The 142,531-nt window shown below is 39.7% G+C and overlaps 11 protein-coding genes across 14 annotated transcripts in view; 10 read left to right on the forward strand and 1 right to left on the reverse strand.

Moving 5' to 3' along the window:
• The first annotated feature begins 5,999 nt into the window (after positions 1-5,999).
• LOC138618091 (heterogeneous nuclear ribonucleoprotein C) lies at positions 6,000-45,315 on the forward strand. Of its 2 annotated transcripts, none has more exons than XM_069693597.1 (7): positions 6,000-6,191; positions 13,012-13,087; positions 36,785-36,835; positions 40,327-40,496; positions 41,949-42,062; positions 43,390-43,680; positions 44,028-45,315. In XM_069693597.1, the coding sequence occupies exons 1-6, from the start codon at positions 6,170-6,172 to the stop codon at positions 43,638-43,640; spliced, it is 684 nt and encodes a 227-aa protein (XP_069549698.1). In that variant the 5' UTR covers positions 6,000-6,169; the 3' UTR covers positions 43,641-43,680; positions 44,028-45,315. The 2 variants fall into 2 exon arrangements, with proteins under 2 accessions (XP_069549698.1, XP_069549699.1); XM_069693598.1 differs by having other exon boundaries at positions 43,390-43,547.
• A 1,406-nt stretch (positions 45,316-46,721) lies between these two features.
• On the forward strand, positions 46,722-49,047 carry uraha (urate (5-hydroxyiso-) hydrolase a). The gene is made up of 5 exons (XM_069693599.1): positions 46,722-47,134; positions 47,878-48,017; positions 48,088-48,223; positions 48,442-48,601; positions 48,822-49,047. Exons 1-4 carry the CDS (start codon positions 47,081-47,083, stop codon positions 48,529-48,531), a joined length of 420 nt encoding a protein of 139 aa, XP_069549700.1. The 5' UTR covers positions 46,722-47,080; the 3' UTR covers positions 48,532-48,601; positions 48,822-49,047.
• Positions 49,048-49,293: 246 nt separating this feature from the next.
• pdcd5 (programmed cell death 5) lies at positions 49,294-52,603 on the forward strand. Its single transcript, XM_069693600.1, has 6 exons — positions 49,294-49,503; positions 50,870-50,907; positions 51,234-51,295; positions 51,381-51,472; positions 51,564-51,635; positions 51,719-52,603. The coding sequence occupies exons 1-6, from the start codon at positions 49,438-49,440 to the stop codon at positions 51,764-51,766; spliced, it is 378 nt and encodes a 125-aa protein (XP_069549701.1). The 5' UTR covers positions 49,294-49,437; the 3' UTR covers positions 51,767-52,603.
• Positions 52,604-53,291: 688 nt separating this feature from the next.
• mvda (mevalonate (diphospho) decarboxylase a) lies at positions 53,292-59,231 on the forward strand. Its single transcript, XM_069693601.1, has 10 exons — positions 53,292-53,741; positions 53,954-54,024; positions 54,563-54,677; positions 54,789-54,935; positions 55,265-55,464; positions 55,638-55,712; positions 55,859-56,077; positions 56,743-56,858; positions 57,692-57,800; positions 58,546-59,231. Exons 1-10 carry the CDS (start codon positions 53,666-53,668, stop codon positions 58,624-58,626), a joined length of 1,209 nt encoding a protein of 402 aa, XP_069549702.1. The 5' UTR covers positions 53,292-53,665; the 3' UTR covers positions 58,627-59,231.
• A 395-nt stretch (positions 59,232-59,626) lies between these two features.
• On the forward strand, positions 59,627-62,311 carry cyba (cytochrome b-245, alpha polypeptide). The gene is made up of 6 exons (XM_069693602.1): positions 59,627-59,782; positions 60,017-60,086; positions 60,479-60,553; positions 60,673-60,756; positions 60,899-60,980; positions 61,376-62,311. The coding sequence occupies exons 1-6, from the start codon at positions 59,725-59,727 to the stop codon at positions 61,565-61,567; spliced, it is 561 nt and encodes a 186-aa protein (XP_069549703.1). The 5' UTR covers positions 59,627-59,724; the 3' UTR covers positions 61,568-62,311.
• A 1,430-nt stretch (positions 62,312-63,741) lies between these two features.
• Positions 63,742-82,121, forward strand: tcf25 (transcription factor 25 (basic helix-loop-helix)). Of its 2 annotated transcripts, none has more exons than XM_069693625.1 (18): positions 63,742-64,068; positions 65,151-65,297; positions 65,410-65,481; positions 65,725-65,849; positions 66,787-66,852; positions 66,963-67,045; positions 68,552-68,682; positions 69,340-69,439; positions 70,942-71,035; positions 71,186-71,278; positions 73,454-73,559; positions 73,659-73,818; positions 74,023-74,110; positions 74,359-74,517; positions 74,744-74,834; positions 76,540-76,619; positions 76,742-76,817; positions 81,744-82,121. In XM_069693625.1, the coding sequence occupies exons 1-18, from the start codon at positions 63,853-63,855 to the stop codon at positions 81,909-81,911; spliced, it is 2,055 nt and encodes a 684-aa protein (XP_069549726.1). In that variant the 5' UTR covers positions 63,742-63,852; the 3' UTR covers positions 81,912-82,121. The 2 variants fall into 2 exon arrangements, with proteins under 2 accessions (XP_069549726.1, XP_069549725.1); XM_069693624.1 differs by having other exon boundaries at positions 63,763-64,068; positions 74,747-74,834.
• A 6,670-nt stretch (positions 82,122-88,791) lies between these two features.
• Positions 88,792-91,099, forward strand: mc1r (melanocortin 1 receptor). Its single transcript, XM_069693604.1, has one exon. It carries the CDS (start codon positions 89,638-89,640, stop codon positions 90,613-90,615), a length of 978 nt encoding a protein of 325 aa, XP_069549705.1. The 5' UTR covers positions 88,792-89,637; the 3' UTR covers positions 90,616-91,099.
• A 9,623-nt stretch (positions 91,100-100,722) lies between these two features.
• On the forward strand, positions 100,723-112,435 carry def8 (differentially expressed in FDCP 8 homolog). Its single transcript, XM_069693605.1, has 12 exons — positions 100,723-100,860; positions 102,246-102,368; positions 105,106-105,200; positions 105,319-105,468; positions 106,450-106,591; positions 106,968-107,132; positions 107,559-107,686; positions 109,214-109,327; positions 110,261-110,341; positions 110,794-110,934; positions 111,175-111,284; positions 111,832-112,435. The coding sequence occupies exons 2-12, from the start codon at positions 102,260-102,262 to the stop codon at positions 111,923-111,925; spliced, it is 1,329 nt and encodes a 442-aa protein (XP_069549706.1). The 5' UTR covers positions 100,723-100,860; positions 102,246-102,259; the 3' UTR covers positions 111,926-112,435.
• A 1,977-nt stretch (positions 112,436-114,412) lies between these two features.
• On the forward strand, positions 114,413-123,014 carry LOC138618098 (mitochondrial inner membrane m-AAA protease component AFG3L1-like). The gene is made up of 17 exons (XM_069693606.1): positions 114,413-114,539; positions 115,728-115,818; positions 115,931-115,990; positions 116,096-116,205; positions 116,546-116,695; positions 116,808-116,882; positions 117,670-117,794; positions 117,880-118,153; positions 118,353-118,490; positions 118,770-118,923; positions 119,020-119,127; positions 120,726-120,851; positions 120,994-121,104; positions 121,471-121,586; positions 121,756-121,956; positions 122,091-122,285; positions 122,713-123,014. The coding sequence occupies exons 1-17, from the start codon at positions 114,420-114,422 to the stop codon at positions 122,929-122,931; spliced, it is 2,373 nt and encodes a 790-aa protein (XP_069549707.1). The 5' UTR covers positions 114,413-114,419; the 3' UTR covers positions 122,932-123,014.
• Positions 123,015-124,632: 1,618 nt separating this feature from the next.
• The window catches only part of dbndd1 (dysbindin domain containing 1), a 191,637-nt gene continuing 173,738 nt past the window's right edge, over positions 124,633-142,531 (reverse strand). The window contains exons 2-5 of the mRNA XM_069693630.1: positions 139,440-139,490; positions 136,387-136,530; positions 132,199-132,336; positions 124,633-126,017 (exon numbers count right to left, since the gene is read on the reverse strand). Coding sequence (XP_069549731.1) covers positions 125,863-126,017; positions 132,199-132,336; positions 136,387-136,530; positions 139,440-139,470 — 468 coding nt within the window. The 5' untranslated portion in view covers positions 139,471-139,490 and the 3' untranslated portion in view covers positions 124,633-125,862. The remainder of the gene's footprint in view (positions 126,018-132,198; positions 132,337-136,386; positions 136,531-139,439; positions 139,491-142,531) is intronic.
• Positions 141,571-142,531, forward strand: part of mthfsd (methenyltetrahydrofolate synthetase domain containing) — a 7,779-nt gene continuing 6,818 nt past the window's right edge. Inside the window, exons 1-2 of one of the 2 annotated variants that reach the window (XM_069693608.1) lie at positions 141,571-141,730; positions 141,853-141,956. In XM_069693608.1, the coding sequence (XP_069549709.1) occupies positions 141,703-141,730; positions 141,853-141,956 (132 nt within the window). In that variant the 5' untranslated portion in view covers positions 141,571-141,702. Of the gene's footprint in view, positions 141,731-141,852; positions 141,961-142,531 lie in introns of both variants that reach the window. The other variant, XM_069693607.1, reaches the window with a different exon arrangement.

Here is a 142,531-nt window from a genome sequence, read left to right on the forward strand (position 1 = left end):
AGATATTAAATATATCGAACTGCTGCCGTTGCAAAAAATATTGAAGTCGCTTCTTGACAAATGATGACCTGCTTGTAAAAATATCCTCAAATTTATACAAGGGTGAATATCTTGAACGCATATCATTTAATGTTTTTAGCCGGACTTGTTTTCATATTTACTCTGTAGTGTTTTGTTGTTGTGTGTTTTCATGTGTTCCTGTCTGCTCTGATTTTCTGTCAGGGTCTCAGGGTGACGTAGAAATGTCTGGTTAGTTAAGAGGTTTTTTTGGGGGGGTGGGGGGGGTGGTCACAGCTGGGCAGTCCAAGTGAACAAGGCTATCCCTGACACAAAAAGATAGGGCTGTGGAGGATGATGAATGGGGCTGTTTGAGCATGCTACTCAGTTCAGCCACGCTCTCCATTGTGCCTGTCTAACTGCAAGAGGCAAGGTAAGAGGCGCTAATGCAAAGTTAACCGAGTTTCAGATTCTCACTATCTCAGAGCATAATTGAATCCTCCAACTAATTACTCATCAGAGACGAGCCAGTATAAGTTGGATCATCCTCTGAGGAACCTGCTGTGCTTCTCGTGGAGCCAATTTTCTTTGTTCAATACATCACAAGTCTGGAAACGGCATATAGTCATGTGTGTGGTCTCTGTCCGAGAGATGTTCCAGGGAGATGGACCCTTATCCAAAAATGAGATCAAACTGGACAGAGGACACTGTTATCTCTCACTCAAAGTTCCAGGATTAAAATCAAATCCTGAAAACAAAGACATGGTTTAATTCAACACTTCACACAGTAAAGAGCATCAAAAAGATTACCCTCCAAGGTTGTACATTCTTCTCTGCCATATCCTGTTTTTGCAACTTTTATAGCTTTTAAGATAAAAAATGAGTAGTAATAGGAATATCTATGCACATATTGGAGGAAAAAAGACAAAATACTCCTGAAGAATGGTCTTTATTGAGCAAGAGAGTGTGTTAAGTGTAATAGGCGAGGGCCAAAAACATTAAGGCTGAGTGAATGAGGTGCCTGTTAAAGCCTTGTGAAACGCATAGCTGCCTGCAGGCCTCTTATCATCAGCCAAATCACTGCTGCCACAGTAATACAGTGCTCAAAACAATCTCTCCAGCCGGGCGCTGTCACACTGATGGGGCCCTTTTTGATTCATTCACCACTGATTACACAGAAACAGGTAGCTAACCACACACACACACAAACGAGATATGAATGCACTTGCACTCACACAACAGAATACAAGACACACGGGCTCAGACCCGGACTGTAACTCGCTGTCCAATTGAGTTTGCAGGTCCAGTAGCAGAACATAATGAGGTTTTCACATTGACACACTCAAGCTAGAGAGAGTGGTGGGAGGACGGTGTGAGGGGGGGGGGGGGGGCGTCAGTGGGTGTGACACAGAGAAAGAAGGGGAAGGAAAGAGAAAAGGCACTCAATGATAATGTATGAGCTGTCTGCAGTGCTCCATGGTGGGGGAAAGAGCGCAGTGGTGCATTTAAAAAGAAGATTATCATGTCAAGATACAGTAATACCTCGCTGAACATTGATTTTCATTGGGTATTGGTGCTGTGCTCTGTCTGTGTGGGTGTGAACACTCAGGGTGGCTAATCAGCAGAGGAGACGTGTTGGCTGCAAGTCATCTCAAACAGACCAAGATGAATCAAAATGAGAATCAAGCACTGGATGTTTCCTCTGTATTTCACAGAGCTACACCATCTCTTAGAATCTACTCTTATATACCGACAATGGCAATGTGGAAACAACTTTCAAGGAGCCTGCTAATGATGAACTTACAGAGAATTATCTCTGAAATTCCCTCAGTTTTATGGACTGTTAAAGCGAGTTTCAGCTCATTATTTAGCTGTCTGGCCTGAAACTCAACTGTTCTGGTTCACTCTCACTGCTCTCGTAGAATTTTAGGCCACAGCAGGCAGTTGCTTTAGTAAAAAAAAGAAAAGAAAAAAAGCTATAAAAACCCTCCTGCTCAGCAGCAAGAGGTAGGCGGACAAAGTTAGCAACTAGCTAGTGAAAATAATGCAACCGTTTCTTTAATATTACATAAATTTGGTCAACTTTGGAGATATTCTCGTGAAAATTGTGTCCTTATTGTGTTTATAAGAGGTGCATAACTATATCATATCACTGGCATGACTGTCCTGGTTTCAACTCCTGGCAAGATTTTAATTGTGGTTGTAAATTGGTGGTAAGTGCAGTCAAGAAGCATTTTTAGCAGATGCATACAGATGTTTACTGAAATACACATCTATCATACATCACATATTTGGTAAAACTAATATTTTAACATTTAATGTATTTAAAATAAAATGAAGAAAAGAAATGCAGCTTTAGACCAAATTCTGAAAAAAAAATACAAATGGAAACAGAAAAAGTCATGCAGGTGAATATGCCAAGCTAAAAAAATGTGTTTGACTTTTAATCAATTAATCTTGAATTACATTTTAGAGTTTATAGCCTGTTCTGTGATTTGCAGGTTTCAGAAATTCACTTGTGACTTGACTGTTTTAGTGCAAACGTTAGTGGTTTATGTATGAATGTGAATCAGGATGTAAAGATCTTGACTTTAGTGTTGAGTTCTCTTGGATCCATCAACAAACAAAAATGCAACCCGTCTTTCCAGTGAAGTTTTCTGGCTGGTAAAGTTTTTTTTGAGTTTGTTGTTTTGTCTTTAGTCCTTAGCTAAACCTCAGCATGGCTGCCTGCCTCCTCATGAGAGTTAATTAACGGTATATAGCCCACAGCATATGGTTTGCTCTGTGGTCAATTTGTCAGTTAGCTAAGCACAGGTTGTGTAAGTCAGCTAAAACAAATCTTTTTTGTTGGCCTACAACTGAGTTTCTACATAAATGCATGTTACGATTCCTTGTTTTTTATGGACTACGTTTTGTGAAATAACACAGCACAAATAATCCTCTACTTTCATATGTATCATCTGTATTTTGTTCATTTTCCAAACCTGTACATCCTATTCCGCAACAAAGTACCTGTATATCAACTAAATATTTTATGCTTCAGCAACGGTGATAGCCATAACCAGATGTTCTCCAGTGGTCTGTCCAAACGTCCCATTCTAGTTAATACACTATCTCAAGAACACCTATGTAGAATTCCTTCAAATTTGGCACAAACATTCACTTGGTCCCAAGGATGACTTGATTTGATGTTTTGGGTCAAAGGTCAAGGTCACACTGATCTCATATTCACCAATTCTTGTGGACACAATATCTCAGGAATGCCTTTAGGTAATTCCTTCACATTTGGCACAGATGTTTACTTGAAGTCAACAATGAACTGATTAGGTTTTGGTTGTCAAAGGTCGAGGTCACTGTGGCTTCACATCTGTCCCATTCTTGTGAGCACATTATTTAGGTTTTCTTGTGTACATAATATGAGTCGGTAAAAAGCATGGCTGTCAACTGCATTTTGTTTATTTTAGTATTAATTTTCCTTATTATTTCCCCCATTTTATTCTGTCCATATTTGTTGTGTTCGTGACACTTCTGAACTCATTCCAAACATTTCATGAGCCGGCAGGCTAATTTTCTCTTTGCCTTCATTTCTCTTTGCGTACCCCCATCCCACTCAGCCCGTTCTGTTTGGGTGAGTCAGACTGCTGGACTGCGTCAAGCCAAGTTCTGCTCTACTACCTTTTACCCTCCCTACCATCCCTCTCACCCCCTCACCTCTCTGTTGTTTTTCCTTTTAATTCCTCTGATAGCTCACAGAGCACCCAAATGCACCTATCTGGAAGGACTGGATGAAGTGAAAGCCATGAAAAAATAAATGTGGGCGATATTCCACAGTCTGGAGGACTGCAAATAGCGAGTACATTTATAGTATTTTTGGTGTGTGCTCTTGTGTTCATGACAAGCCTTCAGAAATAGCACAGGTCTGTGCTACAACGGTGCAGCACAGTCTGAACTGTACTTCATGTGAAGCTGGTTAAGCCCAGAAAACATGTTTGCCAAACACAATGATTACAAAAGAAGGAGCCATAAAACTCTGACTAAAGCTGTCATTTAAAAATATGGAATTATCACAATCAAATCCATGATGCGAATTGTACGCCCTGAGTCTTATCAAGATTGTGTGATTGTGTGGCTCAGCTGGGCTAGCACAGTGACCCACAGGCTGCGGCAAAATAATAACTTTTATTTTAAGTATATCTTTCAACTAGTACATAGGCTTACATAATTTTTTTCTCCTGCTGTTATTGTTCCACATCGAACAGTTGTCCTCTGGATGTGTGTATTCTTTGTTTACACAAAGATGACACCACACACACAAAATAGATTTTCTAGGCTCTAATTTAAGATTCACAAATATTAACCTTGGTTTACAGGTCAGAATACAAACATGACAGAATTAGTCTGCTATTCAAAATATCCTGCTTTATGGTAGAAAAGTCATTTGGATCACAGTAGATTTTATATAATAGTCCACCATAAGTAAACACAGGTGTATACACTCGATGATCATCTTTGATTGGAATAAATGGGGCATCATCTGTGAGCCTCAATCAAGCTCAGACTGTATCAATATATACATTGTTATTCATGTAACACTGCAATTTTTTACCTTGTCAAAATGACTTTATGATGATCTGGTTTTAAATATTTTTAAACAACATTGACTCATATGGTAGCTGGTTTAGAATTAGATTTATATTATATATATTTATATTGTTTTTTTTAAATGTCTTTATAAATGGAAACATGAAAAGCAATAGCTGAATGTACTATAAGCAGAAAGCTATTTAAATTGCATAATGAAACAGAGACACTACTCCTCACGTTGTATATTTCTAAATCGGTGCTATTGTACCTTATAGACTGATGGCTCAGGGCTAATTAATCTGCATGTTACAGCTCTGAGAACACAGTTATCAAAGGGTTAACAATTGAATAATGCAATTGTGCCTGGGTTAAGTGTAGTGTGAAAAGAGGTAATAATCATTTTAGAGTTGACTAAGATTAAAGTTTGGCTCGCGGCCATTCTTACTCTGTGTTGGTTGTTAAAGGAGCTAATTAAACCCACATGAAAGCCCCTTCTCGGGAGCGAGAGAGATTAAATGCCCTCAGGTGTATTCTCTCATCAACTACTGTGCGCAACAAAAATGGAACAACGATTAGACAGCATGCACAGTTTGCAAAATGTAAGAAGTGATTCTGAGTTGGTGTGTTTTCAGATATGGTATTAATTATGATCAAGATCCCAGTGATGGAAATAATGCTGTGATATAAGATAATAATGATATTACTGGAGTTGTAATAAAAGCTTCAGGATCTTTTCTGTTTGTTTACATGTAGCTGGTCTATCCAGTATGGTTTAGCTTCGGCATAGCGATTAAGTCACTGTTTGTCTGAGCATTTTCAACTCATGTTTGTAAATTTGTTCATCAAATACACTTGCTTGTACTTGTCATGAATCGCTTTGTCTCATGTCTTACATAATTACATCGGGGAAAATGCACTTGTCTTCAAGACGTGTGTGCGCAAGTCCTCAGTGTGTACATTATTTCACAAATGCCTCACTTTTTGATAGTCATTAATATATACATTAATCATCCTCTCACAACATGTTTGGTCAATTTGTTTTCTGGCAGCCCCCTCGTGTGATTGTCATTTTGTTTGTTCAGAGTATATACTGTTTAGGTCTATTCAGTGTCAGTGAAATGTAAAAAGAAACATGAGCTCAGCTGTATTTTCAGGCTTCTGCTGTTTGAAATTTGCATTAAGCTACACACATACACATACGCTGAAGCAGCTTCCTCTTTGCCTGGCTGGAATTTGTAAGCCCTAAGCTCCAGCCAAGCTCCTGTTGCTGAGGGGGAACCAGCTGCACACTCATCCAATCCTCCTGCCAGTTCTCCTGCTAATGGTACAGCTCAGAGCACCCCTGTCCACCCCTTCCACAAGAAAACATTTGGTACATCCCATTGGTGCTTCTCTGGCTGGTTTGACACTGACTCAGTAGTATCACAGCAGTCAGCCTAACGGTAGCCTGAACACACACGCAATCAACACAACGCACACACACGCACCAAGAGTGAGGACATAAGAAGAAAGAGTTACAAGAGAGAAGCAAAGAAATCCTCGACTAGTCCTTCCACTGTCAGTCTTCTGGTTGTTTTGCATCCCTGATATGACCCTGTTCAGCCCAAGATGTGAGTATAACTGAGTATATTCCTGTGTGTGTGTGTGTGTGTGTGTGTGTGTGTGTGTGTGTGTGTGTGTGTGTGTGTGTGTGTGTGTGTGTGTGTGTGTGTGTGTGTGTGTATTTATGTATTAGTGGATGTTTGTATGTAGCACAGTGTTTCTGAAAGCCAGTATTTTCCACTGTGCCTCTCTGTGCTCTCCCCCTGCCATTTTTAGCCTTTCCCTCTACAAGCCTTTCAGCCTGTATTTGCTCATCTCTGCACTTCATTCTGTAGCACAGGTTTCTTTTCACTTGTGCCTCAAAGCCGTTTTTCTCCATACCTACACATTGTTTTTGGTTTTTTTTTTAGAAAGGGTCCTATGGAAACATCAGTAGAGCTGGGTGTGAACACTGTGATGCATTAAAGAGGTACTTCAAACAAATATATCTTTCCAACAAAACTGTGAGGTACCTGATCAAAGGTAAAGTTGTTTCTTGCACTGGCAAGGTCAGCACCTGGTCTTTGGACACGAAGGCTGGTGAGACAGAAATGGTTGAAGGCTTCATTTTTTTTTGTATAAATTATTTCTGGTGATGTATTGAGCATACATTTTGTTTTCCTTTTTCTACAGCTGTAGATTAATAGTGTTTTTATGAACCACTCTTAATTGGAGTACTTTAAGAAGCACCCAGGCAGAGCAGCTACATATACAAAAAAATTCCACAGTAGTTCAGAAACCGCAGGCAACTCAGAAAGCTACATGTTTGTTTGGAAAGCAAAAGCTTCAGAGATGTTCGATATAGGCTGAAAGACTTGACGGTAAAAGTCAAGTCTTTGGCTATCGCTATTTGATTTGGTGTGAAGTGGGATGTTTTCAGGGTCTGTAACTTAAGTCACTGCTTTATCTCCCTCACTGTAATGCAAGCGGTTTCCTTTGCCTCCTGTTTCACGGCTGTGGTGTATAGATGCAAGCTTTCTTTTTGGCACAGTACACATAAGCATCTCTTGCAACATAACACCTATTCATATCAACCTTCTCTATCTTTCCTATCTCTCTCCTTTTCTTTTATCTGTTCAGGTGGTAATGTTAGATGTTTGCAGTGATGCCCGTGATTACAGTGTTTAATCATGGGAGTGTAAACTAAGGCTTCATGGTGTCCACTTGGCTCTAAATTTGACTTAAGGTCAGTTGCAGTGCAGGAAGATGTAGAGAGTGGGGCTTATTAGCAAGAACCATGCACACCACACTTTTACATCCACACAGACAAGACACCTTTATATGTAGGGTACCACAATTTGGATTCATTGATACATTTTGTGGCAAATGACAGCAAATCCAATTAAAACCTGACACAAAACATCAGAATGGCTTCTTTCTGATCTATGAAACGTTTTAACCATCAAAATGCATTGCAGGGTGCAAAGAGAAATGCGACAACAAAGCATACAGATGGCTGCGCTGGTACTCAAACTACACCGAAACAGGTCAAGAAATGTGTTGCATTTTTTACCTATCTGTTTTTTAAGCTTGATCGTCAAGAGTATTTTATCTTGATGGATTTGTTCTGAGCAAGGACAATTGAACGATTGTTATCTTTAGCTATTCCAGTACCAATTACAGGAGAAAGAGTTGCAGTATTAGGCAGTAAAGGGAAAATGTCCAATATAGAAAAATAAAACAATGCAGGAAGGACATACAAAGCTGATTTAATTTTTGTTTGTCTCTTTGGGTGGAACGTTTGAGAAAAGAAAAAAAATTGTCAGCGGGATTACAAAACAACGTTTTTTGATTGAAATGCCTCTCAAAATATCTGTATAAGTCATCAGCTTAAGCATTTGTGATCTCGGTTACGTGATTTAGATGCTGAATTGAATTAAATTAAAAAAAAACATCAAACATTTCAGGATGCGGCTCAACCCGCCGCGTGAAAAATTGAATAATCGGAAAGAAATTAAATGATGATAGAAGACTTCAACTTAAGCTATGTTTTTATCTGATCATATTACTGTCACATCAGCGTGCGTGTGCGTGTGTTTGTTTGTGTGTGTGTGTGCATGCGTGCGTAGTTCTGCAGAAGATTAGGCTGTTTGCTAAAAAGGTCTGTTAATATAAAATGAGGGCTGTGCAGAAAATCCCGAAATGAAAGTGTTGCAGAATCCACGACTGTCCTGATGTTATATTCTTGAGATTTGCAGTTGCACCTAAAGTAACTACAAGTAGAGCCTTGTTAACAGTGTGTGCAGGGAAGTGAAAACAGGTTCAGGTTTCCTGGGGATGGTAGAGAACTCAAGGACACTTCAGCAGGGTGGGAGCTCACTGACTGACCAGGATCTTTCAGGGGAATCTACTCCAGTCACTAGTCTTCTCCTGCTTCCTCTGGAAATTCTGAATAAAAGAAGCTTTAGCACATTTTTGCTGTGTAATTCTGTTTCCAGGTAGTGTGATAAAGCCAGATCTCCCTTTGGCTATGTATGAAGCGACAGTCTGGCACTCAGTCTGACATCCACTAATACAAAGCACAGTGACAGAGAACTGTGGCAGAGGCTGAGGCTTTATAACTCATTATTGCTGATCGCATGTGACCTTGATGTGTCCTCTGGTGCCCTTTGTTCCTATTTCACAAAATACTCTCTGTTAGATCATACTATTGTGTGATAGTATATTGGCAGGATAGTAGTGTAACCTGACAGTTTTTAGCTGGAGTCTTTTGCGGTTGTTCCCGATTCTGCTGGTCTTTAACAGGAATCATGACTCAGGGTACAATGTTACTATGACAAGCCAACCATAGTAATGACACTGTCACCATAAAGGCACATCAACATAATTAAGAGGAAACATGCCATTGGAATGGTAAAATAACCTGTCGTTCTCCATGAATCACAGAGGTGCTGTCATGTTTTAACGTGGTATTACCAGACTCAAATTCACTGCGTGAATACACTCCTCTGGCAACGCTCCATTGGAGATTGTTTTCATTCATTGCATCCAAATGGGAATAGACCTCTATTGGAGCAGCCTTTAACCAATCTGCATTGTCCACCATACAATGCATGTTGTGCGCTGAAACTAACCAAGCTATAAGCAACAGGCAGCCTTCGTCAGTGTGAGCAGAGTGCAAAACCATGTCGGTAAATGACCACTGCAGACTTTAAAAGGACATTTTTAGGCGTTGTTCGTGCTCCAGTGTCAATTTCTTAACATGCTGACATTGCAACAACTGACAACCAAATCACTTCATCTGGCTCTACAACCAACCACCAGCCACATTTAGAAACGAACACCTGACCTCAACATAATTTAGAAACCCCTCGTGATTGCTGACTGGTCTGCCCAAAGGAGTGTCTGAGCAGACCTTAATGCGAACAGGGTTTTCAGACTATAATCACAGTGAAGACTAAAGCTGTGAGCAATATGTGAGCAGAGCCAGGTTAGTCAAAACCTACAAATAATTCTTATATTTGCATGCACCTACATTACAAATCATTTGGCAGATGCTTCTGTCCAAAGTGTCTTACAACTGCAGAGTGTTGTTACCTATTCATTAAAGTAAAGTGATATTGCTAATGGTAAGGGAAAAAGATGTATATTGTGCACAATGACAAGCAACCTTCAATTACCATTATTGTTGCATTCATCATCGCGCCAGTCAACACACTATGAGAATAGTGTTGGTTATTATGGAGAACATGTGCAGTAAGTGGTATTTAGAGAGGGAGGAAGCAGGTGGGGGAAATTTATGTGAGGCTCACCACTAAAGGGAGAGAACCGACATCACTAACCATTGTCAGCAATACAGTCCTCATTGATGAGCCACTGCTTTAAGGTAACTTTACAAAACTGCACAGACATTTTTGAGTATTAAGTGAAAGAAGGAAACACAGTTTGGCTTCTTAAAAAAACCCATATTTGCCTCAAAACAGAAAACCACTGCAAAAAACAATGAAAATATATTTACGTGTATGTGTGGGCATGTACAGTGCATCCGAAAGTATTCACAGCGCTTCACTTTTTCCATATTTTGTTATGTTGCAGCCTTATTCCAAAATGGAATACATTCATTTGTTTCCTCAAAATTCTACACAATATTCCATAATGATAATGTGAAAAAAGTTTTTTTGAAATTTGTGCAAATCTATTAAAAATAATAAATGAAAAAAAAAAATCACATGTACGTAAGTATTCACAGCCTTTGCCATGACACTCAAAATTGAGCTCAGGTGCATCCTGTTTCCACTGTTCATCCTTGAGATGTTTCTACAACTTGATTGGAGTCCACCAGTGGTAAATTCAGTTGATTGGACATGATTTGTTAAGGCACACACCGTCTATATAAGGTCCCACAGTTGACAGTGTATGTCAGAGCACAAACTAAGCCATGAAGTCCAAGGAATTGTCTGTAGACCTCCGAGACAGGATTGTATCGAGGCACAGATCTGGGGAAGGGTACAGAAAAATGTCTGCAGCATTGAAGGTCCCAATGAGCACAGTGGCCTCCATCATCTGTAAATGGAAGAAGTTTGGAACCACCAGGACTCTTCCTAGAGTCGGCCGCCTGGCCAAACTGAGCAATCGGGGGAGAAGGGCGGGAGGGAGGTGACAAAGATTGAACTCTTTGGCCTGAATGCCAAGCGTCATGTCTGGAGGAAACCAGGCACCGCTCAGCACCTGGCCAACATCATCCCCACAGTGAAGCATGGTGGTGACAGCATCATGCTGTGGGGATGTTTTTCAGCGGCAGGAACTGGGAGACTAGTCAGGATCGAGGGAAAGATGAATGCAGCAATGTACAGAGACATCCTTGATGAAAACCTGCTCCAGAGCACTCTGGACCTCAGACTGGGGCGAAGGTTCATCTTCCAACAGGACAACGACCCGAAGCACACAGCCAAGATAACAGAGGAGTGGCTTTGAACAACTCTGTGAATGTCCTTGAGTGGCCCAGGCAGAGCCCAGACTTGAACCTGATTGAACATCTCTGGAGAGATCTGAAAATGGCTGTGCACCGACGCTTCCCATCCAACCTGATGGAGCTTGAGAGGTCCTGCAAAGAAGAATGGGAGAAACTGCCCAAAAATAGGTGCCAAGCTTGTAGCATCATACTCAAAAAGACTTGAGGCTGTAATTGCTGTCAAAGGTGCTTCAATAAAGTATTGAGCAAAGGCTGTGAATACTTATGTATGTTATATTTTCGTTCTTTATTTTTAATAGATTTGCAAAACTGTTAAACTAACTTTTTTCACATCGTCATTATGGGGTATTGTGTGTAGAATTTTGAGGGAAAAATTAATTTAATCCATTTTGGAATAAGGCTGTAACATAACAAAATGTGGAAAAAGTGAAGCACTGTGAATACTTTCCGGATGCACTCTATGTGAAGTCTGCACTGGAGAAGCTAACTGTGGCGTATAGCCTTTTGTTTACCAAATAGCACTCTGATTACCTCCTGACGTTTCGCTCCTGTTGAGAGCGACAACTGTGCTCAGCGGCATCCTCCCCTCTCTTTCTGTGTAATGGCTTCATCATGCAGTCAATCATACAGTCATCATGTTGTTCAGCAAACACATCGTAAAAGTCAGTTGTGTTTTCCTGCTACACAAAGCCAGGCGTGTGTAAAGAGTAGTCCATTAGTTTAAGAAGACGTAGTATCTGGTAATCACGTGACTGACAAAAAAAAGATGGCCTGTCCAGTGTGAGTTTATTATTTATAACATGATCAATAAAGTGAGCTTTTGGCTAAATGAAATCAATTAACGACACTACTTGTTTGACCGTTATATTCCAAAACTATATTCACCATCTTTTACAAAAATGTGTCACATACGCCATCATTTTAATTGCCGGTTTGTTTCCTCAAATATGGGCACTTAAATGCATTCTGATGTACTTAAAACATGTCCTTATGTTTTGTGTGTTCTTCCGTACACATTGGTAGTTTTCTATGTGTAAATGTATGCATTGGCTCAGACAGATCATCAAGGTATCAGCAGCAGGGGTGCAGTTCCTCACCAGCAGTAACACTGTTAGCTGCAGAGAAGCCATCCAGCAGGTCACTGTTTGACTATAAACTGTCAGGAAATTATCTCATCTGTGGGAGGTAGAGGCACATACACATGTCTAAATTTCTTTTCACACATTCAGACCCATACTTAATTAATTGTAGCTTCCAGCCATTTGACAGTCACGCTGTGTGAGTGTATGTGCAGCTGGCCCAGTCACACTCCATTCACCACCCATCTGTCCATGTCAGAACGGACCCCTCTCCTCTCCTGTTCTCTTCCCTTATGGTTTCCTCTCTCTCTCTCTCTTTGTGCCTTTATCTCTATTTTACTCACCTTTGGTAAATCAGGTGACCACAGTGTGAGCAGTATGCCGTTGGCATATTCTGTAATCAAGGTTGCTCGTGGTTAATTAGCAAACGAGAACGTGTGTATAGAGTTTTCTTTTTGCAGGAGACGTACAAAGGCGAAAGGTCGGCTTTTGAGACAAGTCAAAGATTATACCAAGTTTCTGCTATATTGTTACAAATGTGAGACAAAAAAAAGAAGTGAACAGCGAGCTCGAAGTGGCAAAAGCAGTTTGGAAGATGGATGTGAAAAAAGCTACTGACCGTCTTAGCTGTCCCTCTAGTCGTTATCATGTCAAATGATGACAGCAGCTACTACACACTGTTAATTTTGCTCAAATAAAGAGTGAACGCGAGACTAAGATAAACACGACCGGACAATGTGCAGGTTGGGTAATTATCTAAAAATTTCTTCTCAGTGTGTGCTTTGTGCTCTTCCTTTGTTGTGTTATGTTGCTCTTTACTGCATTTGTACAAAGCTAATTGGTTGCTCTTTCATGCAGACATGAGCATGAGTGGAGAGTTGAAGTCAAGCCGCTCTAGGGCAGCCAGTAAGAGGGCCAGCAACACCACTTATGGGTGAGTACACATACAGACACACACACATGCACACAAAGGCATCGTTCACACCTGGCATTAACATGCATCTTGGGTGATTCAATCATGAGTGGAGGACACACTGAGGACGCATTGAGTTCTACATTCGGAGTTGGACTGGGACGCATATGGTCCCATTCTTTTAGCAGTGTACACAAATGTGTCCTGTGCAACACTGACGGACCGCCAATGGCATCATATAAAAGTGCAAAACAACAAGAAGAAGCCAACTGTTGATTTCTTTTTTTCTTTTAACTTCCGGCAGATCAGGCACCAGAAGCGCATTGCTGCTTTCCGCCAGTTAAAAACAACAACGGATTTGATCTTTGCAAATGGAAATAATGCTTTTATTTGCGTATAGAACAATAGAACAGGGAAGTGAGATCCAAAGCTAGCGGTCGCTAGAGACGCACGTGGAGATGCATTCTAACAGTAGGTGTGAAAAGACGTACTTAGAGTCGTCCACTTGTGCTCAATTTGCCCAAGATGCATGTTTATTCCAGGGGTGATCAGGGCCAGACGCTGTCCAACCTCCACACACTCAGAGATAATCATGCGCTCTATTATGTGCTGCAGCCCTTTATCTGTAACTCAATGGTTGCACCTCAGCTCTCCAATCAATGCAGCATTATTCGTTATTAGCTTCATACTAGCTGTGTATGTAAGCTGCTATTGATTTTAGCCTGAGGTGCTGTCTCCATCAGTCAATGTTTTAATCTATCTGTTGATGTAGTGCACACATATGATTGGAACTGATTACTCTTTATTGTCGGCAGTTCAATAGAGTGCTGTTGAGCTACACTAATGTAAAATGGTGTGCGCAGATGGCTGGAGAAGGGAACGGAGGGCAGTGGGAGAGACAACAATGTGTGGGCTTGTTTGAATTTGTTCACGCCTTCATTACTCTAAGCCCTCTCCTTGAAATGCATATCTTACTGTGGCTGCATCTCTGTAGGCCTGAGCTCCTCTAATGAGCACAAACCACAGAAAGTACGCTGCCTGTGACAAGTTTGAGTAGATTCTCATTTTGTAGCCCGAGTCCCACTGACTCTAACAGCGCACTTTCTCTTGCGCATCCTCAGGAAGTCTGTATGTTGTCCTTCATACAGCATGATGTGGAAACAAAATACAAGGCATTTAAGAAACATCACTAAATGGGGAAAAAAAGGGGGAAAAAAATGCTATTAATTGGCTTCCTGAAAGCTTATGTTGAGCTCCAGTTACATAGATAATGAATGATAATAATGAACATGCTGTGGATGGCTGAATCCACACAGCCACACAAGGCTTTTTGCTAACAGTGGAGATGCTCTTGTCCGAGGAGAGAGACTCACATTAAAGCAACTGGGATGAACAAAACATAAAAACTCAATTTTAAAATACTATGCAGGACATTCCCTCTATAACACAAACACTAAGTAGGTTAAGAACACAAACAAGAAGAGAAAATGAATATTAACAGATGTAATATTGAGACCACTTTGTTTGTCCTGAGCTTAATCAGCAAATCTCATTATTATTCTGTCTTCTGTACAACCGGGACTCCACAGATGCTTCCTGCTCCACAATGAATACTGATAGTTTTCCATTCAAGCTGCGGCTCCAATCCTGTCCCTCTGTTGGTTTCACCATATCATACCGTAGCATGTCGAGGTATAGATACTGCAGTATGGGTTTTTATGTATTATGCCCCCAGCATGTCCTTCAAAACAGCTAAACCCGCTCTCTGCCTGTGCTCCCTCCTCCACTCCCTCTGACCATCTCTGCCTCCTGTAAACCTTAAACCCCCAAACATTATTTGCCCACTCCACCGTGTAGTTATTCAACCGCGTGCGGCCATGCATTAATGAGGTTAGTCATACAACACCTGAGGTATCAGCCCCGATATAGCACACTTGAAATTTCACAGAGAGGACATTGAATTAATGCAGACCAAGTTGGTTTCTGTGGCCATTTCAGGTTTGTGGACACATCCAGACGCTTTACACGCAGACGACAAGACAAACCCTCTGTCTTAATTTGAGTACTTCCCTTAGTACACAATAATGTAGTACACTACATGTTACTGTGAATTTTCGACAGGCTAGCGTTGTCTCAAACTGAACACGGCCATTGCTCACTTACAAAATATCTGCTGAACATATTTTTGTGTCTCCTGTTTCATGCACACAGTAAACGTACTGAGGACTTCTATCCGACAACAGTGTAGTGATTCTTACTGGCAAATAAACAGTTTGTGTGGACCTACATTTTTATATTACAGTGTTTGCCATCCGGGTACTAATTGTACACGTGTTTCTCTGGACCCCATTACTTTCTGTACAAAATCCCACTGCAATCTTGTTGAGACACACTAACATTGTCACACATAAAGCTAGGATGCATGGCTAAACATACTCACATGTGCATAATGTGAAACTGCACACATAAAAATAGTTTTTTTTTTGTGCTCATGTTTATTGAAAGGGAGCATCTACATTTTGCCTGCATACCAAATAGATTTTAGTGTTGGGAAAATTAATTACCAGATAATCCAATCTGCACAATCCTTTCCCAAATACAGAAACTACAGTACAGCAACAGTCACAAATGTAAATCATGGCAGCTACCGGAAATGTCTCTGTCCAGACTCTAATAATCCTGCACTGTGCTGTTGGCAGCAGTGTGCCCCGTCTACACCCTCCTCCCACTGTTCTTACAGAGCCGGCCAACAAACACGTCTGCCTGTGGCCTAGATTACTTTGCGAACAAACTTTCTAACTCGTGTCGAAGATGCTAAAGCAGTGTAATCTGCTCATCCAACGCCATGCGGGCTACCAGCCTTTCTGAACTGCCAGGAAGTTGGATTATCGTGCCCAAAATTAAATTTAAATCTCTATCTATAGTTAAACCCAGTTAAACTCCAAATCATTTCTTGTTTCATGATAGCAGGCCTGTTCCCCACCCTCCCTGTTCTGTTCCTCTCTTCCTGCTGCCACTTTCTCATATGTCTTCCCCCAGGCTATTTGCGCCAGAGCGACCCCGACGACATATGTGTGTTGTCATCGTTTATCGTTCATACATCCTGACTGTCACAGGTCCCCTCTAGCTTGGTGAGCCCCAGCTGTGGAAGCAGGGATGTTGCAGAGTGAGCGGCAAGCGTTTCACAACCCAGATGCTGTTGCTGCTGCAGCCGTGGCCTCTGTGCGCTCCAGTGCACTACTACAAAAGCTCACTGTACTGTACTGTGTGGTGCTAATAGGAAGTCTCATAGGAAGGGTTTCAGAGGGGCATGTTGTGAGTATTTGTTTGTGCGTGTGACTTCAGTTGGGAGACATGGTCAACCAGTAAAAAAAAGGTTTCCACAGTACAAAAGCATAGCATTGCTTCCTTTTTTCTTCTTTCGTATCCTTTGTCTCTCCAACCACTTAGTGTTATAGAGGAGACAGAACAACACCACTAAAGCAACATTTACTTCAGTTAGGGACTCATAAGTTTAACAAAATCGATTGCTCACCTCGAGTCTCTCCTCCACTCAAACTTTTAAAGCATTCTCTGCAACCCTCATGTTTGCTCCTGACTTTGTGCGGTTGTAGCCTTCCTGGAGATAAGTGCCCAGTCTATGTTGAGGTTATTACCGTGCTCATCTACTATCTGCTCCATTTTGCATCTCAGAGAAGAGGGAAAGGAGAGAGGAGAGGCGGGAGGAGAGGCGACTGGACTCAACACTGAGTGGCAGAGTGTACCGAACATCTGGTCTCTGGTATTTTCGGCTGCTTTCTCCATGCGCTTCATTCTTTTAATATTCTCTCATCTGTTTTAATTATCAGAGGGGCCAGTCATAGAGGAGTTTGGGTTAGAATGGAAATGATGCAGCAGGCCCATCTGTTACACAAGCTCAAAAGGCTGGCGGGGGCAGGAGAGGTGGATATGAACTCTGCACTTGCCAGGAACAGTGGGTGACGATGTCCTATTTGTCCTATATGTGATTCTACTAAAACAGTCTGGCAGTGCTGGGAATAATCAGGAAACCTACAGTTCAAGTATCTTTTTGTTAATCTTCCTCCATCTCATTTGTTCCCATGCAACACCCTGACACTTGTTTTAACCGGTTGTGTGCATTTGGCCTGAGGCTCAGTTGGCTGACATCTGTAAATCCACCACAAGCAGTAAAAAGGCAAAGGGCAAATGGAGGCAATCTGCAGTAAAGAACGCAACACTGAAGTTCACCCGTTTTTATGAACGATCTCTTTCTGCCAGATATATCTCTACGACATCAGTCCTGAGTGTCACAACACAGCTGGCTGTCAGCTGTTATGATGGCCACCCAGAGCTAAATGTGTACACACAACATCGTGATAATTTTTTAAACGACACTTATAAACATTATTTATAGAGACATATTGCACAGGGTCACAGAATGGCAAATAATAACTCGTGTTTATTTATTGGTAATGTGACAAAATAGCAAGCCACTGCTCGTTAACTCGTGAATACGTAAAAACCAGTTTTTCCTGATCTTTGCAGAAGTCTGGAGTGAGCTCATGATTGGGGCTGTTTGATCCTGTGGGTTTGGGGTACAATGAAAGCCCTGCAGACCACCAGATGTATTGTCTTGCAGGATGTAAAATTAGTTGTCTGATGTAGGATGAATATGATATTTGATCGTTTTTATATACGCGGATGGATCAACAAGTTCAGAGGCTGCTCCTGATGGACACAAAGTTTCAGCTGCTTGGAGAAACCACAGACGCACTCGGACCACCGTTCATAAAAAAGGTGTGTAACTCGGGCGCTGATGTTGATCACATGATGTAACTTGCAATACTTATTCAGGGTCTACAGTGCGAGTATTTCACTTGCGTACACATCTAAAAATAGATATGTGAGAGTTGGAAAAATAACGCAGTGGCACAAAGCGCGAATAGAGATGACAACATAGAAAATGTGTTTGTTACAAATGTTACATATCTTCTGACAACGGTGATTACTGAATGTGAGCAGAAGGTGAAGGTAACGTCAAGTCTTCCCGGTGGCTGCAGATATACCGACCGGTGGCCCACTTACAGAATAACCCAAGATATCTGCTTGTTTAGTGTTTTGACGATATCTCTATATTTTTTTCCCGGAGATATGGAAAGAGACAACATCGTTTATATTGAGTATTGCTCTTGACATTATGTGCTGCCCATATTGCCGTCTGGTACAACAGAGCACTGGCTCTGTTATTTTCTGCGGGTAAGTTATCAGTGTGATAGCTTTCAATATCTGTTCTTATCTTTTACACTTATGGGTTTGAGTCCTAGCCCATTTTATGTATCAATATTTGTCTTCATTGAAATGTTCCAAAACTGCATGTCTTATCAAAAGTAAATATAATTTCTACCTGTCATTTCGACTAATTTATTTAGTTGCTTTACACTCAAAAGTTACAAAGGAAGAACTGAGACATGATGGGAAATTTTAATACATTTTGGCAGAGAAGAGGGGCCCAAACCGGCTCCTCAGAGCTGTAGAAGTTAATGATCAGGTTTTTTGGGGTTTTTTTTAATGCCAGGTCGCGCTACCAATTCACTGAGACTCGCCTTCCTCATAGCAAACAAACTCCATTAGTTACATGTTGGATTGTTACTCCAGGAGGAAGAGGAATAACTGAACATAAGACACACTGAGCAGCAGAGAGCCGGACTGTGAGAGGGAGAGAAGCCGCAGCTGACAGATCTGAACAGCTTGTAAAGAGCTGTGAGATCCGCGAGAAAGTCGCTAAACGAAGCGAGCTGTGAGTGTGTGAGCAGAATTAGCATACGTTTACATTTACAGCAGCTAATAAACCGCAGTGGTGAAGAATAGAGCAAATTAACTGGATTGGGAGAGCAACAACACAGCTGAGCCTTAAACAGGGAATGAGACGATACACTTCCTGCACCACGTCAGTCTGTTTGATGTTGAAACCAATTCGCGCAGCATCTCGGAGAAAGACTTGTTTCTTTTAATATAGGCTATTCATTTCATGCAGTATATTTTCAATCAAGAGGGAAACTCTGCCTTTGTATTTAATTTTGATCGCACTGTGTTAATAAAAGTGCTCGTGACATTTCACATGTAGCTTTGACTTACAAATGAATATTCAACCCACTTTATAGAAAAAAGAAATCTAGATATATCGTATATCGCCCCTTAGCCAAAACATATCGGGATATGACTTTTGGTCCATATCATCCAGCTCTATTGTTTACAACTACTAGTTTTTACTCATTTTTGCTGAGATATAAAGGTTAACAATTAGTCAGCCAAACAGCAATTCTTCCTGTATTGTTTTGAATTAAAAGCCCTCATATAAAATTAAAAGTCCTGTCTGGTTTCATATGGGGTCTGGCTGCAAACTTGGTTTTGAGCTGGTCTTGTAATATATAACAGCAGCATTTGCATGGTCCAATGTGTGATTTTGATGGTATGTGCTATTGTGCAGATGTGTTTCTTAGTACACATTAGTGTGCCTATTAATTTATTGTTTTACGTGGACATTTTTCACCGTACCCTAAATTTGTTTGTGCACCCCTAAACTCTTTAATTTGGGACCATGTGCACTCCTTGGTTAGCGTAGAGCCGTTACTCATGAGGTTTATACCTTCACCCTGCTCAGTGCACATCACGCTGCTGCGCACTGTTTGTGCACAACTGAAGAAGTCTCTGAACATTTTGATCCACTCTCGTACATCCAGAAAATTAACTAAGGAAAACAAGGCAAAATAGGGAGAGAAAAAAAAAAATCGCCTAATGCAACATGACTTTGGTTTGGGTTGTTCATTTGTTGAAAAGCATTTCGTAATATGCTTCAATTTACAGTGATGAATTTCTCGCCATTTAGTTTCTCCTCACAAATAACACGACCGTTCTGCTTATGTCTGCACCTCGGTGAAATGAAGTTAAATCAAGTGTGGAGAGAGTTCTTCGCCTGTGTGACTAATATATCGGTGTTTTTATTGCAAGTAGCAATGTTGTTCTTGCAGACAATCAGGCCACTCAGCTCTTCTGACTAACTGCACAGCAAACATGAAACAAATCTTAGCACACAGTGTGTGTTTGTTCACCTTTGGCATCATGGCTCATTTCCAACTCAACAAGACTTGAGTACTGTAGCACATAAATCTGTATATTATTATGAATGAAAGAAGGGGAAGCTGAACAAAGTGATATCCAACACTGGTCCAAAAAAATCAGGTCAGTAGTCTACTTTTTTTAGTGTAATTTTTGTTTAACAAGTAACGATGTAAATTGGTGACATTTGGAGGAATGGTTGCTCGTAGTGACAGCAGCTGTTAAAAACAGTGGGACTCCTACTGTAGGCGTGAGATTTCATAATCAGACTCCAACACAACATAGTATTCAAATCCTTTAGTATACTCAAGTGGTACATGATATCTCTGGGCTCCCATTGTTCTGCTGTTTTGCAATGACTCTGTTTGGGGAAGTTTAATACTCTTTCAATGCCTTGGTATGAAATTTAAATCCTTATTGACACTTTTATTTGTTAATTGTGACAAACAGTGTGTGATTTTTCCATTTAAGTGCACAACACTCTAAACTGACACATGCAACGCACTTTCGCCAGTCTTTGCTACCTTTCTCTTAAAGAAAAATCCAGGCAAACCCTGCTGAGTGAGTGAGTACCAATAATGGCGAGCATATCCCCGTGGCGGCAGTTTTTGCTTGGACAAAAACACCCCACTAACTGTTCGTCAGAGCCTGCAGCACGCTCCCCGTTACAATCCAACATCAAGTTTACAGCGTAACTGCTATTTTCATTTTTCTGTCCAGCTTTTTGCTCTGTTCTTTGTCAGCTTTCTCTCTGCATGGATGCACAGACAATGTGCCATTTGCAGTTCATTCCTGAGAGATGACTACGGCTGTACTGTAGGTAAAGGTCAGTGCAGTCAGAGGTGGACGTACTGCTGGGGAAAAGGTCGGTCTCTGTCGAGAAAGAAGGAAAGTGCATCTGTTGGTTTCAGGGCCACTGACAAAGCCTTTGAGACAGTAGAGAATAACAGAGAAGATAAGAGATGGGTAGATAGAGCGAGCGGTATGAAGGTGGGGGCGACGGAGTGACATGCTGGCTGCAGACATGATGTTATGTGGAGATAAGGTCATGAGCCAGCAGTGGTGACACCGGTGGCTCAGGGCACAATGGCAAGAATGACCATTATCGCATGAAATACAAATATTTTCTAGCTGTTTCAGTGTGTACAAGCATATTGGTTTATATCCATATATTCTGCAGCTCTGTGCATTACCAAGCTAGATGAGTTATCTCTCCTGTGCTGCAGGGCTTATCACTGTACAGTGGTTGGTCCCTGTGCTAATGAAGTCATATTTATCCCTACTGCCCGCTCCACACTGGGAGGAGAGAAAGCAGGTGGAGGAGGGAGGAAAGGAGGCATGAATAAGGACTGATGCCAAAAGGTGAAAGACAGGCCAGGTGTAATACAGAGTAACAGCAGTAGAGAGGACAAGTGTGAAACAATTGAAAGAGAGAGGAATACATAGGAGAGGAAAATGTGAAGAGAGAGAGAAATAACAGGAGTCAGTGAAAGTGAGGGGTGAAGAAACCAAAAGGAGAGAACGCAAGTGAGCACTGCACTGCGTGTCATTGGCCCCCTGGCGTGAACAATCCATCTCAAATTGATCTTCCAGCTCGGCCCAGCAGGGCATTCTGAATCAATCTCAAATTGATCTCTGTGCCAGAGGTCGGGAAAACTAGCAGTGGAGCTTATCAGAAATATAGTGGTGCTGGGAGGATCTGACAGGGAAACTTATCACACTGCACAACAGGAAATGGGCTCTGAGCCCCCGGGGCAGCAAGAGGACGAGTCTACTCCCTATACACACACACATAAACCACCCACACAATCACACACAGATTCAATGTCTTTGCATGTACCCAACACAGTCATGCACTGACACATGCTCCCCAGTGTCCAGCACAGCACACAAAGGGTACACTGTGCATAGACATGGGCGCGCACGCACGCACGCACACACACACACACACACGCACGCACGCACGCACGCACGCACGCACGCACGCACGCACGCACACACACACACACACACACACACACACACACACACACACACACACACACACACACACACACACTGCCCAGGTGTCAGTACACACCTGCAGGCTACTTCAAAAAATACAAAGTTTGTCAGAGCACAATATGTCAATAAATTTTAAGTTAGACAGGTGAAATTTGAGGCCTGTAGCTATTAATGACTTATAACACATTTAATGTGTCCTCGGCAAAGCTGTGTGAAAGGCCCGAGGAAGGACGATCAATACCGGCTTGCATTTAGACAGTCAGTCAGCTTAGGGGAGCAACCTGCCTCTGCAGGCCCAGTAAAATATAAAATGATACAAGCTATTGTTCAAAAGAGACTTTCGCCGATATCTCTGGGAACACTTAGAAAATCCAGTCGAGGAGTGTCGGAACTCCGCACCTAATGTCACAGCTTCTTAGGCACAGAGAGGTGGTAAAGTTTGTAGACTTCACTGGCCTGTTATTACTGTCTCGAGGCCAGTGTTCATTTTTAAGGGGCCGTGGGCTTTGCTGTGCCGTTTCTCACTTCGCATTGATGCTTGGGTCACCAGATTGAAGCTGACAGTGACGTTACAGAGCATGACCAGAACATACAAAAAACAAACTCAAAGTTCGATATGATGGAGAGTTGGGGAGTGACACAGAGATAGGATGAGGGGAGCAAAACAAGCAATGAGCGACTGAGGGAGCGCATGTGGAAGGAGTGGTGAGGGGTGTGTTTGAGCATGTCAGCATTTGAGAGGCAGCAGGAGAGCCTTTTCTGTGGCCTGGACTGGAAAAGCTCTCTGTCAGCATAGAGGGGTAATGGGGGTTAGCAAGGGGGAAGACGGGGAGCAAAGATGAGCATGTGAGTATATAAAAAAGTGTGAGTGTGTATGGTTAGTACTACGATATATCAGTGACTCCAGAGGCCCACAAAATTAAAGCGAAACAACCGTGGACACATACTGTACATGTACATACCATACATGAAGCTGCATGTAAATAGAAAAATCTTTTCAGTCTACAAAGGGCCACTAGAGGTGCAAACCAGAAAATCCCCAAAAGATGATGTTTCAAAAACACGCCAAAATAAGTCTGGCCTTCCTTTGACTACAATTCCCAAAGCATAAGCTCTCTGATGACCAACTCATGCTAATTAATGCTTCAGCAAAAACAGGCCAACCCTCTCTTAGACCTCTGGCCTCCTGAGGGACACACACATTGTACACACACACTTCAAAGTCACCTCCTTGCAGCTTTTCACTCCATTTATTCTTGCAGCCTCACCTGTGATGATGCCCTTCAAATGTCACAGACAGGCCTGCCCCCATGCTGGTGTTTTCATCAGTAAGAGGATCATTGTTTGACTCAATTTATTCCTTTACCCATAACAATAACCTTAACTATCACAGCTACCAAATGTCAACGTTTACTGTTCACTTAAATACCATTTTAATGTGAACCCTACACCAAAACCTTAAGTCTAAAACTGTGATTTTGAATGTTCAGTTCAGGCGTAAAAAGAAAATGTTCACGTCATCCACACAAATTTGACGGCAGCACCTCTTGTGCTGTAAACCAGCTTGCAGCTGAGCGTATGGGAGTGTTTCTGTGTGTTGGTTTTTAGCTCCGGCTCACCGTGAGCTCCAGATGTATTAAAAACTCTGCAGATTCACAATGAAAAGTACACATTTATAAAACTGTGAGTACACATGGTTCTGTTTTATAAATCTTGATCACTGTAGAACAGGTTGCATGTATGGCAAGGGCTGTGTGCATGGTTTCTATGTATACACATAATGTATTCACCTGGCACTAGTTCCTTCAGTTATTTCCTTCCAGTCTCTCTCCTTTCTCCTCTACTCTCTGTACATTCATGAAACACGTTCATTTTTCACTCAAACATTTTTAACACCTGCAGTTACATTTCAGCTCAGTTCTTGAAGCAGTGGGCGAATTGGCACCCACTTGGGTCTTTCCACTGACTCCCTACCTTTTAAAATTCACCTTGCGTTCTGTCTAAGGACAACATAACAGCTCAGACTGAGGTGTAAATGAAACGCCCTCGGGGATTAAAGTTAAAAGAAAAAAGAAAAAAAATCATAGTCAGGATGCATGTAAATTTGTATCACAATGTCAATATACTATATAATATAAATGAATGAACTTTCTGGAAAATCAATTGAGAAATAACAAGTGCAAAGAATGAAATACTGAGCAAGTTAAAGTAGTTCACCCCTGCAAAAAATTGTGTACAAATCCAAGACTGCCTGCTGTGCTCATTGAATTGCAACATTTCCCACAATGACCTAATATAACCACGGATTTTAAAGGGACAGATAGCATGGCGTAGATGGTCTATAAAAATCTCTCTTGGTAGATAAATTTACTTCTCAGAGTTGTACTTTTTCTTTAAATCTTAATGTCTAAATGCTTCTCACAACAACAAAATGTTATTATCTGTGAGTGCTGTGTGAATAATCAGATTTTAAATTTTTTAATGTACACACTGTAAAAATATTGGACCGCATCTGTTTGACCATTTAGTTCTGCTGCATTACTCCTGGATCTCCTTAAAGTTCTGCTAATGGCTCCTTTCCTACAGCACCAGACTGCTTAATTTTTCTCTGGGCTGTACAAACATTTAAAGTTGTAAGCTTGCCTCCGTCCTTTTAAATATGCCCATCTCTTTTAATTTCTCTGCGTCTTTTCGTCTCTGTCTTAACAAGAATGCATGGACCTTGTTGACACAGGACGGATGATGTTAGCTGAGGTTAAAATTTTGTCCAGTGAGGATCACAGACTGCAGTCTGAAGTTGACTCGGCAAATGTCAGTCCTGTCGATCACAGTTAAAACCACAGACGGCTCTCACGAGGGCCTTTCTGAATGGCAGCTTATTATTTGCCCTCGATATCCCCTAAATGTTCACGTCCCTTCTTGCTAGCTGAGGTAGAAGCTGACTGTTTGCTTCATGGCTTGACGACAAATTCCAACTGGACAGACACAGCTGCAAGCTTTTGTATTTTTGTGTCTAGTCTTTTTGACTTTTCTTTTGGTAGAGCGCAAAGAAGTTAATTTTAGCTGTGTAACCATGCTGCTTTGCCCTTCATGCAGCTGAGCCAAAATGACTTTTAGCTTTTAATTCTTCAGTAATTTCAGGACAACAGCATAGTTCAGGACATGAAAACGATGCAGGGGTTTGACAGAGCTGAAAAGGCTGGAAGGATTAATTACTCCAGGCAGCCTCGGGTAACCTTTTTAACTTAGCGCTCTAAGTTGACTCTGACGGGGACCCTGTTAGAGGGAGCGTCTTGATATCGCATACTCTTTATGGGTAATGGTTGGGGTGGAGGGGGTCTCTGTGAGTGCCCTGGATGTCATTCGTCACCTTGCGCTGTAATGCTACTAATTAGCACTAAATATCATGATCCCTGAACTTTCCAATTACTGCTCCCAAAGAGACCCTGAGCTGTTGATGAATGGCACAGAAAGAAAGCAGTTTCTCCAGCCTTCCTGGAGAGAAGCCGCGCATATGAAGAAGTACATCTGCACTGCATCACTAACAGACAGATGACATGTTAACCAGCCCGCATTTCCAACTACTTCTCACTCCTCTGAGCTGTAATTCAAAAGCTCTTTTCAAAGTTGGTCAAAAGAAAAAAAAAAAAAGGGGAGAGCATTGTTTGCTCATTTAGTTATGTGTTGAGTTGTGTGCAGATGGTCTTAAGTCATGTAGAAGAATCGGACTTATCCCACTCCAAACACTCTGCCTCCAGGAGGATTAGGCCACAGTCGACACTACTGAGAGAAGATTGTTTCTAGTTCGCATACACATCGAGCTAAATCCACACTTATCTACATATGCACATATTTATGGTGTGCATACATACCTGCACCCACACACTGAGCACGCACACTCGCAGAATTCACAGAAGAACGCACACACACACACAGCTGTAGATTAGACTGTATTCCTTGTAGTAATTGGAGTTTTTGTCTCTGATCTTCTTTTATTTTTAGCCTTGCTTTGTATTAATGTGTCAAACAGAGGCCAGCCAGACTCAGCACACGATCAGACTGGATTATATCAATATTTGGTCTGTAACAACAAAACGTGAAAAAAAAAAGTGTTATTCATTTATTCATGTACTGTCTTGCTAGAGAGAGCTAAATGAGCATTTAGTATAAAAGCTTATAGGTTTTTTTTAATCACAGTAAACACCTGCACTGTAACACCATCTGATTTGAAAGGCAGATAATATTAATCTTTTGTTTAGGCAGTCCACAGACCTGTCCCATCCTCTCTAATGCCTTTTGTCCTCCTCTATCTGCAATATCACTCTGTTGTCACTCACTGATGCGTTTTTAGCGTTTCAGAGCTTCTTTTCAGTCGTTTGAATCTCTTTAGTTGTCTTTAGCTGTGTAATCAAAGCCCTGCTGCAAAATGGGACATTACGGTTTTAATGGTTACAGGCTGTCATGACACCGTTTTCTGTCCCTTGTGGGAAAAGACTGAACAAATACTGTCTCTTATGACTTCACACATCAAGTAACGCTGAAATTGTCAGTTTTCTATCAGTGTTGACTGGTTATGATGCTAAAAGCACAAATGATGCATGTGAATTATTTCCAACTGTCACTAGCTGGCTGGCTAATCAAACAGTAACCGTACCACGCCTCATCCCTGCCAGGGCTGATCCTACAAGCCGATCGTATCAGTCAGGAATGTCCACACCCAGACAGCTGTAGGAGAATCTGACTCATTCCTCCCAATGTCCCCATCCTCCTTGTCTCTTTGACAAATGCTCCACTCAACCTTTCTCACTCTCCCTGTCCTTTCCATTCAATCCACTCCTGTTTAAGAGCTCTGGCAAGGTGGCATTGCCTCCTCCTACCATTTGAGTTAGTTTACCACTGATGAGTACACTTATAAGGGGACATAAAGGATGCATGCAGATAGACAATTGGCCCCCAAAAAAAGAGAGAAATTCTTTCTCCAAAAATGACACTGGTTAATGAGTCTCTTCTTCTCTGATGCGTGCCTGTTGTCTGATATGTACAGCCTGTTGTGCTCCACCTCTACTCCTGGTTCCTGTTCAATGCCTGATTGATGAAGCAGCAGCACTCCCCAGCTCCACTCTTATCAATGCACCACTCCTCTGCTCCTCTTTTTGACGGCAGTGCTGCAATCAAACCTAAAGGGCTGTCAGCCATTCAGGGCTACTTAAACTAAGGAGAAGAGGAATGAGTGCCATCTGACACATAACCCTTCCCTATGTTCGGCTATTTCTCACACGGAATAAATGGCACTCAGGCCATAATTTCACCTTGATGCATGGAAGATATAAATTTATGATCTCCTCCATTCGCCATTACTCTAGCACCACTCACTCACTGGCCTGTGGCTGTATATCACCATCCTGGAGTCCGCACAGTATATCCGAGTAATGCATACCAGTGGGCCGAGCAGTAATGGACATCTAGAAGCAGATTACAGGGGTATGTGTTATTGATCGGTTACTATCCAGAACATGTCATCGATTAAAGCAGCAGAGTGTGTGATCGCTGCATGTTTAAGTAGCCTCCCGGGAAATAATAAAGATGCTCTTTGTCAAATGTTAGTTCTCCCTTGTGAACAGTGCTGTGTGTGTGAGAGAGAGAGAGAGTGCGTTTTTAAAGGCATTGGGAATATGGCTAAAATCATGTATCATACTGTAAGTAATTTTATACTGTGATATTGTGATGATAATTCCCTTTGTCATGATGAATCATTTGAAAAGCAACCAGATGAAGGTGTCAAATAATGTGAGACGTGAAAGTAAAGTAACACAAATCCTACAGTGCCATGAAGCAGCATTGCGTGTTGGTTTGCAAGATTACTGCCAATGGAACAAGAGATATTACAGGGATAGTGTAGTTACCACAGTGTAAAGGGTAATGGTATTACTCAGACAATTATAAGTATGGATAGGCATTTTAAGCAAAAAATACTATTCGAAAATTGCTTTGACCTATTCGACTATTAATTGAGTGAGTTTTCACATCACCTCATCTTCAATTATTTTTGCAGGAGTTCCACACAGAACCTTTTGATGGCTGTACTTGTCTTTGCATGTTTCTGCTGTTGGCATCTAATCTCACAGCGCCACACAGTTTTACCTACAAAGCTTTGGAGTCTGGTAGCAACGTGTTCTTTTTCTCTCATGTTTAATGGCAGCTGGCAGACTGCTTTTAGGTGCGTTACCGCATCCTTCTGACAGGAGTAATGCATTACATCCAAGCGACGGTAAAAACAGGGGAAGTAAGGAAGAACAATACCAATGGATTTTCTATATTTAATGACTATTCAAAAATTTAAAAAAAAATCATGTCCCATCCCTAATTAAAAGTATGACTAAGCAGATCCTACACCTGTAGCAGTAGCATAACCAGAAATATTGATTCAGGGGCCGGTGCAATGTATTGTGAGGGAGAACACAAGAAAAGTGAAGAAAAGTGATCTGTAGACTCTTATTATCAGATCGCATTAAAACTTTATTAACAGTATTCTCCAACTATCAGGCTCATGGTTTTGTTTATAGTAATGTGATCCAGGAATAAGATGGCTGAGGCCAGCAGCAACATTATTACTTAATTTAATGCAACAATGATTTCCCCAGTAACATCACAGCACTGTTGCACTAAAGCAATGTCAAACCTGCGGTTGTGATAGCTGTAGTGGTCCGGTCACTGAGCATCTGCAGAACTGAACATCACACCACATTCTCTAATAGCAAAGGTAACCACACACCCATAAGGTTGTTTTAGGACAAGCCTGTCAGCTATTTGCACAATGCCACTCCTCAGCAAAAACAGATAAAGTAACAGCCACATAAACGAAGTAAGCATCATGTATCTAACAATAGAGCACTAGTGAGAGGTCAACAAAGTTCATCTTAATTTATTTAAAAGCTATCATTACATACACAATCCCTCAGCCAAGCATAGAACAGGCTGCACCAAAAGCTGTCATTTCAGAAATTACTACTATCAACAAAAAGCAATATCCACCCAAAAAGCACAAGTAGAAGTTTGACTCGCATGTGTCAGCAAGCAGTAGCAAAGTGACACACCACAGCATCACAGTGCAAGATGGTCTTAAACACTGAAATTATCTTATCATAATCCAATTTAGATGAGAAACATCCATTCTTACCTGTTGCTTTTGCTGTGAGCGGGAATGAGAGTAGTTTAGGCTGACATGCAGGTTCATCTAATGCTGATAGATCCGCAACAATAGCAGCATTATCTGAGTGCCGGGTTTGGGATGGAGGAGCCTGAGGGACCCGGGGCCGTGGCTGGAGCGGTTGACCGTATGTGGAGGTGGAGGACCATACCTGGCGTCCGCCTTTTATGTTTTCCCCAGATGTCTATATTCCAGACACCAGTGTCTATTCCTCTTTCTGCATGGTTTTAAAAACTCTTAAAAACGTGTCCGGCTAACTTGCCAGAAATAAAGCTTTGTTTTTCCCAGTAGTTTTGATTTGTATGCTTTTTTGAATATCTTGGACCCAAGCTTGTTTACTTGCTAGCTTGCAGTGATCTGTCACCGACATTTGAGCACCAGTTGAGCACGTGAAAACAGCGCCTGCGCCAACGCACACTGCACTCATATGAACTTTGAACAAATGACCTGGCCATTCGGTCCTCTGTTTTTTCATAGGTTCACACTGTTGACACACGGGCAAGACATCAAAAGATATAGCATTAAAATTATTTTGATATATTTTCAGCCAATTCATAAATTTTTAATGATTGTAGTTGTGGCATCTTTAGAATTAGATGGCACAGGCACATCCGGGCACTCCTCTGGATTCATTAATGATATGTAGTTTATATAAAATTATTGAAGATTACGATCTCTTCTGTGACATACACATACCATAACCGATATAAATACATCTATAATGAGATTATTGCTAAATATGACTGCATATGAATATGTTTATTGAAAACAGGTTGTGTCTGAAGCACCACTGCTCCATTTTACAAAAACAAGGGCGGCTTCAGAGTACTACATTGTGAATGTGACTGGAATGGAGAGAATAAAAGCGACAGTGATTAAATGAAAAGGAAAGAGGGAGTAGATTAGCTCAGAGTCCGTCCTTAGAGAATGTCTGAGAGGGCGAACAAGCTGCCAGCACTCCCTTCACCCCCCCCCTTCCCCCATCAAAGCTTCTCTTCTCTCATCTTGATCATACTCACCCCACGGTCTCTCTTTCTTCTCTTTCTCTCTCCGTCTCCTTAAATCGTCGGTCCATACACACAAGGGTAGTTTTCTCATTTTTTGGGCCAAGAAGAAGAAAAATCCCACTGCACAGTTTTTACACACAGTAATCTCATTTGTTCTTGACTGCATGTTGTTTTTAGTGTCTGTGTAGGTGCGGGTTGCACTCCAATGTGTTCTGTCTTGATTATTGTGCCGCGTTATGTTTCCCATATATTTCTCTCGCAGGGGGCCATGTTCACCAGTGAACTTGTAATTATTGTAGCACAAAATGACAAATAATATTGAATACTGAAGCCAGTTCTGTTGCAGTTAGAGTAACTGGAGAATAATACACAATGAGTAGGGTTGAAAAATCTGCACCCAGATAGGATATTGTCAGCAAGAAGTTGGCCAGTGTGCATGCATTTAACAGGCAAAGCCTGAAACTCTGCAGCATTAAAGCTGCATTAAACATCTGGCAGAGTAACTATGAGCTGCCATTGACTTTTCATGCTCCCCTGCTCTAATGAAATTGCAAAACATTTTGAAGAGATGGGCTTGTGTGGCGCATTTTCCTCACTACAATCTAGCAGTCTGTCCTACGGTGTCATTAGCTCCATTTTTATCATGTCTCATTGCTTTTCACTTTGATATAGTCCCTGTAACAACCTCTTTTGACCTTTGCCTTTCTATCACAAACGATATGGAGCTCGGGGAGACAGTGCGGGGGCTCTAAGGGGCAATAAAACCTAAAGGGAACATTGAAAGGCTTATAATCAGCTACTGTCTTGTCTGTTGCTTAGTTAAATCGTCACTTGAAACAAAATCCTCTTCATTATTTCTTCTTTCCAACCCATAAGAATCTACAAGTAAAGAAGTGTGTAGATTGAAAAAAGTCAAACCTTTTCACATTCAAAACCCCATTCACTGTCAAAGCTTTTGGACACAGACCTTGGTCAGAGCATGAGAAATTATTTATTATGTTTGTGACGAGGAAGCTTTTTGCACTCCTGACTTAACTTTGCTGGGACATCATATTCACAGGGAGTAACATCTATAGACATTCATCCTTGCTACATTATTGTTTGTTTACTTTTGTTTCGGGACTTTGTGGCTCCTCTATGATTATAAGAAAATGAATTGTGAACTATTTGCTATGTGCGCACTTTTCACACATCCATATCAACCAAGTGGCTGAGAGGAAAGCTCAGAGGTTTTTCTTTCGTACTTTTGAAAACAAATCGTTTCATATTAAACCATTAAGATCAAAGTGGTAGAGGCAACGTCACTAAAAAAAAGGAAACAAAAATACATTAATTTAAAAAAGGGATGGAGTGACAAATACTTTAAATACTCTCAAAGCTTTCTTTAATAAAGTGTCCCTTGAGTTGGATTTTGTTACAATTAAGGCAAACATATTACATATTATCGGTGCAAAAATACCATATATGTGGTCAATCATAAGCTGCTAACTAGCATGTATTTGGACACAAACCTGAACATTTCAAAAATGCTAGCAGGTACTTCACCCTGTGATACTACTTGATATGTAATTTCTAGTCTTTTGTATTTAATCCTGAACTCCATTGACCGATAACAGAGAAAGGTCAACGATGAAGAAATGTGCTCCCTGTGCTTAATCTTTGTTAGAAGACAAGCAGCTGTGTTTTAAAGAAGCTGAAGGTGAACCACGGCTCCTTGACTGTGGTAGGCATAGAATCACAGTAATATAGGCATGAAGAAAAAAAAAAGTTTCAATTTAATTTAATTAGTATTGTATAACTCCTCTTAGAACCATTTCTTAACAGGACAGAGCATGCTTTAAAAAGGTTGTTAATATGAATATCTTAAAATGAAGGAAAGAACGAGGTATTCTACACGGTCTAGTCCTCTTACTGTGTTGCGTTGCATTGTTATCATCGAAAATACTGTTTTTAGATGATGACATGTCGAGCTCGGGTTCATCACAGATTTTAAGCTTGGTAGCAACAGGCATATCATCAACACAGCAAGAAAACCTAATGTATCTCTGTATAAACATCGAGGAGAGCATGAGCAGCTGTAAACACAACATCACTCGCAGTCAGACTGCATTTGTTCATATAACTAGCAACAGGTGAGGTGTGACAACAATGGATAGATTGTGGAACACAATGAGGAGCATATTAGCACCTTTTAAAAATACCAACAAGCTTAACGTGAGATTTAAAGTTCACAAATCTGTTGCCATAGTTCACATCTCGCCCCCTGGGATACTGCAAACATTTTAAATATTGACAGAGTCATGGTAATAGTTTAATACATTGATCATGTGAAACTCTGTCAGCTTCAGAAGTGATGTCTATAACGGATCCACGAGATATTATCAGACTGAAGTCTGGATTCCTGATGCTTACTCATTGTGCACTGAACAAATTCATCCTAAGGCTTTGTGCTGCTCATCATATCTGGTGTTACTGAACTTCTTAATGTCGGTCAAAAATGTTCAAATCAGACTTCAACATTCACGCTGCTTTTGAAATACAGTGTTATTGATTACATAAAACCCTGTGATATAGCGAGAGTCAGAGAGTGTAAACACTCTCAGACAGTTTATACCAGTTTATACTGGTGACAAATGCAGTATTTTTCTTTGGCCTTTACATGTGATCTTCAACTGCTGCAATGGTCAGCTGCTACAGAAACCCTGCACAGCTGATTTAGGAAAGGCATCAACTATACTGGAATGATCTGTCAAACCAATTAAAATCCCTTGCACCCCTGTGTAAATTCAAGATCATATTAAGATATCTATCTCTAAGATATCTAACTAATCCTACACTCTGCCCGACCTCAAATCTTTGACTTATCTTTTGAAGGAGCACAAGACAATCATGAAAAGTGTCTGTCCTTTCACTTAATTCCAAATGTTAATATAAATCAATGACCATAAATTTTGGAGGCAAGAAAGCGCATGATAAGTATTGCAATGAAGCAACTGTAACTAATTCCTTCTTTTCTTGCCAAAAGTGGGTTTTACAACCATGCATGACAAATTACTCAGCAGCTGGTTCAGGTGGGGCTCAAACTACTGCAGGTGCTGTTTTCTTTTTTCCGTCTATTACTAAATCCAACTGTGGGTCTACGTTATACTCAGCAATCACTGTGGTAAGATTTTCACCATCTCTCAGGCAACACATGAAATTATTATAACATCATTTGTATATGATGTATTGACTTCAGTTAGAATTTCAGCTGTACAGTCTGAGAACTAAACAAAGAACCGCTGACAATGTTGTGAACTGATTGTACAGAAGTTGAGAACAAAAGAAGCAACGATTATTTGTCACCACAATCAAGAAAACAAGAATCTCACATAAAATGTCACTTTGATTCATTGTCAGTGGAATTTAAATTGCATCTGTCGAGGTTTAAATCAATTGAACTACTTCTCTAATAATTCATCTCACAGTTTCACACACACACACACACACACACACACACACACACACACACACACACACACACACACACACACACACACACACACACACACACACACACACACACACTCACAAGCACCTTCGAGGTTTCCCCTCAGAATCGGTGAAATTCGGATCTTTTTCTGCTGCCGGTGGCGGTGCACATGTTGGAGGAAATCTCAGAGATGCTTTGTTCACAAAAGCAACTCGTCTTTGCCCAATGAGCACAAAAGCACATGAACAGAGGCACACTGAGGCTGAGATGATTTATAGCCAGCCATGTCTAATGGATTGCTTTGGCACTTGAGAAATTATGAAAAGAAATTAATTAGCCTTTAGTGACCCTGCTGTCCATCTGCCTCTCTCTCTTGGCAGAGCCGCTTGGCTGCTCACTTTGAATGTAATTGCAGTCTAAATGGGCTGTGCTTACCTGTCGCAGATTTATCTTCACTAAATCAAATGAAAATACCTATGTCAAATTGTTACTGTACCACGGTGACATTTTAATGACCCAACCATCAATACAAAATGAATAACCAAATATTTATTATTCAACATATAGGGGTTAAGTGACAGCTAATTGATGTATATGACCTGCACCGTTTTCATATCGAAATTGTTTAATAGAATTCTGTATGATCACTCACTGGCACGGATTCGTAATCGATCAGTGTTAAGTAATGATGATGTGTTAATTTCTGAAATGCAAAAATTACTCGGGGCTTAAAATATGATCATTTTTATTAATCCAGATAAAGTCAGAAAGTAAAATTCAAATACAAAATAACTGACATAAGAAATGGTTATTACTCCTACAAACAGTCAAAGTACACGAGTGGATGTGAAAGAAATAAGTGAAAGAAACGAATAGAACGTGAACAGCAGCTTAGTTCCCCCTCATTGAAGCTTTTGGTGAATAGCTGTTATTTTCTATCTCTCTTCTGACTGAATTCACTTGGAGAACAGAAATATCAGCTCAGCTGAGAAGCTGTGGAGTTGCTTCTTCTCTTTGTCCCTCCTCTGTCCTTCTGTCTCTCTGAGTCCTTACCTGGTACAGGGTGTCCACAAGGCAAATTCACCAGAAATGCCATGTTAATTTTATGTTGATGTTGATTGACAAAATGAGGTAAAACAACATGTAGACCATGTCCATTTCAAGGTATATAACAGAAGGCAGTCTTTAAATTGGGTTGAAATTATGCTTTGCATTTCTGCCAAGTGTACAGCTCAGACATGTGCACTTGTTATAAATTATTTTGTGGTTTCCTGTCTCCTGAGCTCTGAAAAACAGCTGGTATGAGACAGAGAAGAGTCCATGAAAGCAATGCTGGAGGTGATGTGATTATGGTCCAAAATCAGTATACACCTTTGATGCACATGAGCACACAGAGGTTGTTAGTCTTTAAAACAAAAAATGTATTATAGAAGTATTCACTTTAGTCCTTTGATATTTGCCCCAACATAAAAAAAAGACATGTCTTTTTTTTTTTTAGATGAGCCACATATCACTATGAGAATCACTACCCTCCGAGCAACATTAAGCAGATGGTAAGGAATTTGGGTGTGTTGGATTTGTAAAATTAAAGTGTCCTAAAACAAATATTTTGTTTCACCTGCACATTTATCTGAACATCCAGGTATGGTATATGGTAAGATGCAGTCTAAAATGTGTCAGAGATGTGTTCATGCAAATTACTTAGTAGTGTTTATTTACTTAATATGCCGTTTTCTCAGTTTCTTACTTTAGAAGGTCAATAAACAATAAATTCCGATTAACAATGGATCTCATGGCTGCTTATTTGTGAGAGGAGTCCCTGTTTGTTACAAATCATAGAACAATATCACTTGACCCTGAGTTCCCCTCTGCACTGCAGGTGTTGAGTGTCTTTCAGCTCATTGTTTTGGTTTTCTGGTCTGCAGCCGTGCTTGTCTTGGTTCTGGTCTTGGTTCTCTCCGCTCTCATTTGGCTACAGCAGGCTGCTGTTTTCAGCAAAACAGCTATGATAAATCCAAAGTACATTATGTACTTATTTATGTTTGCTGGGAAGCTGGCTATATCAAATTAATGTGTCAGTGTTGTCAGGAAAACTTGTTCCACTGCCCAGAATTGACAAAAAAAATAATCCCATATTACATGTTTCGAAACATTATGATGTATTGATTCAATGTACATGAGGTGACTAGAATTAAACTTTGAGAAAGAATGAGAAAGAAATGTATGAGGTCAGTTCAAACAAAGAAAGAATGATGGATAAAAAAATTTTTTTAAAAAGTGACAAAGATGCATAGAGGGGAGTGTCAGCGAGCAAGACAAAGAGACAGAGGGAGGGTGAGCAACATGGAGGGATTATTCACGACTCTGTGCAGGGATTAGCGAGGAATGCTGAGGTCTGACACACCAGAATTTGATCTTGCTCTGGCTTAGTGTCACTTTTCTCTCCTCCACTTCCTGCTGCCTGTTCCGCAGGTACGCACCAGCTACCATTCCATATAAGTTCACTCCTGTCACATCACTCACTTGCCTCTGAATCTCTCTCTGTCTCTGTCTCACTCTCACACATGCCTCACATTTTACCTCACCAAACTCAGACATCGAGGTGTTCAGTAGGCGGTACAGTTAGAATACGATCCAATATGGATTTTCCACCTTCCATGCTGCAGCAGAACAAATCCAATGTTTTTTTCTGGCTGGCTGAGGATCATGAACACTGTATTCTTTCCAGATGAAGTGATTGTACCATACATCTCTGCCGAGACCCACATATTTACACACTGCCAACCTAACCAAGCGTACTGTGTGTAAAGTGAAATATGTGATCGCTCCGGTAAAAGCGCATCATGTAGTTCTGACAAACACTTTACCAACCACCTTCTCTGCCTGTGACTCTCTCTCCATCTCTCTTGCAGATCTGAGTTCGACCTGGACTATGACAGCTACCACGAGGACTGCTATGACAGGTATTGTCGTGAAAGCCACGCAGCTCACACACCTTATTGCTTGTCTGTGTGTCACATGAGACTAAAGGAAGAGGCTAAAGAGGATTCTGCATCCTGGCTGTCTCCAATAGTCTCCCCATCACTGTCTGCCACACAGCTGTCTGTCATTCTGCCTTTGCATACTGTCTAGCCTGTTACTGCTCAACGGCCAAGAGCCGGCAGTCACACTGACACACCTGTACACATAGAAATATGTGACCAGATAATCTCAAATATACATTTCTGCATATTTACCCAATTGCACACTTAAATGCACCCAAGTTGTGGGTTTGTTATGTGCAGTCCCATTTACATTGAAGATCTAAGACACAGTCTGAGAAATATAATTTGCATAAACCGCACCGCTCCAAGGTGTGGAAGTCTTGTTGAACTTCAGATGCAATATATTAAGTCTTTCTTGCGTGACATAGCACAAAGTGACCCTAACGTGTTGTGTCTCAGTAAGGTGTTTGGACACGACAAGAAAACAGCAGCTTCAGTGCTGCTTGGCTCGGTTTTTCCACTTTAGAGCGCTTCTGCAGAAATGATGACCCCTGATGAAAACAAATAACTGTTTCATTTTCTGGTGTCTTCACTTTTAATGGAATTCAGGGCATTAGACAAATTTAGTATCGAAACAAGATAGAAAAGAAAACATTTCACTGAAGGCCTAGGAAAGCTAAAACTCTTCACTTTTAATTGACTATAATTTAAATAAAAGGACTTTTTTTCTGTTATTAAGACTAAGATTTAAACAAAAATCACTGTCAAACATGGCAGTCTCTGTTATTAAATATCAAAAGTTTCAGGCACTTTTCGTTTAAGTTCTCCATCTTATATTTGCTGTTTGTTAGCTGCCAGAGCAGGTTGACAACAACCGTAAAGTTAAATGACGACTCTCGCTAAAATCAAGTAAATTCAGGATATGTTCATATTGTTAACACTTGACTTGGCAGTTAGTTTATATTGTGTGTTGGTACTGTAAGGGCAGTGGTTAGGCAGACAAGGTAGTTAGCCGAGGTCTCCTCAGGGTGGCTCTGTGTTATTGGGCATCCTCTGAAATTGCTCTGGGACCTTCCTACCTCTCACAGGCCTCATTCATAAACACTCCACTCAGCAGATCTGAATATAAGAAGGCAGTCACACTGCAGTCACATCACACGCAAACACACACACACACACTCAGAATATACAGCACACCTCGTTCTTTTGCTTTTCTCGCACATTTCAATGCTCAATTGCTCTGAGTATTAACTGTCATCTTTTCTTTGTTATATTTTTTCATTTGGTTTTCCTGGCTCTGCATTTTTCTGTCTTTGCTCAGGGGGGAACACTCACTGCTGATTTTCAATTTGTTTTTAACACAGTGCATGATTATTCCCGATGCTGTTGGCTAGCGCTACTGACAGGTGTGTGTGTGTGTGTGTGTGTGTGTGTGTGTGTGTGTGTGTGTGTGTGTGTGTGTGTGTGTGTGTGTGTGTGTGTGTGTGTGTGTGTGTGTGTGTGTGTGTGTGTGTGTGTGTGTGTGTGTGTGTGTGTGTGTGTGTGTGTGTGTGTGTGTGTGTGTGTGTGTGGGGGGGGGTTATTTATGTGTGTATACACATGTTTGCCTCTGGGTTTGAGTGCGTGGGGACTGTGTGTGTGTGTGTGTGTGTGTGTGTGTGTGTGTGTGTGTGTGTGTGTGTGTGTGTGTGTGTGTGTGTGTGTGTGTGTGTGTGTGTGTGTGTGTGTGTGTGTGTGTGTGTGTGTGTGTGTGTGTGTGTGTGTGTGTGTGTTTTAGTATCTGTGTTTGTTGTTTGTGCACATCAATATGTGAGAAATGACTGTTTTTGTCCTCTTGTGCAAACACGAAGTAAAGTGTCTTTCAACACACAGATAACAGCTCGAGCTGACAAAGCTGCTTTCCGCGTGGGGTCTAATCCACAGAGACAAACACACTCACACACACGTTTCTGTAATCCTCACTCGTCTACCGTCTCTCATTGTCTGAGCTTTCATTCTGTGAGATGACACTTCAAAGCCGGTGTAACAACACATTGTCTATCTGCCCCTGCAAACCTCTAAAAGACTTTAAATTCCCGTAAGTCTTTGGTCTCCGTGTCTCCCCACACGGACAATGCTCAAAGCCTCTAATCTCACACACTTATGGTGGCCTAATACACTTCATCCTTATGTGGCATTGTGATGTGCATGTGTCTTTGTGTTTCCTGTGCTAAGAACACTGTCTGTGCAGAAATCTCTATCAAATAGAGGGGCTTCACAGAATATTCCAGAGAAGAAAACAATATAGACAAATTTTCAGGAAGCCAGGCTATGTCTGTCTGACTGACTGGCTAACTCAATCGGTAAATCTACATTACCGCCCAACTCCCAATCCTTGCAGCTGACAGCTTGTCTCCCTGTTGTTGGCCTGTTATATACAACAGAGGAGCTTTTCTCTCTCCTGGCTTTGCAGAAACCATTTAAGCAGTTCTCAGACTGTCGTTGATCCAGAAATATCCAAACTGTGACAAGATCCAGTTGGATTGCTGTTACTCTGCAGAATTATAACGTGTCTCACATTATTCTAAATTTGTGATCTAATTTGTAGCTCTTTTGGTTGTTGTTGCTGTTATTTTTACTAAGCCACATCTATAGCTGGTACAACAACAGAGAAACATGGTAAAAACCATTCTTAGATTTTTCTTTCTCTATAGTTCCAACGCTTCCTGCAGGTTTGCCCAGTGATGATTGGTCAGTTTTGATCCTGTAAGTGTGTTTCACCTGGTCACTGGGTCAGTGAGAGTTGAGGTCATTCTCTTTTCAATCACAACATCATTTCTATTTCTGCTGAAACACGCATGCACACAGACACAGTGTTGTTTCTGTAACCACAATAGAGGTTGACTGTGATACACCCCCTGTCACCAGCACTACGAGCCCGGCGGGGAGCTATTGATTGGCCCTGACAGAACCAATTACATTCAGTGACAGATAGAGACATGAAGTTGTCCACAGTAGGAGGCGAGAGCAAGAGTTAGACAGTTTCACTCTCTCTGTCTTGAAAATAAAAGACAAAGAAACATAGAATATATACTAAACATCCATATTCATCTATAAAATGCTTGAACTGCCATTTTCCCTCAAGTCTTTCTTTCAATTTTTCTTTTCCCACCTTGTACGATCCCATTCTATTCTTGATGCTATAGTGCTTCTATAGTATCTGAGTTTTGGTACTTTATGGATGCTGAAACTTTTTCTTTGGATACGTTGGATGCTTTTCATCTCCCCGCTCAATTTATTCATTTTGACCAGTATGTGACTAAATATTTGTTTCCAGCTCCTTGTCTTTCATTAGGATTTCAGATAGGCACTTTTGCAGAAAAATTGCACAAATACACAGACAACATTCCCACAAATACAACAGAAGCACATCTAGCAGACTACAGTGGATAAAGAGTTATTTTTGTGAACTGTATCTTCTTAATTTGCAGGGTGTATGACTACCAGCGTGTGCCAGCATCCCTCTCTCCGCTACCCCTGGGACCCAGTCTGGCCAAGCGTTCCCGTTCCTCCTCCTACTCCTCCGGGCACAGACGCAGTCGAGACAGAACCCACTCCAAAAGCTCCAGAGCCCACTCCACTAGTTCAACCACAGCCAAGTGTGAGTAATTTGAATGGGCTGCAACTGAGATTAAATATCACTTAAGCTTCCCAAAACTGTTTGGTAAAAAGTATATCTGTCTTGATTGTGATTCTAGGCCTTAAAGGAAGGTTGTATTAGATACTGCAGGTTCTCACTGTTCCCTAAAACTCTGGCAAATGGAATGGTCAGCCTGTCTGCATTTAAAATTGAATGCTTAATATGATAAATACATCTGACAAAAAGCAGCCATGCAGTGCCTGATGCTGATTTTATTTAACAAATGGTGCAGTGGGCAAAAAGAGCTGCATTCAAGTCAAGATTGTATGACACCAAATACTTGGGCCGGAGTCAGAAACACATGCGTCTGCCTAGTCTGGGTCTTGCTCCAAACTGGACAACCATTGTCCCCACCAACTCCATCTAAGTGACACACTCCCACTGGCCAGCTCTGAGGGCTGTTAGACTTTACATTGGGCTTTGTGTGGATGCTGTGCTGGTGATCCTGGCTTGCCACTTTAACCTCGGCACGGTGCAGCAGCTTTGCCTTGGTCTCCCTCCATGTGCATTGGACATATAAGTCTTAAACCAGGGGATTAAATGTCCCCTAGTTGTTGCCAGTGCTGGATCAGCGACTTTTCCTGTGGAAATTTGCTCAATTGAGTCAGGCTTAATAGAAGAGACATGCATGCATATCTGCATTTGCAGAGCAGCCAATAGGAAAGCCCTTTCTCTGAAATGACCTGTGATTGGCCTAAAGTTTTCATCATGGGATAGATTTTCTAGAGCCTGAATACACAACCAAGGAGAGGCAGCCACATGTTCTCTGACTTAAATTGTAGTATGCTGAAACATTGTTATGGAATTTTTACAGTCACATTAATCCCTCAATCCTCTCTTATAATTTACGAGTTATACAAGAGGATTAATATTTACTTACCTTAATAATACCTCTCCCGTGTATGCTACATATGCACCTGGAGCTTGAGATGATTACCTTAGCTTAGCATAAAGGCTACACTTCCAGTCTTATTGTATAGAAATAACACCAGGAAGTCCCTGCTTCTGAACAAAAAATAGTGGTGCTTATAACATTTTGCAAAACCACAATTTACCTAATGAAAAATATGTAACATATTCCTTCAAGAGCTTTAGACATGCTGCCAGATTTGGTTACCGTTGGACAAATCAAGTCTAGCTGCCTCCCCTGTCTACAATCTTTATGCTAAAATAATCTACAAACAGTGGCTTCATATTTGCTGTACAGACATAAGCGCGGATATGTTTATTTCCAAAAATATTAATGAAACTATTGGTGCTGAACTAATAGCGGGTATTTATATTGTTCCAGTGTTTCTACTCATTTCACGTATTAGCTGGATAAGCCTACATTTAAAACTCTCCCTAAAGATATGTTCAGCTTGTGTATTTCCTGATGTCACACACATTCTTTCTCGCTTTCTTTCTCTGCAGTGGGGATGGAGGAGTTGCAGGTGATTAAAAAGGAGCTGACTCTGATAAAGACACAGATTGATGGGCTGCTTGACAGTCTTGACAGGATGGACACACAGAGGAATGACCACAAAGGTGAGAGACTCATTCAGAAAGACAGTGGAGGGAGGAAGGTCTAAAATTGAATGATAGATAATCTATTGGCACATCAAAATCCCTTTTAAGGTGGACTCCGGCAATATGCCACTCTCAGATTTCTGTTTGATTAGCTCCTCCAGTCACAATCCCAATCAAAATGATTCAGGGTCTGTGCTGAAGGGAAACTGGGAGATGGGATGGGAACACATGGATGGATGGAGCCACTATCTGACGAATCAATTATTTTCCTCCAGTCAGGACTTTTTTTAAAAGTTGAACCGAGAATGATACCAGGTTGTGTGTGTGTGTGTGTGTGTGTGTGTGTGTGTGTGTGTGTGTGTGTGTGTGTGTGTGTGTGTGTGTGTGTGTGTGTGTGTGTGTGTGTGTGTGTGTGTGTGTGTGTGTGTGTGTGTGTGTGTGTGTGTGTGTGTGTGTGTGTGTGTGTGTAAGTTTCAGTATCTCTGTTCGTTGTTTGTGCACTAGTAACTGACTGATGAGGCTTCAGAAAATAGCAGCAGCTCACTATACATCGGTAAGTGGTGTTGCTGCCCTCATGTGGACGTCGGATCGTAACTGCGCCTGCCAACAAGAGTAACAGTCGAGGGAACGATCAGGACAAAGCTTCATTATCCTGTTTTAACTGCAGACATAATTAAACTGATCATAAAGAGATACACAGTTTACACCACTGGTTTGGTGCAGACCTGCGATCCCTCAGACACTGCTACACTAAAATGTTCTTGACTAGAGACAGTGCTTTAACCTTGAATCTTGAAGTCATTATCATAACATCAGATTGAACATATATACAGTGTGCAAAAAAAAAAAAAAGTCTTGGGCCAATGCAGTACAGCAGCTCTGGATGTACACCTGCAGAAATGTATGTGTGTGTGTGTGTGTGTGTGTGTGTGTGTGTGTGTGTGTGTGTGTGTGTGTGTGTGTGTGTGTGTGTGTGTGTGTGTGTGTGTGTGTGTGTGTGTGTGTGTGTGTGTGTGTGTGTGTGTGTGTGTGTGTGTGTTTATCTGCTTTGAATGACCTTGGGCGATTGATAGCTCTCATCTTCATATTCATTTATTTCCGGCGCTACTTGATTCCCCTGTCTGTCACTATCTAGCCCTGCTGTCTGTCACTATCCTCTCACTATCTCCACATCCGTCCTTCATCGTGTCACTCCCACTCTTGTTTTCTGCTCGTCATCTATAGTACAAAGTCACTGGAGTGCCTTTGACCCAGAGAAAACTTCACAGTCCCGTCCAAACCTAAGCTCGCATAAACCTGTTTTCTCTAATCTCCATGTGTGCATCTGTTTATTCTTGTGTTTCAGGGTCTCCTCTGAGAGAGGACAGTCCAGTTGGCTCACCATACGCTGTGTCAGCCAGCAGCCCAGAGCATTCCCTCTCCTCCCTCTCCCCTCCTAGCTCCCGCCATCGAATCCACAGGGAGAGCCCCAACCTGAGGGAGCCAGATGATGACCACCACACGGTAAATGCACCTGAAGATATTGTGCATCCTTTCAGGAAAGAAAAGAAAAGAAAAAAGTGCAACACAGAAGGACAGCCCTCTTGGTTTAATTAACCAAATTGGTTTCTGAAGATATAAAGACTCAAGACCAAGGGTAAAAAACTTTTTTTTCATAATTTGTCTGAAGCAGTAGTATTTTGTTTGTCCGGATTTTGTGGATGAAGTTTTACAACATATATTAAAAAAACAGTAATAATAGCGGAAAAATATCTTAATCGAGGGAAACATTGCTTTAGCTTGAAACTCACACAAACAACACAATCAAATGTTTCTGTCTTGTGAGGTGCGAGGACACGAAACAACTATGCTACTGTGGAATCAAATTATACTTGCACAATGAAATTTGACTGGGTCATTCAGAGCTGGCAGTTAATGAAATGCATCTTTGTTTTTCTCTCACCTTCCTGTCTCACTGTCTGTCTCCCTGTTTGTCTGTCACAGATGAGCAACCACAGCTCTGACCCAGAGGAGGAAATATGAAAGAGGAATATGAGAAAGCGTAAAAGACGTGGACTAAGTGCCAAACATGGAGGAAGAGAACATAAACCATCGAGCTAACACCCACATCAGCGGCTCAACAAAGGGTGTACATATCAGATAACCTAATACATTTATCACAGCAGCTTGATTTCTGTGATCATGAGCCAGAAACACTGAGGTGACTTATAAAAAAAACATTCATCTGATTGACATGTATTTGTTTGGTTAGCCTGAGAGAATGAGAGAGAGAGAGAAAGTGATCCAATTGAGAGAGTAATTATAAAGAACAGCTGGAGGCAGAGATATGAATTTAAATTACCTACTTGAGATTAACCTATTCTATTATATGAGTGGATTCAAATGAACAGCAATACTCCAGTAATAGTCATAATATTGTGGCATTAATCGCTATTAAGTGAAGCAATATAATTCTCTGATTAAGACATTATGTAACAAGCTTACGACTTTATCTTAATCTCATTAAAGGTTTCTGCTGAAAACAGGCAACATGTGTAAGCCAGCACTCACGGTAATGATTTATATACAGTGTTTATATGAGTGTTTCTGCTACTTCAACAGTTTCTCCCAAGAAACAACCATGTGATCCAACGAAGAAAAATCAAAGCGTTTACTCTTCTCTTTTAGAATTCTGTTATGAGGGGCCTTTACATTGACAATAAATAACAGAACCAGAAATATTACAGAAGCATGGGCTGTCATGAACCATGTAAATATCAACTTAAAATGCACGGTTATGTTCAGAATAAGACTACAACTGGAATATTGCGCTCACGTGCAGTAAAATTATAGTCCACTCTATCTCAAAGTAGTTTGTAATGCACACACTCTCAAATGAGATCTTTCAAGAACTTTTTGTGGACACTCCGCTCACAGTCTTTCTTTATTGTGTATCTCAAAGATATCGAAATTTCGCCCGATAATTAGAGAAAAAGAGAGTACAGGTTTGTTTTCTGCTTATAAGTATCAATATGCTACAACGTACTTTAGACAGCGTAACTCTCTGAAAGGCATGTTAGACTTGTCCAACCTTAAGAAATACAAGGATTTTCTCTGCTTTAAGTGTATTAGAGGAATGTTCTAACTCTCTTCCGCTATGTATTTGGCACTTTAGGCTGTGCAAAGGCCCAGGTCAGTGTGTAATACTGTATCATTGTATACTTTACTGTAATTGTTTAGCTCTCTGATTTTAATCTTGCTTTAGGATTTCTCGTGTTTCTTTTTTTTTTTTTTAAGAAAATAATGATGTTATGATAATTCTTATGGTGTTACATGTTTTGTTTGCATTCTTAAGATAAGCCAAGTGGAAATACTCATTGTCACAGTAGTAAAAGTATTTTCATATTGAGTATAAATGCAGTTCATGGTGGTGTGTTTTTATTCTAAAAAACCAAGACAGAAACGGAGGAGAAAAGTGGAAGACAAACAAGTGTTAAAAAAAAAACACTTGTGCTGTTTCATCTGATGTTTATTAATTATAGAATTATTGGGTCCATACCATAATCCATACAGAACTGCATAACAAAGCTGGTAAATTGATATCTCCTTGCTTGCATAGAGTTGGAGTGGATCATCATGTGATCACATCTTTTTGAACCCACAACATCTCTTTCCTTTAGTGCTCAGAAGGTTTAACCAAAGGTCAGTCTGACCCTCAGAAGATTGTGCACAGAAGCATTCACAATGCGTGTGTTGCTCTGAGGGCAGCTGTGTGTCATCCCGAACATGATATACAAACGAGACTCAGACTGCAAAATTTTACAACCAGAGCAAGTTGACCATGCGTCACTGAAGAGACAACATGTAAAAAAGGGTAATAATCCAGCAACACGGCATCTATGCAGTCCAGAAAAAGACAAAAATCTGTTTAATCTTTCCAGTCTGTTGTATCATTAGCAGCTCACGGTCCTCCTGATTTACTACACTTTAACAATATTAGGCTCATTTTGCACAAGTCTGAAAAAAAGGCAAAATTACACCAGCAGCCTCTTCTCCACCAGCTACCTCTCCTCCACCTGCTGCCTCTCTGAAGAACCAGCTTGCCCTGAGAGAGATAAATGAGAGAGAAGAGGACAGATTTACAGAGCTGAGATACCAAGGCCACACGGGGAGAAAAAATAGCCAATACTAGCTCTCAATTTGATTTAGGCTATCGTAATCTTTGACCTTTAATTTTTTATCAATAATGCGACTGATAAGAACTAAGGAGAGAAACAACCCAAACATGGAAGATTCACGTTGTTGGTTGTTCAGAACATTCCCGTTCAATAAATCATATTCGGAGAGCAGGTGGCCACATTTTCTGGCCTCTTTGTTTTCTGTCATCCTCAAAATTATAATCATTTTTCCTCATAATTTGATCAGCGATGCACATCAGGCACATTGCTGTCATGGAATTAGATATCAGCATGTGCTGAGCACTAGAGTTTAATACAGTAGAATCAGTGAGAATCAGAAGAAACCACTGCATTGCTCAACAATCACCATTATTAAATTTGACAGAGCTGTGCATGTTGTCAACGTTTAACTCCAGCAGATCCTTGATATTTCAAAATTTTACAGATGGATTTGATTTTCATTTGAATTGGTGGTTTGAGGTCAGGTGAGGTCCAGTGAGAGTACAGTCAGTGAATTAATTTGAGCAATTCAAGCAAGAACTTTCAGGCTGGGCATTAAGGGTTCATTAACCCTAAAATCAAACATACTAATGTTGTTGCTTTTAATACCATTAATTGTGCTGATCTGCATTGGTCTGAGCCCCACAGCAACTCACTTTGATCATCCATTTCCACTAAGTTCAAAGTGCTGAATACAAAAGGGGCTCTTGCACAACCAGTTTTCTGTTGACAAAAAGATAAGCACACGTGCACTGAATGTCATACTGAATAGGACAGTGTGCAGAACTTCATACCAAACTGATGCGGTTAAATAAACCATAAAATTACATTTCTTGGTTAAGACTGCTGGTCCATTTTGGATTTTATTCATCAGTGCACATGAGTGCGTCCAGGCTGCAGCAACTGAAAGGTCATATTTTGCCTGAAAATAAGGTAAGCACAAAATTTACCAAAAATATTTAACAGAAATGGAGGGTTTTTGATTAAACAAATGTAAATGTAAAGTGATATTGCATTTTGTTATTTACAATTGTGGATTGTACCATAGACTGTATATTCTTAACTCGGGTTGAAGTGACAAAAGCAGTTAAATGAGAGGAAATATCTTGTTATTTGATTTTCCTACAAATGTATATATAAAATTACAACTTGCTTATTTAATTTTCTAGTTTCTTCCAATATCTTAAAGTCAATAAATGACCACCAAACAATAGAAATTAGTTTTCTGGTGTTCTGAAGCAGGATTTTTACTCTGCATTCGCAACCGCCACATATTACTTCAAAACTGTATTTTTCTCTGGTACATTTCAGGGTTGCCTCTTTAAATGACAAACTTTCATTACTCATACAGGAAGCAGAAAGCACTTTAGTCAAATGTACACAGGCTACATCAAAATATCCTCCAATGCCAAATTTGAGCTTAGATTTTGACAAGGTGATTGCCTGAAAACTTTGATAGAAGGGTCATATGTACATGTGAAATGAGATGTTAAAATGGTGTCAAAACTGCCAAAGATAATTAAACATTGTGTGAATTCAATGTTGCTGTTGTTGGAAAAATTTGACCTGCAGAAATATGCCAGAATAAGTCATTTTGAGTTTGGATGTCATATTTTTTATGTGATTGTTCCAAATTAAAGCTGATCAATTTAAAGTGTTGCTTCCTTGTTCTTAAGACCACATCAATGGCAGGCTCACCTAGTCCTCTGACCACCCACGTGCTGAACACTGCAATGGGTGTCCCTGGGTCAAACATGCCCCTCAGCCTTCATCGACAGGACCCCTCCACTGATGCCTGGAATTTGATAACCATGGGGTAACAACCTGAAAAAACGGACAGCCGAGTTCAATTGTTTGTGAAGCTCAAACTTATGTTATCTCAACAGGACCACTAATAATGATGGACGTTGCCCAGGACTTATTACAAAACCATTGTTTACACCAGGTGTGTACAAAGTGCGTTTTGAGACTGGGCAGTACTGGGCGAGTATAGGAGAGAGCTCCTTTTACCCATATGTTGAGGTGAGAAATTACTTTAAGCGGTTTGTGTTGACATCTTACCATCCCCAGATTTCATTCTGAGGTGCACTGTTGCTTTATTTTCTGGTAGCCTCTCAACATTTCTGTAACTAAATCAGAAGATTTGTGTCCTTATTTAACCTGTTGTATGCACATGAGGCAAACAATCTTGACTATCAATCTTGTAGTTGTTGATGTCTTTAAATTTTGTTCTGTTCCAGATTGTCTTCTCTATAAATGACCCTGGCCAGAAGTACCATGTCCCTCTGCTTCTGAGTCGTTTTTCTTACAGTACGTACAGAGGGAGCTAGAGATCATGTGTGATGAACCTCCAGAGGCGACCTCCATCTATAAGCTGTCTAAGAGGCAGGGCAACTCTCTCTCTCTCTCTCTCTCTCTCTCTCTCTCTCTCTCTCTCTCTCTCTCTCTCTCTCTCTCTCTCTCTCTCTCTCTCTCTCTCTCTCTCTCTCTCTCTCTCTCTCTCTCTCTCTCTCTCTCTCTCTCTCTCTCTCTCTCTCTCTCTCTCTCTCTCTCTCTCTCTCTCTCTCTCTCTCTCTCTCTCTCTCTCTCTCTCTCTCTCTCTCTCTCTCTCTCTCTCCACCAAGAACTTTCATGGCAGTACCAGCTGGACTGTCACACATATTCACAAGGCCCAAAACTCCATTTGAATGTTTCTTGTTTAAGTAATGATGTAATTATCAACATAGGCTACCTTTTTCTGAAATGTAACCATTTTGTAAATCATGTGCTCTGTACTTTACCATATTATAACATATTGCAAACTGTTATTCTAAGGTGTACAATATCGTAATTATTAAATAAGGTCTCTGTCCAAAACATCAGAAGTCTTTTTATATTTTACACAAAGTGAAACTGACAAAAATTGGTATTTTGTACATATAAATAAATTATATTAAGCTACATATAGCCTACTATGTCCAGGAATAGAAACATCAAATGAATATTTTCCTCATATTCCCCCGTCACATTTTCAAGTCCTCTGGTCCATTGACAGTAACGCTCCTATGAGATCCAAGTTCTGTGTTCGATTGCTTTAGCCTGAGCGTCGGATCGGTTATTTCGAAATTGACTTCTCTCCCCTGAGCTGCGTAGGGCCTTGCCTCTCACAGGACTTCTTCAGTGTGCATCTTAAATTCAGCTTTCTCATCCCGTTTTCACGTTTTAAGTATATATTCTTTAAAAAAAAAATTAAAACAATGGCGGACGACGAATTGGAGAAAATTAGGCAGCAGAGAATGGCGGAGCTGCAGGCAAAGCACGGGGTAAGGACTGTGAGCTGGGAAGCGTGTTCGCGGCGGCCTTTATAAGGAGATGCTGACTTCAGGATGTTAATAGCAAGTGTCGCTAAACCAAACAGCACAGCCGAGTTTAACTAGTTTAAGTGTCACTCAGAGGAAACACACAACTCACTCTTGGTGTAAATGAAGCCTAATGATCTCCGTAGACTGATAAATCACTCTTAGCTCTTTAGCTTTGTGTTGACACTAGTCATCGCACACCCCTCTGGTTCAACGTTAACTGATTAAAACATTGTTGGAGTTATAAAGAATGTCTGCTAACCTGATTTTAATTGGACAGTGGACTGGTGGGTTTGGTTAGATTTATTTTTTTTCTTTAAAGTTAGAATTAAATATCACCACCAAGTGTGAGCTGTTTCATGAAGAGTTAACTGAACAATAAGTTTGTTGTCTGCACATAATGAATATTGATACTGAAACTGTATCGCCATTAAATATCTTACAATCCAACGCGTGCTGACAGGTTTATTTAGTAATTCTCCAATAGCCCATGTAATACATACTGTATGTGTACTTCTCAGTACCAAATTATTGTAACTAAACTAAGGAATTGTTTTTCCTAAAATGTCTGTTAACGGTATATGCGTCTGTTAAAGAACAAATATCAGACAATATTTGAAATCACCTCTATTTTTGTATCACTAAGTGTCTCAGAAATCCTGTTTCGGTTGGGCTCAGGGTTGCTGATACCCTTTTTTTTTTTTAAATGTTATTTACCACAAGTGATATTGACGATGATAACGTGATTCACAGAAACAAGTAATACATTATTAAAGATCCACCAGATAGATTAATATAAATAGATACAAACAGTTGAAAAAATAAATCGGTTGATAAAAGTGAGTCTTAAGAAGAGATTTGATAGAAATCTGCACATTAAAGGAAAGATCTGATCTTGGTTAAATGTTGCAGTTGAGCGAAACAGAAGTACAACATATTGGTCAGCTGAGTATCAAAGGACAACTCAGAGTCAAAAATGACCCCTCAGTTGAACACCCTTATCTACTGCCTGGATACTAACTAAATAGCAAGTGATCAGGTGCACCGAATCTGATCTTCATCCATGTTTAACAAATATTACAGTTTGAAATTTGGCTACGGAAATCTCAGGCTCATTAAATCATCTGATCTTTTATCAAGCGAGGTGCTAAGACACTCATTTTGACAGTTATGAAGCCAGTTTTGCCAAGTTTTTGTCATTATGGAAGTTATGGGACTCTTGGCCAATATGAAATCTTGAACCTTATTAGACTATAGATCCTAAAGTTAGTGAAATGTGGAAACACATGTTGTATTTGACGGTGCTGTCTCACCTATTGTATTATTTCAGGAGTCCAATAATCAGCAAGGAGAGGAGGCCAAACAAAGGTAAGAGGTGTAATTCTTTTAAAAGCTAATAAGTATAGCGACTGAATTTTAGTTATCTACAGTACCTACATACATAACTATTTCTTTATTTCTCAAACAAATACACTCTGAAGAGCATCTGTGTACTAATTTATCTGCAAACTGTTGAGATTATTATTCTTAACGAATACATTTGAAAACTAAATTATTATTACTATACATATTAAACTTATTAGTAAAGCTGTGGGACCAAGCAAATGTTCTGATGGCTTGACAGTTTAATTTTCCTTTTAATGGTCTCTGTCAGTGGAACAATTGTGGTAATTATGCTCACATTTTATTCACAGAGACACAGATATGAGGAACTCTATATTGGCTCAAGTTCTGGACCAGTCTGCCCGTGCCAGATGTAAGTGTGCTCACAGAGTGATCTTTTAACCTACTGAAAATTCCCTTTGGAAGTTAATGAGGTTTTCTTATTTTCTTTTTTTCAGTGAGCAATCTTGGTTTGGTGAAGCCAGAGAAAGCAAGTGCAGTCGAGAACTATCTCATTCAAATGGCTCGTTTTGGAAAGTTAGGTGGAAAGGTAAACAAATAACCTTCGATGGTTGAAGCACTTTTTGTTGATATTCTTTCACATCCCAGCAGCGAAATAAACAGAATTTCATGTTTTTCAGATTTCAGAGTCAGGCTTGATCGAGATCTTAGAAAAAGTCAGTCAGCAAACGGACAAAAAGATGACCGTCAAAGTAAGTTCCACTGAAAATGTACACGCGTGATTTATTTTCAGTCACTTGTCCTTATAGCATTTCTAAACCCCTGTGTCTGGCAGTTCAACAGACGGAAGGTGATGGACTCAGATGATGAGGACGATAACTAACATGAAACAGGAGCCCTGGACTGAGCCAAGAAATCTGGAGTTGATATGCATTACTGGGACTCTGATAGCACTTGACTAGTGTGTTCCTGTTAGTTAAATCCTGGGATGTCACACTGGCTTCTTTGTGTCTTTGGACACTACGTACCAAGACAGAAGAACAAGGCCATGAGGTTAATGTTGCAGCAGAAGTGGTGGGGGGTAGAAATCACACCGTTTAAAGAAGATTTTCTTTCGCCACCTCTTTTCAAACAAGTTTCTACAAATTTGTTCTGCTTTTGTTGTACTCCTGACAGCTCATGACACTGTTCGACTCCTCTTGTCCTTCTTAGTAGTTACTTTTTTTTTTTTCACTATTGTTGGTGTTTGTTCTTCAAGAAGCTAGGCAAAATGCGAAACACTTGAATTTTATCTAGACTATTCTTTGAATACATTACTTTGTTTTCTATTCATGGTTGACATCCTATTAGTTTTGGAGGTTGGTGCTGGAAATTTTCATGTTGCTTACAAAGGTTTACATAAATATATATTTTAAAAAAAAAAGCCTTAAATTTGAATGTTTGTTTTTCTAACAAACCATTTCTAAAATAATCCTTGATCATAAGAGTGTTCAACCCCTATGAAAGAGTTCAATTTGGGATTTTACACATCTCATATTTTATTGAGTTGAATAGAGAAAACTGCAGCATCAATAGACAGCATCCGCACCGCCGTTCTGTATGGATGGTTCACTATTATTTGCAGAAAAAGTTCACATTTTGAATTTCATTTCAGAAACAAGAGTTAACAGATTGCCAAATGTATCCAACTACTTTTCAAATAAAAAGCATGAAAGAGGAATGGCATCACATATATAATTTTATCTCTATAGAATTCTTTGTTATGGTCAGTACCACGAGAGCTAATAAGCAAATATATAGGAATGAGGCATCGTTGCATATCCAAAGGGACACATCGAGAGAGACGTCTCATTCTGCAAGAAAAGGAGTAACTATATGGTTCAAAACTTGGTGTAACTCCTGTTGTGAAATTTTGAAGATCCTTTGAAAGGATGAAAGTATTTCATCCTTTACAAGTATTTGAAAGTATTTCTTTACAAGTTAAGGTTTTGCATTTTTCAAATTTAATTAAGAGTATTTAAATATCCTCAGCATGTACCCAAAGTAACAAAGTCGAAGAGTTCCTTTTACGGACAGATTTGCCCCATCAATGGTAAACTCTAGGATTATTAATAATAATGTATAAAGCAGCATTTCAATGTTGTTATTGGTCACAGTGGACCTCATTTTAACATTCATTTTGATAGTTTACTCTATATTTAATGAGATTACTTAATGTTTTGTGTGTAAGTATTGAACAGATTAACGTAGCAGAGCAAAGAGAACAGTTTCCCTCTGAAATGTAGAAATACTCAAGTACAATTGCCTCAAAATTGTTCAATGCAAGTCCTACTTTATCTTTCTGCAGCTTTTGATATAGGCCTACAGTTATTTATAGTAAATCAGGTTTTTTATATATACATTACAGTTATCATTTACTTTGCAGAGGCTGTTATATCGTTTTTATACTCCATATAAATAGACTTGAATGAACCCCGCTTCTGGTGAAACTAACTAAACCTAACAAAGTGTGCGGGTTGGTCTCCGTCCTTGCCCGATTTTCGCACGACCGTGGTCAGATGATCTCTGATTGGCTTTGCAGACTTTAGCTCGGCTGTGATTGGTGGCGGGATGAGCCACATGTTCACTATCAGCCAATGAGATGAGCCCGCAAGGAAACACTACTGTAACGTTGATTTAGCCACATTGTGTGTGCTAAACACGAGCAGAGTCTGGTACAGTGTGTTTTAGAGTATTCAGGCCGGTTCATCTTTAACACAAACATCGGTTTAAATACAGAGCAATGCCGGAGGGCAGTATGGACAAGCCGAATATAGTTACGTGCACCGCTCCCGTGAATATAGCTGTCATTAAATACTGTAAGTATCGCCTCGACCTCTTTTTAAGTTAGCTCACTTATCGGGTTTGTAGCAAAGAAGACGAACCCCTGTCTCATAGATAATACTTAATTAAAGTCTCCTTCAATACTGGTCGTTAAAGGGATGAATAACTGCTGAGTATATTTATATTATTTCATTGTATCATTCTGATAACTCTGTTGTGCACTACTTAAAACTTACCTACTTTTCAGGGGGGAAGAGAAATGAAGAATTGATTCTACCTATTAACTCATCTCTGAGCGTCACATTGCATCAAGACCAGGTATTTCTGTCAACCATATTCTCATCAGGTTGTGATCTTAATGTCTGAAGGTAAAACAGTCATCTTTCTCAATGTCCCTTTCGATGAGGTCTCCGGTCCTGGCCAGAACTACTACTGCTGTGTTTTCCTGATATATAAAAACTCCGTAAATCAAAGTGTAAAAAGAGGCAAATGAAATGAATTGGCATGGTTGTTGTTTTTGACTGTTCTTGTCATATTGGATGGCCAGTCTTGAAATATTTATACCCACTTGTGCTATTTCATGCAGTCCTGTAAAACGATGCAATAGACATTTGTGTGACATGGTTTCTACATGAGGAGGATTTGAACAATGTCACTAAAACATTGCAAGATATCTTGAATACATGATTCTGATTATAGACCCAAAATTTACCGGGCCTTTAAATGGCATGTGGACAAGGGGTCACGTAAATGGTGGCATTTGACATGCACATATTTAAAGGCTTAATATCTAACAATGTATTGGTGACGAGTACAGTCTGATATAAATCTGCCATGTGTTACTTCTTCTGTTCAGCTGAAAACGACCACAACAATTGCAACCAGCAGATCATTTCAGCAGGATCGAATATGGCTCAATGGCAAAGAGGAGGACATAAGACATCCAAGACTGCAGTCCTGTCTGAGAGAGAGTGAGTCCTGTCTGTTTTCATTTTCCAATTAAAACCAATCAGAGGACAGAAATGGTGAGTTAGAGGGATTGCAGGCCACCGTGTAATTTTTTTCGTGTGTTCTTTGTTTAGTTCGACGTTTAGCACGAAAGAGGCATAATGATGGAGAACTTATATTGGACTCAACTGGTTTGTCATGCAAAGTCCACATTTGCTCTGTCAACAACTTCCCCACTGCTGCTGGACTTGCCTCTTCAGCAGCCGGATTTGCTTGTCTAGGTGAGTGTGTGTGTGTGTGTGTGTGTGTGTGTGTGTGTGTGTGTGTGTGCTATGTTTTCAATTCATGCCTTAAAACACATCAATGATACCAGAGTACTAATTGAAAGCCTGACCACGTTTCAGTATAATAAGAAAAGTTTAAATGTTGTATGTGTTTATCAATTCTTCAATATAAACGGCAATGTCAATTTTAGGTTTCTTTTAATTATACGGAGACATTTTGTTGTATAAAGAAATCAAATTATTATAATTTCTTGCCCTTTGTATCTCATACATTTGATAATTGTCATCTTTTTGCCCTTACAAATTTGTTGTACCCCGTGTTGCAGTTTACACCCTGGCTCGGGTGTTTGGAGTTGAAGAAGAGTTGTCTTGCATTGCTCGCCAGGGCTCAGGCAGCGCATGCCGGAGCATGTCTGGGGGTTTTGTCCAGTGGATCATGGGAAACAAAGACGATGGAAAGGACAGTCTTGCCCAGCAGGTGGAGCCAGAGAGTCATTGGCCCGAGCTCAGAATCCTTGTACTGGTGGTAGGTTTAACTGTGTGAAGGGGAGTGAGACTGAGTGTGACAAAAAGTGAGAATTAGGTCTGTAATGTGCTGGCATATTTGTGCATGGAGAGAATGTGTCTTTACTAGAGCAATAAACAAACACTTTCTTTGAAAGCTGTTAAAACTTTAATCAGCTGTGATTTTTGTCGCAGGCCAGTGCTGAGCGGAAGCCAGTCGGCAGCACCTCTGGGATGCAAACCAGTGTACAAACAAGCTGTCTACTAAAGGTACTTTGTTCATCTTCTGCTGTGCATTTCAATATATTAACATAACTGTCAATGCTGTTAGGAGTGATGATTACATTTAAACCCAAATGTTTTATATTCTCAAGAGATTTAAGTCCCATGATATTTGTGTGTGTGTGTGTGTGTAGCATCGAGCTGAGTCTGTCGTCCCAGGCCGGATGGTAGAGATGATTGAGGCAGTGCAAAGAAAGGACTTCCCTGCATTTGCTGAACTAACCATGAAGGACAGTAACCAGTTCCATGCGACGTGCCTCGACACATACCCCCCCATCTTCTACCTCAATAGTGTGTCCCAGCAGGTCATCAACTTGGTGCATCGTTACAACAGGCATTACGGGGAGACAAGGGTGAGCAACTTTACAGCTCTGTTCCTGAGAAAGCAGAGAAAATATCTGTGTCGTCCAGCTCTTGGACTAATATGTTAACCCAGTGTTCCATTCATTCATTTGGTGTTACTTTACCCTTTTTAAATACTAGGTATTGCATTTCTGCGTATGATAATGCCAGTCTGACAATGAAAAGAAGCAAAGTACAATTTCATTTTCTAATGGATTCAAATAATTAAATGCATGAAAGTAGTAATAAATATATGGCTGCTCTAAAAGGTACAAAACTGAAAAATAGTTGGCAGTCAGGTCAGTTATACATCACACTATTTTAAATTAATGGGGCTAACATGCAAACTACAAAGGTACTTCAAGAGTTCTTCAGATAATTTGTCTGTTGGTGTTTCATTCTAATAATAGCTTACTTTGTACTGTATGTATACGCCTTGCTTAGGTATCATTGCTATTGACACACACACACACACACACACACACACACACACACACACACACACACACACACACACACACACACACACCCTTTTGTCATGAATTAGCCTTAATTCACGCAGCTGCATTTCCGAGATGGTGTAATGAAGATGTGAAACTTGTGAGGTGTTTTTTAAACTGGGGAACACGAAACTCCCTCTTTTTATGACGGTCACACTCTGTTTGTTTCCTTGTAGGTGGGCTACACTTTTGATGCAGGGCCCAATGCTGTGATCTTCACTCTACAGCAGCATGTTCCTGAGTTTGTGCGGGTGGTTCAGCACTTCTTCCCTCCGGAAACCAACGGAGAAGAGTGAGCTAAAAGACTGACTCAAATTTACTGCTTAGTCCTCTAAAGACACTGTTGCAATACAAACTAATTATTCTGTCTGAAATATATAATTAAGAAATATAGTTAACATACAGTACAGTGGATTCTTTCCCTAAATTTATTTGAATAAAATAAAACTTTTTGCCCATAAGCTTACACTTAGTGAAACATTTGAAAACTATGATTGAAACTGTTTGGAAATTATTAAAAATTCCAAACTGACATCTTTCATTTACAAACATGTTCAGACGCTTTGCTGTGGCCCTCCAAATCGTGCTCAGGTGCATCCTGTTTGCTTTTATTATACTTCAGATGTGTCAAGAACATGTCAGGGTAGAAATCAAGTCATGAAGTCCAAACAAATCCCTGTAGATCTTGGTCATAAAGTTGTAGCTAAAACAAACAAACAAAAAACAGACAAAAAGAAGCATCTTTAAAGCGTGGATAGTTCCCAGGACTACAGTGGACTCAATGGATAAGAAGTTTTGAATCACCAGGAGTCTTCTGAATGTTGGCCATTGGGCTAAATTGAGTGGTCAAACAAGAAGGGGCATTGCCAGTTCACCTTTCAGCATGACACTGACCAAAAACATACAGCCAAGACAACACTGGACTGAGTTCAGTATCATCTCTAACTGTTGTTGAGTGTCCCAGTCAAAGTCCAGACTTCACTGTATATAAATACAACATTACAGCAAGATAGATGGTGCTTTTAGACTCCGTTTAAACTGTTAAACTACATTGCTCCTTATCAAGGTGGGTTTTCTTTCAGCCACTTTGAAATGTGTCATTGAGTGTTTTTTCCTTCTCTGCAGCTTCATTAAGGGTCTTCCTGTTAACCGTGCTGCTTTTTCTGAGGAGCTGAAACAGGCTATCGGTCTGGAGCCCATGCCAAAGGGAATAAACTACATCATTAGTACCAAGGTATACACATACTCTCAGAAGTAATCATTGTAACTCCGTTCTTTTATCAGTTTACTATAAACAGAAACTGAAAATCAAAGGTTTTTGTTTTGGATATAAATGTCTTCATGTGTCTATCATACGGCTGAACAATGTACAGTAGAAATACAGTGTGCGATATGTTAGGTGTCAGATTGAAGTACAAATTTAGATCTATCTCCACATTTCCTTTTGACATGCTTTTACGTAACATTGTGTTGCATGACTTTAGTTGATTGTGGCAGCACACATCCTGTTATAGTGTACTTCCTCTGCCTTAGTTATGGAACGACCTGCCAGCGGTGATCAGGGACGCCGACAGTTTTCTTTTAAGTCACCCTTAAAAACACAGTATTTTAGACTTGCCTTTTGTTGACTGCATTTTATTTGATTGATTGACTGTTTGTTTTTTGTGTTTTACTTCTGTTGTATTTTATCATTGTATTTTATACTGTTGCATTTTGTGTTTTAAATGTAAAGCGCTTTGTAACTTGTTTTTGAAAAGCGCTATAGAAATAAAGTTATTATTATTAATAATATTATTATTACTGAAAGAACACTAGAGAGCCAATCCAGTCTTTGACCTTTGAATGTTTTTATTTTATATGTTTATATTTCTTTAGGAAAAGCATTTAAATCAGATGCCTGTATCAATGTTAACATACAGCCACACAGACGATGAGTTTGTTCTTTAATATAAGTGACATTATCATTTATTTTTTTTCAGGCTGGACCGGGCCCTTGTGTCGTAGAGGACCCCGCTCAGCATCTGCTTTCATCTGATGGGTTGCCCAAGAAAACTGTGTGACGCTCCGCAGCCCGGAGGAGATGAGTTCTACTGACCAATGAAAACTTAGGCAGAGATCAAATTCACATTAGTCACATGTAATCAAGGGTTTGTTTTGAACAAATCACAGCAATATCAGGCACCTTCCTACATTTCTCTGTATCTACAGGTAGATACTCTTTTACAGGTGTTTTTTTTGTTTTTTTATTGTGTTCAGCTGTAGATTCTCATGCTTGATTCTCAGGTAGTAAATAAATGGATACTCTGCACTAATCCATAAATAGTTTACCACTGCAGCTGACCTGTTATTCTCTAACCTGTGTGAGAAAATTATTGTGTACAGAGGGCTTTGAGTGTGTGTACTGTGTGTATTCATGTGTTTAAGGAGACTGTTGTGATTATGGTCACTGTTGGTTTCCATCTTGTTAAACACCCTTTCAGATCTACTGGTACTTTAGATATGTCAGTTATATAGTGTAAATTAAAATGAAATATATTTTAATCAAAATAATTGTTTCTTGTTTGTCTTTTGTCACTTCATTATCATATTCAAGTTTGCTTGTGCTTTTTTGTTATCAGCAAAAAATATGGAGAGTATGAAGCTAAAATCGGATTTTCTGTTGAATATGCCAAAATAACGATTTTTAAAAGCAGAAGTAATCGGAATAACTGAAATACCGTAAGAAGCATAGCAAGTGTGTTTTATATATATTAAAAAAATATATCATCTATGAAAACCAAAATCATCAATAAACGGGGGGAAAAAAAATCGTATCTTTGTTCACCTTCCTAATGGCCGCCTGCAGACAGACAGCATTAAGCTCCTCGGCTTGCGTATAAGATTAAATTGAGGGACTGCTCCCGCCTCGTTTGTTCGTCTACCTGTCTGGCAGGTGGAATTTGTTGGCCCATCCTCTGCCGCGGGTGTCCCGCATTTTTCGGAAATGACGACTGCAAAATGGGGACTGGCTAGCGTAAGCCCGGCCTCCCTGCCTACAGACACACATACACACACATCACACCTCGTAAATACATTTTGTTCCTTGTAGACGCCACTTAAGTCGTAGACGCCGTCGTGAGAGTTTCGGCTGACTGCAGAGGGCTGATAAGGTGAACAGGATGGGGAAAATAGAGTGGGCGATGTGGGCCAATGAGCAGGCTCTGGCTGCAGGCCTCAGTGAGTATCAAAACTTTTACTGACTACTGGTATTTACTGAGTTTATTATACATAAATGTCTAATTAATTACATCAGCGGGTTAATTTAAATATAATATTTTCAGAAGGAATTACACTTGTAGCCAGTTTGTTAAAAAAGAAAAAAGGCTTACATCTGTGTGGAGTCATAACATAAATAGTTTTTTTTTTCAAGTATTTTATTTTTAATTTTACCTTCCTGCTTCCTTCTTTCAGTTCTCCTCACAGGAGGTGTTGTGGGTGTGAGTGGACAATTCAGAGGCTGGCAGTTTGCTGCTTATGCAGTGTATCCTTTATACTTTGTATAAACCAAAACTTATTTAATTAAACAAGTTTAATCTAATGAGGTGAGGCAGAGGTGGTTTCTGTTTCAAAATGAACCAATGCTTATTCTCATGTAGCCTTTATATTACAGTCTTACTTACACTAGCTTGCTGTAGAAGAATTAATACAAATCATAAGCTTAAAATCACTGATGTGATTTATGTGAGTAAAATGTGATGAAGTGAATTGGAGCCACTACTGGTATAGTGTACATGTATTAACAGCATTTTTAACAATAGTTTTATATGTACATGAAGTTGAAATACTTCTGGTACGCATAATAAATAAAGCATTAAAATAAATTACACATCACATTTACATTTATGTAATGAAACAGCCTTGACAGATAACTAGTGCTGCTGGGGCGTTTGTGTGTCTACTTGAGTATCCCCGGAGCAAGAGGGCCAAGGGCACAAGTGTGGCGAGACCGTAAGTGATGCTGTGTAATTTAACGCTCTTGCTACATATGAGCTGTATTTTTATAGACAAGTTTTGTGATGGTCGTCTGTAAAGCTCCTTGTTTGCTGCTGTGTCTTGTTTTCTCTCAGGGGCCAGTACTGCTTCGCAGTGTGTGTAAAAGCATTTGGACCATTCACGCGGAACTACTATGTCAGGGCCTTTTTACTTGCTGCGTGAGTTCATTGTCTCAGCCACTTTCCTTTCCTGGACCGCATTCCTCTTCGTCATACCTCTAACTCACATTCAGTCACTCTAACAAAAGACATAACTTCTCATATTTTTTCCTCAAATTCCCTTTGTTTTTCTCTTTCTCAGACTCTGTGTACCCGGAGGGTTCATGCTCGCTACTGTCCTCGGATGTGTCTGCCTTGGTATTGCCAGCCTCATCTACTTCGTAGTAAGTTGGTTTCTTGGATCATATTAAAGTTAATTTAAATATTGTCAACTTTGATAAAGCTGTTTACTGAAGAGGGAAGAAACCAGTTGAGAGAAACAAGGAAATAGTAACAAGGAAGAGATTGTTTCATTACTGGCACTTCTGTTGTGAAATCTGACCAGTTCGGGTGTGACTTAATTCTTCAACAGCTAAAAATATAGAAAGCAAAGTCATGGAGCTTTCCAGGCTGCACTATTTCAATCATTATTTCATACAACTGTGAGTGTACCAGAAAAGTGCCACTGTTATCATTGTATTATTATTGTTTTTCAGATTTGAACAATTAGTTTCAGCCATGCTTAATCTAATCTTACATTAGCCGACCATTATTGACTTGTCGTCTTCTTGCTCACTAGGCAGCTATCCGAGGTGAACACTGGGAGCCCATTCTTCCACGGGAGGAGCCCCCGAAGCCAGTTGGAGAGAGTATCAAGAAACCTCCTCAGAATCCACCTCCGAGACCTCCCCCTGAGATGCGCAGGAAACAAGTGAATGATCTGGAGGGAGCAGCCTATGATAACCCCATACCTGTTACTGCCGATGAATAACCTGTCCAGTGGTCCATCCTTAGTATCCCTTTCCCTCAAAACCAGACACAGCGGCTTCACCAGACTCTGTGATATCTGGATGAACAGTTTAGTAAAAGTTTGGGACTAGACAATATATTTGGTACACACCTTCTTACCTCAACTTGCAGAAAAATGCCAGAAATGCTAGAGGAATGCTCGAGAATTCGAAGAAGAAAGGGTGAAGTGAATGTCGTATTTTGTTTTTAAATTATTAGAAACGCACCTCAGAAGATAAATGTAGAGGCTATAGCAGCGAACTGGCAACCACAGACATACAGTATATTGTCAATTTAGAGGGCTGTTGAAACGCAGGTGTTTACTGCTCTGATAAAAGTTCAAAGCAATACCCGTTTCCGTTCCAACTACCATTTATTTTAAGTTGTTTTGCATCCAAAGCATTGTGTAACCATGCATAGACCTTACATAATGTTTGATGTACTTACATTGTGTCCTAACCCCTGTGTATGTGTGTATTTATTGAAGGCAACTCATCACAATATGATGGCTGTATCAAGCTGATATTTGCCATTTTTACATTTTTTTCTGTCTGTATTTTTGATGTCTTGTAAATGAATTGCTTGAATCCTGTCAATTATCTGTGTTAGGTTTATGCTCTCATGTTGTATCTTACAAATTTCCACAGAAAAATTATTTTAAGAAGTTACATTTGCAACTTCTCTGTTTCGCAAACAACTGAATTTCAATACATGAGAATTTCCCTTTCTCAGTCTCAAGTATTGTTTTTTTCTACACATTTTTGTCACAATGCCATCCATTGTTGGCTTAAGATGGAAAGAAATCTAAGATTTAGTTGGCTTAGGTGCTTGTTGTCAGACAGGTTTTGCATGTTGGTGTTATGTCTTATCTCAAGTCTCAAGGCTTTTTATTGTTGATCACAGTTGACCTTTTAAGCAGCTGACGTCTGTGTGGAGACACAGAGGTACTTCCTCATTTCAGTTTGTCAGTTAAGGTTAGGTTAGGTAGTTACTTAATTAATCCCCGAGGGGAATTTTTTTCCGCTACAGCAGCATACAGAAGCAATAAGATAATAATAGAATAATAGAAAAGCAATAAAATAGCAGTAAAATAGCAGTAAAAAATATAAAATATAAAATGCACAGTATATACAGTACAGTATATATCTATATATATTATATACAAACCACCAACCAAGAAACACAGTCAACAATGTTATTGTTATGTGATGTATTTTGCCAGAGGTGAGTTATTGTACAGTCTTATTGCGGTCGGCAGGAATGATCTCCTGTATCTGTCCTTGTGACAGCGGAGCTGGAGGAACCTTTTGGAGAAAGTGCTCCACTGTCCCTGCAGCAGGTGGTGGAGAGGGTGGACAGGATTATCCAATATGGATAATAGTTTGTTCAGCGTCCTCCTCTCCACCACCTTTTCCAGACTATCCAGTTTGTAGCCGATGATGGAGCCGGCCTTCTTAACCAGTTTGTTAAGTCTGTTGGTGTCGCCGGCTCCAATGCTGCTCCCCCAGCAGACCCCAGCGAAGTACGGTTCACTGGCCACAACAGACTGGTAGAACATCCCCAACATCTCGCTGCACACATTGAAGGATCGAAGTTTCCTCAAGAAAAAGAGTCGACTCATCACCTTCTTGTAGACAGCGTTGATGTTGGTCTTCCAGTTCAGTCTGTTGTCATGGTAACTGCAAATAGACTGCAGTTACAAGGACGTGTTGCATCAGATTTTTAGTCAAAGTTAGGCAAAATAAGTTCATTTATTCAGCACAACTCATGCACTATATTCAAAGTAATTAAAATGTTTACCCTTACAAGAAATTATTAACAACGGAGTCCAATTCAAATTATCACTATAACTAAGTGCCTATTAAAAATGACACAAATATGTGAGAAATGCATAGAGACATAAAATCAAATATATCTCCAAATGATTTATGTCCAACTCATTTTTGTTTTGTTTTTAATTTGATTCTGCCATTTTAGAAATGCCACCTGGAAGGTAATTATAGTTTCCACATGTCAAGATGGTGTGAGGCTAAATTAATCATTAGTCCTGATCATTTTATCTACGGTGTGGCCAGATATTGGTGTACTTCTCCATCTGTCCTGTAGAGGGCAGTAACACACTGAAGGCACATTGAAACATTTAGCAGAAGAAGAAAATCAACCAATGGAACTCCTCGTCATTTCATAGCTCTGCTGTGTTTCTTCGCTAACACAAAAACTATTATAATCACGAACGTATACGTGTATGTGACCCATGAGCAGTGGACGATGTCTACCCGGGCTCTGCGAAGGCTCAGAGGGAAACAGCGGGGTCAGGAGGCCTTGGACTCCGGGGATATAACTTCGGGTGACAGCCCGGAGGAGCAGGCTGAGGAGGAGAAGCTGGACGCGGCCAATGTGTCTCCCCCGTCCAACGGGAGAGGCAGCAGCCGAAAGTCCAAGAAAAACAAGGCTCAGAAAAACTTCAGCAACATTTATGAATTGGTAAAGTGGCGGTGTATTTCCCCAGCTCTCGCTATATGTTACTTTCAACAACAGTATTAGTTTGTGTTTCTTCCCGACAGCTGTTTGCGGCTAGCTAAAATGTTAACAACCCTTGTTTGTTAAAACAGGCCAGCGCTGTGGCGTCAGCTCATTTCTCAGCATAATAACTAAACTCACTTGCATTGCAGGTTAAGATCAGCTCGCAAGGTGTCTAATATCACATTAGAAAATTGCTGGCAAGTTGTCCTACCTTTACATTGTATGACTTTAAAGTGACACTGTGAAGACACGTCTTTTTTGCAGGAGCCATCTTGTCCCTCCAGCTCTTTCTAATTAAAGTGACCTGTAGATATTGATTCTTGATCAGATTTTGGATAGATTTTGATGTCACTCACAACTAACAAAGTCAAGCATCCTCGTACAGGCAATAACTTTTTTGATAAATAATGCAGTAGTTCTTGCAGTGAAAGTGGGTAGCACTCATGGTGATACCTTTGCTTGATGATACAAAATAAATGGGGATATTTGATTTGATCAGACATGAAATGAATTTAGTTTTGTGTTTGTGAAAATATTTTTGGTGAATCACAACACATTTCATTATTATATCAAACAAAAATATCCTTTGCATCAGCTTAATGATTACAGGGAAGCTGAAATAGTTATGCCACAGTGTTGCCAGCATATTGGACTGTATTATTTGCCACAACAGTAAGCTCATTTGATATACAATCTGTTTACACCAATCAGTTATACAAAACATTTATCTGGAGTTCAGGTTTATAAAGACCTCAAATCTGTACTCTGCATTTTTTTCATGTCACAAACCATTTTTAAGCAATAGTTTGCATCACAACATTATCTTTGTGGATACTTTTCCTCGTCATCCTGAACACGCTAATTTTGTCCATGAACAGTATTTGGTTTTGGATTTGACGTGACTTCAGGAAAAGATGCTGTCTTGATGTTGCAAGATTGGAAAGGACTGATTTCTTTGCAATGTTCCATCTTACTGTATGTTTTTACTCATTTTTAGTGCTGCTTTAACCAGTACACTTTCTTGCCAATCTCATATTTACTAGATATGTGATGCAGACAATGAGGCAGAGAAAATTTCACCTGATGAAGAGGCAGAGAAACCAGACAGAAACCAAACAAATGGCACAGAGAAGAATGATAACGGAGACAATGAAAAACCAGATGAGAAGCATGAGGACGTGTCCAGCATGGTAAAAAAAAAAAACAACACATTTGAGAACCATAGAATCATGTATTCTTCCAATTTTACTTTGATATTCCTATTTAAATGAGCTTTATTGCATCATCTCTGTTCTTTCACAGTCTTCATCTGGAGAGAGAGTCAAAAAGAAGAAGAAAAAGAAGAAGACTAAAGTGACAACAGAAGATGGACAGGTAAATTTGTTGCGATTTTATCTGCTGGAAAATGTATAGCCCACACTTCATCCTTAGCTTTAATTATAATTTTTCTTGCAATTTTCTTGCAAAAAAACATTGTACTAATAACAAAAATGTCTTGAAATCATGCTTTGGAGCCAGAAATTACTTTCACATCATTCAAAGCAGTAGCTCCTCTCGGCCAGCAAACATCAATTAGATGTTGTCTCTCTGAATTCGCTGTTTTTTAAAAACTTTCAGGAGGCTGCACCAGCTGATAACATTGATGTATTGCTGGAGAACCTGGAGCAGTCCAATGGTGTGAGTTTGCAAAATGAGGATTGCGGAGGCTTCGACAGAAGATCTGTGCTACATGTGGAGCACCGGTGAGGATACCAACATCTTTCATGAAGCCAACATGCATAGATTAAGTTCAGATATGCTTTTTGTTCATATTTTCATCACCCTTGACTTGACTTGGGTCGTGGCAGAAGTATTCATCTTGATATTTACCTGCACACAACACTTTGTTTTCTAGTGTACTGTGTTATTACAATACTCACTATAGTGGCTACATTTAAGCTGTTACGTGTTTCAAAATAAACACAAGTATGCCTACATCTGTCTGTTGGAGTAGTAGTGCTAAAGAAACTCTTAACCAGGGCACAGCAGACAGGACTTGGTCTATGGTGAGTTTATTAGCTTCATTTACTCTTAACTGTTCAATGCTATCATTCGGTGGCGCTTGACTCGCACACAAAAGGCAAATGATTTAAAGGCTGTGGGTCTCGGGATGTTCTACACTGAATCAACGGAGAATTACAAGCAGTTAAAATGTCTTGGAGTATATCGCACATCTAGCCACAAAAATGGTGACATCCGAGCGGACCATTTCAATTAGCTATCGAAGAAAAATCGCTTGTATTGATAGCGAAGCATCCGTTTTTAGCAGAGCTGACATACACTGATACAGAGAAAGCAGTTTGGGCACACAACTGTAATTCAACTGAGTGGCCCATAATAAATATGCAAACCCAAGACAGGCAAAACAAGTTATACAGGTTAAATAGTTTCATCTTGGTTCTGTAATATGACAGTGTATGAGGCTATTAATTAGGTGTGCCACTTAATGATTTACTTTATGCTTCCTCCCACTTGGTAACAATTTGTTTTATATGGTACTGGTCAACTTGTCTACATTGTGTCTTGACAATGTTCTTTTTTTCTGTTACTGACTGTGTTTGCCCTGAAATGTATTTCCTCAGCTTTATGTTGTTATAAAGCCTATCAGGATTTAAGTGTCATTGTCTGTTAATTCTTCAGGAATCTCAACCCAGAGACAGAGTTGAAGAGATATTTCGGGGCTCGAGCTGTTCTCGGGGATCAAAGGTAAAAAGGAAAGAAAAAAGTGAGATTGTTTGGATTTAAATGGCTCATGCCATTTTTATGTATAATAAATGTATTTTGTCCTCTTTTTCCTTTTTTTTTTTTATGGGCAGACCTCGACAGAGAAACAGACAATTTCACCGCAGCACTTGGATGACCAGTCCGAAGGACAGCTGGCCTCGCTTTAGCCGCCCAGGTAACTGTGCCTGAATTATACTGAATTATATACTGCATTATTTGCTGATCAATCCAGGGTAAAACTGTTAGTTTTAATAATTCCCCCTTTGTTTACATCATGAGACAGTTTTGGGCAAAATGGTAGAATAATACCATTTAAAAATATATCTAATATTATTTAGTGTCGCTCCACTTAATTCCTGTTTGTCTCTTGATATGTGGTTTAACATTAAAACTATTGGCCTTGTGGTGATCATTTGTTATGAGTCAAAACACATATAATTGTGCTTATGACACGCTCTTTACATGATCAATAGATAGATACATACATAGTCTTAATTGTTTCAGGATGAGGAAATTTATAGTTGTAATCTGCACATGTTCATGTTTCATATGAAGAGCAGAAGAACCAAATGCAAAAGGTCATTTCGTGGTATTGAACTATCGTATTCGTTTTGCCTTTCATAGAATATTATATAGCTTTTTGTGTATTCTGTGTTTTATATTTCAAACCGACAAGCCGAAAATTGCTCAAAGTTCTTTTATTTAGCCAGTGTCATAGACTTTGAATGTTGCTTGTGGTACTGGCGTCATCGTAAAGATTGCCTCATTGTGACCGAAGTGAAGGTCACCATTGATGTATTGCGTAATCTTTCTGTTCGATATTCGTGCCTTGACTGGATTCAATATTTCCTACAAATGTCAATATAGGATGATATTAAAGTTACAAACACATTTTTATCACCACAAAAGGTCCAGTGTTTTAGACATTTGATGACTCACACAGATTGCTCTTTTCTTAATAGTTAGGCAAAATATATTTTGTTAAATAATTGCAGATTTTTTACTTTGTAAACACTATCGACGTGACTGCTTCTCCATAATGTTTTAGCAATGTTACATCACCACTAAAATCTACAATGTCTTGCATGTTTTAAAAAGCCTCATGGGATTTTTTTTTTTCTGTTGTTTCACCGGGATCTGCTATGACATGATGTTAGCACTTTAGCACAATGAAAAAGTTTTAGTTGACACAAAATCTAAACGGTAAACAAATAATCATGGTCAGAAATCAGTTAAAAATGAATCTATGAATCTTCTTTTGTTTAAAAGTGATGATGAACTGAAGGTAAACAAAATAGCTGTGAAGCATCACAGACACATTTACTCTATGCAAGTCATCTCAGTGTTTGTTTATGAACATATAAATTTATCCGATTTTTATAGTCACATCAGGTATGACATGCGAGCTACACGTGGAATGATTAATTCTGTAATTATAAGCATTTCCTTTTTCCCAAGGCTCTAAAGACACGGGGGTGTCTTGTGCTGTATAGATTGTGATGGCCCTTGAGGCAAATCTATGATTTTGAGCCATAAATGCACGACTTCACATTTATATTACACGTTTTTCCCCCATGGTCAATCACAAGGAGTCAGTCAGGTCTATTAGTGTGAATTAAATATGTGTCTAAACGTGTGTTGTTCTTAAGTTAGTTGTTAATTCAGCTTAACGTCTCCACAGGGATCTCAATGGCCTTACTGGAGTCAAAGGATGGCATTCAGCACTTCACCTTTGAGCACAGTCGAGAATACCAACAAGTACAGTTCAAGTTCCTGGATGCGGTCGAGTCCATGGATCCCAACAATATTGTGGTAAAAAGTTTATTCTCTAAGAAGAGGGGTGTGAAACCATCACCATCAATGTAAACAATTGAGAGGTAGATTTAGAATATCCTCATTTTTTTATAAGCACCTTGCTATTGTTCCTTGAAAGATTATTTAAAAATCCAAACAGTGTGTGGATCATCACCAGGAAAATCTTGTCATTACATCATTTTCAGCAATTATTTTTCCATGGAAAACATTTAAATCTTGACATGGTATAAACTTAAAATACAAATAATTGAAATCAATTCCTGTACAATAAAAAAATGAAACATTAAAAAACTAGACTATATTCTTAATAAATAGATGTATTTAAATAATAGACATTCGCATGGAAAACGTGGTTGCATCAAAGTGAATTCAAGCTAAAGAAGATATCATCACAAGATTTTCACAGCCTCGAACACGCCCACCTATAATGTTTGATACTGTGTTCTTTGGGATCCCACACAGTTTCTGAAGAAGCAGCATGTGTGGCAGGCGAGACTGACCACAAAAAAAATACCAAAGCGTGTTTTATTTTTATTTTGGCAGGGCATATTTGACTGTGATCTGTGGCACACGACTGGACTTGTGAAAATTAAATATTATGTCTTTGTCCATCTCTGTCAAGTTCACATAATTCTCTTTCCTTTTTGTCTCCAGGCTCTGCTTCAGCTGAACCCCTACCACATTGATTCCTTGCTGCAGCTTTCTGATGTCTGCCGCATACAAGAGGATCAGGAGATGGCCAGGGACCTCATTGGTAAGGACGGTGGGCTCCTTCCGTGTCACTTGACCAAAATGTGTTTTGTGTCTAGCCATGACTGAGATGGCAAATCATTCAACAGTGTTTTTAAAGGGGACCATTTATGCTCTTTTTTTCAAAACAATTTTTTGATATACTGGTACTTCACTATAAAAACATAACATTGTATTTATGACTGGTAATAAAGCATAACAGGTCCTCTTTAAATGGAAATACTCAGGGATCCGCTATGCTCAACCATAAGTTTATTGTGTAACATGATTGCAAAGGTTTTCCAGACTAAAAAAAAGCTTAGTCGGTGTTTTGGAGCAGCCAGCCAGGCTTCTCTGTTTTGGCTGGTCTGATACACTAATTCCTTCTGCTCCCAATTATATTCTTTCAAAGAAAACAGATTTTTGGCACACATGAGATGATACAGTTTGTCCTCCGACAATATTCTGCTTTTTAAGTGCATGCCTGTTTTTTGTCATCGCACAGAGGAGCAGAATGCACAAATGTCAATATTAACTGATCGCTTAATTTCTTTTGTTAAGTGCATGAAAAAAAGTAATTTATTTGCACTTCAAATTTATAGCATTTGTATGTTACATCAATGCCGGCATGAATTATATTATGAATGCATTTTAATCATACCAATATCTATATTTAATTGCATGTCATCATACAAAATATCAAGCACATACCAAAGCAAATTCATCCAGCAGTAATGCTAATTAGATTTCCTTATATATATATATATATATATATATATATATAGATTAGCATGCCGTGTCATTGTTACAGTTCACAGAGAGCTCATCAGACAAATAAATTGTCTGTGCCAGTGCATTTCAAAAATGTTACCCAATCTCAGAGCTGACTGTTGTGCTGTGGGCATTATTATCCATTTATGACTTAATATTTATAATTTTAACTCGTTGGAAAGTCTCAAGACAAACGTTTTGTGGTCAAATCACTGATGATAGCTAATTTTGATCAAATTATCAAGATGAATAATTGTAATTTTAAACTCAGTGCCTGTGTGCTTCTGTAAATTGTAAATCCACAAATCAGTCACTAGATAGATAGATAGCTACTTTATTATTCCCACAGGGGGAAACACTATTAATAAATCAAAGTTCATGCTAAGCACAATGCTAGGTTTATTATCACAGGCCCTGTCCTCAACCGATGATCTAAAATAGTTTATGGAGAAGACCAGAGGGATGATTTAACAAAGGGCATTCGTCTTCTGCCCAGGGTAATTTGATTACATGCCACCAGCTGGACATTACCATAAGATGGAGGAATCAGATAGTGGTTTTCAGTTCTGGTATTTTCTAGGATACTAAGCCTTGCTGATGAGGTGATCATATGTAGGAACATTATTACTGACAAGGTACCTGCAACATTGTACAGCTGTGCTTACTACTTCTCTCCCTAAATCATGCTGTTTGTAGGTTGGATGTTTTTGTTGTTGCAGATCTAAATCAAAACTATAACTACTTTGTTTTTTCCAGAGAGGGCCATGTACAGCTTTGAGTGTGCATTTCATCCTTTGTTCAGTCTGACATCAGGTACCAGCAGACTGGATTATCTGAGACCAGAAAACAGGTTGGTCCTTTCTTTTTTTCCCTCCTCCTTTTGCTTCTGTTGCACATCTTGCTTTTGCAAAGCATCAGCTGTACTAAAGATTATTATTTTCAACTTTAATTATGTTACATGGACTCAGCAATTCAGTAATTCAATAATCCTTGTTTGCAGAGCATTTTATCTGGCTCTTTATAAGCACATGATGTTTCTGGAGAAGAGAGGATGCCCACGCACAGCTTTGGAGTTCTGCAGACTGATCCTGAGGTACAACAAGAAAACATTGAACATGTTATATAGTTAAATGTGAAGCAGTAAAAAAAATTATGAGATTTATATAGAAAGCCCTGCAGGAGTCTCCATTTAGAGGTCACATCTCTGGTCCTTTTATGACTAACTTATCTACTCTGTTCATATTATCTCTTAACAGCACTCTATATAGAAAGAAGGAAGAGGGAAGTTTAGATACTGTTTGTCTGTGTTGTGTCTTTATTTATCAGTTTTAAAAGTTTTACAAACTATAAGATCACATTGCTTGCTATATAAACAAACACAAATTCTCAATTCCCTGAATTAAGTCACCATAACAGCAGGAGTCTTTAAAATGGCAATATACTTTTCAAAGACTGTTAACTAACAGATGAGGTCTTTATTCTGCTTTAATCTGTGAGTGTGGTGAGGATGACTACTGATACTGATCAAAGACCTACCCTTCAAAATTATTTATAATTTAGGCAAAACATTTCTAGCAAGGAATCTTAGCTTAGGAGTTATTTAGAAAACTTCTCAGAGCAGCTGAGTAAAGAAGGGACAGAAATCGTTATCTTAGTGAGGAGGTGTGGTTGACCCTGCTGCTGGGTATGTCGCTTTATTTAAAAAAAAAAAAAAAAAGTGAATGGCTGATAAAAAAAAAACAACTCTTTGTGATAATGGGCACTGAATGGACAGTGACACCCGGTGGGATTTAAATTAACTGCGTCCCCGTACTTGTTTGTGAAAGCACTGGTTTTGTTTGAGATTGCTCTGCTGATGAAGGTCGCAACAGACCCGAGTCATCAATGCTGCACTGTTGCATTTTTACAGTTGCCAAATATCTTTGTGCTGTAATCAATTTCAACAATATGGTGTTATTGCGTTGAGCGAGAGATGTGAGTGTCTCCAGTGAGATCGACCACAAACGTCATCCCTGCATGATACGATTCGTAGCGCTTCATTAACTCACTGTCATTCAGCGTTTGAAGAATATTTCTCCTCCCTCGTTGTACTTCTGCAATTAAGAAATTCTCAAGACTCTTAAAAAGTTCTCCCCCTTGGTCCTAAAGGTGCTTTGTGAATAACTTTCATTTTTACCAGGACCTACTCTTAACTTTAAGGGGAACGTCTTAGAAAACGTCTTAAAAAAACATCATAGTTCTAAGAATTTTACTGGAATTTTCATTACGAGGAGAAACTCTTAGTATCATGAAGCTTTATGAACATGAATACATTTCTAATATGTGCTACTTAATTGATGATAAGGTGTTCCCTAAAAGACATTTCAGTGCTTTTACCCATTTGTTAAGGCATATAAAAGTGATTTAGTGAAGAGCGTGATACTGTAAGATCATATGTTTGACCCAAATGACACGCATGATAAAATAGTTTACATTTCCATGGTAATATAATCCCATAACAATCAGTGTGTATTTGCGTCATTACATGACATAAGACCTCCTGTATGCGTGCTGGCACAGATACAGTACCATTTACATAAAAGCTTTTCCCTGCTGCCATTAGTCTGCCGTAGCTGGACTGTTACCTACAGCCTACCCATGTCATGGTCTGTGTTTATCTTTGCTTTCCATCAATCTCTGGCATCCTGACTTCATGACAGCTATGTGCTCTGATCCTTTTGTAAAGCAGCATTCTGGGAATAAAACAGATGTCTGTCTTTCTCCCTGCAGCAGTGATTAAATCACTGTTAGCTCGAAATGAGATTGATAACATAACCTTAAAATAAAGCACTGCTTGAAAAAGTGACCCACTTACAGTGTATTATATAGTTTTGAAACATAGGATGTAACTATATTTGATTCCCTATACATACTATATTCACTTTCATCATGCCTGCTCAGATAGTATTCAATACGTTGTGCTAAATTTTGAAGGAAACAAATAAAAATCACGTATCAATCTGCATATCGCAAACGTGGAGAAAAGCCACTCTTAAGGGTACTTCAGCTTAAATAATGTCAGCTATAACCAACAGTGCTTTTTTCAAGTATTTGCATTATTTCCAGGTTGTTGTTTATGATCCACCCCCGAGTATGGAATTCTATTTATTTATTTATTTTTAATTATACTTGGATTCAGATATTTGGATTGAGCATTTTTTTTTTTTAATTTTTTTAATATAAATATCAGTGTTAATTTCTTTGTGGTTTTGTCTGTCACTCTTATTAGTTTGGACCCAGACTCGGACCCACTGTGCATGCTGCTGCTTGTTGATTTCCTGACCCTGCGTTCCAGAGAGTATCCATCTCTGCTTCAGTTGTACCAGGACTGGGAGGTAAAGTGCAGTTACGTGCCATATTTGTGTGCGTGTGTGTTCCCGTGCAGCGGTTACCTCCTCAGTCTGATAGAGTAATTGTTTGTTATTGCTTTTCAGGAGCACAGAAATCTGTCTCAGCTGCCAAACTTTGCATTCTCCACTGCACTTTGCCGTTTCCATCTCAGTCAGCAGGAAGATATGGACCGTGAAGAAAGTGATAAAGAAAGACAGAAAGCTGACCAGATGCTGCAGGAGGCTCTCATCATGTTCCCTGGAGGTCAGACTCTTTGAAATGAACTGCTACCACAAGAATATAAATATGTTGATATTCCTCTGTCACTTCTTCACATTGCTTAGGGCATAACTAAATGGTTTTCCATAACATAGCAGGGATTTTCTTTTTTTTATCATTCTCATCTCAGGAAAATGTAAAAGTGTCAATTTTGATCACCTAATGTTGTTGTAAATATGTTCTCCACAGTCTTGATGCCTTTACTGGACCTGTGTACAGTGCAGGCAGACGCCACAGTCACCTCTCATAGCTTCTTCGGCCCAAAGAGTCAGATAGGGTGATGTATCCTCCCTATGTTTTACTAAAGTGTTGCATAATCCATGAAAATTACTTTTATTATTACAACATGGTGTAATTTAATATTTTATTTATATATTCATTAACTTTCAACAAATTGAATATAAAATGTCTATCTTTCCAATCTTTTTATGGCAGTTTATTTATAGCATATATTTGTATCCGTTTTGTGTTTCTCCACCTCCTCTCGTCTAACTTTGAAGATCACGGTACTTCCTCTGTCTGCAGGCAGCCACCAGCCCTGGCTGAACTGACAGCTCTGTATGTGGGGAGAACGTACAACCTGTGGAGGGAGGCAGCAGTTTTGCTTTGGTTCGAGGAGTCTGTGAAGGAGGTGCTGCGCCGAGTTGATGCCAAAGACCCTCTAGTGGAGGACTGCCAAAACAAGTAAGATGTCAACTATCTGCTCTGATGCCAGTTCTGGCAAAGTTCTGACAAACTTTGCCTTGGAGACGACCGAGACATTCATTGATAATCAGTAAACTAAAAATGTCAAATGAAGCAAATTAATAATTGCTCCACATAGTAGTATATTGGATGATGAGACGATAGGGATTCTTTCAATAGTGAGAAAATGGCTCTCAAAGGCTTCACCTTCGTTACTTTGTTTCAGGAGAAAGCAGAGGTACCAGAGTGCACCAAGAAACATCCATCGCCATGTCCTCCTCTCTGAGATCAAAGAAGCCACCTCAAGTCTGCCTCTTGTAAGAAACCATCAGCAACCGCACTTCTCCATTTTCTGCTCTAAGATCTCACACGGCACGCTTTATTCAGTAGATGTTTTCAGTTACCTCGACTTTATCAGGGAGGTGAACAGCCTGAGACATCAACCTGATGAAGGCCAGATAGCAGCAACCACAATTCACACGTTCTACAATGTCCTCAATTCATTCTTTGATAGACAATGAATGTGTGAAGGGCACCAATAGGATTTGAAAGATTTCAGTCTTCATTTTAAGTCGTCAGGCAAAAAAGCATTTGTGTTAATTTTCTTATGGTTTAGTTTTCCAAATATATTTATAACCAGTGCAGTATAACAAATTAATAATCTCAATATCATATATGCGGACTCTTACTCTCTGAGGTGTGTATATGAGTGCATGCTCTGACTTTCCAGTGATCACTAATTTATAAATCAGATTTCTTGCAACCAAATACTTGTGTGGATTAAATATGAGATGACATTGATGCTACTCTTGAAAGTAGATTTTGTCCTCAATAAATGTAACTGCATATGGCCTTTCTTTTATATTTTTTGACAGCTAGTTGTAGATCAAGATGTCAAATTAGAAAAATGCTACTTTTTCTCTGATATATTTTTTGTATTCAGTACTCTATACTCTGTACACACAACATTGCTGCAATATTTCTTGACTGTAAAAGATTTCTGCTGTGCTTCACGTCACATTCAGGTCGCCACCCTTCAAACCAAAACTGCAACGAGACAAAGCACTTGGTACCAAAAATCACACGCAAGATGAAAAACAACCCATCTTTCACAGGTTGTTTTTCATCTTGCGTGTGATTTTTGGGAACGAAGCCGGTGAAACTTCTTCCAATAACTTGTTTCCACTTGTGGCTTTTAAAGTAGTACCAGTGATAGCAGAAGTATCCAGATTCTAGACTTGACTGAAAGTATCAATACAGCAAAGAAAAATTCTCCATTCCAAGTATTAGCAGCAAAATGTAGTGAAATTACTGGTTTCACCCCTCTGACTGACATGATTAATTATGACATCATTATATATCAATACTGAATCGTCTTTATAAACAGGGACAGCAGATAAATTGGATGGGTTGTAAGATGAATAGTAGGAAAGGAAAAAAAATATTCAAAAATGTGTTTTTACTTTTTCCCTAATCTTTGATTTTTGGTGAGATACTGGATTATTTGAACATTTATTAAAAAGATGAGAATTTTAGATGGAAAAAAAAAAAATCACTATTTGGTGGAAATGTTAACAACTAATAGACATCCGAGATGTGACCCGCACTACACAGTTTGTTCGTAAGATGTCAGAAGACAAAAACTTTGAAAACAATGTTTAATCTTTAACAATGTGTAGTATTTTAAAAATGCATTTTATTATCCATTGGGTTCAAATCCTGATCTTAAAAGTAAATAAAGCTTTCAAATACATGTGGTGAAATGGAAAGTACAATACATGTATTTCCCTTTTGAAATGTTTTGAAGTGGAAGTATAAAGTAGCATCAAATGGAAAGACTAAAGTAAAGTGCAATTACCTCAAAAAGTGCTTAAGTAAATGTACTTAGTTACTTCCTACCACAGAGTAGTAAATCAGTCTCAACTGCAGATGCAGATCACCATTGGAGTATTTATTTGTCTCTGAACTCACACATGTCTGTGAATGTGATTTTAAACTCGTGTATTTGTTCGATACCCCCAGGAGGTGACCACTCAGCCTGTGATGGGTTTTGACCCTCTGCCTCCACTGGACTCTGTCATATCATATACCCGACCAGAGAGGTAATGCAGGACCCAATCATTTGTACACACGAGATTCCACACTTTACAAAATACATATGCTTTGTTGTCTTAGTTTGCTTTTAAAGTTAAAGAGATTTATGTGTTTTTGTGTCTACATGTAGGCAGCATGTTGGTGCATCCAGTGAGAGTACTTTATCTCTGTTTTTCCGGTCTTTGCTGCCAAACTTCAACCTCCAGGTGAGTTGTGTGGATCAGACAGAAGGGATCTGGGTTTGATTGATTTGATTAGTGAGGTGCTTGAGGCAAAAAGAGTTTTGGGTTAGTTACATGGATAAGCACACATAACGGTGGTCTCCCATGAATTACAAAGAAATGTTTCCGTTGTTTCAAATATTTAAAGGACAAATATTCACCTTAAAACCCAATTCATATATGTTAATATTATGCTGTACATCTCAGTTATCAGAGCAACAATCTTCTTAATCCATGAGCAAACTGAACTAATTTCATCTGAACATGGCTACACGTCTGTCCAGCATTAGACTGACATCTCAAAGAACCCATGGTGTACATGTGAAGACGCCATGTGATAAACAGCTGTAAGTCTTACACACAAAACTCATTTGTCTCTGTGTGAGTGCACCGAGTGGGTGAATTCATCACTATGAACAGCTGTGCTTCGAAGGGTGTCAAGTGATTTCATCATGTATCCTCGTCTTGATGTTCTGATTTACTGCAACCGTAAGACTTGTCTGTTGTTCTTGAGTTAACGGTCCAAAATCACAAGGAACACAACGGCTGGGTTTTCGCGTGTTTCCACACGATGGAGGCTTCATCTGTACCGAGTATGATTGCCGTGACCCTCGACTCCTCTGCTGGCCTGCGTTCACATCATATTAATGCTCTCCAGCTCTTAGAGGGTGTTTTACAGTCTTTTGAGCATCTTAACATATCAGCTGTCGGAGCTTCTCAACTACCGACAGCTCTGCAGTATTACTTAGAGTGTGTGTGTGTGTGTGTGTGTGTGTGTGTGTGTGTGTGTGTGTGTGTGTGTGTGTCAAATGAAGAAAGTATGCACCGCTTTCCATATAAAAAAACCAGTTTATCATTAAAGCTGAGTTGAGTGGAATAGTTCTTTGTTGAAAGAAAATGCAGAAGAGGGTGCATGTTTAAAGGCTCTTCAGTCAATAGTTTCCTATACGCTGTGCTGTAACTTAAATGCTGCAGTATTATGAGGTAAAAGTATCAGATTATAGGTTTGATAAAAGCCAACACGGTTCAAATTTAAAAAGATTTAACTTTGAAACCCCCTCAGTGGAAGCAACAAAAAACATAGTGGCAAACATGTCCTGCATAAAAGGGGGAATCGAATGAATGCACTAAAAGCAACAATTAGAGAGAATTCATTTCAGCTTGATTTGTTTTCTACAACCCCATTTCCAAAAAAGTTGGGACGCTGTGTAAAATGTAAATCGATAGAATATCTCAGTTTCAACATTTGATACGTTGTCTTTGGTCTATTTGCAATTAAAAACGGGTTCACAGGATTTGCAAATCATTGCATTCTGTTTTTATTTTCATTTTAGACGCGTCCCAACTTTTTGGAGAAACGTGGTTTTACAAACAACTCGACATGAGTATAAATGGAAAGATTCCTCTCGCACTCATTGATGTTACATACAGTGGGTACGGAAAGTATTCAGACCCCTTTAAATTTTTCACTCTTTGTTTCATTGCAGCCATTTGCTAAAATCAAAAAAGTTCATTTTATTTCTCATTAATGTACACTCAGCACCCCATCTTGACAGTAAAAAACAGAAATGTAGAAATTTGTGCAAATTTATTAAAAAAAGAAAAACTGAAATATCACATGGTCATAAGTATTCAGACCCTTTGCTCAGTATTGAGTAGAAGCACCCTTTTGAGCTAGTACAACCATGAGTCTTCTTGGGAATGATGCAACAAGCTTTTCACACCTGGATTTGGGGATCCTCTGCCATTCTTCCTTGCAGATCCTCTCCAGTTCCGTCAGGTTGGATGGTGAACGTTGGTGGACAGCCATTTTCAGGTCTCTCCAGAGATGCTCAATTGGGTTTAGGTCAGGGCTCTGGCTGGGCCAGTCAAGAATGGTCACAGAGTTGTTCCGAAGCCACTCCTTTGTTATTTTAGCTGTGTGCTTAGGGTCATTGTCTTGTTGGAAGGTGAACCTTCGGCCCAGTCTGAGGTCCAGAGCACTCTGGAAGAGGTTTTCTTCCAGGATATCTCTGTACTTGGCCGCATTCATCTTTCCTTCAATTGCAACCAGTCGTCCTGTCCCTGCAGCTGAAAAACACCCCCATAGCATGATGCTGCCACCACCATGTTTCACTGTTGGGATTGTATTGGGCAGGTGATGGGCAGGTGATGAACAGTGCCTGGTTTTCTCCACACATACCGCTTAGAATTAACGCCAAAAAGTTCAATCTTGGTCTCATCAGACCAGAGAATCTTATTTCTCATAGTCTGGGAGTCCTTCATGTGTTTTTTGGCAAACTCTATGCGGGCTTTCATATGTCTTGTACTGAGGAGAGGCTTCCGTCGGGCCACTCTGCCATAAAGCCCCGACTGGTGGAGGGCTGCAGTGATAGTTGACTTTGTGGAACTTTCTCCCATCTCCCTACTGCATCTCTGGAGCTCAGCCACAGTGATCTTTGGGTTCTTCTTTACCTCTCTCACCAAGGCTCTTCTCCCACGATTGCTCAGTTTGGCTGGACGGCCAGGTCTAGGAAGAGTTCTGGTCGTCCCAAACTTCTTCCATTTAAGGATTATGGAGGCCACTGTGCTCTTAGGAACCTTGAGTGCTGCAGAAATTATTTTGTAACCTTGGCCAGATCTGTGCCTTGCCACAATTCTGTCTCTGAGCTCCTTGGACAATTCCTTCGACCTCATGATTCTCATTTGCTCTGACATGCACTGTGAGCTGTAAGGTCTTATATAGACAGATGTGTGCCTTTCCTAATCAAGTCCAATCAGTTTAATTAAACACAGCTGGACTCCAATGAAGGAGTAGAACTATCTCAAGGAGGATCAGAAGAAATGGACAGCATGTGAGTTAAATATGAGTGTCACAGCAAAGGGTCTGAATACTTAGGACCATGTGATATTTCAGTTTTTCTTTTTTAATAAATTTGCACAAATTTCTACATTTCTGTTTTTTTCTGTCAAGATGGGGTGCTGAGTGTACATTAATGAGAAATAAAATGAACTTTTTTGATTTTAGCAAATGGCTGCAATGAAACAAAGAGTGAAACATTTAAAGGGGTCTGAATACTTTCCGTACCCACTGTAATATGTACTGGTGATAAATGGAAAGACTGTTGTTAAAGGATTTTGTTGATGCCGTACCAAGTGCAGAATGAGTCTGGTTCATGACAAACAAGTTTAACAAGGGGACTTTAACATTTTTACAACGACTGAGGAACTGAACCTGGAGCAATGTGTACTCATAAATGTCATGCATTTTCTCTGTCTCGCCATTGGACTTGTAGTTCAACCGTCCACTGTCACATTAAAACACACATTCAGTTAAACATCATGTGAGCTGTACACTACATGCTTAATGTTACCAGAAGCGCCCAAGGCATGTCTCAATCAGGACTGTTCCATCCACCCTAACCATGTTATCCACTTATGGAGAGGAAGAGATAGAATATGGATAAAATAAATATAGTTAAGACTCTGGAAAATGTATTGCTTCTTTAGAAAAATAAGATAAAAAGTACAGCACTAAGTATCTCCGCACACACGAGAATGCAAAAACGAATAGAAACGCTGAAACAACCATGTAGGTGGTGGGAAAAGTGTACAATAAAATGTTTTAAAAATACCAGAGAAGATCACCTTGAGCATGTGTAGTGAACATGGACTGCATACAAAAGTGGACGGAGCTTTCAGAACAGCAGTTAACAAAACTTTGCACACACGGGAGACGTCGCTGACAAATGCCGTTGCCGTTATTTTACTTTGGTGAAAGAGAAATAAAAGCAAACAGAATAGTAGCTAATTTCTAATATTAGTGTTAAACAAACATGAAAAATGTCCGCCATTGTTCACAGAAAGTGTTGCTTTGTGCACAAATTAAGGTGTGAATTAATCTTTTTTCCAAATGCACTGTTGTTCATGTTCACACAGACACACAGTAACTGGACTTTTTTTTTTTTTAAATCTGCATTTTACAACCTTTTTTTTTTTAATTCCTTGTTTTAGTTACCTAACACCTTCTACATGTGGATGAGAGGCCAAAATGTGGGTCTTAATCTTGAAATAGAGTTACTTATTTGAAAACAACATAATGTTTTGTTCGATAACACAAGCCAAGATTACACCGGTGTTAATATAATACATTTGTTTTAACACACTATGGGCCTCATTTACTAAACGTTTGCGTGTGTAAACATTTTTCAAATGTGCAATTTAACACGCGTTGTCCATTTGGCGTGTTTGCCTGCATGTATGTGTAATATTGGGCGCTTCTACCTGAACGTGCAAAATACTGGGAGGGGAAATGCAAATACAAAAATTTAGCACCCGCAATGATATTTACTAAACCTGAAAGCAGAAACGGGAGAAGTGATTGTTGTGTATTTTAATACGACTGAAAGTATTAATCAGATGTACAAATCTGGAGAGACGGCTGCTCTCATCGTGGTGAGAAGGAGATGCAGAGAAATCAATGAATGCATAGAGAACATGGTTTTACACCCACGGAAACATAGAGGCGCAGATTATTCGGGCGGTGACATTTCTGAGTTACTGAATGAACTGAATTCAACTTTTTGTTTTTCCCACAGTATTGACTTCCCTGCTGATAATCTCCTATACAGCATTTTGTTCTTGTTATATTCATATTTATTCATTTCAATGGCATCAGATTTCTTTTGTTTTGCGGTCGTTCTCTGTTTTTCATGGCTGGAATCACTTTAACACGCACAACTTGTCGAATAGTCGGGTTTTTGCAATATACACTTAATAGATAATGAAATGTAAGGAAATGGAGAATGTCTTCAGAGAATTCCAAAGAAAAAATGATGTGACATAGTTAAGGATATTAAAACAGAGAAAGGCCTGTTTGAGAAAGGGTGAGACATGAGAACTGTACATTAATTTATTTTTTCTTCACTCAAGGGTGGACTGAGGCAGGAGGATGACATGGAAGTGGCTCGAGCTGGTCAGGAACTGAACCAGGAAGTGAACCGTCTAATGGTGGCAATGAGGGACATGCTGGCAAACATCCGGTTTCAGGAGCCACCGAGGGAGGACAACCCCTACAGAGACGAGGAGGAATGGGACTGAGAGAGAGGAGGGAGACAGAGGTGGAATAAGTGTTGAATGGAGAGGAATCAAACAAACTTTGAAGAATAAATAGTGGTGTTTATAATTAAGAAGAGGTACAGTGGGACAGCTGAAGAGTTTTTTGTTTTTTTTAACTGTCACAGCTTCAGAGTATTGAACTGTGCTCCAGTGGCATTGATTAAAATAAATTTCTCAGAGGCAGTACAGACAGCTGTGACCAGGGTGGACTCTCTTCCACTGTCAGAATACTGATCCATAGTTGAAACTGTCATGTCACCAAGGTATCATTAGCTTCTCCAGTCTTTGTCAGCTCAGTAGCACCAACACATTAATGGGCACTACTCCACTTCCTCTGGTTTCTGGGTCTCAAAGAGTTAATCATCAAACACACAGAGTACTGCTTTATGGATTTATAATAAAGTTTAAAAGTTCTAATGCTGATTGGAAGCCCTGTATCACAAATTCAAAATTTTCTATGGCAGCAGTTTAACACATTGTCTCTGAATCATAGAGATTTTATTCTCATTGACTCTTAAAAAACATCTTTGGGAAATCAGTTCGGCACATTGAAGCCCATGTTTACTTGGAGAGGTTTAGAAAATCAAGCCTAAATTTATCATTGGACACATTGCTGTTTTATTTGAATGTGAAATCGCCACCTTAACGTGGTGGAGGGGTTTCAGTGGCTCAGTGATCCTGAGAGCTATGCTGTCTGGGGCATTAGCCCCCGCTAGGGTCTCCCAAGGCAAACTGGTCTCAGGTGAGAACCCAGACAAAGAGCGGTTCACAAAACCCCGATGAGCAGCACCTCGCCCGGATCAACGAAACCAAGAAGGCTTTCGACCGGGTCCCCTGAGGGTTTTTGTGGGGGATGCTGCGGGAGTACGGGGTGCCGGACCCGTTGCAACGGGCCATCCGGTCTCTGTACAACCGCAGTAGGAGCTGTGTTCGTATTCTCGGCAATAAGTCAGACTCGTTTCCAGTGGGCGTTGGCCTCCGCCAGGGCTGTCCTCTGTCACCGATCCTGTTCGTGGCCTTCACGGACAGGATATCTAGGCTGGCTGCGCCGGGAGGAGAACGTCCGGTTCGGGGGTCTCCGGATCGCATCTCTGCTGTTTGCAGATGATGTGGTCCTGTTGGCCTCTTCGGACCGCGACCTCCAGCACTCACTGGGGCGGTGTGCAGCCGAGTGTGAAGCGGCGGGGATGAGGGTTAGCATCTCCAAATCTGAGGCCATGGTTCTCTGCCGGAAACCGGTGGATTGCTCCCTCCGGGTGGGGACGGAGTGCCTGCCTCAAGCAAAGGAGTTTAAGTATCTCTGGGTCTTGTTCACGAGTGAGGGGAGGATGGAGCGAGAGATTGACCGCCGGATTGGTGCGGCTGCAGCAGTACAACAGGCGCTGCACCGGACCGTGTTGGTGAAAAGGGAGATGAGCCGAAAGGTGAAGCTCTGTTTACTGGGCGATCTACGTTCCGACCCTCACCGATGGTCAGGAGCTCTAGGTTGTGACCGAAAGAACGAGATCACGGCTACAAGCGGCCGAAATGAGTTTCCTCTGTAGGGTGGCCGGGCTCTGCCTTAGAGATAGGGTAAGGAGCTCGGACATCAGGAGGGAACTTGGAGTTGAGGCGCTACTCCTTCGTGTTGAAAGGAGTCAGCTGAGGTGGTTCGGACATCTGATCAGGATCATCCTGGGCTCCTCCCTCTGGAGGTTTTCCGGGCACGCCCAACTGGCAGGAGACCCCGGTGAAGACTCAGTACACTCTGGAAAGATTATATCTCCCGGCTGGCCTGGGAACGCCTCAGGATCCCTCAGCATGAGATGGAAGATGTTGCGGGGGAGAGGGAAGTCTGGGTCAGATTGCTTGGCCTGCTGCTACCGCGACTCGACCCCAGATACGCAGAAGATGATGGATGGATGGATGGATGGATGAAAATATTGAATTGTTTAATGTGAGCCAGCAATACAATTTTAATCTGCTACTTCTGTTTTCCCAAATTAAATATTAGTTACTCATACCCTCCATTTCAGTTTTAAAAACCATCTTTATTTCATTAAGAGTTTATAGTTAATTTATGACCTGCTATTGAGTTACATCCAGGGGAGATTGTGCGCATTTTTTCAGAGTACGTATTTTTGCAGGGATACTGTAACCATAATTATCTTGTACAAACTTTACCATGATGAAAAAAATGTTAAGTAAAGAAAATCAGTTTAAAATTCAATCATGTGAAGCTCTTTTAGAAATGATTGGATTCACTCTTCAGACATTTGTGATTTCCTTCTAGATAATGCGGGAAAAAAATGCGGAAAAAAAAAAGTTCCAAAATGTAAGGAGTTGCCACAAAAGAAGGAATAAACGCACACATTACATTAAATGTGCACATGAAACATTAGTTATTTATTAAAAACAATGAATTGAATTGAATTGAAAATTACAGTAATTACAAAAAGTTTCTGCGATTTAAGTCATTTCTGATGGATCACGTACAAATCTTGTTTAGATCCTGTTGGAACTGATAACTTCTGTCTGTGTTGCCCTGTTGTGGCTACAAACAGTGGAGGGGTCCTCAATTTATAGTCTTTGTTGCCTTATGGCAATATCCGCCTTTACTAAGGCCTGTCACAATGCTGGTCATCTTCTCTTTAGTCCTTTTCAACAGCAAACACTTGGGTTAATTTTTTTTTCTATTTTTGTCACGTAACAATTTCACTGCAAAACTGCAGTCTGAGAATCTGATCATGTTTTCTTGGGCCTCCAGCCTGTGTTTTCTATTTTTTGGTAAATCTTATCATTTCTGCACGGTGGCTGCTGTTTTCCTGCTCTGTTAGGCTCAATCCCTCTTTTCAGTATTTGATTATCTGTGGCTTACCCTGCCCTATACATAACAGCACAGAGATGTGGTCAGAATTTTTCCAATGGTCTGCTTCAATCAAGTACTATTCAGTGCAAGAGTATGGCAGATATCTCCTGCATCTGCTTTAACTGATTATTGAACTTTGCCCTCTCACTCAGATACTCATGACTTCTCTTGATAATATCTCATTCACTGCACCCATACCCTGAGGCTGTGACTGTGCTTTTGGTGTCATGCAAAGAAAATGTTTAGCACCTCTAACCTACGCTTATCATGTTTCATCAGATGATTATCTGTGGTGTCGACTGCTCAGAGGTCTGACGGTGTGAAAAGCCTTTACATAACGTCATCTGGCAAAAGGAATATTTTGTCCCGTCCTGTCCTTATTTTGTCTTCCAGCCAAACAAAAAAAATGACAGGAAGCCATTATTTTTATGCATCTCTTTTTGGTTGTTTTTACTTTACAGTCACAATTATAACGCTGTTTTTTAATAATAAGGCAAAATTTTATAAAGTCAACCGAAAGTCTTCTCCGTCAAATAGAGAACATAAACCCTCCCTTACCACTTTCTGTAGCTGCCATACACACTTCGTTGCTCAGGGAGCCACATGATGTGGGCAACTGAGCTTGGTGGTCAAATGAGGTCATTGTTCCTCGTTCACTTGGCGCTATGGGTGAGGCTATGAGAAGCTTTTCGTGTGATCCTTCTGTTGTATAGAAAGGCTTTCAGGTTTGCCATTCAGAAGGAGCTGTGGGCTCAGAGGCTATCTAATGTGACTCTAATATCGCCACTGCTGCACAGACAATTAGTCGTGACTGTATCGGTAATCAAAATGATACTAAACCTTGGAATTTAATAAAAAGACGGAGCTAATCTAAATCAGTGACATAAATATCGTCATCCAACGCTCCAAAATTGATGAAATGATTTAATGACCCCGTCCTTTTAACCTAGTTAACATGTCCATGTGGTGTTTGTTTTTTTATATGCTGGAAGATAAATCATGAGAGAAATAAGCAGCCAACACCATGACAAAACATTTCCGCTTTGGAACTGTGTTGCACCAATAGCAGTCTTAAAAAAAAAGCCAGGGTTTCCTAAATCACATATGTAAGGAACTGATCCTGTCAATTTGCAGGGTTGGGTTTTGCATATCTTCAAGCTGTAGGGCAGCGGTGTTGGGGTGGGTGGAGATGGAGGAGGGGACTATTTATATTTTCAAAGATCCACAAATAGTGAATTAAGGTAAAGGGCTGGTTGAACCAGCAGGAGGGACACCATAAAGGAGACTGACAGCGAAGCAACGGACAGTTTAGTGCGTGTGTCCCTCCAGCTGATCCAATATACCACCACCCAAGGCAAAGGGGAATTCTATCTAAGCCACTTTAAGACATTAGCGGACTTTTATTCTTGATAAAAAACCTTCTGAATATGTAATTTTGATGAACAGAGATGAGTTTTTAGGAGTGCAGTGAACAAAGAGTGACTTTAAACAAGTGAAAATTAATGTTGGGCTGCAACTAATGATAATCTTTTACCATTGAACCATTAAAAATAATCTTCAGGTGAAACTATTAGTCATCTTGACAAGAACATGAATCTCTTTTTAAGCGCAAATCTTCATCAATAAATATCAAATACATCATTAACTGATATTATTGTACCCCTCTGTTACCAAAAAAGTTGGGACGCTGTGTAAAAAACAGAATGTGATGATTTGCAAATCAATTTTTTTTTGTGCAAATATATGCTTATTTTGATACCAGCAATACATTTCTAAGGAGTTGGGAAAGAGGCATGTTTACCACTGCGTTGCATTACCTCTTCTTTTAACAACACTGTAAACATTTGGGAACCGAGGAGACCAGTTACTGGAGTTCTGAAAGTGAAATGTTGTCCCTTTACCTGATGTAAGATTTTCACTGCTCAACTGTTCATGGTCTACTTTGCAATCTTTTTTATTTTATGATGCGCTGGTGTTTTCAATGGGTGACAGGTCTGGACTGTAAGCAGACCAGTTTATTACCTGCACTCTTCTACTAGAGAGCCATGCTGTTGTAAAATGTACAAAATACAGTTTGGCATTGTCTTGCTCCAAATAAGCAGGGTCGTCCCTGAAAAAGATGTCTGGATGGCAGCGTGTGTTTCTCTGAAACTTGTATACATCATTCAGCATTAATGGTGGCTTCCTCGATGTTCAAGCTACCCATGCTATGTTCACTAATGCATCCCTGTACCATCATGGATGCTGGCTTTTGAATTGTGTGATGATAACAAGCTGATTGGATTCTTGATGTCCGAAAATAATTTTAAATATCAATTCATCACAAAATAAGGCAGTTTTCCGCTTTGCTTCAGTCCATCTTAAATGAGCTCGGGTCCAGAGAAGGCAGCAGCACTTCTGAATCATGTTTATACATGGTTTCTTTTTTGCATGATGCCGGGATAAACTGTGTTCACAGACAATGGCTTTCAAAAGTGTTCCTGAGCCCATGCAGTGACTTCCACTGCAGAATTAGGTCTGTTTTAAATGGCAGATTTCTCCAGATTCTCTGACAGTGGTATACTCTGAAATGCTCTTTTTTATACCCAATCATGTTACTGACCTGTTGCCAATTAACCTAATTATTTGAGATGTTTCACCATTTTCTTTTTTTTTCTGCATTATGCAACTTTTGCAGTCTTTTGTTGACCCTGTCCCAACTTTTTTTTTTTTTTTAAATAGGTTGATGCCATCAAATTCAAAATGCCCAAATACCTGTCATAGAACAATAAATATTCTCAGTTTCAGAATTGATATGTTGCCTTAGATCTATTTTCAACTCGGTATGGGTTTAAATGATTTGCAAATCATCACATTCTGTTTTTATTTACATCAATTAACTTGTCAGTCAAAGTGCGCCATACAGTCTTAGCATCAAACCTAAACAATACATCCCATCAAGCAATGAATTTCACTTTCTAGCTGTTTGGTGAAACGGTGCTAAATGTGTTCAAGTTTACATATAAGCATTAATTTAAAGGCGGTAAAGTGACTGCATTTCATCGTGTGACAGGTAGCACCCAAATGGTGTTAAAACAATGCAAGTTATCTAAATACGTTTTCCAATCACTTAATGGGCTGCTCATGTGATGTCTGCAGACTATAGAGCCAACTGTTTGGGGATGTCTTTTGACACCATATAGGCGACTCAAATATCAGTGTGACTATGGTTATACACTGATGAAAAAAAAAAAATGCAAACAAGTCTGCTCTTTAATCCACTCCAAACAAAAAATGTAGTGTTTTTTTTTAATTTATTTTTTTATAGGAAAACAGGCCAATGAGTCATTCCACATATTATTTTTTCCGGGCTGCAAATCGATGACTGCATGTGTCACAAGTTACTGAAAGCTTCATGTGTGACTGTCATGCTTTGTTCAGCTTTGTTCTTTTGTCCAAGTCACAAACCCAAGTTTATAACAAATCATAAGTGACATTCTTTTGAGTGTGATCTAGAGACTAAAGTGTCAACAGCTGCAACTTTGATACAGTTTAACCCAGTTAACAGGAGTTCTGCTCTAAGATCACTAAGATTGACGTTTGTCACCAAACTGTTGATTTGGTCCCACTTCACTTACATTGAAATTCATTTCGGAAAGGATCTTTTAACAGTTACTTAACAACCACTAACATGTTCAATGCTCATTTGGACATGTTTTTCACTTGAAAAATGTGAACCCAACTTTTTTTAGGGAATGCTTTATAGTTTGGATTAAAAGGGAGAGCAACAGGAGAGCATGAACAACTCTTACAATGCGTCAGATAAGCAGAGGTGGGCTAACTGTTTCGCTTTGCGAGTAGGTAGGTAGGTAGGTAGGTAGGTAGGTATATACTTTATTAATCCCCGAGGGGAAATTTTTTCGCCACAACAGCATACATACAGGAGCAATAATAGAAACAATAGAATAAAATAATAATAGAATAGAATAATATAATAGAAAAGCAATAAAATAAAAAATATAAAATATAAAATGGCCTTTGAGAGGAAGAATATATCATTGCCTTTATTATTTTTACATTATTATCACCATGAAACGGTATTAGTTATTAGAACAAACTTGTCAAAAAAAAGTGAAAAATGAAAATCACACCATCCCCGCCCTTAAGTTTCCTCTGCTTCTTGCCATGCGCGCCACAGGCTGAGACAGGACCGCTGCGCAGCTGGTGTTTGTGTGAGAGGAGGAGTCGCCAAAACTCTTTCAGATGCAGCATCACTTTGAGAATTTGTCAAGAAGCTCACTCTCTAATGGGTCACCAGAACCACTTTCTGCACCAGCACTGCGTCTGTCAGGACATTCTGAACTGATGGAATGAGTTTGGCGGAAGGGTGGACCGGGTGCCCAATAACAATCATAAACAGCAAGCACAATGTTCTGATGGAGAATTAATTTTCTATGGATCTCCGTCCAGCTTCATCAATCAAGAAGAAAGAAGAAGACTTAGGTGAGGAGTCGCACTTTACTGACGGACAACAGCACGAGCTCTTCGGACTGCTGCGGTTCGTTAATTTGACTTCTCCCTCAAAAACCGAGATTCATTTAGCTAATGGCGGAAATAGCAGGTTAACAACAGTTCATTAAACTGTTAGGGACACTGTGGCCATTGAACAGTCAACGCGTTAATGGGTTTAACAAACAGCTGGATGGATGAGTCGCTTGCTTTTGCCAGCTGTCCGGGAGGTAGAGTGTAACTGCAACAGCTGATGCCGAGGCATCCTCCAAAGCACCGAGGTAACAGATGAAATTTCCCTGAGCGAGTTTGACACCGTGCTCCAGTAAAGTTCTACCTGCAAACCTATCAGTTATCCCACAGAAGTCAAGTATGGAAATGACCAACAGGTCCATGCATTACCCCTCCATTCTCCATGGGGAGCTCGGCCCACTTAATGACTTTATGGACGAAAACGAAACGAACTCCACCGTCGGAGAGCGCAACTTAGTGGGCTGCGTTCAGATCCGCATCCCTCAGGAGCTCTTCTTGGCGCTGGGGCTCATCAGCCTAGTCGAAAACATCCTGGTGATTCTGGCCATCATCAAGAACCGCAACCTGCACTCGCCCATGTACTACTTCATCTGCTGCCTGGCCGTGTCTGACATGCTCGTCAGTGTCAGCAATGTGGTGGAGACCATGTTCATGCTCTTCAATGACCACGGCCTCCTGGACGTGCACCCTGGCATGCTGCGCCACCTGGACAACGTTATCGACGTGATGATCTGCAGCTCCGTGGTGTCCTCGCTCTCCTTTCTGTGCACCATCGCCGCAGATCGCTACATAACCATCTTTTACGCGCTGCGTTATCACAGCATCATGACCACGCAGCGCGCCGTCACCATCATCGTGGTGGTGTGGCTGGCCAGCATCACTTCCAGCATCCTCTTCATCGTGTATCACACCGACAACGCTGTCATCGTGTGCCTCGTTACCTTCTTTTGCACCACTCTTGTGTTTAACGCCGTGCTGTATCTGCACATGTTTGTCCTGGCACACTTGCATTCCCGGCGCATCGTGGCTTTCCACAAAAGCAGGCGCCAATCCACGAGTATGAAGGGAGCAATTACCCTCACTATCTTGCTCGGCGTCTTCATTGTATGTTGGGGGCCTTTCTTCCTCCACCTCATCCTCATCCTCGCCTGCCCCACCAGCCCTTTCTGCAACTGCTTCTTCCGAAACTTTAACCTTTTCCTCATCCTCATTATCTGTAACTCGCTTATCGATCCACTCATCTATGCCTACCGGAGCCAGGAGCTGCGTAAAACCCTGCAGGAGCTGGTCCTGTGTTCCTGGTGCTTCAGCGTGTGACATATATTCAGGAAGAAAATCCAGGTTATCAACAATTAACTAGGTCTTTTCCCTCAATGTACATTATGTCAGAAGCTGTAGAAAGCCGGGACTATTTGAACTGCTGATGATGCCGGTGCACAAAGCAGTTTAAGACTGTCCATCTCAAGAAGATTTTTGTACATTGGCCTTAGTATTGTTCGTGGGATTATTTATTGTTGCGTTACGCCACACTCTGCAACATATGGACATTTAATCCGGTAAATAATTATTTTAATAAGAGGGATCCGTACCGTAGATTTAAGACCTTTATTGTTAAAAGAATCACAAAGACACTGGACAAAATTATTTTCTCTGACAAGAATTTGTCATGTTGGATTTTCGGTATATAAAGCGCCTCTTTCAGTGGTCGGAATATGTGACATGTCTTAACTCACCTTTGGAAAGCTACTGAATTTTTTTTGAGATATGAAAAAAAAGAAGAAAAACCCTAAACAAAAATCTACGCTATGTCAGAATTAATTAAAGTAAACTCTACCAACTTGAACGTCAGAGCTTGTTTGCCAAGCGTTGAGTAATGTGGTGCGTTAAAAGTAGGCCCATTGCCGTGATTTTCCCGCCTGTGCCCTGAGACTTTTTACCTTTCCTAGCGTTATTTTAACGCCCTTCATGTTTTAAGATTTTTTTTTTTTTTTTTTTTTTAAGAATGAGTGATAATGACGCGTCGCATCATCTGAAAAAGACAAGCGATGAAAAGTGCAATGAAAAATAGGCCTATACTGAAATTACTGGCGCTAAAACACAATTTATTTAATTTAGATGGTTGCGAATGCAAATTTGTTCAAGCTGCAGGGAGCAATAGGTGAAGATGAGAGCTCCTTTAGGCTATCCCACAAAATATGAGGCAACTTTTAGAAAAGTGCGTGCAGTCTGCTTGGTGAGGTTGCGTGTCTATCACTCCTACAAAAATACATGTACGACAGACTGAAGAAGAACAAAATGATGTGGGGGGGGGAGGGAGTCACATGAACGTCCTTGCTTGGTAGGGGACCCGAGGCTCATGGCAGAAGAGCGTTTATGAAAGAAGTCATATTAAAGTTATTTTTGTGGAAGTTTGTGGTTTTTTTTTTTTTTTTAATGTGCAAAACAGGGCCGGTTTCGAAACGATTTGGACACTGGTTTTAGTGATACATACAAAACAAGTGTGACATTGGGTCAGACGGCCTGTGTTTTAGTGTTTTGCTAAAACAGATAAAAAAAAAAAATTAAAAAAAAACGTTTCTATCAAACAATTTTTTGTTAATGTCTGGCGTAGAGATGCAAAAGTTCAGGAAATGCAAGGAACCTTGTAAAGACAGCCTTGAGTTATCCTCAAGAGACAACCTTTGGCTATATGCAAATTAAGCTTTCTACTTAATCATTTATTTTTCAATCATTTTATCTTGCTTGTACCCTTTGATAGCATATCCTTTTCCTGATCACAAGGATTTGCTATAAGTGGGGCGTACATTTTAGACTCTTCGTTATCCTTTAAAAAAAATTAAATGCAGTCACATAACTGTATTTTAGGCCATTACATTTTCTAATTTCCACACTCAGTGCTGGGGAATAAGAACTTTGGGTTTCTTTCACAGACTTTCTTTCCAAATGAAAGGAAAAAGAGTCACAAGTCCCATGATCAAGCTGTCTGTCAAGAGAAAAATAATACTGATTTTACTGTTTAGATGCAGCCTAAAATGTGTACACTAAAACCTGTAAATAATGTAGACTTCGTGCACTGTAGTACTTGAATCATGTTTTCCCAGAGTATTTGCCGCATGAGTATAAGCTATAAATCCCCACTGTTATCAATGAAGTTCATCTTTGATATTTTTCAGTGTACTTTTTCTATTGATTTTGAATTACAACCAACATTATTCTTTCCTTTTTTGTAGTATGGTAGCATATATTTATTATAGTGTCATAATTCATTGTCTATATTTTTTTCATCATGGCGTGGGGTTTGTTACAAAGAAGTGTGAATGTACAGTGGTTAACTGGTATATGTTATATACATCTTAAAAAAATAACCTCTATAAAAGGTAAGGAGACGTGCCGCATAGATATATGGCCTACAATAAGCTTGAATGAATGCATATTGTTACTGCTGTGGGTATAACTAAATAAACTGCTGCATGTATCCATGTCAACTTGAAAGTCTGTAAAACTATATATTGAATGTGTGTTTCATGTAATTATTGAAATTGTTTACGTGTAATCTGTATGTCCCAAATAAAGGGGCCAAAACAAATGTTTATCGGAAATGAATGGCAGTGGCACAATATATTTTACATGTTTTTTCCACTTATTAGCCAATGGCATATTTATAGTTTCACATTTTAGTTTGCATGGTGTTATAGTTATAGTTAATAAGTGTTCATTCATGTGTACACTAACATGTGAAATTTTTCTAGGAGATGGCTTTGCAAAGTGAATATTTTTTTAGGGTTTCACATTTCAAAATTCTTCAAGGCAACATTTGCTCTCAGCAGACAGTAGGACCATTGATAATATAATACAACACAGGCGGGGGTTTTTAATGCTCCATTTCTAAACTCATGATCAAGTTCAGATACTGTGCTGTAAATAACAGCATTGAAGCAAAGGGGGTTTCCAGTCAGAAAAAAATAGGGCAGAAATTATAAATCTAAAAAGAGGAGGGCTGGGGGGGGGGGGGGTAGTCTTATAGTTTTAGCATTTTAAGAAAGAACTGTTGTTGTTTTTTTTGCTTGTTTCTTTTGGTATAATTACTTTTGATTGTAATGGTACATTTATTTTATTATCATGATTTTATTACTTATAGCCTATTTGAAACTTTTGCCATAGATTTAGTTGTTTCAGAGGATTATATGACCGGCATGAAGAATGACACCATAACAAATGAAGAATAATGTGACACTTTGATCTTTGTCTCAAATTAATTGATTTAGATTTAGATTTTTGACTTTACTGATCCCTCAGTGGGGAAATTCGGTCGCCACAGCAGCATAGAAAGAACAAAATGGTGCACACAATATGAAAAGAGCAATGAATAAATACACACACACACACACACACACACACACACACACACACACACACACACACACACACACACACACACACACACACACACACACACACACACACACACACACACACACACAGACTATGTACACAAATAAAATAAAATAAATAAATACAGTTTGGGATGAATGGAAAAAGTGACCAGTGTAATGAAATGAAATGAAATGAATATGAATAGTGCCACATCACCCTGATGAAATAATTTTGAAATGGTAGTTGCTGCAGTGAAGTTGCCCCATGGTGTTGAAATGTTTGTTGAACTGTTTTTGTGTTCTGTCCCCATCCCAGACTCTGGCATTTCAATTCTGATCAAAGAAAATGGCCCATTTTAATTTGAGTTCAAGCAATTACACCAATTGATCTATTAATTTGGACTAAGAAATTACAAAGTTATGTGTTGCATTGATGGACTCTCTTATTGGTGCACAGCATTGCACAATACCACATTATTATAGGTTATAGCAATATATCTATATACTTATATATCATTTCAAAATTTAAGAATATATTTTTTTCACTTTTCCAAGTAATTCAGATTTCGTCCTCGGTGGTGTGCATTGACGAGGACTAATGATCTGACTTGCATCAATGTACAATATATGACAATATATTATTGTAAAGTTAATTAACCAATATTACACTTGAGGGTGTGCTTTAACGTGATTATTGGCACGACAGTGACGCGATCAGGACCGAGGTGGTTGCCCGAGGTCTGTAAGCGATATATATACGATTATAAAACAGGCTACTATCTAAATAAAGTATGTAATCTAAATGTGTTCATATTGTGGGGCAATTGCTCTCAAAATATAAAACTTTTTGTTAGTGTGATCTCCGTTTTCATGGCAATACATGGGGTATGATTAACAACTGGACGACAACTGAATAATTACATCACATAGAAATTCAAAACTGATTATATCGCTCAATCTTGTTGTAAGTAAGATATCCGCTGAAAAAAAGATATCGATGGAGTCATGTATTTTCAAGATTTTAGCACGGTGTCAGGTGTTAAAACACAAGCGGTCAAGCTAGCCGTCGCTGGGATGTTAAGTGCACGACTATCCGTGCTGTTACGGTTACGGGTGCTCGGAGAGACAAATAAGGCCCATAACAAGTAAAAAACAACATTATGTTGCATATTATATGAAATTCAATTCCAATTATATATACCCATTGACAAGGCGGAGGGATATTTCTAGTGATGAGCACATTGTGCTGTTATGCTGATTTGAGCACGTTCCAAATGATTTGCAAATCCTGTACATCCACATTGAACTGAAAATAATATGTGCAGAATGTGGTTTGAAATTGTCTTGCTGAAAAAAACAAGGCCCTCCCTAATTAAAAAAAAAAGAACCTTCCCTCTATAGTTCAGCATCAATGGAGCCTTCCTAGATTTGCAAACTTAACTATGCCATGTGCACTAATGCACCCTCATACAGAACACAGGTGCTGGCTTTTGAACTGTGCGCTGATAGCAAGCTGGGTGGTCCCTCTCCCAGAGGACGCAGTGTCTGTGATCCCCCCCCCCTTTTTTTAATACCTAATGATGTTACTGATTTGTTGCCAATGAACCTAATTATTTGTGAGATGTTCAACCAGGGGGCGGTCCAGTGGTGCAGTTGTTAACACTGTCGCCTCACAGGAAGAGGGTCCTGGGCCAGGGGCCTTTCTGTGTGGAGTTTGCATGTTCTTCCTGTGCCGTTGGGGGTTATCTCCGGGCATTCTGGCTTCCTTCCACCATCCAAAGACATGCATGTGAGGTTAATTTGTAATTCTATAAAAAAAAAAAAAATGCCCTTAGGTGGGAATAATAGTGTGAATGGTCTTTATTTCTGTCTGTCTCTGTGTTGGCCCTGTGATAGACTTTTGCCCAAAGTGAGCTGGGATAGGCTCTAGCCCCCCCCATGACCCGGTTCAGGATAAAGCGGGTATAGATAATGGATGGATTTTCGACCAGGTTTTTCTTTTAGAGTTACACAACTTTTCCAGTCTTGTTGACTTGTTGACCCTGTCCCAACTTTTTTGAAATGTGTTGTAACCATCAAATTCAAACTTGACTCTGTCATAATAAATGAAAGTTGAATTATTAAACAAACCATTGTTGTTATCTGGATAGGATTTTTATTCAGCCATCTGTCCTAAACAAGCTTGAGATAAAATATGTTCAGTTTATTTTAGATTGACTACAGTTATAGTGAAATTCTTCACAAACACTTGACTGTCAATCATCATCACTGAAGTATGAAGCAAACATAGACCATGCTATAGCCATGCCACTAGACTAAAATAATTTCTGATTATACCAAAGGAGGACAAAAGTGTGACTGTATGATTTGCAAGGAACAGCATGTTTACAGTTAGGGATAGGATTATGACTTATTCCTTAATTTAGCCACACAACACATCTCTGTTCACAGCAAAGAAAAATCTCCACAGCTGCCATCTAAACAACAAACGCACTCAAGTGATAATAATTCAGAGTTATCCATTTGACCAGACACAGAGGCGCTGACCCTGAGGGATGGACGCAAATAAAATGTATTTTAAAAATGATTACAAAAATTCCGATAAATAAACCTAGCCTGCCATATAACTGGGAATATTTGAATAGAAGCTACAAGCTAAAATGTGACTGCTTCATACAAATGTTAAACCCGAAAGCATAGAATATCTATTCAGTCACCACAGTTTGAAGATGGCCACCCAACATTAATATCATCAATTCAGTGTCTGACCAAATGGGAAATGTGGTCACACTCTACACTTTTATTACTGAGTTATGGCATCTGATTCGCAAAAATGGGACAAATGTGAGGTGACAGTGACCCTTGACCACCAAATTTGTATCATTTTATTCTTGAGTACAAGTGAATGTTTGTGCCAAATTTGAAGAAATTCCGACAAAGGTTTCCTGAGATATTGAGTTTGCAAGAATGAAACAAACACCTCTTTGAATTTGGCACAAACATTCACATGGACTCAGGGATGAATTATTGATTATATTTTGTTAGTCAAAGGTCAAGGTCACTGTGTTCTCACCTCCATCTCATCCATCCATCCCATTCTTTTGAGCGTGTTATCTCAGCAATGCTTTGAGGGAATATTTTTCAAATTTGGCACAAACATTGAACCAGAGGCAAACATGAGATTACTAGATTTTAATGGTCAAAGATCAACATCACTGTGACACACTCAAGTGTTTTAGTGACCTCAATTATTATTATTATTATTATTAATTATTATTTTTTTTGTTTGTTTTGTTTTTTTAAGTAAACAACATTAAAAGTTCTATAAAGTGTAACCCTGGTTAAGTCGGATGTCACATGCTTCTCTCCTTCTCTGAAACACAGCATCCAATGACAAAACAACAATAAACAGAAGATCTCTTTATGAATAAGAAGACAATGCTCTTTACACATCTCTCTCCAGAGCAAAGCTCCACCTTACATTTCACAACCTGGAAAGAATGTACCAGAACAGGGTCTTGAACTTTGTTTATCATTGGCAAAGAAGCCTTTCTTTTGAAGGACGTATAGAAAACCATACTGCAGTTTTATAATGGTGATGATTGAATGAATGAAGCATAAGGAATCACCACCTAAAAGTAAATGTATGTAAGCCAGTGAAATATACAAATTGATCAAAGCTTTATTATTAAATTTGGGCTAACTGGCCATTCTGACAGACACATAGCACTCACACATACGGCATGCATAGAGGAGCATTCATTTTGATTTCCTAAACAGGCAAGTTTTATTATTGTTGTTGTTATTGTAATGGATAAATTTAGCCATAAACAATGTTAAAAGTGATACATAGTGAAGCTTTTGTTGTCAAAAGTCACATGCGTCTCTGTGTCTTTTAAACATAGCATTTAATGACTGAAAGCACTGAACAGAAGATCAATTTATGAATGAAAAGATAGTGCTGTTTACACAATATCTCTTTCATAAGAAAAGGCATATTTTTGTTGAGGAAATCTAACTTCTGGTCTGTTTTAGATTATATATATATCCACATGTATAATACTTGTTTGTGTTTTTCTGCACATAATGGTTTAGCAAGTTTTCATTGTGGCATGTAGGATCTAAAGTAACATATAATGACCCTTAAAACAGATACCTACTGAACAACAGATTCTGACAAGGCGGCTGCAATCTTTCAACAGAAAACAAATTGCCTTTAAATTGTTCATGTCAACAATGCCTCCTCCAGGCAAACTAGTTAGTTACGGAGTTCCACAAGGCTCTGTGTTAGGCCCAATACTTTTCACTTTATACACACTTTCATTAGGCGATATCATCAGGAAACACTGAATAAACTTCTATTGTTATGCAGATGACACCCAGTTATATCGTTCTGGAAAACCAGACAAGACAAATCAGCTAGTTAAACTTCAATATTATCTAAAAGACTTAAAGGCCTGGATGACCATTCTTTACTTCTGAACTCGGACAAAACTGAATTATTATATTTGGCCCAAAACACTTTAGAAATTCTTTCTCCAACCATTCAGTTACTCTGGATGACATTGTCTTGGCCTCCAGCACCACTGTGAGGAATCTTGGAGTCATCTTTGACGAAGATCTGTCCTTTGGCCCACAAATTAAGCAGATCTCGAGGAACATCAGGAACATCTTGTCTCGGTGTGATGTCAAAAAATGTATCCATGCATTTGTCACTTCCAGACTAGATTACTGTAATTCCATATGATCAGGATGTCCAAATTCCTCATTGAAAAATCTGCAGTTGATACAAAATGCTGCAGTGAGAGTATTGCCAGGATTTAACGAGAGATCACATTTCTCCTGTTTAGCTTCTCTTTATTGGCTTCCTGATGAATCAAGAATATAATTTAAAACTCTCCTGCTGATTTACAAAGCTCTTCATGACCAGGCTCTATCTTATCTATCTCATCCAAAAACATGCACCTCAGGTCAGGTTACCTGGCGTCGCGCTAGTGGCAGCCTGCTGCAGCATCTCCCCCCTGAGAGCCCCCCTGCTGTAGTGAAGAAATTTCCCCTCGGGGATTAATAAAGTGTATAAACTAAATTAAAAAAAAATCAAATAAAAATCAAATCTCAGAGAGTTTATTGAACCATATCATCCTGACAGAGCACTTTGCTCTCAGAACGCTAGTCTGCTTGTTGTCCCCAGAGTTTCCAAAAGTAGAATGGGAGGCAGAGCCTTCATTACTTCAGTTTCCAGGCTCCTCTCCTGTGGAACCAGCTCCCAGTTTGGGTTTGAGGGGCAGACACCTGCTCTTTCTTTATCAAAAAGAGACAAAAATATTCCTTTTTGATAAGGCTTATAGTAAGGGCTGGCTTGGGTGACCTTGAACCATACCTTAGTCATGCTGCTATAGGCCTAGGCTAGTACTTTTGTCAAAAAACATTGATGTTTATAATGTGTTTTTTTGCAATTTTATTTCCTTCCTGTGTGTTTTTTTTTGGTATTGATGATTTTACACTTAAAATAAATCTGAATTGAAAAAATGATCAGCACTTTCTAGAACTAACACACTTCTCCAACAAGCAGGGAAGAATGACAGACAGGTTTTGCAGCTTTTACAGTTAGGACATGTTCAATGACAAGAAGTAAATCTCAATAACTACATCAATAGACTGTCCTCTCTGAACAATTGATCTGAATACAGTGGCAATAAGAATGACCACAGTGACATTTCAAACAGTCAACACTAACACGTCAACCGTGGTCATTACAATACTTGTGTCAAAGGCTGCACCTTTAGGAGAGCAGATTCCTCCTGAAATGGCAAATCGAGTTATCTTTACATTGATTAATCTGTTTTTAGCTGTCTTTTCTATGTGGGTGTACCATAGCAATGATTACATTACATTACACTTCATTTAGCTGACGCTTTTATCCAAAGCGATTTACAATAAGTGCATTTCAACCATGAGTGTACAAAATCCAGAACAACAGGAATCAAGAAAATGCAATTTCTTCAAGAAAGCCAAACTACAAAGTGCTAAAAGTAAGTGCCATTTTAAGCGCTACTGAAGTGCTACTTATTCAAGGTAAAGTCGGAAGAGGTGTGTTTTTAGTTTGTGACGGAAGATGTACAGAGTTTCTGCTGTCCTGATGTCGTTGGGGAGCTCATTTCACCATTTAGGAGCCAGGACAGCAAACAGTAATGATTTATAATCTGCTAAATCTGCTTCATGTGAACCCCACATGATCATAATTTAAAAGGACCTACCAAACCGTTGTAAATTATTATGGTTTACCACATTGTTGGTCAAAGCACATTTTCTGTGAAAAACCAATGACTGAATGCCACTGTTCTCAAAAGACCATCTGCTGTTGGTGTAGATATTTACGAATTTAACTTAATATGCATTAAAAAAAAAAAAAAACCTGCAGGTTCAAAAGTTTGCAACTTATTTTACACCTCGTTTTACTTATTTATTCATATTCCACTGAAATGTTAAATAAATGTTTGTTGATAAATCTATTTGAATAGTTCACATTAATCAGTTAGGACATGTATATGTTATTTGTATAAAACAATCAATTCAATTAAAATGTCCAGTTGCATTATAATCAGGACCATCTCTAATTCATTTAGCGGTTATTTTTAGATGATCTGTGAACTATACTAATCCTACAGGGACATGTAGCCAACACTTTATGGACCATGTTTGTCATCTCTGAGATCACTTGGAAGATATCTACTATTCCGTTGAAAGGGAAAGAGACCGATTGTGAGGTCAGTTCAACTTTCAATATAAAAGCAGAACACATTTCCTCCATAAATAAGCAAAAACATTGCATGTTTAGACAAGCGAGTTTAGGCAAGACATTAAAAAAATAAAAAAAATAAAAAAATAATAATAATAATAAATAAAAAATAAAATAAAAATACAGACACAGCTTTAAGTGCTCATATCGAACCGATATCAAACGTAGAGTGCTACTTCACGATTATAGGACACAGCTTGTATTTTGAAAATATTTACCGGAAGTCGCTATTTACACCCAGGATGACTTGACATCTTTTCGCCTTGAGATGTTGCTGATGACAGGGACAAAACAACGCCGGGAGCCCTGTCCATATTGACCATAAGCGTCGACTACAAACTACATTTTACAACTGTTATTTCCCCGGTAATGAATACGGCCAAACACGGGGTAAGCTTCCGACTTCAAGCCAACATTAACATCAAAACAACAAACGAGTGTGTTGTTTGAAAGCTCGTTGGCTAGCTAGCGTTAGCTGGTTGTTGACATCTGTGTATTGATCAGCCTTTTTTTTTTTTTTTTTAAATACTGGTACCCCAGCAGTAATTAATGTTAATGCCACAGTCTACGCGTACTACAGTAACACGCAAAATATAATTAAGGTTACGTCTCAGTCGAGGAGGACTGTCACCAGCAGCGCTGATTGGTTATAATTAGTGAGGTGAGGCTTCATCTTATTCAGCTTTTCAGTGTTTGCAGTCTTTCCTCGTGTGACCCCACGGACTGATCTCAATCCTAAAATGTCTGGTAAAAATAAAATGTCATAAGTTCTGTACTATATCATCTGCATATGGGTCGTTATTTGCAAATCGCGTGATTCAGGCAGTGTTGTTGTTGTTCATTTGAGTAGAGCACATTGATTTCACTTGATGTGCTGTGCAATTTTAATTAACTCACATTTTAAAAACACTTCATCATTATATATTTTTTGTCATATACCATAGACGTTTGAATTAGTCATTGTCAGCCCAGTTACTAACCGTCTTGACGTGGCAATATTTTATTTAGCTTGAGCATTTGTAGAAAAAGAAAGGGAGACAACAAAAAAAAGAGGGCTTGGGGGGGGGGGGGGTCTTAATAATAAATGCTCATATTATTCATGTTAAAGGAATTTAAAGTCAAAGGGAGCACTTCTCCTGTCAAATGGTATACATGTCATCTGTGGCTCAGGAACATCTTTATGAAGTTGAGCAAAATTACCTTGATTATGTTATCAGGGGCTTCTGGTGTGTCTCAGGTTTGGCCTAAAAGTTGGGCCGAAAGATTTGGATATCTAAACTGTTTTCTGCTGCATAGAATTTAGAGCATGTTTTAAAAAATCTGACCCAAATAGTTGCCTCCAAATTTCAAGTGCAAAATTAAGTCGCCACAGCACTTATTTGGGACATACAGATGTCTTGCTGGTGAAAGGTAATGCGTGTATGATTCTGTTCCTCTGTTTATGACACAATCAACACAATGACAGCAGGTTCTTTTCAACCAACGTTAAAATCAGGCACCGTTTCACATGCAGCGTGTATTTTGTAAATACATTTTCCTGAAACCTGCCTATTTGAGATATTACAGTCATGAAACAGCTCTCTGCTCACTAAATAGCAGCGTCATTTTACTAGGATCTGAACAGGAATGCACACGATAAGCAATAACCAAGCAGACATATGAGCTAACCAGCTTCCATTTAAAGGCAACCGAGGCACTGGTTCAATTTGTAAACGCGAGAGAAGAGGATTTGACCAACCTCGCAGTGTGACTGTAATGTGTTTTCTCTTCTTTAGATGTAGCCAATAAAATGGAGTATGATGAGAGACTTGCACTTTTCCGCCAGACCCGCCTCAATCCATTTGATCGTGGAGAGGAAGAAGATGATCCCCAAGGAGGCAAAACGCAACCGCAACACGGTGAAGTTTCGCAAAGTTCATCACACGCAAATCATGATCTGAGCTTCTCAGGTGTAGAATAGGACCTTACTTTAAGGTTGCTTTCACACCTGTCCTTCATCTCAAGAAAAACATTATACATTGTTGCCATTGTTGTTTTAAGTGTTTCATTTACAGTCTCACTTATTACTCATAAACTGACAGATGTAAACGTGAAGTCATATAGACATCAATTACGAGACACTTCCTCTTTGGACAGTTTTGTTGACTCATCCTTCAGCTGAGAAATTAATAACTTGCATCTTATATCTTGATGATGGAAATTTGGACTTTGTCCGGAAAGTGTGCCCCGTCCGTCTCCCTTGGCAAACATCCAGTGATGATTTCAATGTTGTTGTTTTTTCTAAAAAGATGGCTGGTTTGGTAGGTTGTGAATACAGACATAATAAGTTTGACAATTTTGGTGCATAAAATGTGCAAATGTTAGCGGTCTCTGGCCTATCGGGAGGAAAGTAAAATACTTAGGTCTCTGAGTTGTTTGCTTAAACAGGATAAAGACTAAATATTTAAGTAATCTATTGATGTAAATGAGATGATGTACACATAATTAATTTATAAAACAGCTTCAGTGCTGCAGGGGGAGGTGTTCTATGAGGCCATACTTCCTGATTTTCCTAAATGCCACACTTCCTGATTTTCCTAAATGCCACTTACCAGCAGATGTAAACTTTCTCCCCTTATAGTGCCAAAACAATACATATTAGCAGTGTGGCTCACTCACCATGCGGTGAGACACTGACTCCCTCGTTGAACTTATTTGGATGAATTATTTACTCGGGTTAAACAGTAGTAACATGTTGTGTAGAACAGATCCAGACACATAAAGAACATGCATGCTGAACTGTTGTGTTGCAGTTTAAGCTTATGGAAAAGGAAGTTGGAAAGTCTGCAGCTGAACCAGAGGAAATGAAAAGCATAAGTGTAAGCAGTACTTTTGTAACACTTCCTGTATTTTAGGATATGAGAATACAAATATTTTCTGTTTAATGACAACCACTTTGACAGTCAAGAATGACACACTTAGTTCATCTGTTTGGCACTAAAAGCTGAATTCACTCACCATGTTTTGTTCTGAGGTGTACGCAGGTAAAACTTTTTTCTGCACTTTTTCAGTAAGATGGGGAAACCGCTTGTTAAATTATGTGGCAAATGCAGTTGATTATGTATCATTTGAAAGATTAAAACTAAGGTTCCTCAGTTAAATTTTTCTTAATTTTCATAGTTAATTATTTCTGTATTCACTGTTGATACCAGTACGTCTGATCACTGAAGGTTTTAATTGATATTCAGCATTGTACCATATATTAAATTGCTAATTTTTTTTTTTTTTACTTTTCTTGTCTCTTTTCCCCTTTCAAAATGTTATATAAACAACCAAAACCTAAAAGGATGTATCTGTGTAAAAATGTAACTTCAGATTGTGTAAAGAGAGGTGGTTGATCAGACTTTGTTTGGGAAAGCTTTGAAACGTTCCTCTTTGTAACTTCAGACGGTGTAATGCAAGGAGGTGGAGGACAGAAATTTCTTACAGTCTAACAGTACAAACGAGAATATGACCATTTGTCAACATACCTCTTACACAGACTTAACAAACAGTGTAGTGTTTTAATTTAATTATTCTATCTTATTTTTATTCCATTTTATTGGATATACTGTGTATTTTTTATATTTTTTACTGTTATTTTACTGCTTTCCTGTATCTATAAATGCTGCTGTAGCGGAAAAAATGTCCCCTTGGGGATTAATAAAGTAACTACCTACCTACCTACTTACCTTTAGGGTAGTGTTTATTAAAAGGTTGTTTCATTGGACTGCTGTCGGCTGCACAGGTTGATTTTGGCCTCCTAATGCCATACACATAATTCCCCGGTTAATTCCCAGTTTTGTGTTACATGTATGCACGTTTATATATCCACACCTCTCATCCCACATTCTGTTGAAGTTACACAATGTCAACATTTTTCCCGCTGAGCACCTAATGCCAAGTTAACAGAAAGTTAGTGACTAGCTGCTCAGTACTGTCAAGCATTTCGTGTCTGCTAATGAAGGCTAATGTCGCTTTGTGTCTGTTGAACATGTAAATAGGTATTAGTTTGCTAACATGGCCACCAAAAATCGCTTTTTATGGTGGAGCTGAATGTTCTGTTTTTAGCTTGATCTACCACACCCAAATTACCAAATCCAAAACACTCAGGATATGTGCAGTCACACAGTAGAAGAAACACAGAAGAAACGTTTGTACAGAAATAGTTAATAATAGCAGTAGCAGTTGTCCGAGATAAGAAACATGTTGTAATTTCAGTTTAATTGATTTGAATGCATACCAGATGAATAATTATGAAACAGAATGGTTTCAAACATGTAGAGAGGACAATAACTTAGTGATCAGCAATTCAAAGTTCATTCAGTCTGTTGAGCAGCATTTTAAATAACACAGCAAGCATGTGTCTTGTCAGGACTGGTTACACATTACCAGAGCTGATATGATAATTACCAGTAAATCCTTCACTTGTCCATTTGGCTCTTTTGCTCTCCTTCAAGACATCTGCAGTGGAGATTCATTGTAGGGATCTTAAGATGTGTTTAGTGACCAGAGTCATGTGTATGAAATTATCATGCATGACTGAGTCCACTCGTGAGAACACTGCATAGGCTCAAGAGAAGAACCGTGTTTTATGCCATGTTTCCCTCTTTTTAGAAGCCAGACCTGAGCTGTTTTCTGGGACCAGAACCCACAGTTCAGATCGGGTCATGGACCTCGGTCTAGCTGAGGACCACTTCTCAAGGCCTATGGTGAGTACTGCATTTTCCCTGCTGTCCAGCCTGATTCAAAATCATTTCTCGCATTACGTCAAGTTGTTTGATGGTGTGAAACTGAAAGTGCTTACATATGCGTCTTTGTCTGTTTCAGGGCTCTTTTGTAGCGTCAGACATTGAACAGCTGAAACTGGCCATAGAGGAGTGTAAGAAGATGATCTTGGAGCTGCCAGAACATTCGGAGAGACAAAAGGACACGGTGGTGAAACTGATCCACCTGCGTCTCAAACTGCAGGAACTGAAGGTTGGGACTGAGGACTGAATGGGGAAGTGGAGAACATGATATTGTTGTTTGACAGTCAGAAAAACTGCCGAACAAAACATTTGCAGATAGAAATGTATTGGTAAAGCATTTTTAGTCAAAATTAGTAAAGCAGCATTTAAATTACTATTGTTTACGGAGTGGTGTTATAGAAAAGACTACGGTAGTGATTATCTGTATGTTTTTGTGTAGTTATTTATTTCAAATAGCTAGACCCAACCTGAGAATTGTTTGGGAGTTTTTTTCTTTAAAAGGCAGCTCTCCATGTCTTAATAACAACGCAGTTTACGCGTTGTTACAAAACCTCTCACATCACTGATTAAACAGAGCGGTGGAATGCCGGCAATGTGTCATGCTGTTTATTACAAGGTTTTACAAAGATGTTACAGCTTAAGTCATGGCAATAGTGACGACCAAAAAAAACAGGTTCATGATCTGGCCTGCAACTCTCTGATGTCGCTAACCATAATTAAATAAAGCAATTACTTCATTTGATTCCTAACATCCACATCCTCTATAATAAAGGGTTATTTCAAACCCTATCATGTGAAGCTGCTAAATCTTATACTGTATCTAACTCTGCATACTACACTATATATTATGGAATTTAACCAGACCACTTTGTTATTTAATAATTCAGCAGTATTGCGATCTGATGCAACTTGGACAGACAAGTTTTGTCTCGGGACAAAAGACATGATTAAAGCTTTAAGAAGGATCATCTGGCAAGAACAGAAGGAATATAAAAATACTGATTGTTTTTATTGAGTTCATTGAGGTTGTATGATTTTGTTTTTAGGCAAAATACACATGGCAACACCCGTTGACACCCAGAAACTTTAAATTAAAATGCACCTTTATTGCACTAAGCCATGTCTTTTACAATTGTACATGAACTGTGTTTCAGCGATCATGTTGTTGGTATTTATGAATTATGTTTGTCTCTACTTGTCCCTTAAAAAGGACCCTGAGGAAGATGAGCCTAATCTGAGAATCCTACTGGAACACCGCTTTTCCAAGGAAAAGAGCAAGAGTGTGAAACAGACCTGTGACAAATGTAGCGCTATCATCTGGGGCCTTATCCAAACTTGGTATACCTGCACAGGTGAGACACACAATACACTGAAAGAAGTCTGTAGAGAGATGTTGGTACCAAAACTGAAAATCATCCTATGGTGCAAAGAAAAGGATGATTTTTCAAAATGTGCTCTCCAAGCTTAATGCACATCCTGCCAGTCTGATGCTTTCTCAAAGATTCATGTGCTATCCCAGTATCTCATTTGTTCTCTACACGCATCTCTCTTTGTCTAGAATGTGCTTCTATCCAAGCCAATGAAAGATGGGAATAGTTATCTTTAACTGACTGTCCAATTCATCAGATTTATGATTTGAACTTTCATTGATTTTTAATTTTTTTTTTATTTCAGGTGCTTTGTAATTAAATGTTCTTTCTTTTTGTGTAATTTTCTTCCATGTTTCAGGATGTTACTATCGTTGCCATAGTAAATGTATGAACCTGATCACCAAGCCCTGTGTCAGGTCGAAAGTCAGCCACCAGTCGGAGTACGAGCTCAGCATCTGCCCGGAAATAGGACTAGACCGGCAAGACTACCGTTGTGCTGAATGTCGGACACCAATTTCACTGAGTGAGTATAAATTTACTGTGTTTATGTCGAAGAGGGAACACGAGCAATCAAACTTGAATGAGAGCTTCACTGATTTTATACATCAAAGTCAGCTGACTTGTTTTGCGGAGTTCTACCGTACATGGGAACAATGTCGTGTGAAGTCTTTTTTGATCCATGAGGGAGCTGATAAATTGTGATGTCACATGAGTCCGTGTCAGTTGGCTGAGAGGACTACGGGTTGAAAAGTAACAAATCTAGGCTGTTGGAGTTATAAGAAGTGAACCTCTGAAGCTGCTTCTTGTCCTCCGCTTGAGACTGCCGACTCAAGGCTCCATTAGCTACCGCTAGCAGAGCACACCTGAATCTCTGACTGAACCGTTAGCGGTTTAATTTTTTGGGTTTTGTTCTATAGTCTGACCTCATTCTGCCGTATTTATCTTGCAGGGGGTGTACCTACTGAGGCCAGACAATGTGACTACACAGGCCAGTATTACTGCAGCACATGCCATTGGAATGACACAGCCATCATCCCAGCTCGTGTCATCCACAACTGGGAGTTTGAACCACGCAAGGTGCCTCAACAGACACGCAATAATACACTCCGCTTGCAGAAATGTCGAGTCATCGTTTATAAATCAATCCGTAAGAGTTCTTGTCAAGGAGACGAGGCAGAAAATGAGAGTAGGATAATGGGTTTACTGAACGTGTTGATGAGACTGCATGTCACAGGATCACAAATTTGGTCGTCAGTACCAGCAGCAGTGAAATTCATCAAATCTCGATACCAATTTTGATACCTCAGCAAAAAATAATCCTGTGAAATGGTTGAATTTCAGCATGAACTCTTAAACTTCACTTGAAAAAATGTCATTCCAGTAGCAAGAGTGGTTTAGAGCCTTTATCTAATAAAAAAAAAAAAAGCACAACTTTAATGGTGATATAGCATTCCCACTTCCCAGCTGCCTGAAATATGAAAAATGAATGCAAATAATAAATAGTCTAATAACAATAAAACTATTTCAAAACGCAGCAACATGTAGCCTTGAAGTCTTTAAATCAAACAATAGTGTTATAAAACTCTTTCATTCCTTTGCTTTGCTCCAGGAGGATTTTTGTCTGATTTTCTTTGCTTCTGAAAAGCTGCAGATGTTTGTCTGCGCGTGTTTGACCCTCCTGCTCATCATCCTACACACTACGAGGCTCAACAGTAACGCTGACTCGGTTGTTACCAATGTTATGAGCAGCATCAGCTCACGTCATGAACTGTCACTACGGTAGACGCAACAAGCTGACTTCAGCTTGTGTGACTGTTGAGTGTTTAGCATTGCTACGGCAGATGCAACTGATGTGAACGTGACGACATGTTGCTCATATAAAGTCAAATTCTCTCACCTTGAATCCTGTGTCCAGATCCAAACATCTGTCTTTGAGCAGTTTGAGGTATCTCCACTGATCGCTCTAAATGTTTAGATTCTTGTCCCTGATCATTTTACTCAGACACTTTTCCGTACACAAATGGGTTTTTGTGGGTTTTTGTCCACATTTAGCAGCAGACCTGTTGCTGCAGCTGCACTTGCTGCTGTCGTTCATGTCATGCTGTTATCGAGCATCTCCTGGACCTTCAGCATCGTTTGGATCTTTTGGTAGCGTAGAAAAACAAGTACCATCACCTTCTCCGAATTTTGGCACCGACGTATGGGTTCTTGTGACATCTCGTTACAGCTTCTGCACATCGGAATTACACAGAATCATGTTACAGAAGCATCAAATAAACTTGTGGGAACTCCACCAACACAGGGGATTTACGTGTCATGAGGACTTTTACACATTCTGTGAAAACAAACCTTCTGTGGCTCTATAGGAACTTTAGCGGGTTTGAGAGTCAGAGAAAAATCTGTTTATTAAAGCCAGGCAGCATCTAACCTATTTACAGTGTCAACAAAGGTCAGGAGGAAGGTTGTGAAACAGCATCAGATGAAATGCGTTGAGTTATTCAAGCTGCCCACCAATGCTGGTTTAACCCATGTCACTGTCTTATTATAAAAAGGGGTATCAGTGTGTTTGTGTGGGCATATTTAACCAGTGTGCCTCTTTTTCAGGTCTGTCGCTCTTCGATGCGCTACCTGGCACTAATGATTTCACGTCCTGTCATGAGGATGAAAGAAATCAACCCGCTGCTATTCAACTTTGTGGAGGAACTGGTTGAGATCAGGGTGGGTAGCTTCACTTCTCTGGAAACACCAGTAAAGACCCTTCAAGAAATTGTGCTGACGTAGGTGTTCATATTGATTTAAAATAGATGTGTTCTCACTTTTAGCCTAGAATTCCTTTTAACATTATTTGGCTTTAAAACCCGGATTATAGTTCATGGCTAGACGCCATTAGAGGCGCCAGCCTTTTAACCGCCTGAGCCTTTTAAAAGACTCAGTTAGTTACTCAGTGGTAAATTCACACCAGTGGTTGGTCAGGTGAATGCCGTGTGACTGATGAAATCACCGGTGGTTGGCTAAATGCTGCATCCATTTCAAATTAAACGCCCTCTGGTCCGTGGTCCTGCCAGATACTAAGTTTTGACTTTGTTACAGTTATTTTGTCACCCAATGTATTACATTATTACATTTCATTTAGCTGACGCTTTTATCCAAAGCGACATACAATAAGCGCATTTCAACCATGAGGGTACAAAACCCAGAACAACAGGAATCAAGAAAATACAATTTCATCAAGAAAGCCAAACTACAAAGTGCTATCAGTAAGTGCCATTTTAAGTGCTACTAAAGTTCTCCTATTCAAGGTGAAGTCTGAAGAGGTGTGTTTTTAGTTTGCGGCGGAAGATGTACAGAGTTTCCGCTGTCCTGATGTCGGTGGGGAGCTCATTCCACCATTTAGAAGCCAGGACAGCAAACAGTCGTGATTTTGTAGAGTGTTTAGCTCGTAGCGAGGGAGCAACAAGCCGATTGGTAGAAGCAGAGCGGAGGGAGCGGGCTGGGATGTATCCCAGCACATTGTCAGTGTTTTTGCATTTCAGGAGATATGAAAAACAGACAAATATTGTATTAAGTGTTGCCTGCATGTGGAATGAGAGAACAAAACATACTGCAACATTCAGTGACAGAAATACTTGTGTTTGTGTCTTTTCTTTACAGAAACTTCGTCAAGATATTCTTTTGATGAAACCTTATTTTATTACCTGCAAGGAGGCAATGGAAGCTCGGCTACTACTACAGGTCAGCATCTATTAACTTTATCTCTGTTACACAAAATTAAATGACTTTGTAATATGCAGTTCAAGTGTCTTCCACGCTCACAACCTCTGAGTAATATGTTACAACAGCATCACCATGTGGTTGAAGGAGGGAACTTGCATTGAACCACTCGGGCAGCTTGTCCATTGAGGAGTTTGTGTCTATAAATTAACTTGACTATCCTTGGTTAGTATCAGCTCAATTTCTTTTTCGTTTTTCTTTGGCGTTTTTCAGAACTTGGCGATGTGCGCATGACATTTAAAAAAAGAATGAAGGGTTCGAAAAAAGATTGGTATTAAATATTAGATGGTATGAAACTGCAACCTTTTTTCTCTCAGCAAAGCAGAGGTTCATGGTCTTCAGGTGGCCTACATGTGTTTTGTGATGTACTCAGCCATTTTTCTAAAATGTTTTCCTCTGTTTGTGTTCTCCAGCTACACGATCGGCAGCACTTTGTTGAGAATGATGACATGTACTCACTACAGGATTTAATTGACATCTCCAGTGGCAGACTCAGCTGCTCCCTCACAGAGATCCACACTACATTTGCCAAGCACATCAAACTCGACTGCGAGGTGAGCTCTTACAATAAAGCACAACGGGTACTACAGATGACACTGTTCAATTGTCTTTGTCAGTAAGCTAAATGCCTGTGTTTGTGTTACATATACCTCGTTATGTAATGTACTATTAAGAAACAGCTGGAATACTTGGGGCTCATTTACAAATGTACTGTTTTCTAAAGAAACAAAGACTGAAACCACATCTTTCTCTACTACTTTGTCTGTGTGTGCTCTGCATGTGTGTATTTGTAGCGTTGTCAGGCCAAAGGATTTGTGTGTGAGCTTTGTAAAGAGGGAGACATCCTCTTCCCTTTCGACAGTCACACCTCCGTCTGCCACGAATGCTCGGCTGTCTTCCACAGGTTAGTCACCACCAACCAGTCACGATGTAAAATACAGCAAATTAGCTGATTGTCGAGAGTTGAAAAATGTGAGGAAAAATATACCATTGTGATAATGGGTTCAAAATTGAATCATACAAATTAAAGTCTCAGCCCTTAAACAAGTTTTGAGTAGAGCTATTAGTGGTCTAAAAGACGCCCAGTTGCAGTTAACATACCATCAAACTGCTTTTAAAGAAATGTCTGCAAGTTCAGTGGGAGGTTCAAGCAAACGTAGGTTTTAGTCGCAATGTCTGGAGCAGCAAAATAGGTGAAACAAAGAACAGTCGGTTGAGCCGAGTCCAAAACATCAACAGGAACTGACAGACAGTCCAAAAAGTGGAAACAGAACAGGACAAACTGGCACTGAGAGAGAAGAACATGCAGACGAAATAGACCAGGGAACGAAGGACAATGAGGGACAGCTGAAACTAAGCAGGGTGGGGCAGGGCACATTTTTCTAATGGAAACCTGTAATATGATTTATTATGTAACAAATGTAATATTGATGTTTGTTGTGTGTCTCTAGAGATTGTTACTATGACAACTCCACAACTTGTCCACGATGTGCACGAATGACTGAGCGCAAGCAGGACGATGAGTCAGATGTGAACAAAGCGTGACTCTAGAAAGGACCACCTGATGTTACTGGATGTTGCACTTTGCCTCATGATCAAAAATGTCAAATGATGGTGTTAAAACTCGCTTCTTGTTTTTGTCTTTGGTTGTTTTGTGTTTACGCCGTAGTGTATATATTTTCTTGTGCTCTACAATATGAAGCAGGGTATTTAGAAACCCATCTGGAAATTAATATATTTTTATCAAACTTTTGCATTCATACTGAAATTGGATGTACTGAACACTGTGTGTGTGTGTGTGTGTGTGTGTGTGTGTGTGTGTGTGTGTGTGCGTGCGTGCGTGCGTGCGTGCGTGCGTGCGTGCGTGCGTGCGTGCGTGTGTGTGCGTGTGTGTGTGTGCGTGTGTGTGTGTGTGCGCGCGCGCGCGTGTCTGCTTGTATGAATGTACAAATAAATCCCATATAAAGAAAATCCACCTCATTAGGTGATTATGCATGCAGGGTTTGTGTTGTAGTTGTTATAAGCCTCAACTTGCATTAAAACCTATACTGCCAAGTTTGCATAGTGCTAATCTTTAAGGTTTCCATATGTCAAAAGGTTTTGAACTTTAACGATTATAATTCCAGCTTACAGTGACAAAATCTAAAAGTTATATTAACCAGAAATTTGCCTTCCAGCTTCCAGTTTTTTGTTGTTGTTTTGTTTTGGTTTTTAAACTGAAATCTTGTGCTCAAAGGATAATCTTTCACTGAGCCGTCATTTCAAAGCATCTGTTTTTTTGGTCATTCAGATTAGTAGGACACAATTAAAATGCAGTTTTTAATTAGTTTACATTAGTTACAGTTGCTGTTTATTCATAATCATAATCTATTGGTATGTTTAACAGTTCATAAGGTCTTAAAAAAATATTTCCAGGCCTTCAATCAACATTTCTTCACAGCATCCTATTTGATGCTTGGAGTTTGTTGATAAGCAGTTAGCCACACCTGGACACTAGAAAAAAAATTTTATGGCTTGTAATTGTCTGACAAAAAAAGCTGTATATATATATATATACAATTACTGAAACCATAATTAGAAACATTAAATCCACATATTAACAATAATATATAATCAAAGCATGCATTAGCAGTACAGAGCGTTTTCTTGTCAGGAGAATCGTTAAACTGAAAACGAAAAGGAAGGAGGGAGTTGTTCAATGCTTTCCTTTTATTTCAAACTAAATTCATTTCGTACAGTTTGTGTTTTACCCAGTTCTGTTAAGTGCAACGTTGCAAATAGCTGTGGATACTCTCCAACATTGTGTGCCTATGGTCGTCAGGTTACATGCATCTTAATAACATCATTTTCAAAGTTTCAGTCTTAATGGTGCACATTTTGTCCGGAGATGACAAATTTGTTGAGTGGCAACTTTTGCAATGTGTAAATGTTGACCTTAAGTATTTGTTTTAAAATAACGACCTTTGGCTGTGTTATCTTTCAGCATGATGTACTGTATATATTTTGTTCAGGCTAATGGGCATACATGATGTTGGTAAGAGCCATGCCCCATTGTAAAACATGTGAGTTGTGCATGAATAAAGTAATGAAAGGCATTTGAACTGTGGTGTCAACTTTCACCTATTAATGTCTTGCATTACATAGTACATTACATAATCTTGACTATGTGCCCATACCAATCGGCACATACTCAGATTTTGTCATTACTTTGATTGAGCTCTTTAACACGGGACTTATCTGCAGCTCCCAAATCCCTGATCTGACCCCATGACCTCCTTAAATTTCCCCCCGAGTTGGCCGGTTTGTTAATCCATCATGTACCTATTACGTAAAATAGATTTCTTGTTTGGGAAGGTATCCCCGAAGTGCAAGATCGCCTGTGCGGTCACTCTCAAATGGACAGTTATTAAACAGCAGACAGTTTTTTGATGCTGTGGAAAGTTTACGTCTGTAATATTAGCAAACATATGAATACAACGGGTCTAATATATACAATACATTTCAACTCAACGAAAAACGTTTATTTCATTACAAGTCAAAATGGCATTACGACAACTTTACCCCGAGAAGTAAAAGCCCTGCATTCCCAATTTTACTGTACAAGAATACCAGAAATGCTAAACATAGTACATATAAATAAATATATATACTGCTGCATAGTTTATCTTATAATAGGCTACTTATTTGTTGGTTATGTATTTTATTTGTACAATTTATTTTTATTGTCACATTAACTAATTTCCCTAATTGCAACAGAAGCCAAAGGTAGCAGAAAACTGAAATAATGATGTGCAAGTGAACAACCAAGCCTAAAACTGCTGGAAACAAATCTGCTTTTATGTTAAATTGATGGCAAAAAGAAGAAGAAGAAAAAAGTCACATAATAAGGTGCCTACGCGTTGGAAAACACAATCTCGCGAGATGACGCCAACGGCGTTGACCATGTGCACCCTGTGCACTGATGGTGCTGCAGGCAGTCTGCACCAGGTCAGGACCGAGTGCAGACGAGCAGCGAAGCCTCATCAGAGCACCTGACCAGATGGGTTTCCTCTCTGTGAGTGTCAGACCCTTTCGGAACCGGGTCCGGACGGTTCGGACGTGGAGCCGAGACTTGGCGACAATTTCAGACACTTTTCGAAGCTACGGGGCACTCGCGTCGGTACGGTGATATTTGTTTATATTTATTTATATTTATTGTGTAAACTTCCCATGATTTTGTAAAAAACAAAAAAATATTTTTCTTGTCACATGCACGAGTTAACAATGTTGTGGAGGAGTCAGTAGGAGCCTTGTGTTTGCACGTCTCACGTGGGAACAACACTTTTCCCCAGTGCAGACATTAAACCTCCTAAAACGTCAACAAACAAACCGCAGCGCTGTTTATGTATCATTCCCCAGTGGTTTGTACTCTCACGGTGGGCTGTGTCCGTTTGATAAAGTAGTTTATAGTTCGGTTTCCTCAGTTTCATAATCGTCTTCGTGAAGGGGGGTGTGTCTCGGTTGCTGTGGTGGACAGCAGCACGTCTATAAATATCTCCGTATTCACTCATTCATTTGCATTCATGGTTTAATATGATTGCTGTTATAGGCCGAGGCTGCTGGGGGACCTCGTTACACGCTGAGCTTCTTTTCTTTCCTCCTCTTCTTTAACTGGCTCATACCTCACCATCCTTTTCTCCCCCGTAGTTTTTTCTTATTGTGTGTTGTCTCCATCCACCAACAGTTCTTCTCTTCTATCTCTATGCTGTCCTTTTCTCACTCTGCTCTCCTCTCACCCCAACCGGTCGAGGCAGATGGCCGCCCACCCCTGAGCCTGGTTCTGTCGAGGTTTCTTCCTGTTAAGATGGAGTTTTTTCTTCCCTCTGTTGGAGGTTTTTCTCCCTTTAAAGAGGAGGGTTTTTTTTCCCCTCCTAGCTTATGTGGGAATTGTTGAATTGTTGGGTTTCTCTGTATAATATTGTAAAGTCTTGCTGTAAGGACTTTAATGTGTTAAGTGCCATAAAATAACCTCTGTTGTGATTTGGCGCTATATAAATAAAATTGAATTGAAGCATATGAACTGCACAGGTTTAAAAAAAAAAAAAAAAAATCCTGTCAATAATGTTGTTCGGTAACAGAGGCAGCAGATTTCTCGTATTGAAAACTTGAATGGATGACACATTCACACATACTGAAGATACCGCAGGACTGCAGATTATCATTTTCTGCGATTTTACATTTTTATGAGGTGTCACACCTCTAGCATATTGGTTTAATGCCTCTCTGCTGTATATGTCTCTTACACGGGTACCTTTATGGCCCTGCCTTCACCGCTTAACGTATTCATCACTCATTGTCTTTATCTCAGAAGACTTCATGCATCCAAAGGAGATGGGGAGGATTTTATCAACACAGTTTCCTATTCGCTCGGTTACTCAGCTCCAACAAACCACCAAAAGGTAGTGCACCCTTGAATTCTGTTCCATTGTGTAATAAAGCCTAATGAGTGCGCAATATGACCTTAATCCACATAATGACTTTCTTCTCTGTTTGTTTGTTGGATCGTTTTAGGTTTTGAAAAGGTTTTCCCAAAGAGTGAAGAAAGCACTGGCATCAACAAATCAGTCAAAGGTGAGAAAAGTGGGTCATCGTTCTAAAAAGTATTCGCCAATCCTGTTTTCTCAGCTCGGCTGCTGCAGGGGATGATTTTTTTTTTTTTTGATTGTCGCTGTTTAGACGAAAGCATCAAGGAGCAAGAGTCTCTTGGAAGAAACACAAATGAAAATAGCGATGAAAGACGAAGAGGAGGGAAAAAAGAGGATTCAGACTGGTGGACACGCTTTCAGGTGTGACTCATGGCACGAATATCATCAATAACCGTCTTCTCTTCAGGTTCTCACTACAATGTACCACGTGATAATAGAATACATTTATAAAAATGATGGTCTCTTATTGGCACAAGATAAAGCTGCATTCTCCATAATATGGCATTACTGAGTCCAAGTAAGACTCTGCTATGACATTATTTGTATGGAATGGTGGAGGTGACCGGGCTAGTTCTCTCTCCATCCTTTTCCATTATAAAGTGTCTCTCATATCCTGGTCATATCTCGCATATCTTTTAACGGATTCTGGTCTAAATTGTACTAGTCACTCCTCTCTTACAACATTTCTTTTATCAAACAGGATGATTTTCACTTGGATGGAAAAACAGTTTGGTACCTTGGAGCCGGTGCAGCCGGCATGGTGTCCGCTTTTTTGTACTTTCACTTCAGAGAAACAGGTGTCCAGATCTCCTGGAAGGATTTTGTGGATCACTACTTGCAGAGAGGAATGGTGAGAGGCGGATATTGTTTTAGTTTGGTATCTTCCTACTGTGTGTGGCTCTTGCCTTCATGTTTGTGTTTGCCACCACATGAACAAATGAGTTCTTGTGATCCGTACACAGGTGGGTCACATGGAGGTTGTCAACAAGCAGTTCGTCAAAGCATTTCCTGCCCACGGAGTGAAGACATCAGAACTGGTCAGTTCCACAATACTTAGGTTACCGTGTTGGTCAGTCATAACATGCCTCCAACACCAGCAATGTTGCAATGTAAAGTGAAGGAATTTAGTTTCCTTCTATATGCTGCTGCAGTCTCATTTATAAATGTATTTGTGTTTTTATCACCCAGGAATAATGCTGGAAAAAAACTGGTGATCAAAGTCAACAAAACCATATTCCAATAGAATTATCTAAAATGTTGTATGTTTAAACACGGCATGTTTCTTTTCATGCATGTTTCCTATTTGTTTCTGTTGCTTCACTAAAAATACAAGACTTTGGTGAAATTCCAAGAGCTGTAATCCCAAAAGACACAAAGTCTCAACAGTCAACTTGTCAAAAGATATACTTTTTTTTTATATTTTGGATTTTAACCAACATCTTTCCATGTTTTTCTTTTCTTCACTGTCCTTCCTTAAACAGTTTTTTTTCTTTCTCAATAATGTTTGTTAGCCTCCTTACGAGCAACTGAGCACTCTTGTTTATTTATTGTTCTGAAATATATTTGACTGACAGACATTATTTCCAGCAGACATTTGACTGGTTCCATCCAGACAAGCACATAGAGAACTACGAATAACATCTTCAACAATTCAACAAATCTCCCTTGCTCTGTCTAGACCCCTTTTCGATGGTCGTGTGCCTCCATACGGGGGACTGCAATCCAGTTGGGGAGTCAGTTGAAGTACAAAATATAGTACATGATGCATTTACTACCTGAAGTCTACTGAATATTATACGTTTTCTGTTGTCTTTATGTTTTCAGAGCTATTTCTGGTTCAACATTGGCAGTGTGGACTCATTTGAGCATAACCTGGAGATGGCGCAGCAGGAAATGGGTCTGGACTCCACACACAAAGTGCCTGTACTGTACAGCAGTGAGAGCGACAGGTGAGAGAGCAACCTGCCTTTTTATCCATATTGGATTTGCTCACGTGGTTCCTGGCCTAATTGAGGTTCTCTCTCCTCCTTACAGGACACTCTTTTTCAGTGTTCTCCCAACCTTACTTCTGGTTGGCTTTTTCCTTTTTGCCACACGGCAGGGGCCGATGATAGGAGGACGTGGCAGTTGGTCAAAACCGAACCCTTTCAGCATCAGTGAATCCAAAGCCAAGTTAATTAAAGACAAGATCAGTGTGCGTTTCAAGGATGTCGCGGGCTGTGATGAGGCCAAGCTAGAGATCATGGAGCTTGTTAACTTCCTGAAGAACCCACGTCGGTACCACAAGCTGGGAGCCAAGATCCCTAAGGTGCGTCATGTTTTAAAAATGGATGAATCACTGGTATTAAATAACCCTGACTCCAGCACCCCACAGATATTTAATAGTGATACCGCACAACAGCAATCTCATGTCACGCACTGTGGCGAACACGTCCTAAAGATGCAAAGCAAATGTTTCAAACGGCACGGTAACACTTTCACATGAGTAACAACACCTTTGTTTTCAGGGTGCAGTGTTGTCGGGCCCTCCTGGAACTGGGAAGACCTTGTTAGCAATGGCCACTGCAGGAGAGGCCAACGTCCCCTTCATCACAGTCAACGGCTCCGAGTTCCAGGAAGTGTTTGTCGGCGTGGGCCCAGCGAGGGTCAGTAATGAGCTGAGTGACTCTCAAGGAGTCTGGAAGCTGAAAAATGGGTCACGCACAGTTTATGCTTCTGTTTGACCACATCGTCTGTAAACACAGGAAATCTTTGGCTTTTTGATTGTCGGATGTTGGAGATATAAACATAGAAGACAGTCTACTTTGGGCTCTTCTTTAATTATATTAGAGAATTATTCTATGTGTGGCAGTGAATTCTGATTTATTTGCAATGAACTGATTTAGCTTATTGATGTAATTATTATTTACTCTGTCCCAAATTAGATCAGGGATATGTTCGCCACTGCTCGGAAAAATGCCCCTTGCATTCTTTTCATTGACGAGATTGACGCAGTCGGCAGGAAGCGAGGCACGGGGAACCTTGGCGACCAGAGCGAGCAGGAACACACGCTCAACCAGCTGCTCGTAGAAATGGACGGTGGGCAGTTTTGTCATCTCTTTGATTGTTCACGCCTTCCCCATATTCTTGGTGCCATATTTCACAACTTTTTTGTATGCCAAATGTTTGTTACAGGATTCAACAGTTGCACTAACATAGTCGTTTTAGCTGGAACCAATCGAGCCGATATTCTGGATCCAGCTCTGATGAGGCCTGGACGCTTTGATCGACATATTTATTTAGGTAAAGTAGAAGCACCTATAATTTCTTCAATATCTAAGAAATTACTTATCCTTTTTGCACACTCATGTCAAGTCATGTTATTAGTTATCGCATTCACGCTTGTCTAGTCTGTTTTCAGCATCAGTCTATCAACAACATAAGCAGACAGACTTTTCCTTTTTCTGTGGTGCAGTTTTTGTTCCCGTTGATTTCTCTGTTTCTTCCCCTCGGTTTTTTTATACTTCCGTATTGATGCGTGACGTTACAACCACCTCGGCTGTCCACCAGCCACTGCAACAAATCCAATATACTGGCTCTAATGTGCATGCAGATGCCGTTTCTAACAGTTAGTCATTCGCCTGCTTCGAATGAGTTGTTAAAGCTTGACCCCATTAACACTCCTATCTCGTACTTACTGTGCAGTCTCCATAATTAGCTTCAAGTTTATTAAATTTGCGTCCATATTTTTCCTGCCTGTTCACTTTTATTGTCATCAAAAGCATGCGTTTCATACTGTATGCTTTTATCTTCGGTTAAAATGGTTGATCTTTTTCTGCTTGCCAAGATCTAATTTGCTTGATGCCGGCACTGCAGGGTGGGAGGGGCAGTTTTCTCTCTGACAAAGAAAACGGGGTCAAAATGAAAGTGCTGGGGGTTTTTTTTTCCAAGGGGATGATCCGGTAACTCGAGGCCAATGCGAGGGATGGGACACTTAGTTTCTTTGTTCCTGTTCCTGTAGTCTGTCTGTTGTCCCATGTCAACAGTTGACAGTCAGATGAAGCATCATAAATCAGTCACATTGATAATTAATTTGGTCAGTAATTAGTTATGTAACTTCTTACATCATTTCACTGATTTTAATACAGAAATAAGTGTTGGTTTAGCCTGCATGAATAAAAGATTGTGCTTCTCAGTCGGCCAGAAGTTTAACTGTTGCTTCAAGACTCGGATGTATTGGGTCTTTAAAATGCATCTTTATGTCATTTTTAGCCGTCAGTTTGAAAATAAACTTGTAAATTTCAGATTATTCTTTTTTTTTTTTTTTTTTTTTTTTTTTTTTAGGGGTTCAAAGGCGCCGACGTTATGACTGCCAGCCATTGAAAACTGTTCTCTGCTTATAAGAGCTAATGTTGCTGTTCGGGGACCCTTCCTGCAATGAGTTGCTGTTAGAGGATTTGTTGTGTCTTTCTCTTTACTGCGCAGCTCTACAAAATGAATGTCACTCTTTAAATTGTCGACACAAACAAATCTAATCTGGCTCTCAGTAGCTGACGTGCTAAAGAGAAAGACACAACAAATCCTCTAACAGCTCCACCTTTATGCGACTGTAGTTTGACCTGAAGACACAGACGACCTTGATATAGATGTGTATTGGCTGTTAATACTTTTTTTTTTTGGTGGCTTATTAAAAATGAGCTGTACTGCATGTGTGACTTTTAGTAACTGACCGTTTGAATGGTCTTCTGTAAGATCTTTAAATGTGACATCCTCACAAGGTTCAGGCTCTGAGGCAGAGGGCACATACTGAAATATGTTTTAAACTCCTCGAATGCATGCTCGATGTCTTGGAACGTATGTGATATAAAAATCCTGACATGCCTGTTTGGTCTTTTCTACAGGCCCACCAGATATAAAAGGAAGGGCATCCATCTTTAAAGTGCATTTGAGACCTCTGAAGTTGGACTCTAGTATAGATAGAGAGGCTTTAGCCAGGAAACTCGCTGCACTGACCCCAGGTTTTACTGGTAAGAGCAGGAGATCTGTCTTCAGCCTGTGCACCCTGAAGTCGCCAAATAATCTTGAAAATATTATAGTTTGACTTCTGCATCTTCTTATCTTATTACATCATGGTCTAACTTGTCACTGATCTCTCCGTGTGTGTCTAAGGGGCTGAAATTGCTAACGTGTGTAATGAGGCCGCTCTCATCGCTGCACGTCACCTCAATCAATATATCGACATTAAACACTTTGAGCAGGCAGTTGAAAGGGTTATTGGAGGTAAGTTTAACAACCTCATCCATTCACATCAGTAGCGTTATGACACTTTTATCGAATGACTATTAATCAATGGATAATTGAGGGGAATGGTAAATTTTGCTATGCACTCCAATTAAATATATTTTTGATCACGCATTTACAGTTAGTTTAACTATCGTATTTTATATTGATTGATCAAACTGTTGTTAGCATTTCAATTTGAGCTCTTTTTTCAATTTGTTAATTTGATTACTCTATATTGTCACTGAGACCATGCTGTGAGGATATGACTGTCTCTCATGCACCAACCAAACTGAGGATACTTCCCTCTTAACTGTATCTGCACACACACAGTGTAGTTTGCTAAGACATCCTACGTGCTCTCAGGTCTGGAGAAAAAGACTCGGGTACTGCAGCTTCCAGAAAAGACTACAGTGGCGTATCATGAAGCTGGGCATGCTGTCACCGGCTGGTTCCTTGAACACGCAGACCCACTGCTAAAGGTATACTTTGTTTTCTGCCTGCTTTATCTCAAACTTAGTTATTCTGCCACCTTTGCACAATTATCTCTGCATAATATTATTATTTTTTGCTTTCTACAATCAAATTAAGATTTCCTTTAATGGTTGAATCCATTAATGTAATTAGATTGATTATAATGCACTCCACCAGGTGTCCATTGTTCCCAGAGGGAAAGGCTTGGGTTACGTGCAATATCTACCGAAGGAGCAGTACCTGTTCACCCAGAGCCAGCTGTTTGACAGAATGTGCATGATGCTCGGTGGTCGAGTGGCAGAGCAGGTTTTCTTTCGTCAGATCACCACTGGGGCACAAGACGACCTGAGGAAAGTCACACAGTCCGCCTATGCACAGGTAATCGTCACACCCTGCATTACAAGCTTCAAGTATGCTACTCAGCCAAACAAAGATAAACTGGAAACAAAAGGACATTTAAGATTTTTACTGACTATATATGTTTGGTTCCCTCTTCTCTCTTCATAATTCAGGTTGTACAGTTTGGATTTAATGTGGCAGTGGGTCAGGTTTCCTTTGACCTCCCTCAGCAAGGTGACACAATAACTGGGAAGCCCTATAGTGAGTCTACAGCCCAGATCATAGACCAGGAGGTCCGCTTGCTCATAGACACTGCCTTCCAGCGAACACTTCAGCTTGTCATCGACAAGAAAGAAATGGTGGAGAAGGTGTGAACTATTTTCACTTTGCAGAGAGTTGTTTAAGAGAGAAGTACAGCAAAGCAGCTCACAAAAGAGCATGATGTAAAACTGATAGCTCTTTGTGTTTTGGTTAAAGTAGAATTTTTAGAAACTGAAAAAAATTATAAAATGGATAATTAAGTTACACCGCTAGTTGTAATATACTAATCCTTATTAAAAAAAAACAACAACAACAACATATATATATATAGATATATATACTACTATCATAACCATTATTAAAAGTAGCTGTTAACACTTCTTCTCCAGACTTTTTTTGTAGTTTGAGTGTGAAAGAAAATGTGATTTTAAAAAAAAAATTTTTTTAATGCATGCAATTAGAAGCGCTAAATTAATACTTAACTGATGTAGACTCGAACGCTTGTTGTTTACTGTTATTGCTCTTGTATCACAGGTGGCAAAACGTCTTCTAGAGAAAGAGATGCTAAACAGAGCCGACATGGTTGAGCTGCTAGGACCTCGTACCTTTCAAGAGAAGTCATCATATGAGGAGCTTGTTGAAGGGTTGGGGGACTTTGAAGAGGACAGCTCACTACCTGGGGGGCTAAAGAACTGGAACAATAGCAAAGGGGGTGAGAAACGGCAGCAAAACAAATCAGCCCTCTACCTGTAGGTGGACATGTGGCATCACGGAAAATAGTCCACTGCACAAATTTTTCTGAAGTGCAGCGTCATCTGGTTAGAAGTGAGTTAGTGGATTATGCAATGTGCAATTTTTTTTTAATTGTATTTTTTACATGAAAATGTAGTTTGGAGCCTACATTTTATTGGAGGTCATTTGTGGGTTATGTTTGATTGTTTTCCGAATTGTGAGCCAAGCTACATAACTTCTCATGTAGCGTTCTTATTTAATGTATTTGAGATCCACTCCTTGAAGGGTGGCCACAACCTGTTATCTAAATGTTATTTGTGTCTTAATTTCTGCACCTTGCCTCAGTAAACGGGTTCAATATAAAACATTACTTGACCTTGTGCCTTGCACTGAGGTCTTTTTTTAATTTGATGTCCAGTAATGGTTAACCAAGCTGATCCAAGGCAATGAAAAATGAGCAGACAGGTTGTATGTCGGTGTCTGTTTGTTTTTATGATTTTGTGCCTGCCTGACAAGGTGTTGTTTTTATGTGATGGGTCATTTGTACATGTATGTGAGGATTCTTGATTTGAAACTGACATTTTTATCAACTTTTTATCCAAGTTTAAATTGTAACATTAGACTGACATTTTTATTTAAGCATTAATGTGTACCTTCCATGTGTGATGCTATGAAAGGACACAAACCACAGTCCTGTATGAAACCTTAAAGATCCCGTGAGGTTTTGCACAATTTGTTTGCACAATTGATTTTACAAATTTAGACGTTGTATTATCCAAATGTCTTTGTCTGAGAGCCCAGCAATTGTCACATGACAAATGCAAATATTAAATTATGTTTTAATTCAAATAAAATGAAAACTGCAAAGATTTGAATTATTTTTGTGAGGCAAGGCTTAATTGCAACAGCACATTTTACACACTTGCGGCTCTGCGATCAATTCTTTTCCTTATTGCTCACTCTTTTAGGTTTTATATACACTGCTCAAAAAAAATAAAGGGAACACTTAAACAACACATCCTAGATCTCAATGAATGAAATATTCCAGTTGAAAATATTTATTCATTACATAGTGGAATGTGTTGAGAACAAAATAACATAAGAATGATCAATGGAAATCAAAATCATTATCCCATGGAGGTCTGGATTCAGAATCGTACTCAAAATAAAAGTTGCACTACCTGAGCAACTTCTGTGGGTTGTAGACACTGCATCATGCTACCTCTAGTGGTGAGGGCACTGGCAAAATGCAAAAGTGACCAAAAATCATCCAGAAAGGATGAGGACAGAGAAATGGTCTGTGGTCACCACCTGCAGAACCGTTCCTTTATAGGGTTGTCTTGCTAATTGCCTCATTTCCACCTGTTGTCTGTTCCATTTGCACAACAGCAGGTGAAATTGATTCACAATCAGTGTTGCTTCCTAACTGGACAGGTTGATTTCCCAGAAGTGTGATTGACTTGGAGTTACAATGTGTTGTTTAAGTGTTCCCTTTATTTTTTTGAGCAGTGTACTATTTAGAGAACACAGTGTCTACAGTGAACAAAAGATTAACTGTAAGCCTGCTGTTCTGTGACAAGTTATTGATGGTGCACCAGTGTCATTTTATGAGATTTGTATATTTTAGCATAACTAAATACTTAAATTATGAAGTGTTTGCTGAGTAAACCGTACAGAATGGGACTCCTCCTAAGTGTAGTATAAATCACGCAATACCCAAAACTTTTTCTTTTTCTTTATTCTTCACTTTTGATCCATCGTGTCACAGCATTCAGAATTATTGGCACTCCTGGTATAGACAAGCTTAACACATGACAAATAAATCAAGTAATCAGCTATTCCTTCTGCTCACAAAGATAAGAAATATTGCAACAGGAGTTAAATTCAGCTTTTGAAAGATGATTACAAAATTGTTGGCACTTTGTTGTGTTTTTGGCATCCACACAAATCCACCCGACCGTAGTGTGATTTTAACTTCATTTCTAACTGCTTCAAGTATAATCCATCTAATCATGCATGTCTCTGGAATTCAACGAGTAATTTAGGATGACTGTAATTTTCTCAGCAGCAGCTACCGTGGCGGCCATCATTTTTGCAATGATAAGAAAAATGGAAAAAGTCTAAGTAAATTTAGAAAAACTAGTTGAGTATGAAAAGTGTATTGCATATAGCTGCTACTTGGTCTGTTTATCTTTTTGGTCATCTGCACCAAATGCCAATAATTCTGGAGGGCATTATAAATACATTTCAGTGAAAGAAGTGCAATGTTTTTTATGTAGGCAATCTAAAATAACCACACACATTCTTCATTAAGGTGGAGAAGGTGTGATGGATAGTTGTGCCTCACTGAGACCTCCATCCACTCCTCAAGCCTTCCTTAGAGGCCACAGAAAACCCTGTCACCTTTACAAGCAACACAAAAAGTTTCAATTAGCATCAGATATTTTATTTTGAACAACTGATTTATGTTTCATCTAATGTCCTATTAATTCAGTGTGATTCCTATAGTCCGAACATCACACGAAAGGTCAAGCCTCAGGTTGTGAACACAATTTATAGTGTCACTCTGTGCAGGCACACCCTGGGGCTGTAAGCATGAGGGTGCTGTTATTCTGCTGACATCATACCCTAACTGTCATCCAAAAAACAAAACTTCAAATCATATGGCAGCCCAGAGCGCCTCAAGAACTCTTTGCATGAAAAACACCAGGATTGCATGTGTTTGTGTGTGTGCAACAGATAGGACAGGGAGAGAGGAGGAGAGTATGTAGTTTGCACATCTCAACATCTTAGAGTACAGTGTCCAGAGTTTCTCCTGAACTTGTCAGCAACATGAAACATGAGTGCCCGGTGGCAGATGGAGGCCTTTTGGTCCGCTTTGTGTCACCACTCTGGCTGTGTGTCTGGCTCTGGGGTTTCTCTCTCTGTGCTCCAGCTGTTTCACGTCAGATATCATGGTTGCTTTGGCCTTTCCAGCTTCACTAAGGGCTCTGCGGTGTCTGAGTCACTGTGGTGCTTTCTCTCTCGTGGAGGCTCGACTTTGCTGCAGCGTGTCCACGAGGGGGAACGCATGTACCCACCCCGGGGCAGCGCAGGGTGGTGGGAACCTGAGAACAAAACACAAAAGGACTCACAGGAACCCAAAGTCTTGACGGACAGTTATTTCATGTAATATGGAAACAAACAAAAGGAACTCATGCTGTGTAGCTGACATGTAAGATGATCAGGATCACACTGATTACATTTTAAATTGAGGTAAGAAACTGTTTTCTCACAACTGAAGCATCTAAAATGATCCAAGAGAATACAAGAATATTTCTAACACAAATGTGCAGACTCTTTGCATGAAGGCGTAAATAAATAAACACTAGAAATAACCTCTCTGCTGCAACTTAAAACAGCCTCACCCTCCCATACCAGCTGTTTCTTTTGTTTTATTTTTAAGATTAGCTGTACAAAGATTTCTTTTGTGTGTGTGTGGTCATTACCGTTTCAGACCACTTGGTGGTGATGTCGAGCCTCCCAGGAGGACAACAAAGGATAGAAGGGTTGACTGATTGAGGGCTCATAACTGCCTCCGTCTGTTTACTACTGGTATGAGCCTAATGTTAGGTCTCCTAAATAAACGTCATACTCCCTAAAGCCACATCAATTTCCTTACATGCATTAGAGACGGAAAGACAAAGAGATAGAGAAAGGGGTCAGGAAGAAAAGGCATATTGATCTCAGCTGATTGATGGCATCTCCACTGGTTTTTAATGAGAGGGACATCAACCTCCTCAGCATCATGGAGACAGTCTGCTGCAGCAAGCGCCACAAACACCTGCTGATGGCTGCTTGTGCTCTCTATGCAGTTATATAAATGTCTGGCTGCAGTGTGTACAAACTATATTCGTGTAAATGTGTAACTGTCTGAGTGATGCACGTACAACTGTTTTGCATTCCTTGTTGCTTTGCTCGGATTTCTCTTCATATCCAACATCGTGGCATCTGATTAAAAGACTGATGAATTCAGGGGGAAAAAGAAACACCGAGGAGTATGTTTGCAAACCAGTCAGAAACCTCCCCACAATATAAATAGATTTTCCCTTTCTCTCTTCTCATTTATGAAGCTATGAGGGTACTGCGCTCTATTCCTACTGTGCTGCTGGCTAACTGCCATTAGATCTTTCTGCATAACGCAAGGTTTCTGAAACACCACACTCTTCTACCAACAACCAGTGAAGGCACAGGGAAAACAATTGTTGTGGAACACCAAATTTGTGTTCATATGTGCACATGTACATGCACTGTCTCTTTTTTACCCATTTAAGGTAAACAACACTTGTTTTACTTGTGCATGCTACCACTGACTGACACAAGACAGAAAGTTGCTGTTGCTGCTGCTGCTGCTGCACCCTCTGAGGGCTGAAACTTAACAACATGCTTCTCCTCTGGTCACATATCAAGATGTGACATCACTGCTAATGTGCAGATTGGAAACACCTGTGTTGGTATCACCTATTAGGGTGTGGCCTGTTGTATTCCTATCTGTTGTGTTTCCAGTGAGATCTTTCTGTCCTCCACTACAAACACTACTGATGTAATGTAGTCAAACAGTATCACCAAAGGATCTGAGAATGATGCATTACATACTCAATACTCGACAAACTATGGATGCAAAATGAATTTGTTTCTTTTTCTTATTTTCTGCATCACTTCATCCATTAAACCTACTTTTTATTCTGCCTCAAAACCATTAGCTCCTTTAACACAACTCCTATGACTTGAATATAAAAAAAAAAAAAAAAAATTAACACAACAGAAACCCAATAGCACATAGTCTGCAAAGTCATCATTTACAATTGTGTTACTGGTCCAATGACAAAGAACAGGGGACCAAAGATAAGCCTGTAGTAGTTTTTCAGGAATGTGGCTTTATGGTTCATCAAGCTCATTTGAGTGTGAAACAAATAGCAAACCAATTGGACATCATCCTTTTGTTCAGCGTCTCTGTAGCTGCTCTAGAAAGAGATGCTCGATGAAACACCAGTTACTGCTTGTTCTCAGCTCTCTGGATTCTAGCTATGAAGTACAACCGATAGAAATGAACAGAGGGAAACTAGAAAAAACAGACAGCAGAGTAAAGGAAACAAACAAGACACAGACATGCATAAGTAATGTACAAGAGGAGTTCCTGATGATTGTGATAAGTGTTTAAATGGCTTTTGAAGGATCAGGCCTTGTTTCCATCAGGGGAAAGTGAATTATTTAAGAACCTACATTTAGCATGAACTCCCTCATCAATCTTCTGCTCTTCTCTTTCCCCTCCTTCCTCAGCTCCTGCAGAGCCTCCTGCTCACACAGCACAGCTCAATGCTACCTGACCCACATTTGCAATGCAAACTTCAAAAGAGAATAATTAAATTAAAGTCTAACCTTGAAGTCACCGATGGCTTTCATAGAATAGTTCTAATTCACTTTGCACTATACAGTGTTAGCAGGATTGTTCAAGACTTCTTGCGTGAAACTAGAGGGCTGAATAATGAGATTTTAGGCAATCCAGATGAAACAGAACAGCTGGTCCTCACAGCTGAGATTTGGGCAATAAGTCGCTGTATAGATAATTCCTCTCTCTCTCTTTCACACTCTCTCACACACACACACACACACACACACACACACACACACTGCTGTCATTGTCTGCACAACACAACATCTGTATGAGACAGCAGAACATCTCTGTTCACATGAAAATTATTCAGTTTTGCAGTATGGTGTTTTCTTTTCCGTTAAATATGTATTGCACAATTAAGCTAAATTAATTCAAAACATTTAGACAGGGATACAAGTCTGGCCTACAAATGTTTACAGCAGCAAACATTGCTTGCAGCATTCACCAAGACATCAATTTACACTGCGTGTTTACAAGGCCTACTTTAAGCTGTACTGTTATTTTATTACCGAATGTCTTTTGTGATCATGTGACTTTTTGCAATTCTTAGCACTACAATCAAAACCTTCTGCCATTGGTCTACATAGTGGTTACATCTATCTATTGTTATCTATCTTCTGTGAGGCAGACATGGAGCAGGAGACTTGGAATCAGGATAAATAAAAAAGACAAATAAAACAACAGGCGATGAAGGAGAGGAGGATTTTGACTGCGGTGTGTGAAATAAAAATAGCTCACTTGTAGAGTGTCATACTCTATGTGGACCCTTTGTAATCGCTTCATGTTTTATTTTGGAATCCTCCACCTGTCTGTTTTATTTCCTGCCATTATTTAGTTTCCTGGCAGTTTCTGGACCCACCGGTGTCTCGTTTTCCCATCAGGTAGCTCTGTCCTGTTAACCTCACAGTGTCTACCAGACCTTTGTTCTGTTTTTTTCCATTTGTGTTTTCGGACATTGTCTGTTTTTTGAACTCTCTTTACTTTAATTTACTGCCTCAGTGCCATGCACTTGAGTCCACCATCTTCCTGTGAACCCTAATAGAGAGAGGAGGTTTTTTTTGGAAGAGAAGCACCACTTTTGAACACTTTTGATGTCAAAAGGTTGAAGACTTCCAAAAAGGAATAAATGTTCCCTCTATTCTCAAAGGCTGAGCTATTTTTTATTCATGATTTAGGCTGGTAAAAATACAAGAGTGAGTGACATGCTACTTCATTGTGAGAATGTCTAGAATTATTAACAATAAGAACTCATCACATGGTCAAGAATTATAGGGTGTTTTTTTTCTCTTGGGTTTAACGGCTGTAAAAATAATTGTTTAACATCATTATAGCAGTGTCTGGCTGTATATCTCCTGAAAGCAGGGCTTCCTCATGAAGAGCAGAAAGTGGAGCAGCAGATTGGGGGTTGCTTGGCTGTTGCTGCATCTCTACTGTCTGGCTACTGAAAAGCAGCTGCGGCCTGTATCTAATAAGAGGCGGAGGAAACTTGGTGTGGTGGAGTTGGAGAGGAGTTAAAATGGTGTTCGGCTGAAGCAGGATGGATTCAAGTGTTTGCAGAGAGGCTATGTCATATATTAAGTTACAGACTTTTTGTTTAAGGCTTCAGTTTTACCCTGAACGTCAGTCAACTTCTTTAGATGCTCTCAGAACCTCGTGCATCATGTGTTTAATTATGATTGAGTGAATAAGAGCATATTTTTATATTTTTTTTTAAAAGCTGTCAAACTTTGTAGAGCTACTACTATTCAATAAATTGATCTTGTAATGTGAGCAAAATTTGACATGATGCATCAAAGACATTAAAATCATAAGTGAACAGATCATAGTGCTGCTAATTTGCCGTTATTCACCAGGAAACAACTCCAATGAATAATGCTGCTCTGGAACTGTGTAAATAAGGTGATAATATGTCAGTGCTTTGTTCACTACTTGTTTCTACTGGGGTCTCAATGTTCCAAAAATTGGAGGTTTAAGTAAATCGGCTGCTATCACCGATCTAGTGTGACTGAGTTGGTAGAGTTCCTGTAATGTTTGAAGCCTAACACTACGGTTGTCAGCATATCATTGTATATACCCTACAGTACATACATGCATAAAACACTGTGCATAAAACAGTGGAGACAAAGGAAAATAATTTCTGGACATAAGATACATCTTTAATTTAAATAAGTGTCTGTGGCGCTTCAGGCAGCAACATATAGCACAGATGGCCCTGTGGATATCTCACATTTAACAAGCTGTGCCATGATATAGAACATTAGCAAGAAACAGAAATGAGAAGGAAGGGAGGGAAAGATGCTGTTGAAAAGAGAGGAGCGCGTATAAGGGAAATTATAAAAGCCCTGTTTCGTAAGGTTTTAAGATGCTTGTTAAGGTTTGACATGTTTGATCACACAATCAGCACTGTGGGTTTCAGTGGATTCAGACTGCAGATTCAAACCGTCTTAAGATATCTGCGTACATGTAGTCAACATCCTCCTGTTTTGAACCGATTATGTACTCTCACACAGAGTATGAGAATTCATTACAGCCATAATTAATGATAAAACCAAGATTGAAAGTCTGTTTTGTTATTTTGTTAGGAAATGTGTACCAACACTATCCTTGCACAGAATATGCATTATGTTGCTTAAACCGGACCTTTAGCTCGTGGGCTGGCATGAAGCTCTATGTGCATGCTGAGAGGCGGGAGTAGCAGAGGAGAGAGTTCACTGTCCACATGCAGGAAATATGGTAAATATTTAGTGCTTCCCCATGCAAATAGTGAGAAAGATGTGCTCGTCTTTTCTTTTGTACCTGCTGCAGTGAACTGTCTCCACTCTTTAATATGCACAAGGCTCATCTACTGTACTGCATTTGATTAATTTGGCCTGTGTGTGATTGGATGCAGTCCCAACTCAACATATCTTTTCCTTGCTGCTTTTCAGAATAAAAGAAATCACTTGTATTCTAAATGAGACTAATCTCCATAATCTAAATATAAATGTCTCGTAAGAATCGTTAGACCAGGCAAACTGCTCTTTTCACTTCAGGGACTTTTTAATGAGTCCTTGAAGGGGTCACATGACATTTCAGATCGTTATAACTCAGCAGGCCTTTTTAGGACCCTGCTGGGCCATAATGATATAAAAACACTCTCACACACCCACAGTCATACACACAGGTTTGCGTTTCCATCCCTTTAGAGGACTTAATCAGTTCCTGGACACTAAAATATAACTGCTCTATTCCTAACCAATACTCTAACTTTAACCTATACTCTCACTTTAAACCAAGTCTTCAAACTAAAATTTTATTATAAGGCAAAAGGTTGCAAAGGCAACCATTTGGTTGGGTTTAGGGAAAAGATCATGGTTTGGGTAAAATAAATAACTTTATGTAACATGTAGTAACATTATATGCATGTATGTCATTAAAGTAGAATGTTACATTACGTAACTGACATTATTTTTCTCATCCACTGAAGCACCGGTCTCCCGGGAAAGACTCTTCCCAAACTTCTACTTACATGGACTTTATCACTCTTGGTGGCTTCTTCACATGACCCTCTGCAACCTTGGTCATACATACATGCTTTTTACGCCTGGGTCAGGCAAAATGTGACACTGACACAGCACCCACTTGTGGACTGATGGGTGTATTACATGCTCTGGCATGATATCTAACTTGATTAGGGTATCAAATGTTTGCTTGTTCTCATGTCAGAAAGTCAACAATTTGCATGAGACGTAGTTTTTTACATGACTGTGCATTTTTTTTTCTTACAAACCTTGAAACAAACTAATGTTGTTGTTTTTTTTTTTATAAATTATTATTGTTTATTGTAACATAAATGTACTTTAAATAGGCCTTACCAGCTGGGGACTCATTGTGGTTCTCCTCATCCGAGTCAGCAAACACTTCAGCCAGCTCCTGGTCAGACATGTCAGTCAGTTCAGTCAGATCCAGGAGGTCAAAGTGCACCTCTAAAGAAGACACACTACTCAGTGGTTCTGTGAGGCAGAGAGAGAAAACGACACGCTTTTAGTCTGGAGGGAAGAGCAGAGATTAAAATGATCCACTCACTTTTGCTGACAGTGCAGAAGAAAAGCTGCTCTTTAATAGAAGTGGAACGACTAACTACATATTTTGAACAACTTGAGTAAGCTTCTCTTGAATCTCCATTGTACTCATGATCAGATCAATAGTTGGCTCTTGAAGAACTATTGTAAAATCAATTTCATTTTTACTCCTTTGATCACTTGTATCTGTACATCTCTTGCTCTCTACTGCAGAGATATTTCACAGAGTACATTTCTTGAATTTGCCCCCCTGCTGTAGTCAGAGTCTCTGTTTCAGCATGACGCCTGTGTGTCGACACAGGCAGTGGCTGATGAATTGAAACGAGAGCTCAGTGAAGATGAAAATAGCCAGTTCTGTAACGCACTGTAATCTCCACTGGGTGTGTTGCACCTGTTAATTTCTCCACAGGCTCCTGATACTTCAGCAGGCAGGACTCTCCATTCCTGCACACAACGGGGTCATATTCACGGGACACCAGCCTGCCATGTTAAGTCAAGTCTGAATGAAACGCATGATTGGTCGTCCGTGGGTGCAAAGAAAGCGAGGGGTTGCACGACGGGTTGAAAGCTGTTATTATCCTGTAGTGTTCGCGTGCTGTTTTCCAGGCTGTTTCAAAACAATGTTTCAGGCTGAGGAAGCATGGCCAATCTCCCGCAGCTCTTTGTCTGCTGCTACATTTAATTCCCTGCATCCTCCTCCTGATAGAGCACATATTGATTTGTAGAAGACGATTCATCTTGCTGAGGCAGTGGTTGGTCACTGGGCCATGTTTAAAATATATTAAGATCACTCAACACCAGAAATACCAGGAGACACGTGGATAGAAAAATAAAGAGGTAGTGATGATAAGAGAATACAAATGGCACTCCCTGCATTATCACACATCACAGCTATGTAGGACTCAACAGTCAGAGCGATTTCACATCCAAAGCTCTGGTCATGCGTCTATGTCTGCTGTCTGATAGTGGTTGGTTATATTCAAGGCAAAGCAAGTTTATTTGTACGGCACGTTTGAACAACAAGGCAATTCAAAGTGCTTCACATAAAAGCATCAAAACATATGGCAAAAGAAAGGGACATTTAAAAACAATTAACAATTATTCAGTGGAGAAACACTGCAAATATGGTTGAAGAAACTCATGTAAACATTTTTTTTTGTTTGTTTGTTTTCTATTTTTCATCACTACAAATTGCTTCTCTAGTGTGGTTGTGAATAGATTTTACTTTTTCTCCAGGCTGAAAGTTTCTTGCATAAGGTTATCTGTCCTTTCGAACCTCCCTTCTGGGATGTAAGAAGAAACCAGAAGCAGTTAAACATGGAGGAAATTGTGTGGGAGGAGATGAAGATAAAAGCAGGAGGATGGGAGAAGAGGGAGCGCTAAAGCTAGGTAAGAAGTTAAATGTGAAACAATAAAAGGGAAACGGAAGAGAGAGAAAGTAGATGAAGATGACAGAAAGGCATTTTGTAAAACAAATCACACTCTCCATTTTCAGCCATTCATTTCAATTGGTTACAAGGTTATTCCTATCCTGCTGCGTTTGTTTTTTAACCACCTCTCCTCCATCTCTTTTTTTCCCCTCTTCCACACCCTGTCTCTCTGAATAATTGATCAGTATGTTTTCAATCCCAGGCAGACCCACTGAAACAACTGCCTCCCTTTCAAAAGCCAATCAGGGGAGCTCCGAGATGTCGGTGGATAGGACTGAGAATTTGTGCTGAGACCAAAAAACGGAGGGTCTTCCATCTTAAGTAGATCCAAGAGACGACCACCTCCTTTTCACAGAAAGCAAACAGGCTGGTGGTCTGTAAAGTCACATTTTTGTGTTCCGATTAATTTTTAATCCTTCCTGACATATATGTATATTTTATTTTTTCAGCATGCCCCTAATATTCATGTCTTTGTAGTCAATGTGTGTGAAATGAACGTCACCTCATTTCACTGCAAAGCAATGTGAAGTTTCCTTTAATTCTGAAAACCACAGCAAAAAGATAATTGTTTTCATGGTGTTAATTTGGTGTTCTTAAAGAAGTTTTCCTTTTATTTTATTTCCCTTTTTCCTCCTTTCCCTTTTCTGCATGTAAAGATACACATGGATTCAACTGAAGGAACAAAGAATAGGAGGATGTGTATGAGGGAGGGGTTCACATTTGGGAGAAGAGATAAGAGAGTAGGAGGGATGTGCCTTGCATGTTGGATCTGAATAATCTCTCTCTCTCTCTCTCTCTCTCTCTCTCTCTCTCTCTGTGTCTGTCTGTCTCTCTCTCTCTCTCTCTCTCTCTGGCCACTCAGGTCATCAGTCCAGATTGTTATGTGCTCGGATGGACTGAATACAGTTGAGACGAGGATGAACTACCAAACATGCAGTGCCAAAAAAACAGTTGCTAAAGAAATTATTGTTCAGAGACCAATACAATCTTTAGCAAGTGTTTTTTTTTTCCCTCCCAATGACTGCAGTCCATGCACCATTTTACAGTGTTGTTCAAAGACAAAATATATAACCTTGTCCAGATGCTAATCAAGAACTGACAAGGGAATAATCTGTAATTTGTAACTCTAAATGCAAACACAGCAAGGTACAGACCAGTGAGTGTTTCAATGGGAGTGCATCAAAATGAAAACATGCCACACAACTCTTCTCAAGTACATCATGCTTTATTCATCCCCCTGATGGTGTTTGGTAAATAAAGCACGGTTCACTGGAAGACTTTTGTGACATGTTTTCATAGAATAACATAAGCTATGCCCAAGCGTTTTCTTTGGAAATCCCAAATTCCTTTGTTCCTCACTGCGACTGTCCGTTTCTGCTTTTACAGAAACACAGAGTATGAGCAGTCAACATACATTTTTTAATCATCAATTCCCTCTCATCCGCCTGATCACAATAATAAAATGCCGTTTGTTCCCACTGCAGCTCTATATGGGTTTGTATTTATCTGTGCATCTACCTGTACTGCATGTTGCTGTTTTTCAATGTTGTATTTTCAGCAAACCAAAATCTAACTTGATCTTTTCTGGGATACTTATAAGATGCTCGTTTTTTTAAGGTATGCTGTTTGCCCTGGGACTAAAAATAAATGTTGCAGATGACTCAGGAGCAACTGTGGTCCCCCTTTTTTGAAGAGAAAAACTGCGGCACTAGTAGAGAATTGTTTCTGTGTCATTCAGGGTGAAGCTGCACAATGTGGTGCTTTACAAATCCTTGACAAATAACATTGAGTCAGAGCACCGATCATTTAGCTGACATCATCTTTTTGATCAAATATTTGAACAAATGATGATGTTTCTTACGGTTGGTCTTGGCTTGTCTTTGTCTCCGTGTACATATCTTACCACATCCTATTAGCGGACGTGCCAGGTACATGGCTAGTTAGTGGGTTACACAGAGACACAGACCTCTGGGGGAGCTGTCACTCTGAAAACGTGTTTAGTTGGTGAAGCACATAAAGGTTGTCTTGTCACCCATGTAGCCCCTGTATCCCTCTCTGCCTTTCTGTGCCCTGGGAGTCTGGCACATACAAGGAAGCCTCTGTATAGGACTGATGCACAATGAGTCCTTTCAGTGGAAGCTCTGGTGCAGTGATCTTTGAGGCTGTGGGACCAGAATACCTAAAATAGGCAATGATCCTTCAGCGGGATTCAAGACCTGAGAAGATAAACCTTGACTATATGGGACAAAAATATACTAAAGATAGCCCATAATTATAAATGTGAAATGATGTGTGCGTAACTAATGTATTAGTGCTCCACAAGATTCATTATGCATCAATAGATTTTACAACGCAACCCAGGATTAATTATCACCGATACGACTCTCTTTAACAGGAGAAATCTTCTGCTCTCCTTATCTCCTTCACTGAAGACACTCGCAATTGATCAGGTATTTCCCACCCATAATTAAACCGTAACACCTCTTTAAAGCCAATGAATATTCGCCACTATTTCACTCACCCTCTCTTTACCCCTTCCCATGTGACTTACGTCTCTTCTCAGTGATGTGCAGCAGGCTAGCAGAGTGTCCTGACAGGCTGCCCTCCTCCTCCCCAAATGGGTGCTGGAACAGCTCCTTGGATAGGTCACCTGAGCTGGAGGGCTTCAGCAGCTTCTGGATGTCTTTATTGGGCTCTGTTATCACAGACAGACACAGTAACAGAGGGTGAGCAAAGAGAATAAAAAGGTAAAGATTTGAAATAAAAGATGACATTATAAACTGTTTTATTTCTCCATCAGCCTTAGATCTAATGGAGCACAATTTGAGGCATCACAATAATATGGACACACATCTTGTGGTAATGAAAAAGAAGGAATTACTTGGAGATTTACCGTACTTACAGAAGACAGTGCTCGCTCCCGTGTTTATCAGTGATAATCCTGCTTGTGTAACCAGAATTATGTGTTTTCCAACTCAGACAGAAGCCACCCATTAATCCCCAGGTACACACACCTCCTAATGTTTAGGCATCTCAGTTTTTTTGGGCATTTTGCCCTATAATACATTCTTCCTAACATCCATACAGTCTAAACAGGTTTTAAATATGAGCAGTTTGTGTGCATGTGTACACACTTTGTTAAAGGTCTTATAGCTGTATGAGTCATTGAAAGTGGCTTAAAATGCTTTGAGAAGAAGTCTAATTCATTAATTGTTACATTATTGTCATTTTGAGATTTCTATAAAGAAAATTAATGCTGAAAGCCGAGTCATGCACTTCACTCAAAGCCGGTTGGAAAACAATCTCAAATATCTATTCAAAAAAAGTTCACACAGGCTGTTAAGGAAGTCTGAAAATAGAAAGCACTTAAAATAGCATGCCTGCAGATTCGGGAGCGTGCATAAACTCTGAATTGGTTAAACTTGATCAAGGTTAAGTGTTCACCTGTTTGACACAGCTGAAAACACAGTACAGTGAGGAAGAAGGCTGGGTGATGAAAGGACAGGTGTACAGAAGTGATGCACATTTAATGGTAAGAAAAGAGAAGGTAACCAGTACTTCAGGAGTTGCTGGATAAATATACTGTATCACAATGTAAACTATCCATTCATCCATACACCTGCTGTCTTTTAGAGGGTCAGAGAGCTGGAGGCTAACAGTACCACACCACTAAAAATGTACATCTAAAATGAAAACAAATAAGAGTCGTGCGTGTAGAGCAACATTTTGCATAAATTATTGCTGTATAGTCATTTCATGATAAAATGCAAAGTTGACGCAATATAGTGTGGGAGTAGAACAGCTTCCCGGTGGGCCTCACCAGATGGCTGGAACCATTTCTACTTGCAGTATGTTCCAAGAGCATTGAATTTCTTATTTCAGATGAAAAGTGTGCTACAGCCCAGGCAAAGGCTGAACATAACGGATTCTGATTGGACCCTGAGAAGTACGGTGTTTATTTCTGGTAATTGACCAATGGCCCCAGTGAGGAGCCACACAAACTGAAAAACTATAGCTTTACCTCTGCTGTTATAATGAAATGTTTGTTCAATATTTAGACCATCTACCAGCAGCTTGGGTTTCCATTTTTGTCATCGTCTTCAGCAAAGACACATTATTTCTTTCCATCTATCGAATAGTGGACTCTGGAGTTGCAGTGCATTCATACCAAACATATTTGCCATATTTTTCATCCTCTGTGTGTTGTGTAATGAAATGTAGAGTCCACATGGTTGACTATATGTGACATAAAGAAAAGGCGCTTGTTTTAGACCACAGATACATAAAAACAAATCCACACCTGTGTAGCTATATTGGCTCTGACTATACAGTATGACTCATGTATGCCCACATATTAAGATGAGTTTGGTTCTCAGTCGCGATGTTAATCAGTGACAGACAAAAAGAGCTTTTAAGAAAGCCACTTTTATGCACATGTAAAAGGAAGACAAGTTTACACAGATGGTCTGATCTATCCACCACCTGCTGAGCTGGCTGGGAAGACGCCACAGGAAATTATGAGAATAGAAGTTTGCTGTCTCACGTGGACCCTTTTCAGAATGTGTCTGACCCTGTCTCGAGCTGTTAGCCACACAGTCTGCGATTGACCTAACCCTCGACAGAGAGGCAGATGGAGGGAGGTGTAAAGACGGCGAGAGGGGGAGGGAGGATGAGACAGATGTACTGTACAACTGCCAAAAGTTACTGTAAGTAAATAATGATAGTTGGAACAAAACATAGCAGGAAAAGGCATCGTCCAATTAGAAAACATATTGTATCTGCAAAAATTGCAATTTACAGTGGCAGAAAAAATATTTGACCCCAAGGCACAACAAAGTAATAGAGGTTGAATGCATAGGTGACAACTAATGTAATATAGTGACAAATAAACCACCTCTCTGCCTCACTTGGAATATTATGAGATGCATATCTTCTCATTTATCAAAGTTTATGTCCGATCTTTTCCTGCAGCACATGGGAATGCCATTTAAGACTTGGATACTATTAATAGAGGCTTGGATACTATTAATAGTATCCAAGTCAAGCGATGTAGATAAATGTAAAGCCAAAACATCAGCCCTTTGAATGATGGTACCCGTATACTGCCACTGATGCATTGTTCAGTGCTACCACATAGCACAGGCTTTTCTGGATGGCTTTTACACAAAGGCCGTATGCATCCACTATTGTTTTGCAATTTGTATTTCATCAATTCAGCTTTTGTGTGGTTGAGCTATAGTGGTAAACATTTTTTTTTTTAAACTGCACTGTGAGGCCATACAGATTAAACATGAGGCTTGGATGTAGAAATGAGGAAAAGATCCCAGATAGAGCACTGTTGTACTGTTATATCTAGATTTAACCGATATTAGTGATAAACTCCTGACTGGACAAGAGTTAGTTACTCATATCACTAACGTTATTCAAGGAGATGATGGTCCAATCATTCAGCAAGTCCCCAATTACAAATATATGAAGAAAGACAGCAGGCAGATTCCTCATTGCACAAGTCACTCAAAATAGAAAAAAAGACACTATTGCATACAATACATACTGGGTGAAAGCAGAGGACACAGAACAGAAAGAATAGAAAATGGCTCTTACCTGGGCTCCCTGCCCCTCCCTGTGCCTCCATGCAGCTCAGCGGGTGTCCTGCTGTTCACACCAGCATCAGAGAGTGGAGGAGACAAATAGGGAAGAAAGAGGGGAGAGGCAAGGGGAGTGTGTGAATGTGTGTGTGCATATGAGAGAGTAAAGAGGGGTGGACACAGTGAGACCTAAGCCCTCAACTGACTGTGGTTTCTGCTCCCTTTTTTGTCCGCTGCTGCTCTTCTATGTTTCCCGAACAGGTGATAGTGGTGTCTCCTGTCGCACAGCCCACCTGCCTCGCTCAGCCATCAGAGCTGTCTGACTGCTGCACTGCCTCACAGAGCGGCGCAGAGAGGGAGGTCTGGGAACAGCGACATCGCAGCAAATTACTAAGCCACTTGGTTTAGTGAACGCAGCATTGTGAGGCTTGGCTTGGTATGTACAGAATACACAGAGAGAGATCCAGAGCAAAAGAGGGAGAGAAAGAGAAAGAGAAAGGGAGAGAGGGAGGGAGGGCTGAGCTGGCAGCCTGCCCAGACTGAGAGAGAATGGGGATGGGGTGTCAGGGAGGGTTATGGACCACTGGAGGGGGGAAACTGGGTGTGGGGGAGAAAGACCATCCCAGAGTGTACGAGTTCACATATGCATAAATCTGGCATAACAATATGTGGATGAAGGCAAGTTATGATGTCAAACATCTCAGACGTGGTGCCTGGGTGACAGCAAGACATGTGATTAAAAGGAGATACGTGGCAGTTAAATTCAGTTTGTCTGTGATACTTGGCGAAAATACGAATCCCAAACCTCCAAAAAAGAAAGAAATGGTGCGTCTGTCTCCTCAGAGGAATACGCTGGTAGAGCTCGCCCTCTAGTGGCAGGATCTGATCACTTCAGGTAGTCATGTGATTGTGTTCTTCAATTTTGCCAACATCAAAAGAGTCGAAGTACACTTTGTACTTAGAAAACATTGTTAATTGACCCCAGTATGAAACGCTTTGGAGCATGAGTTGGATTCAGCAATGTTATTAATTACAAGAGAAACAAGTTTTGCTCCCAATGCACAAAGCCAAAATGAAAAAACAAAACAGATACAGCGGACAAAGAAAATTGCCATATTAAGTCCAGTCTTCCATTTTTCTTAGAGTACTGGCATTATTAAAGAGTTAGGGTAGCTCAGTAGCCTGCCAGCCACTAAATGAAGAATACATATTATTGTAAGTACAATTGATCATATAGGCTAGAAAAAAACGGTTAAAGGGTGTATTCAGGATCCCCAACTTTTCCCACAGTGGTTTAAAACATAATGATGGGTATTACCTTAGACTGGATAATCCACAGTGAACATTTTGAGAATGACTTCAAACCTGAAATCAATACACCTAATTCTGTGGGGTGGATCTTATAGCTGCTCATTACATTGTTGACCTCTGTGATCAGCAAATTAAGTGTTTCAGAAACTCAAAGCTAGACATTTACGTGAAATGAGTCATTCATCAGAAAAGATGGCAAGAAAATTTGATAAATTTATGATTATTACATGAAAATATGACAGATTTTTAAACTGGTTTTAGGCTTTTGGACCCCAGTACATATCATTACTGGCATATAATTACACTGTAAATTTGGGGACTTTGATCTGAAGCACTAAAATATTATGCAAGATAAAAGTGTTTATCCATATGTCACATTAGGATCTTATGCAAAAGGGGCACTGATGCACTTTTTGCGCATGCGCAATATACATTCATCCAGCAGTGCGGGAACTGCGTCTCAGATTAAAAAAACAAAACAAAAAACAAACTCGTTTACTGTGAAATGCCGAGATTTTGTTTGTCTTATTCACAAATTTTGGCCTCGTTTGGTAGAGTAACGGAAAAGAGCTGCACTGTGTTTTTTGTTTTATCTAAAGCACATTGACTTGCTTTGGTGAAAAGGTGCCATATACACATTAACTTGACTTCACGTACAATCAAGTAGCAAAGCAGTGTTAAATACAAGTTAATAGATACTCACGCCAAATACAAGCTTTGCAAAGTTGTCTATTTTTACGGTATGGGGTTGAACGCAGGCTATGGGCCTACCTCCATTTATCTACGGTTGCCTGGAGGTTGAACCATTTCCGCTATCGCGTTTCGTAAAGTTCGTCCTTCTGGGCCGCCGTAGCAATGATAAACATGGGCAAGCAGCTGTTCCTCCAGTATTACGTTACAGAGCTCACGTGTACGATTTGAATGCTCGAAGTGTAGTCGACAAGTCAATTTGTACCGCTAATAACACAATGGAGCCCGTCATAAACATAAGTCCAGGTAGGTTTAAGTGTCTGACATTTGTTGGTCGGGTAAAATTGAATGTCGGCTCGCTGCTGTCGTGAATGTGATGTCGCTTCGTTTTCGCTTCATTTTACGTTTCTGTGTCGTTTACTCTGCAGGAGCCTCGAAGTGGGACATTCGTCAGAAAGTTTGGGACTACATAGAAGAACAAAATCTGGCCAACTTTCCACGGCCTGTTCACAACAGAATCCCAAATTTCAAGGCAGGTGAAAGCAAGTCGAGCAACGACGCAGCGATTCAACACCAACACGATGCTGCTATTTAAAACACACCATCGACTCTGCACGAGCTGCATTTCTATATACCTGTGAAAGCAGTTTCATTTTGGATTTATTCCTGCAAGTTGATGAAACAGCGTGTAGGCTAACTCGGCTAATTATAATTAGTGACGAACTAGAGAAACGGACTTAAAGAGGAAATAGGTTATACAATTAAAGAGAAAAGCCTTCTGTGCACAATGACTAAATTTTTTTTTTTAAATGTCAGATTATCCACTAGTGTATTCTGTTTTATATCAAGTCTTTTCTTCAGAAATCAGTTCAAATATACGTTTTCTTAATGTAAACTAACAATACACAGTGACGCTCTTTTTAAACGCCCTTGTTCAGGTTAGCGGTGTTCTGTATGTTGTGAAAGTAAATAATTGGACATAACAGTTCTGTTAATTAATGTACAGGTAAAATTGGCGCTACAGTAACGACACCAGGGAATCAGGTTTCCACTACAGCTTATGACTGATGTTCTTGACTTGGAATGATTAATGGCTGACCTGCCTGT

Source organism: Brachyistius frenatus, unplaced genomic scaffold, assembly GCF_029030835.1.
Source record: "Brachyistius frenatus isolate BFR_SWC_R1_liver_20210118 unplaced genomic scaffold, ASM2903083v1 Contig_15, whole genome shotgun sequence".
Classification (NCBI taxonomy): domain Eukaryota; kingdom Metazoa; phylum Chordata; class Actinopteri; family Embiotocidae; genus Brachyistius; species Brachyistius frenatus.

Excerpts from the sequence above, each read along its gene's own strand:
- mvda (XM_069693601.1), top strand. The coding sequence starts at position 53,666 with ATGCCGGAGGGCAGTATGGACAAGCCGAATATAGTTACGTGCACCGCT. Across the intron at positions 54,678-54,788 it reads GCAGTCCTGTCTGAGAGAGA|TTCGACGTTTAGCACGAAAG; the intron begins GTGAGTCCTGTC and ends TTCTTTGTTTAG. Across the intron at positions 57,801-58,545 it reads ACTACATCATTAGTACCAAG|GCTGGACCGGGCCCTTGTGT; the intron begins GTATACACATAC and ends ATTTTTTTTCAG.
- tcf25 (XM_069693625.1), top strand. The coding sequence starts at position 63,853 with ATGTCTACCCGGGCTCTGCGAAGGCTCAGAGGGAAACAGCGGGGTCAG. Across the intron at positions 65,298-65,409 it reads ATGAGGACGTGTCCAGCATG|TCTTCATCTGGAGAGAGAGT; the intron begins GTAAAAAAAAAA and ends GTTCTTTCACAG. Across the intron at positions 73,560-73,658 it reads AGTTGTACCAGGACTGGGAG|GAGCACAGAAATCTGTCTCA; the intron begins GTAAAGTGCAGT and ends ATTGCTTTTCAG.
- mc1r (XM_069693604.1), top strand. The coding sequence starts at position 89,638 with ATGGAAATGACCAACAGGTCCATGCATTACCCCTCCATTCTCCATGGG.
- pdcd5 (XM_069693600.1), top strand. The coding sequence starts at position 49,438 with ATGGCGGACGACGAATTGGAGAAAATTAGGCAGCAGAGAATGGCGGAG. Across the intron at positions 49,504-50,869 it reads AGCTGCAGGCAAAGCACGGG|GAGTCCAATAATCAGCAAGG; the intron begins GTAAGGACTGTG and ends GTATTATTTCAG. Across the intron at positions 50,908-51,233 it reads GGAGAGGAGGCCAAACAAAG|AGACACAGATATGAGGAACT; the intron begins GTAAGAGGTGTA and ends TTTTATTCACAG.
- uraha (XM_069693599.1), top strand. The coding sequence starts at position 47,081 with ATGAGTGCGTCCAGGCTGCAGCAACTGAAAGGTCATATTTTGCCTGAA. Across the intron at positions 48,018-48,087 it reads TGGAATTTGATAACCATGGG|GACCACTAATAATGATGGAC; the intron begins GTAACAACCTGA and ends TTATCTCAACAG. Across the intron at positions 48,224-48,441 it reads CCTTTTACCCATATGTTGAG|ATTGTCTTCTCTATAAATGA; the intron begins GTGAGAAATTAC and ends GTTCTGTTCCAG.
- cyba (XM_069693602.1), top strand. The coding sequence starts at position 59,725 with ATGGGGAAAATAGAGTGGGCGATGTGGGCCAATGAGCAGGCTCTGGCT. Across the intron at positions 60,554-60,672 it reads GGCACAAGTGTGGCGAGACC|GGGCCAGTACTGCTTCGCAG; the intron begins GTAAGTGATGCT and ends GTTTTCTCTCAG. Across the intron at positions 60,981-61,375 it reads CCAGCCTCATCTACTTCGTA|GCAGCTATCCGAGGTGAACA; the intron begins GTAAGTTGGTTT and ends CTTGCTCACTAG.
- LOC138618091 (XM_069693597.1), top strand. The coding sequence starts at position 6,170 with ATGACCCTGTTCAGCCCAAGAT. Across the intron at positions 13,088-36,784 it reads GCCAGCAACACCACTTATGG|ATCTGAGTTCGACCTGGACT; the intron begins GTGAGTACACAT and ends TCTCTCTTGCAG. Across the intron at positions 40,497-41,948 it reads TAGTTCAACCACAGCCAAGT|TGGGGATGGAGGAGTTGCAG; the intron begins GTGAGTAATTTG and ends CTTTCTCTGCAG.
- def8 (XM_069693605.1), top strand. The coding sequence starts at position 102,260 with ATGGAGTATGATGAGAGACTTGCACTTTTCCGCCAGACCCGCCTCAAT. Across the intron at positions 105,201-105,318 it reads ACCACTTCTCAAGGCCTATG|GGCTCTTTTGTAGCGTCAGA; the intron begins GTGAGTACTGCA and ends TGTCTGTTTCAG. Across the intron at positions 105,469-106,449 it reads TCAAACTGCAGGAACTGAAG|GACCCTGAGGAAGATGAGCC; the intron begins GTTGGGACTGAG and ends TCCCTTAAAAAG.
- LOC138618098 (XM_069693606.1), top strand. The coding sequence starts at position 114,420 with ATGGGTTTCCTCTCTGTGAGTGTCAGACCCTTTCGGAACCGGGTCCGG. Across the intron at positions 114,540-115,727 it reads GCTACGGGGCACTCGCGTCG|AAGACTTCATGCATCCAAAG; the intron begins GTACGGTGATAT and ends TCTTTATCTCAG. Across the intron at positions 117,795-117,879 it reads TACAGCAGTGAGAGCGACAG|GACACTCTTTTTCAGTGTTC; the intron begins GTGAGAGAGCAA and ends TCCTCCTTACAG.